This window comes from Schistosoma haematobium, chromosome 3 (assembly GCF_000699445.3).
Source record: "Schistosoma haematobium chromosome 3, whole genome shotgun sequence".
In the NCBI taxonomy this organism is placed as follows: domain Eukaryota; kingdom Metazoa; phylum Platyhelminthes; class Trematoda; order Strigeidida; family Schistosomatidae; genus Schistosoma; species Schistosoma haematobium.
This window is the reverse complement of record NC_067198.1, coordinates 26981287-27115194: the sequence shown is the minus strand read 5'-3', so window position 1 is coordinate 27115194 and position 133908 is coordinate 26981287. Positions and strand designations below refer to the sequence as shown.

Below are 133908 nucleotides of genomic sequence, written 5' to 3'. Positions count from 1 at the left end.
AAAAATTAATTTTTGTTTATTTCAACCTTTTTTTTTAATGATTAATTTTTCTAATTGATTTATCTTATATACATAGTACAAAATGAATCTGTCCCATGGAAATGATATTGATTATTTCTGAGAACTATAGATAATCAATAAAGATGGTTGTACGTTTGTTTGTTTGTTTGTTTTAAATTTACCTCCTATCATTTATTTCATAGTTTTATATTTTTAATCAAGGATCAGTAACCAAGTATTTTGTAAATCATATATACATACTGCTTGAAATTTTTTACAAATGGGATTAACTTTGTTTTAGTTGTTTAAATATCATTTTATTAAAATAAATGATACAATGTTTTTTTTTCGTTATTAATCTTTCTTTTTCATGGATTGATATCACTTTCAATACTATAGAAATCTAGAAAGTATTGAATATCTATCTGTTTTTGAATAGTTCATGTTCATTAATGAGAACAAATTTCATTTATTGATTAATTTATCTAGTTGTGTTATTTTTTTCACTGAAGACTATAAATGTTGAATGATATATGTAACGAACAGTTTTAGTTTTATTTCAAACCCCAGGATTCTAGGAACTCTGCAATACTCACTGGGTGGTGATCAATGTCATGTGTGTCAAGTCCTTCTTAGTGCAGATCGAATGCTATTGGTCAATCGATCAATCAATTGTGAATACATCTCAGTCCTACAGGAGGTCAGTCGCGGCCCGGATAACTCAGTGGTAACGTCTCTGACTATGAAGCTGGGTGACACGGGATTGAATCCGTCAGAGAGCACCGAAATTACAGGTACACCTTGCTGACGTGTGCGAAGTAGCACGAAACCCGGGTCCAGGGTTTCCTGTTGATTAACTCCAACCACCATTTTATCTCAACATACTGGACGCAATGTCGAGTCACCCAGACTAGTGGCTACATTGCAACTTACTCGATAGCATTCGATCTGCACCAAGAAGGACCTGACACACATAATATTGATCATCACCCAGTGATCAATCAATTGTGAATACTCACTGTCGTTTGTCTCTTCCATAAGCCTAAGTACACTTGCACTCACAATCGTCAGGGCTCATGATGATATTAATTTCAAACCACTAAATTGAAACAACCAAATAGTATCCAGATTTCATAAGTTTTCCAGGTGATATCATTTTGAAGTGGATACTATTTCTAGGTCAAACTAAACTTCACAAATCGCCTAATAGGAAATAAGTTCTCAAAATATCTTGAATCCATTTATCCAAAAAACTGCTGTATTATCATTCGTCTAGATAGGTCTAGATAGGCGTCAATTATTTACTCTGGTATCTACTTTAAAACAAAATCACATTTCATACACAAAATCTCACTATTAAGCTAAAGTAACGCTATTAATATAGCGGTTTCTGTAATTCATAGATATCACTGTGTAGCTAAAAAAATGTTGGAGAAACACAAGCAGTTAGGTTTCACTAGAGAACTGAAAGATAAAGATTTTAATAACTAACAAATTGCTCCTGAAAATCTTCTAAAAATTCTTAGCATTCTTTCGGAATTTTACATTTCTCTTATAAAACGGTCGAAATTTTGAGGGAAATTGTGATTTGTACAGATTCAGTTTATTGTGCGGTTCAGTACTAATTCTGTCATCCTTGAATCTTTAAAAAGTTGATGTTTTTGTGCAAATTTAACTACATTGCAGTCTGGTCCACAGAATGGTGATTTCTATACATGTTGTTAATGCATAATGAAGAGTGTCTAATTTAATCATTCTGCTATTAAGTCAAACATTTTGAATTGTCACATTTTATTTTATGATAGTTACCGAATTAATCTTATCAATTAATTTGTAATACAGAGTTGTTAGGCGGAGGTGGACTATCTCACCCCATATTTGGTTAACTTCACTGTGATCATCTACAGTACTTAGTTAACTACTAGTAAAGTGTACCATTATTATCAGGTTGAATGCTCCTGTGGTGATTCCGTATAATCTTAAACTTCCCATCATGATCTGACGCAGTTTAAAAAACATAACACAATGAGTGAGTCTGGATTTGATCTTAGTGATTAAAAATCGCTGTGCTCACAGTGATACTTGATAACCTAGGTTCATTCCACCGTATAATCGCAAATATAGTTTATTGAGAAATTTTAATCTACAACAAAGCAGTTGTCTTGTTCTGGATATATTCTGATGGTTATCCAGTTGACGTCAGTTAGAGACAAAGATCTTTTTCAAATTAGTGTCTTATTATCGTTAGGGCAGTTTGCTGAAACCAATATGTTAGAAATCAGGAAATTATAAATTTAATAAATATTGAACTGCTAATAAACTCAGGTGTCTAAAACTTCTAACAGATATGTCATTCATTCACATAGTATTATGAGGAGTGATACACTGAACATGGTGAAAGAAATCGTGGAAATATTAAACAAGTTCTATCGGTTCACCAAGTTTTGATTATCTTTGTCCAAAGAGGTATGTATATTTTAATGTGTTATTTCCTTACATTAAAAATGAGTAGTTGAAAAGTATCTCAAATAATTTGTTTACTGTCTTACCTTTCATTAAAGAATTTAGACATGGTTATTTTGTATTCAATTTTACTTCATTAACTTGTCTAATTTCTCGTCATTGCTTTCATCATTTGTACTCTCTTCTCAATATTACTCATTTTTGGATTCTGGATGATTATGCCAACTAGTCTTCAAAGTTTTGCGTTATTAAATTTATTTTTGGGTCACATAGTTTGACTACATCAAGGAGTTAAAATACAAATCTCTATCAATGTGACAATAAGGTCAATTAAACAAATAAAATTATATTAGTAGGTCAATGTAAGTCTTTGAAGTGGAATACGATAAACTATCAAAGCTGTCATCCTATAAATAATTAATTACAAAAATATAAACAAAAAGTATGATGATATTCTCAGAAAGAAAAGGATAAAACAGACTAATATTATTTTTGGTTGTAGATTTCAAAATTACCTGAAACTATATAAAGAATTTGAAATTTACAAACCAACAAAATTTCACGACTATTATTCGTGAAATTATTTGTTCAGTTTCGCAATTTTCCACTAAACAAATCAGGTTGACCAGAAGAATTTTTTAAAAATTCGAACTGAGAAAAAATTTCAACAATTATCATACATTTCAATAGTTGAGATCATGAGCCAATTGAAGCTAGACCACTATGGAAAACGTGGAAGCACTGAACGGCCGTTTCGTCCAATTGTGGAACTGCCCCCAAATGCCCTAATATGGCTGAGAGTGAGGTGGGCCCGCCCTCCCTCTCGAAATGCTCTCACGCGTACACAGCCTCTGCCAGGGAAGTCCTTCTCACTGCCTTCTCGTGGCATTACTGTTGTTTACGAAAATGAGAGGACGAAAAGCGAGTGTCCGGCGCTTTAGCCGGATTCCAGACCAATGGTGCACATGGGCTCCAGTATCCTGAAGGAACAAACGGCGTATGAACCAATTGTTGGTCACCGGCCACCATGGGACTGCATCTCCTCACGATGTTCTACTGCTTTGTGGATCAGACCTTCAGGTCGAAGGCTCGGGGAGTGGCCCCCTAAGAAATCCACCTGCTTCGATCCGGGCACCCAGGCAGTATCACAGCCCATCCACAATTATGATGAACTATGTATATTTATGGAAAATACTATTCTTGCTGTGATTAACAATCAAACGATTCACATTATTATTATTATTACTATTGCTATTATTATTATTAATATTGTTATTTACTACGTCATTTATTTACTCTCTTTTATTCCCACTCTGTCTATCCTTACTTTTCGACCTATACAGCAGCTCGCCTATGATGGAAATTCGGTTCTATCTAAACGTTCTCGAGTCACTGCCTGATTGAAAATTGTATGCTATTCTTCACGACTCCCTGGCTGGGGTCCGAGAGATGGTGCGACACAGTGGTTAGAGACATCATCAGATATGGCTCAGAATAGAAGTTAGTGGCGATCCTGCCGTAACCTTTTTTATTTTCCTCATAAAAAGTGGTTGTATCTTCCTTAACTGAAAGATTTCTTCTGGTTATACCTTTCCGTTCCCCCCATTATTATTATTATTATTATTATTATTATTACACTACCTTACATTAATCTGGTCGCTATTGTTCTCCTTTTTTTCTTTTACGCTCCTTACCTTCTCTTTTTGTATTTTCATTCTCTTTGTTTTGTGTGGCGCATATATATTTGGTGTCCTCTTGTACCAATATTTATGTGTTCAAATAAATAAATAAATTGTGGAATTCCTCAGTAGGGCGCATCCATGATTCCGCCTCGCGAGATCCGAAGCCGGGGTCTATTGTTCTCGCGTGCGAACGCTCAACCTCTAAATTACTGAGCCGACATCCAAGGTCTTGGGTTTGAATGTCGCGAGGCGGGATCGTGGATGAGCACTGCTGAGGAGTCCAACAATAGGTCAGAACGGCCGTCCAATGCTTCCGGGTTTTCCATAGTGGTCTAGCTTCAATTGACTCATGATCTCAACCATTAAAAATTACTGTAATTTCAGAAAACCCCTTCTGATATTAGTTATAATACAGTTTATATATTAGGTATTTAGAAGTGAATGACACGATTATTGAAAATTCCTGATTAGGATATTTTTGATTTTCATTAAACATTTATGCGTGAAATTTTAAAAAAAGTAGTGTTTTTCACACAGATTTTATTACTTAATTCGCTTTGTTGTTTCTAATAACATTATTTGTTATAAATATAGTCTCTTTGCAACTGGGTGACGATCTTATCCTTTAGAACCGATTTCATTTAAACAAGTTCAGAAATAACCGTACATTTCTGTTTTTGTGGCTATTCATTTTTTTCAGTGACTGATTCTTTAAAATTCTTGGAATCACTATCACGTATTATATTTCCCTTAATACAAACTTAAAATAGCATGTTACATATTCTCGTCTACACTAGTGATTCAGTACATTTCTTCTTAGAACTTGGATACAAAATTAGTAAAACCTTTGTTTTCCTAGTTTTACATTCTTTGTTTTATACCATATTTGATGTTTTCATAGTCATTTTAAATTTAGTTGTTGATTGCAAACGTGATAAACCAAGAAAAAGTATCATTCATATGTAAAACATTCTTTTGTTTTTTCTTTATTACATATTGTAAACATTGTAATGTTTATTTGTACTTTAAATGTAGAAGCTAGAATATTACAAAAATAAATTTTATCGTATGGTATTCAAGGTAGATGTTTTCTACAGCTTAAAAAAGGACATTGCTCTTGTATACACTCGAAAACCTTTTAGGCTTTAGTGATGTGATTTTAGATCTCTTGTCTATCTTGATTGGGGAATAATCACAGCTTGCCTCTTATATAACATATTCTACGTGTCTTTACTTAAATACTAGTCACTTCTACTTGTTTTGTAGTAAGAATATTTACTTTCTGATGATATGAATTGTTTTATAAGTACCACATACTCGTGGTGGAGTTTCTGGTTTGGGTAAATGTTCATACATGATATTACATAGTATTGACATATACTACTCGTTGTTGATAAAAGTTTTGGTTTTAATGTATAATATAGTATATAGATAACCAAAATCAATTTTGTTGTCAACTAACTATGAATGGGAATATTTTTAAGAACTTTTATATTTTCATGACTGATTAATACTGAGGTTACCTGTAGTTTAAATATTTATCACCAAATTCTGTAGCGATCACTATATAATGTAAACTTGAATCTTGACGTTACACAGACACATTAGTGGTGACTAGATGTTAGGATTGACAAGGTTTAAATGAAACAAGTAAACATTATTTGATTATGTTAGACATGTTTATTTACACAGTTACAATATAACTTAGATAATTTATGTCATCTACACTTACATTACCTTACATTAGTAATATTTAAACATGACGTTTTGTAACAGTAATCATATTTTTTGTGTACTTTTTTAGTTGACCTAAATAATTATTACAATTGGTTTAAATGCCTTGACGATTAGTATAACAAATAAATTGCTGAACATTCTATGGTACATAAAAAATAAAAAAAGTGATAAGAATAATAAGAAACTTAACACTAACAGAAATAAAAGCATCATAATTAAAAAAACAAGAGTAACATTTATGATAATATGTGCACGTTACTAAGACAATGAGAAGGCCATGTAAATTTAGTTGTTGAGTAGAATCAGAAGTTCTGGTAAATAAAATTCATAAATTGCAGTAGCTAATAAATAATGATAGTCAAGAGAAATTTAATTGAAGTAGGAAAGACGGGGTAAATTATTTCAGCATATTCACTAATTACACTTCCAAAACTCGTTTAGATGCATATTTTATGAAAAAATAAATTATGCTAAACCTCCACCGTTAAGATTCGTTAGCTTACGCTATTGTATATATAAGAAGCATGTATAGAGTTTTAACAAACGTACAACTGTTGGAATTGTTCTACACAGCGTCATTAACTCATAAGCACATAAAACTACTTTGTCTGATTGATCTATCAGTTTTTTGTCAAAAGCCGTAAGATCTTGTTATACTAATCCGGTGACAGCACATGATAGTTCTTTGCAATCAGATGAAACACAATATGATTCCACGTAGCTGTGAACAGAACTAAGAAGCTTCCGTTATAGAGACATTGTGTTCTGGATCTCTGAATAAATGATGTTCAGTGAGAGAACTTAAGTATGTGGAAAAAGAGCCTGTAGTGAGAAGTGAATGCTCAAATAATAGTTCTATAGGCGCTTATTATTGACCCTGACCTTGTCAATTTAAACGGACACTACACGCTGACGGTGCTCAGTCAAGTTTATCTTCTACAGTCAGGCAAAATACGTATGGAATGCTTAACATCTTTTGAATAACTTTAGTCGGAAGTTTATCTACAAAATTACAAAATATCTTGGTAAAGTATGAGAACCATACATTGAATAATTCATTCGCAAAATTTCATCGTTCGTCCTTCACATTTAGTATGGTTCTTCCGGTTCACTATTCGTTTCTATTTCCGTTTCTGTTTTCTTTAAGTTGACCTTCATAGCCTTCTACTGCGAGGTTTTCCACTTCCGATTGGCGTTACATACTACTTATGTCTACCAACGAGAGTAGCACATACCACACTATTACATGTCCAAATACAAATACATATTAAGGATGCCAGCTTGAAGTAGATTTGTAGGGCGACCATCTAATACTTTTTGTACAGAGAATATTTTCAGGATGACTTTAAAAAATATTCAAATGTATCACATCACTATTTAAGTAGTAATCAAACTATTGATTGTGGAAAACTGTTATCAACACTAAATTTCACAACTCTAATGCACTATATAAGCAGAAACTACTTATTCAGTGGGAATGTATGTGTTATAACTTTAGTTTTAGAGTGTTTTTACTGCCATCGTTTCCTTAAGTAAACTTGGATAATTGTTTCGAAGATTATCATTAGACTTTCATTGGATCTTTTGATTTTTAATACGAATTTCTTTCTAATACACAAACTGTAAATTATGGTAGAAAGGGTTCTTGGCTCTCTAAGTTCAATAATTCAGATCGTAAAGCAAAAGTACAAACACTTATACATTATTTTGGTTTGTTATTGTGATCAACTATAACTGTTGGCAGCACTTGTACGAAAGTGGAGTAATTTACACTTCTCTGAAGTGAACAATCGTTCATAGCTTCATTCTGAAGTTTATTCAAACTTTTTTTGTGGTAACCTATTCAATTTTTGCAATACCTTTGTGATGAATGATTTGACAGTATAAGGTAGAAAATTACATCCATAACTCGTTTTGATTTTCGTTCAACATTACTTCTGAATTTAATGCAATATGATGATCACCGATTGTAATTTCGTCCTATTTTTATTGTGACGTTTTGTTCAGTATGACAATGATTTATTTCAGTGTGATTTTTATTCACGATAATATTCTATGAATTAATTTAGTATCAAGTTCATCCAGTGTTATATCCGGCTGTGATTTTTGTGATGATTCTATGTATTTCCCCTACGTGTAAAGATTGTTAACTTATTTTCAAATCGAAGTAAAATCAATATATAATTGAGTGTGTTAATGTGACATTCGGCCTATTTCCAAAACCAAATAGATCTCTATCGGTAAATGAACATCCTGAATAAATAGTTCTGTAAGTCTTTGACATGCAATGTGGACCTCATTAGTTTTACTGGACACACTGAGCCAAAAACACTTGGTCACCCATCTGCACCAGAATATGAGTGGGTATGCCGCGTTACACATTTCTTATAACTGTTAACAAGCTTAGATTAAACGCTTTCCGACATATCGATGGCTTTTCAAATATATCTTCGAATTTTTTTCATTTCTGACTTCTTATTTGATTGAGTTGGCATATTTCGTGTAAAGGTGTCGTCAACCTGTGATGATTAGGAATATTTGAAATGTACGAATTAGGAATCCCAGAGATAACGCAATTTGACCAAGAAGAACTAGATGAGCTCGAACGAACGTATTGTATTTGGAATTCGAAATCAAGCAGTAATCAAGTACAAAGAAATCATTAGTTCATACAAACATCACACAAACTCCGAATACACGTGGTATTTTTAAATCCTTATCAAAAGTCCCTGTGTTCTTAATTTACGTGGCCAGATAAAGGTTCATTATCTATCAAAAGTCAGTTAAACAACCAGAGGGCATTGTAGTAAGTAGCATGACAAGCTAGTGTAAAGTAAATGATTTCCATGAACTCTCCTCTTGATATCAAGGTGAATTTCAAGGTCGTTTGTACCATCCACTGTCTGTTTTCTAGCCAGTCATCTTCACTAATCCAAGCCTATTCTACAGTTGTTTGGAGATTAATATGTCTTTAGATAAGTGTGTCGTGACCTACTTTTATCAAGAGAACGTGATTGGTTTAATGGAATCAATTATTATTATAACCAATTGTATCAGTAATTGTTTTGGTGTACTTGTTTGTTTAGCTGTACTAAAGACATACACTCTTCCGTCGATTGTGACCTTGCACGCACTTACGTTTGCTCAGTGATTCCGCTTGTACTCCTTTGGCACGATCTCTATATTCTTTCGATATCACGAGATCGCCAACAAATATATATCGCTACAACCTCCAATCGCCTTTTGATATCTGGTACTCAACCTTCCTGTAGTAGCGATCATAGTCAACCGCGGCTCGACGCCGCACTACAAGTATGTGCTGTTGTGTTATGGCAGTAAAATTTCGAGAACCAACAGTTAAGAAGTCATAGGTAGTTAATTATTCGATTCTAACGTCAAAAGTCTAAGGGATACAGACAAGTAAATAAGCAGATTTATTGAATGATTAAACAAGTGAGAAAACAAATAAGTAAACTAATATATCAAAAACGTCAGATGAAGATGGCACGGGTATTTGGAGTTTGACAACGCTTTAACCATTAACACCTTTTACTATAAATCGCGAAATCAAAAGACAGAAGCGAGGAGGTTCGGAGATATATTTGATAGGCTATCAATATATCGAGGATCGACTGATCTAGACTGGCTAGCTATTGCAGAGGATGTTAAGCACGGCATTCCCAATCTTGATCTGGTGCGGATGCATGACCGAACGCCTTCAGCTAGGTGAGTCCATTAAAATTAATGTGGTCAGCATCCACTGTCGAAGACTTGCAGAGCTATTTATTTTGTGGATTTATTTACCCCTATAGATCACTCCCCCCTAGTGGGGTAGTGATGATCCTAAGACATGGCCAGTCAGAATTTTAAACCCAACGAGTTTGTCATTGGTAAACACTCTTTTGATAGCTTGCTGTGTTTAGCAGCTTCTGTTCGTCTTTCCTTACTATAAAGGAACACGTAATACAATATAGTAATAAAGAAACAAAATGAAACGAAAGTTTCGGTTCATCGTAAATTTCGTCGTTCTTTTTTCGTCTTTTCCAGCCGTACTGGAAAATAAGAAAAGGATATGTAAGTGCATGTTGAAAATACACTCGTACGCGCTTAAAGACACAAAGCGTGCGATAAAGGAAAATAAACCCATGCACTTGCGATAGCGTAAAAACAATTTTTACAAAATGTTTTTTTGTTTCCTTTCGAAAAAATTCCTAATATATATTAGCGAGCATGATAGGCAAATAATTTCTTGGAATAAATATATAAATTTAAGTATATTAAAATTGGTTTTTTGTATTAAAAGTAATCCAAACAAAAATCGAAAAGAAGCAAAAAGCTGGCTAATGTCTTACGTGCAATAATCGTTCAAATGTCCTGAAAATCTTACTGTTGTTCCAGAATGCGTTGTTTTGAGTCGATTTCCAGATACTGCAATCTATTAGGCTGGACCATCTGTACGCTAAAAAACAGATCACTGATCGTTAGATAGCCTATCGAACATCGACAACGTCAAGGATAATCAACAGTGAATAGGCAACCGTAGGCCATAGTGTATTTCGTGTGTCAGCAGTCGCTCTATGTTTCTTCGGCCTAATCTCACCAGTATCCTTCCTCAATAATTTAGTGTTGTCTTATTCGGTCATAAACGTAGTGACAGGAACTGAATATCATGAAGAGCAATCCACTCTCCCTATTACCATGAAGTATGAATTTGTGGAGAGAGAACTGACAAGCTTATTTTGTAAATAGTTTTTAATATTATTTGTATTTATTTTGTCAATCTTTCACTGTCTGTATATTTTATCATTAAATAATTGTACCCGTTGTTTTAGTAAATGACCCTGAACACACTTTCCGTTGTGATACTGACATAGCATGACATGCTCTTGCTGGCTAACAAATACACTACTACTCACACATTCCTCGTTCTATCTTCATTTTGTGATTGAGTTAACTGAAGTCTAAATCAAATACTATCTACGTTTATAGACTGTAATTGGAATATATCACATCCTACGTTGGATTATATCACTGGAGAGTTCGTCAACCAGATTGGAATTACCAAGCATTTATAATTGTACTTTCTTAGTACCAGACCAAAGCCGAACACGCATCAATTTGGTGAACTTAAGTAAAGTCCCAACTTTCTGTTGTATTTATAATACTTAACTTATATATATTAACATTTCTATTGATCTTTATTAACTTTGTTAATACTTTTTGCGTTTATATATTGTCCGGCCCATCACATATTCAACGTAATTTAAGAGGTTAAACCACCTCTGTTCAACTTTAGTAGAGCCTGGTCATCGGAACAGTGATCTTACATTAGTGATTTACACAAATATAAGTGAAATTAATTAAAGTGAGGAAGAATAATGGATAAAATCCAAGACAGTGCAGATCTGTCAATGAATCAAAAGAGTGTTTTCCCATGAACGCGGATATTTTTTCAGTGTTTCAGGTGAACGTGAAGGATTGACAGAGGTCGAGTGACGACTTGTTTTGTCTAATATGTTCTTGTAACTAGATTATGCAGCGACTGCTAGACATTTTATTAAGCGAGCGGTTGATGACTGAGTTATAGGTGCACTTATTCCTACGTCAATGAAGCATGTTAAAGATGATTTTTAATGGTTGGACAGTTCTTCAAATTACGGCAGAGACATGAATTTCTTTCAGTTAGTAACGGTACCTCACTGAGAATAACTTCAAATTCAATTTCATGACATTCGATCTAACATGTGAGGATTTTGTCGTGAATCTTTTCGACTAGAGAATGGGTGTTTAATGGTATAGAGTGCAGTCATCATGATTGACACCCTATCAGCATCTTCAATTGTCAAAAGCAGTTAACGCAATTAACGAGACAGCTGGCGTCACTGCAATCGACCATAGCAACCATCCAAGCTAGACAATCGAGATCCCCCTCCAAAGAAGGTCTTTTTCCGGACAACGGTCTCGTTCACCGAAGAGAACATCTGAAGTTTGTTGGTACCACCAAAAATACTGCACCAGAGCACGGCGTTGCAGACGACCGTGCACATTTTCTGCGGTTGACACAGAGAATCAGGGAAACGGTCCGGCCAGACAGGGATGGCGGCGCCTGTTTCTGGCCACTACCCGAGCCGTCTGTTTCACGTCAGAGATCGAATTTCGGGTTCAGATTTCTTGGTCGGTACAGGAGTCGAAATCAGCATTGTCCCATTACACCTCTCTCAACGACAGCACTCTCAGAGTACTAAATTTTCTCTAGTCGCAGCCAATAACACAGTCATTAAAACTTATGGCGAGCAATCACTTATTTTAGATCTCGGTCTCCGCAGACGTTTCACATGGGTTTTCATCGTAGCTGAAATCAAACAACCCATTCCCGGGGCTGACTTTCTCGGTGCTTACAACCTACTGGTAGATATGGGGAAAAAGAAACTAATTGACAAGAACACAAGCTTACAGGTCAGCGGCACAACTATCTCCAATTAAGAAATTCATGGAGTCCAAATAATAAGACCTGAAAATAACATTTTCACCGATATGAAAGTATAACCAGAGCTGATTACCAAAGCGAACGCTCCACACATCATGTTCAACACAGTATCACTACTACAGGACCACCCATTCGCGCTGGGGCGAGAAAACTCCCTACAAACAAGTTGCAGTTCGCTAAGAGAGAATTCAAACTCATGATGCAACTTGGGATAATTAGACAATCTAACAGTCCTTGGGCCTCGCCACTGCATATGGTTCATAAGACAGACCAAGACTGGCGCCCATGCGGAGATTATCGACGTTTAAATAACCAGACTATCCCAGACAGGTATCTGATCCCTCATCTGCACGATTGTCCTTCAAATCTCCATGGAAAACAAATCTTTTCGAAGTTAGATCTAGTTCGAGCATATCATCAAATACCGATGGCATCTGAGGATATCGAAAAAACAGTCATAATCACACCTTTTGGCTTGTTTGAATTCTTGAGGATGCCTTTCGGACTAAAAACGCTGCTCAAACCTTTCAGAGATTTATGGATGAAGTAACCAGAGGTTTAGATCTTGTATTTGTCTATGTCGACGACGTTTTAATCGCTAGTTCTTCCACTGAAGAACATGTTCAGCACTTACACACGCTTTTCTAACGTTTCAAAAGTTATGGTGTTGTAACCAACCCCTCCGAAGTGTATATTTGGCGCCTCATCTCTGGAATTCCTGGGACATCACATTGATTCCCAAGGAATTAAACCGCCTGAAGAAGAAGTCGAAGCCACAGACAACTTTCCCGAGCCCAAGTCGATAAAGGCATTACGCCGGTTCCTGGGGATATGCATTTTTTACCGACGGATTCTCCCTAGCTGTGCGGCCATTTTGCAAACTCTGACAGATTTACTGAAGACGGATAAAACCGCAGCTCAGGCCAAAAAAAGAGAATACCTTCACGTTAACGCCCGAGGCCAGAGAGGCTTTGGCTAAAGCGAAAATGATGATATCCAATTCTAACATGCTACAGCACTTAAACACCGACGCGACAACGCACCTCATCCTCTTCACTGACGCCTCTCAGAAAGCAGTAGGAGCAGTATTACAGCAGTGCGTGAACGATAAGATTACTCATATAGCGTTCTTTTCCAAACGATTATCGGCAACTCAAGAGCGTTATAGCACCTTCGAACGTGAACTTCTGGCTATGTATTTGGCTGTAAAACATTTCAACTTCCTGCTACAGGGCCGTGATTTCTCTATTATGACTGATCATCAACTCCTTTGCTATTCCTTTAACACGTAGTACGACAAGCATTCCACACGGAAAGCCAGACAACTAGATTATATTTCTCAATTCACTACGGACATCCAGTTCATCAAAGGCTCCTCCAATATTGTCGCAGACGCTCTATCTAGAAAGGATATCAACATGATGGTACACAACCACAACATCAGCCCCGAAGCTTTAGCCAAACTAAAAGTAGACGATGCAGATTTGGAGGCCCGCAAAGAGAAGTCTAACTTGAATCTTAAACCTGTACCCATTCCTTTCTTAGTTGCATCTATTCTTTGCGACACTTCGGCGGGTAATAATCGCCCCTTTGTGCCACAACCCTGTCGACGAAAAATGTTTCAACAGCTACATGGACTGTCGCATCCAGGCATCAGAGCTACCACAAAGCTTATCACAGAACGCTTTGTTTGGCCAAAAATCAATTCGGATGTTAAACGTTGGACACGTGGCTGCTTACAGTGCCAACGCAGCAAAATCCAAAAACACACGATCAGCCCGATCGGCGAATTCCCTATTCCCGACAAACGATTTCAACATATTTATTTGGACTTAGTTGGGCCATTTCCTCCGTCCAATTCTTTCACCCTCATTCTCACCGCAGTGGACAGGTTTACTAGATGGGTCATAGCCTGCCCCGTAAAAGACACTTCGGCAGAAACAGTCGCTTCAGTCTTCCTCGACCGCTGGATATCTAACTATGGAGTACCATCAATAATCAGAACAGATCGTGGTCCCCAATTTCAATCTGTCCTTTTTTAGGAGTTCACCCAGCAGCTAATGGCTTGGTCGAAAGATTTCACCGACAACTGAAAAGCTCGCTGATGACACAAGACGACACATCAAAATGGAGTGATGCACTACCTCTTGTACTCCTAGGTATCCGTTCAACAATCAAAGAAGACATAGGGTGTACAGCTGCTAAGTTAGTCTGTGGTACAAGTTTCACAATACCAGGACAACTCGTAGACTCAAATCCAGCAACAGCAACAGACCAAAACCGTTTCGCCAGTCGATCACGACAAACCATGGATAAAATCAAAGCCACACCACCTCGGGAACACAACAACCGAGTGCAACTTGACAAAAACCTAGAAACAGGCAAGTTTGTTTTCGTTCGGTTGATGGAGTTAAAAAACAATTGAAGCAACCGTACGAAGAACCATACCAAGTAATCAAACGAACAAGCAAATACTTCGTTATCGACGAAAATGGGAACAAGGAGACAACTTCCATAGACAGAATAAAACCAGCTTTCTACGAAGTCCCTCAAGACAAAGAAGACAACACTGCGAACAAACAATCACTCCCAGCAATTGCCACGAAACAAGGGGAGGATGAAAAACTTAGCACTACACCCTCTTGTTTAACACATTCTGGGAGACTTATAACAAAACTTAAGCGATATGTCCATTTCGTCGATTAAAAAAATAAACAAACAATCAAAGCAAACATCCACCGATATCCTACACTACTAATTTCCCCCAAAAAATTTGTTTCTTTTCACAGTGTATATAATCACATTTTTCCACAATTAATCGTTTGGTCACATTTATTTTTTTATAAAAAATTTATGTTTCTATAATGAACGAGTAGACTCTATTTAATTATTAATTTATTGTACACAAAAATAAACAGTTCAATTTTTTGTGGGTCATTAGCATTTTTGCACATTATTATTATCATTTATAGCTAAAAAAGACATTAAATGACGGTGTTTTCATTTTTTTTTGTATGTTTATTATGCTATGCTACATCTCTGCTATTTTCACACAATAACGTACATGTAATACTCATCTCCACATTTTCTTAGTTATACCTGTAAATTTTATTTTTGTATACATGTATATATCATATACTTACATTTTTTTGTTATTATAACCGGTGTTACCTCCGGACACTCTGGGGGGAGCTATGTGGAAATAGGCCTGACAAGCTTATTTTGTAAATAGTTTTTAATATTATTTGTATTTATTTTGTCAATCTTTCACTGTCTGTATATTTTATCATTAAATAATTGTACCCGTTGTTTTAGTAAATGACCCTGAACACACTTTCCGTTGTGATACTGACATAGCATGACATGCTCTTGCTGGCTAACAAATACACTACTACTCACACATTCCTCGTTCTATCTTCATTTTGTGATTGAGTTAACTGAAGTCTAAATCAAATACTATCTACGTTTATAGACTGTAATTGGAATATATCACATCCTACGTTGGATTATATCACTGGAGAGTTCGTCAACCAGATTGGAATTACCAAGCATTTATAATTGTACTTTCTTAGTACCAGACCAAAGCCGAACACGCATCAATTTGGTGAACTTAAGTAAAGTCCCAACTTTCTGTTGTATTTATAATACTTAACTTATATATATTAACATTTCTATTGATCTTTATTAACTTTGTTAATACTTTTTGCGTTTATATATTGTCCGGCCCATCACATATTCAACGTAATTTAAGAGGTTAAACCACCTCTGTTCAACTTTAGTAGAGCCTGGTCATCGGAACAGTGATCTTACATTAGTGATTTACACAAATATAAGTGAAATTAATTAAAGTGAGGAAGAATAATGGATAAAATCCAAGACAGTGCAGATCTGTCAATGAATCAAAAGAGTGTTTTCCCATGAACGCGGATATTTTTTCAGTGTTTCAGGTGAACGTGAAGGATTGACAGAGGTCGAGTGACGACTTGTTTTGTCTAATATGTTCTTGTAACTAGATTATGCAGCGACTGCTAGACATTTTATTAAGCGAGCGGTTGATGACTGAGTTATAGGTGCACTTATTCCTACGTCAATGAAGCATGTTAAAGATGATTTTTAATGGTTGGACAGTTCTTCAAATTACGGCAGAGACATGAATTTCTTTCAGTTAGTAACGGTACCTCACTGAGAATAACTTCAAATTCAATTTCATGACATTCGATCTAACATGTGAGGATTTTGTCGTGAATCTTTTCGACTAGAGAATGGGTGTTTAATGGTATAGAGTGCAGTCATCATGATTGACACCCTATCAGCATCTTCAATTGTCACTTGCGTTATCGATCAGGCACGATCTTATTGATAGGAACCTCTGATTTTTCTTTATTTCCAGTAAGCACTAAATATGCGTTTTTTGGTGTTTGTGAAGGAAGATTAGCGAGCCAAATTTATGTTAGTAGAAATGGAATTTGATGTTGTAATGCATTTCATCGGTCCTTCCAGCTTTTGTTTCAGTGATATGGGTTAACTTCCAAAACACTGAAATTGAGTGTGGAAAACTGTTCTTGGACAGATCAACACTTAGAGGCTCTAGTTGAGAGTACGTAGTTCCTGATATCCATTCCAACAAACCACTGGAGTCATCGAGACCGAAACAAGACTTCTACCCGTGCATACCAGATTTTTGAGTTGTTTACTCCGCATACTGAAAGTCTGAATTCCAAAATGGCAATCTCTAAAGTTATTGTGGCTTCAGATATTTGAGATAATTCAGAGGAAGCCTTTGAAAAATGACTCTCGAAGTCACTAAGATCATTAGGTGAATACATCATATGAAAAAGTATGGAGAAAAAATAAACGTGAGAGTGGTGGACAAAAATTTGAAAATTCCGAAAATAATGACAAAGTTATAATGAAATAAGTCTACGTTAACTACCCCTATAAGTGCAATAAACTTATAAAGCCTTTACACAAGTCAAAAGAAAATCTAAAGCCCGTGTAGAGTGGATGATCAATTAATCGTTGGGGGTTATTTATATGGACCTTGAGAGTCGTTGGACTACGAGTGAGGTACATGTTGAATGGAATTATAAGGTCCATCAACTTACAATTCTGTCATCTGGAAATTGCTAATTGAAGAACAAAGGTTATAAGTGGTGCGCTTCTTGAGTTGTCCGTTACACTAGCAGTTGTGACTAAATGTAATTAAACTTGTAAGTGTAATCATGCCGTTTCCAGACTGGTCATAAATTCCAGAGTTTGCTTTCACTGTATGATAGATGCACCCTTCCCGTCAGTGCGTACAGATCCCACCACACATACACTGGGTAGCGTGACCATTAAAGAACTCGATATCTTTGGTCTACTAAATAAGCTTGACATAGGTAAATCCACGGGGCCCGATGAATTGCATCCTAGGCTACTGAAGGAATTATCTAACTTCGTTGCGAACCCTTTAAGTATATGCTTTAACCTGTCCGTAACGCAGGATCGTTTACCAAAAGACTGGAAAAACGCCACAGTAAGTCCTGTATTCGAAACAGGTACGAAACACAAACCTGAGAACTACCGCCCCGTTAGCCTAACTAGTGTGGTTGTTAAAATCTTAGAAAAGATTATTTGGAAGGAGCTGTTTAAGTACCTCGATGAAAACCGGATCCTTTCGGAGAAGCAGCACGGTTTCAGAATAGGGTAGGACTCTAATTTATGGACGAGCCAATCAGAAGCGTTTAGGGAATTTCAAGGTCACGGCGCTAAGTTCAGTGCGAGATGCTCACATTCGATCGCTTTACGGCAGATTTTAGAGAATAGGTGATCGTTGAGAGACTACAGCAGATGGGACTATTAAGAAGTTCCTGTGTCTGTGACTGCGGCAATTAAATGACCGCAGCACGGTGTGCAGACTGTCGCGATGACATTGTATTTCGTTGTACTATATGTTGTAGAAAAAAATCTGCTCGAACTGGCACTTTTTTTGCCCGGTCACGGCTAAGGCTAAGACAAACCATGATAATCGTTGCAAATTGGATCATAAAGTCTCCAGTAACATTAGCTGCGGCTATACCGATGATTGGAAAGCGTATAGATGCCTCTCGAGACTTGGTTTTGTGCATCATGTGGTGGTGCACAAACGTCATTTCTTTGATCCAACGACGGGGGGCCCATACAAACAACATTGAGGGCATGTGGTCTAGGCTGAAGTATTTTTTAAGACCCTACCACGGCTCCAGAGGACGATTATCATGGAGTCATATGGACGAGTTCTTATACCGCATGCACTATGATTTCAAAACTTCTGAACCTATATCAAACCTCAACAAGTTCTTAAATAATGTAAAAGAAGAATATCCATTGTAATTCATCCCTTTTTCATTATATATTTTCACTTCATACTAACTCTCTTCTGATTGGCTAATGTCCTCAAGGTCACTTAAAAATTCGTTCAAAGGTCGTCCATAAAGTAGAGTTTCACCCAGAATAGGTTACTCTTGTCTCACTAACTTATTAGTGGCTCGTGAAAGTTGGTGCACTCCTAAGGACCAAAAGTTACCTGTAGACGTAGCCTTCATTGATTTCAGCAAAGCTTTTGACAAAGTTCCGCACAACCGGCTGTTATATAAGTTAAGAAATGTCGGGATTGGAGGCAATCTATTAATGTGAATAAAAGACTTCTTAGTTGGGCGTCAACAAAGAGTACGGGTGAACTCAAAGTTATCTAGCTGGGGAACTGTGCTTAGTGGAGTGCCCCAGGGTACAGTTTTGGAGCCAGTGCTATTCCTCTTGTATGTAAATGACCTTCCTCGTCTCTTATCATCATCGGTCTTGCTATATGCTGACAATGTCAAGATATAGAGAACGATACGAAGTAAGGGTGATAGCTTCGAACAGTGAGCTTCTGGAAAAGGTTCAGAGAAAAGCAACTAAACTGATTCACGGAATAACGAAGCTTCCGTACGATGCTCGACTGGCCAAGCTAAACCTTTTCCCGTTGTCATATCGTAGAACTAGAGGCGACTTGATTACAGTTTTCAAATTGCTTAGTGATAAATTTGCACCTGATATGCCCTCATTTTTCTTGTCTCCCAAAACAGAGAATTTACGAGGACACTCCAAAAAAGTTCACAAGCCCAGAACAAATTACTTGTCAGCTGACTATCGACTTTCCCATCGAATCATCAACGAGTGGAATTCATTACCTCAGCACGTGGTTGAGGCTCCATCCGTCGACTCTTTCAAAAGAAAGTTGGATCAACTGAGAGACCAGCATTGTCAGGACTAACACAGGCCATCAAGCCTCCTGTCCTTCCCAAACTGAAACTGAATAAAAATCTCGTCGTCCTCGTAATATTTGGTGCATAGTTTTCTCTATACACGCGTATAGAGAGTTCTAGGGAAATATTGGGTAAAATCGAAACATTTTAGGGTTTTTGTGTCATTTCCCCAAGATTTTCTATAGCGGCCTCCTCAAAACGGATAAACCAGAGCTCCCAATTTTGGGGAAAATTTGTCCCATTTTGGGGAGGCTTTGGCGAAATGGCACAAAAACCCCGAAATTTCCCCAAAGTTGGGAGCTTGGGGGGTAAGATGTGGGTTCGGGATATTAGAATTCAGAAATACACTGACGGTTAGAACTTTTTAGAATTCGACACGGAACTTAAAAGAAGTATTGTGTTAATGTACGTATGTATGTTAATTTACGGGTCTACTAGAATATGCCAACTTATCAAGTCATATACGGAACTTAGGTTTTAGCAAGTGTTTAAAATCATGCTAAACAGCGAAAATTTAATTATATTAAGGGCTCTGAATTCGTTGTGTAATCAAGTCCGTAGTTATAAACGGGTATTTCCCATTTTCGTGAGCTAGCAAGTCTAGTTTTCAAGACTGACTAGTTGCTCTGCTCAGCACTGATCGAGAATGTATACATACCATAACTACGCGTGTGGATCTGTTGCTTGAAGACGATTCGAAATCGTTTGCAATGGTGCAGGTTCATCCATTATTTCTCTTCCTTCAAATTCTAAGCTTCTGAAGTCCTTATAATTTTTTGTTTCACCAATTTGAAATTTTTTTCTTGGATTGTATTCTGGTTGCCTAACCCTTTCCTTCATCACTAATGATGCCTTAGTACGGCCGAGAGTGAGGAAAGTCCTCTCTCCCTCTCGAAATGCATTCACATGGCCACGCGTATACAGCCTCCGCCAGGGAAGTCCTACTCACTGCCTTCTCGTGGCATTACTGTTGTTTACGAAAAAAAGAAGACGAAAAGCGGATGTCCGGCGCTTTAGCCGGATTCCAGACCAATGGTGCACATGGGCTCCAGTATCCTGAAGGAACAAACGGCGTATGAACCAATTGTTGGTCACCGGCTACCATGGGACTGCATCCCCTTACGATGCTCCACTGCCTTGTGGATCAGACCTTTAGGTCGAAGGCTCGGGGAGTGGCCCTCTAAGAAAACCACCTGCTTCGGTTTGGGCACCCGGGCAGTATCACAGCCCTCACACAAATCAAATGAGATTTGTTTGGCGCGTATGTATTTGGTGCCTCCTTGTGCCAATATCTATGTGTTAAAATAAATAAATAATGATAATACTACCTATACTACTCTAGGATTTGTCCTAACAGTTTCATCTCTATGTACTAATGGGATGGTGTAACCTAAACTGTGTACATGGGTGCCAGATTGCAAGTTACGTATGGCTGAGTGACTTTAATTTACTGTTCTTTCCAGGAGGTACCATGCAGACTGTATTCATGGTTGCTGAGAAACCATCACTAGCTGAATCAATAGCGAAATCCTTATCTAATAAGCGTAATTCAAGTCGACGTGGATTCAATGGAGCATGTTCTATTCATGAATGGACTGGTCAATTTATGAGTGAACAAGTTCGCTTTAAAATGACGTCAGTGTGTGGTCACGTAATGAATGTCGATTTCTTAAGTCGTTATAATAGTTGGGATAAAGTAGATCCTGTAAGTTGATTTTACTAGTCTTTCAAATTCAGGCTGAGCTGTTTGTTGCCCCGATTGAGAAAAAGGAAGCTAACCCCAAATTGAAAATGGTGGATTTTCTTCGCCACGAGGTTTTTTATATCTTTGACAGTACTATTGTTTAGGCGAAAAATGCTGGTATATTAATTCTTTGGCTGGATTGTGACAAAGAGGGTGAAAATATCTGTTTTGAAGTTATCAATTGTGTTCATTCAGTTATGGTACACCCCGTGAGTTGCTTATATATCATGTTTATTTACTTCTCAATGCGTTATTATTTTTTATTTGTTACCATTAAGAATTTTCATACATTCAGTTTCTTTCATAAACTTAAACAAAGGAAAAGCGACAACTTTTGATGAATACATTAAATTCACTGTAGTTCTTTGCTTTTCCTTCAGCTTCATATGAGTTAATGAGTTTAATTATTTCCAGTTATCAGCATTATATTAAAAGATGAATTGTCATTCAATAACGAGTACGTTATGTATAAGTTGAGAGTTAAAGTTTTAAAAGAGTTGATAGTTCTAGAACATTAATAACTTTTCACTTATTTTCGACTATGCAACTGTGTACAACTTTAAACGTTTAAGAATTATAATGACCAATTGAGGTGTGTCATCGAACACTAGTGCAGATCATAATTATTAAGTATCTCGAACACATTATTGTAATATTGTGACAGCTTTTTATTAACGTTCCCGATCTTTTCTATTAACTGATTGACAGGTGTAATCTGTTTCTATTAAGTTATCACATTTGATGGTTTTCTTTCTTCGTTTATAAGTTTGCACTTCCGTCACCTTGTTCAAAAGTGCTTTAATGTTTGGAGATTAGCAGTTGCTTGGTGAATAGTCATAGTTTATTTCGGCTCACTACAACTATTGAAATATCAACTGGAGGCTCATTTGTCATTCAGTTTTCCACTTCATTAGCACCTGATTTACTGTATATGTTTCAAATTTACAACGTAGTAGTAGTAGCTTCTGCGTTCTGTTTTGCGTTTCCGCTTTTACTTAATTTTCATACCAGGGGTTATTATTGGAAAATATTAGTTCTCGTAAATGAAATGTCATGTAAGCGTCAGTTTATAAAGAAACTTGATTCCAACCGCTCAATTGTACTGAACATATTGGTTTCTTTTAATCCCATATTTTGAGAGCGCATTGTCCTTAATCCTAGCTTAAAGTGAAAATACTTATTCGTCTCATTTCATAAACTTTTTATTTTATGATTAGTCTGTCTAACCGTGATTTTACGTTTAGAAAAGAATTCTACGTGCACATTTCAGTGCTGTTACTGACCAAGAACTACATGGTGCTATGAAAAATCTTAGAGAACCTAATAAACACGAAGCATTGTCAGTAGATGCTAGGCAAGAACTTGATCTTCGAATCGGTTGTGCGTTCACTAGGTTCCAAACGAAATTTTTTCAGGTGAGTTTTCAGAATTGAAGCAATGTCTTCCTTTAATTATTAAAATAGTTTATAAAATCATAATTATGGTAACGTTTGTATTCCCTTTCCGACGAGATTTTTTTTAGGTTATTTAGCTTTTTATCTAAATACGTATAACTGTTCATAAACGTGTCTCTAAACAGACTATTCGGATTGCGAATAATGTAGTAATAAGTATTTTAATTGAAATACAAGCCCGAATATTATAATTAGCGTCTATTTCCTCAAAACTTTAAGTATCACTACTACATCCATGGAAATGAATACATAATCCCTTGAGACTGCTTAATGATACCCTTATCGATACTCCGTTAGGCTAGAAAGTATATCTTAAATTCTGTAGCCCTTCATTTTTAAATTCTTTCGTGGGAAGACTGTGTGACTGGAGATACTAATTTCCTGTGAGAAACAGCTTATTGCCACTACTCCCTAGTGTAGTTTGTATTATGACTTCCCTATCGGATCTTTATCTTACTACTTTTGGTTTTAACAATTTTAAAATGACCTGTTTGGCATGGTATGACCTTAAATGGTGATATCATGCCCTCATTTTTGCCATCTTTATCTTTCTTCCCACCGGCTGAATCAATTCATCTTCTTAAACAGATTGTTATAAGTAAATCGGCTCCAACTTTCGTCGCAGCGAAATATCAAACTGAGCTAGATTCAAAGATAGCTATTATCCCACCAAAAATTACAGATGGAAACTGGCTGCGCTTGCATAAGGTCTTGGAAATGGCTGTTAAAGTCGCTTGTGGCGTCGCTAAACGTCCCATTTATGTAAGCTATGGGTTTCTACAGGGACCTTGTGAGTGAAACAATCGGAAAAATTGATGGGACGCTATTCAATAGCATCCAAGGGTTTTTCTATGTGCGGTTCAGTTGACCTGCTTCCCCAGCAACATAGACCAGACTATCCTACACTCCCTAGCCGTTGACAACCTATCCACTTGACAAGGGGGTAGTTCTAAAAGAACTCTATCTTTTAAAGCTGCACAAGTCACTTCGCCCGGGTAAATTGTCTCCTACTCTTTTTAAGGGTGACGTCAAACTTTGATCATTAGATTGAGTTGTTTGGTAAGGCTTTGTAAATAGAGTTCATTTCAGCACTTTGGAATGAGGTGATAGTCGTCAACATCTATAAAAAAAGTCTATGTCATCAGTGCAGTAACTTTCGGCAACAGATATAGTCTATCACGTTCGACTTATTGGCTCTCATCATACTTCACAGACTGTCCAAATCCCATAAAAGATTGACTGATGAAAAGCAGGCTGTTTTTTTTGTGTGATCGTGGATGCATCGACCTCATCTTCACCCTTCACAAATGTTAGAGCACCTTCATCCTTATTTCAGGTGAACAATCTTTATGCTTTTTGATATCAGGAATACCTTCAATTCGTTGGATAGGAATGTATTTTAATCTTGTCCGTCAAGAAGGGGTGCTCCTGAGAAGTTTATTGACATCTTGTATGGTCTTTATACAAACATCTTAGGCAGAATGAATACATATAACCACCTCCCCCTTTGTTTCATTCCATAAGTGGAGTTTTGCGGGGTTGACTAGTTTCATCATTCCTCTCCAACTTTGCCATCAATGATATTCTAAAAACAACTTTGATGGAACTAGGAAGTTGATAATGATGGTCTGAATGTGTTACCTAGAAAAACACCTTTCGATCTTGAGTATTCGAATGATATTGTATTACTTTATGACGATATGTGCTATCCTTACTTCATCTTGTAATCAATGTCAATTGGTATGCCATTTGCTTTGCACCTTCTAAGTGCAAAACACTTTCATAAGACTGGCAGAAGCCCTGTGCCTACAATCACTCCCGGCGATATTGCGTCATAATTAAGCTAAATGTTTGTGTACCTAGCTAGGCGTGTGAGTGCTGGTGATTGTATGAGTGGTAGTAAAAGCCAGAGTGGCTTATGGGAACCCAGGTTGTCTTTGATGCAGTCGCGTTTTTAGTCTGTCTGTAAAAGATCGGGTTTACAGCGATTCAGTGAGGGAGAGAGAATCTACTCTATGTTTGTGAAATCTGGCCTCTCTAAATTGAGAATGTTTGGCGTCGGTCTTCTTTTCCTCATAAGAATTGATGACGTTTTCCGACAACATTTGTTAGTATTCTTTAGGTTCGGCAAAGCCCTGGAGCACGGTGACAACCACTCAGTTGGCGTCATCACCTTGAAATGTCGATTTCAGTAGCTTAGTCACACGGCACGAATGTCATCCCAAAGACTTCCACATCATCCATTATTTGTCGACTCTGGAACTAGTTGGAAAAAGCGAGATGGTCAGTTTATGGCATGGTGCTGCGGTATGAAAGGAAGCTATGTCAGGTTGGCGTCTGTCTATCCATCGTAAATCCTGATTGGGGTCTGATAGGCAGTGCAACCTAGTGACTTAGAATATTATCAGTCAGTGCCTGGGACAGAAGCCAAAGAATGACGATCCTGTTGTAATCCTCCTTTAAATTCGTAAAATAATGAAAAGAAATCACTTAAGTGGGAGGATTTTTTTGTTTGTATTGTTAGCTTAACTGTATTTTCTATCATATACTATTTTTGTTCAATTATTTTAACTATTTTTCTTCTCTCTCGTCACTGTTATTACCACGCTTTAAGTGGCGTATTTTATATTCGCTGCCCAATGTTGTTCTTAAATAAATGTAATTGATAAATAATAGTGTGTACTGTATGGCTAGACGAATCGTTGTAATTTGACTGCATCACAAGTTTACTAGGTAATTATCACTAATTCTGGCTTATTAGTCTCATTTATCGTGGTAGTGATAGAATGAAATTGAAGATTTTACGGTAAAATTTAGACCGTTATTGCTAGCATTTTATATTTGTTTGTTTTTCACTAAGTAAGTAGTTTTTGTTAACCATCTACTCATATATCTTGCTTTCATTTGTTTATTGGTTTTTGTATACATTCTCTTGGAATAAAAGTTTCATTCTGTTTAAGGGGAAGTATGGTGATCTAAACAGCAATCTTGTGTCGTTTGGACCTTGTCAAACACCTACACTTGGATTTTGCGTAAAACGACACGATCAAATCCAATCATTTAAACCAGAAACATTTTGGCGGATAAAGGTAACTAAAAACGTTGTGTTCATAGTTTTAACCATGAATGTTTAGCCAACTTTTATAATGTGGCAGAAAATTTTAAATTCTGTCATATATTTTCTCTAGGACTAGTTGATAATCGGTCTCACTATTTATTCCGTTTCGAGACTTGGGTTTACTTACTTATTCTATATCTCTATCTGTATAACTTACAAACTATGTGCAGTAAATAAACAGTAATTCTATATTGCGTTCATTGGTGATTTGAACCTTTGTCTTCCTATTTACATTAAGTGTTAATATGTCACTTATAGTTCCCTTTGTTTATATTTTGGATACTAATGTGTATTTTTCATTTGATTGCATAACTACTTGAGCTATTGACTTAGTGTTGGTCACATTACTTTAACATTAGAAAAATTGTATTTTCTTCGGCCACTTATCTGATCATTTAAATTTACATCTTCCACTGATTAAGAATAAGGTGAGATACATCCTATTAATAATAGTTTTACCAATTTATTTTCCGGATATTGGGTCATGGATTCATTAAAAGTTTTGTAACTATCAAGGTTTGTGCTATTATGTCGCGTTATCAATACTGATATTAGATGAGTTTCAAAGGTGGTATTGTATGACTTCACATTAAGTCATGTTTATCACCTTTCTATAGATTGTCAGTTTATGCAAGTCATAGATATCAAATTTCAGTTTTGATTAAATGATTCGAACCTTTATTCTTGTTATCATTAGTAGTACACCTGTCATTAGGTTTATTTATATTATCTTTTTCGTTGTTATCATAGGCTCATAAACTGTCTTGATTAGTTTGATATTTTCATATGTCAGTCAGTCATACACTTCGTAGAACCTGGGACATGTGTACATTGGTTCAAGTTGCCATACCCCATTGGCATAGCTCGATTAAATTATCAGGACTAATCCCAGAATAGTAGAGATGGTAATAGTAATAATAGTAATAGAAAAGATTATTGATCCAAGTTACAAGTCGAGATAAAAATAAATTAGTGCAATAATAATAGAACCTACGAGGAATTCAGAAACTTGGGATCTAAGGGAAGATAAAAAGTGAATTTACCTGCTCCACTAATTACGCGAACCCCGAATATACATACAAATATTATTACACATTAAAGTAAGTCCTGATAACAATCTAATTTAAAACAATGTTGTTTGCTCATATATGTTGTACTAAATCAAGTATCTGAAGATTTATCCTGTCTTAATAAAATCATTTTTAGTTTCTCACCTCCGATTCATTTTTGTTAATAATAATAACGTGCTTTCTTTCGATCATAGGTCTCGGGTGTAGATGATACCGGGGGTGTATTAGAAATGTCATGGAATCGTGATCGTATCTTTGATAAAGAAGCTGCTTCAGTATTTTTAGGTCGAGTCAAGTCTTCCAAAACAGCAGAGTAAGTCAACGAAACCAAAACTTTTTGTTTGTAAGAAAATAGCTATGGTGTGAAAGATTCACAATGAAAGTAGTAAACTGATTTATATCAAAGATTATTATATGATGATTGGTTAGATAACTTGGTTATTGCGTTGTTCCTTTTCTTCATAATCAGTAATAAAATAATTAATCAAGTGTATCAAGTACATGAATTCGACTGTAGTTGTCACTTCACGTTGTTACCAGTCTAATAACTATTTGAATATGTATGTTTCTTCAAAACTGTTTCTTTCTATTTAAAAACTGCACAGAAATATGCATTTATAATGCTTCTGTACGCTCGTTGCAATGGTAAAGGCTTATATGCTTAACGTGAATTTTGAGTATTCTGGAATGATTTTTGATCATGAACACATATGTATGAAAATGTCTGAAACAATAAAAAAACTTAAAATTATCTTGCTCCTAATCAATTTTTTTGTTTTATAATTAATTTCTGTGATTTTATAACTTTAAACAGAAAATGATAATAAACCATCAAATAGTTTTTTAAGTCTTGATGCTTCAGTTTCATTATGAGAGTTATGATAAACGGTAAATATTCCTGACACAAAATTTCCATATATTATCACGTAGTTTTATGCCATATATATGCTCAAGTTCTTTCATAAAGCTATAGGCTCAGTACGTTTACGTAGTCGAAATTACTGAAATTTTAAAGATCTAAAGATCAGTGATTTAAATTGATTTTTTTTTTTGAAAGTTGGTATTGTGACCGAAAAATGGTTGTCTGTAAATTGCTTTGTTACGACTTTAAGAAAGTTGGTTTAGAACTCATTTCAGAAACGTTTGTTTGCGATTAAATGAATAAGCGTAAGGACTGCTTTTCATATGCAGAAAAGTATTTATTTCTCATTTTCTCATGAATCGAATTGTTTTAATGTATATTTTATTCAAATAATTGTACTTAAACGGTCATACGTCATGCATATGCGTTTATTTTACTGCCTTTTAAGATTTGTAAACTTAACTCTATTTTAGAGTCGTCCAGGTATCTGTCAAACATAAAATTAAACCACGTCCACAAGGTTTGAATACAGTAGAAATGTTACGAGTTGCCAGTGCTGGTTTAGGTATTGGACCACATAGTGCAATGGCTATTGCGGAACGATTGTATACATCTGGTTACATAAACTATCCACGTACTGAGACAACAGCTTATCCAAACACATTTGATTTACGTGGATTACTACAGCAGCAGGTATGATACGTTTTGTTAGTATTCTTCAGAAAAGCCACCAAGATAGTTTTCTTACGTTTATTACTCTTGGAAATATGTTATCTAAGATTGAGTATATATGCAAACAATCATTTGAGACAATTTAGATTTTAAAGAATTGGAATTGTGAATAAATTCAAGTTCGATGTGAACCTCAACATGATTCGGAGCAGTAGCTTCAGTGACTAACTCTTTTACTTTACTATATTTGATCAACTAACCAATTATTATAGTTTTAAGATTGAGTTTTCACTTGATGTTTTTTGGGTATGTTTATTGTAACAATATTCCAGCCTGTCTCAAATTCAACGTCTATCATTAAAGTATTCTTCATTGTCACAAACTGATCATGTAAGATTAATATAGTAATCATAATTATTTTACACCCTAGTCCAATTAATGTAACCTAGTTACTAGGTGAAAACTTCCGAACTCAGTATTACATTACATTTTGTTCTTGTTTGATGGCTGCCAAAACTAAAGTAGGTGAAGTGAGACTCATCTATACTTATTTGCAGGAAACTGGGGAATTTTCCAAAAAGGAGATTATAATTGCCTGTTACAGTACTTTCCTACTTTTCTTGAAATTTTAGATTCTCACATGAGATGACATTAGTACAGTACAAAGTTCATAGGTTTTACTGTATTTAGATTGATAGAAATCTTGAACGTTGTCGGTCATAGTTATTATCCATCATTCTCACTTCAACCAGATAATAAGTTTAAGCAATCGCAACCATTAAGACGAATAAATCATTTGAATCACGAACTGAATTTTAACCACACAAATATTAAAGATCAGAGAACATTGGAACACAGTCGTCATTCCACGCTGCTGAGCTCCACAATTCTAAGTAAACAGTTCTCCATTCCCCCCTCATTTCCTGTGTTTGTCCAGTTAAAACCCGATTTATAGGATATTTATCTGCACGCTGAACGATCTTCCTAATGCTTCCATCCTAAGAAATACATAAGTTTAGTTATAATTAATGAGTTTTATTTTGCATGTAATTTCATGCTAAAATTTTAATTCACCACCTCTGTTTTTCTCTACATCGATTTAATCATTTTAGGTGAATAATCCAGTTTGGGGAGATCTAGCTCGTGAAATTCTAAAAAGTGGGTTAACTCCACCTCGTGCTGGTCATGATGCAGGTGACCATCCTCCTATTGCTCCTATGCGTTTTGCGTCTTCCCAAGAACTGGGACATGAAGCATATCGATTGTATGAGTACATTACACAACATTTTATCGCTACTGTAAGTGATTTTGTATTTTAAAAAAATTTTAAATGCTCATTTATCAGTGTAGATGTATGTTTTTAGAATACCAAGAAGACATATTGCGTCCAAAGTCGAAAGTGACATTTTTTAATTCTTCATTGATATCAGTCCATGGTGAAAAATTTCTTCGAACTAAGCTATTCAGTCAGTTACTGAAATTTATTAGAACTGAATTACTTAGTAACTGTTACATACTGTACATTAGTTTTTTTCATTAGCGTTGAAAGCTTTATACTAAACATCGTAGGTGCATTTCACATAACTTGGTTGGCAAATTTTGATCGGTTTTGAAAAAGTAAATTGTGTAATTAATTACTTCCATGTAGTCTAAGATGTTTTTACTGTAAGTTATTGTGAATTATGTGGGCGCTTTTAGAACGAAAATGAAGGATTCAAATTTCCACAATTAAATTACAAAAATAAGTTCACCAAGTGATTTCTGGATATCTAGCATCACCAACACGATGATACTCTTTTTTCCCTATTTACCTTGAAGATTATGCCCGATTGTTGTTATGAACAAACACAAGTGACCGTATCCGTTGGTGATGGTGAATTGTTTACAATAAGTGGATTAAAAGTAGTTGACCCTGGTTTTACACGAATATTAACTTGGCAAGCAATAGAAGATAAATCGTTGCCTATAACACTTCTTAATCAAGGCTATCAATTCAATTTACTTGAAGAACCAAGTTTAGTTGAAGGACAAACTGGTCCACCAGACTATTTAACTGAGGCTGAATTAATTACGGCTATGGAACGTCATGGGATTGGAACTGATGCATCAATCCCAACACATATAGAAAATATCGTTCAAAGAGGTTATGTTCAAGTAAATTCTCTATCATAATGATGATATTATGTATTTGTTTCTTCGTATTTATGTCCGTATTATTTTTGTGTCCCTAAATAGAGATAATTCGACTCAGCAAATGTCAACACTTATAACAATAACCAAACTGTTTATTTATTTATATAGAGGCAAATTAATTGCGAGGTAGATTAGATAACTAACCAAAGTAAGGATTAAAATTAATAATTAATTAATATAGACAATTCGAGACTTAGGGTAGATGTGTATCAGTTCAGGGTACTACATTTTCTCACCAATACCGTGAGAGAGGAGATCAATAATATGAAATGAACTTAGCAATAAGACTAAGAGGCTAATAAATACGCAAGGTAATTGAGTCACTGTTAACATTTTAGGACCATATTGCTCATTACCTCTGACTACCCTTCAGTCAGTCATAGTCTGTATGTGGTATATGCTACTTATGTTGACAGATATAAGTAGTATGTAACACCAATTGGAAGTGGAAAACCTGGCAGCAGAAGGCTATGAAGGTCAACTTGAAGAAAACAGAAACGAAAATAAAAATATAATTGTGGACCAGAAAAATCATACTGAATGTGAAGGTTAGGTGATGAAATTTTGCAAATGAATTATTCAATGTATGCTCCTTATATTTTACCAAGATATTCTGTAATTTTGTATCAAACAATAAATTGGTGTTTTCCACCTGAGTTCTTGTTCCCTGTGTTTACAGAAGCTGGCAGGAGTGTATCGCTGTTCAAATTGTCACACTAATATATAGATGGCAATTGTTCATCACTATATATATATCTTGATATTGTTCAACATGAAATTATCTTGGCTTATATAGCACATAGCTACTGGGGTCTAACCCTAGATTCCCTACAACCATCATGTATATATTTAGCTGAATACTAGGATTAACTTCAGGCTTTCATGTAAAAAACTTAAGTCACTTACTTCGCTTATAAATCAGCATTATCTTATTCCACTAAGATTATCCATGTTGATTCGTACTGTTTTTATGTGAAAATTTAATCAAGTAGACATCTGCTTAATTATTTAAATAATTATAAGTCAATTATATATTTATTTATTCACTTAAACAAATGGAAATGAAATGGAGAATAAATCTTTAACTTACTAATTTTCTGTTTATTGATTAGACGTTCAACGTTAGCAAATAAAATACAACAAATTACTAACTAAATCTTTTTAGTGTAAATTTTCTGAGTTTGCATTTCATTCTGATTTGATAGTAATGATAATGTTTTAATGTCTAATAATATAAAACCTATATTGACTGAAAAATACGGGATTATCATGAAATAGCAGAAACTATGATTTTAAGTTATCCTCTACATCCAATTCGTAATTGAGAGCTTATTAACTTTGAAACAAGTGTTCAATGCTAAGCTGTCTAGTTTTAATAGAAGGCCTTATACTCTCATGAAAAAACATGCTTTATTAATTTACTTTCTCAATTATTAACCATATAAAAGCACTTAATTTTACTGTAGACTACTTTTAAACATTAAATAGACTAACAATCGTATTAGTTTCAATGTTTTATACTTTTCACTTTATGGTATTCATTAACTTGAAATGTGTTACTGACTTAGTTACGAGAAATCAATGTAGAAATTATTTTTTGTTATTTTTTGAAGATTTTTCATTATTTTTTATTTTCTCGAGGTATAACTTTTTTACTTTCGAAATTATTGTTTTCTCGTTCATTCTATTCCTATCTATATGTTTGTGTGTATGTGTTCTTTCTTAATCAAACACAGCTTCTTTCGGGGCGAAAACTACAACCTACACCATTAGGGATTGTACTTGTTCATGGTTATCAAACAATCGATGCCGAACTTGTCCTACCACATATGCGTAGAGCTGTTGAAGAACAATTAAATCATATTGCTCGTGGTCATGCTAAATATGATTTAGTATTACAATTTGTTTTAGCTATTTTTGCCGCAAAATATCGTTATTTTGTTGAACATATCAATGGTATGGATCAATTGTTTGAAGTTTCATTCACTACTCTAGCTAGTTCAGGTAAACCTTTATCCAGGTAAGTGGACAACAACTCGCTTGATTTTTTTAAAATTTAGTAGTTTTGACTTTATTTGCAAGATGGACTTTTCTAAAACATTAACAGATGAGAAAACTTTATCGAAACAAAAACTATATGATAGTACTTGTTTATGATACATCAAGATACATGAAGCAAAATCACTATTATCACTGATCGTTGTTATGATGCCAGGGTTTAAAGATTAAAGGTATTATATACGAGTGCCACTAAAATAATATAGGCATTCGATAAATTATGTTTTATAGAGTCATTTTTTGTTTATTCTCATTTCTGATTTTTTTTTATTCATAAGTAAGGTTGTTATTTGCAAGCGTATGGCTGAATTCGTGTTTAACATACATACTGTAACTTTCGACTAATTCTAGTAACTATTAAATCTAGACGTTTGCAATTCATTTTATGGAACCCAGAAGAATTTGTTAAGTTGATATATGAACCTTTATTAGGACGTAGTTACATAGTCTAATTATAGGTTATAAAATTGACAATAAGAAAAATCAACTACGGTTCACTAAAGACATTGTATATTAAACATGTACAATTTTGTTTGAATTTGGTTAACTATAGACAAATATTTGAAGGTGTGGCTCATTAATTTCTATACTTGACCTTCAGCTCCATTGCACTTGTCGAACCTGAGCCGACTAACTGGAATCATTACCTGTAACATAGTTGGTGGATCTTAGATTTTAATATACACATGTATACATGACTGTTGGAAATTAAATGGAATATAGATTTCTTACTAAAGTTAGTTCCTACCAAAAAAAAACGTAAAATCAATCTTGATGTATAGTATCACTCGGTGTGAATGATTGTATCTGGATTCTTCAACAAAACCTTAAATGCTATTGCTCTTGTGTGCATAATGTGCACGTTGTTTATCAAAGAAATTAGGTTGTTTACATGAAATGTTAACTACATTAATCACTAATCATTTCAAAGTAAATAATTGAAAATCTTGAGTTATACCCTAATTGGAATATGAATCAGATAAACGTTAGATCCTTGAAATAGATTTGAATCTGTCAAGAATTTTATGTGTTGAAAATCTTTATTTTCAATGGTAATATAATTATTTTAACCGGAGATATTTCTTGTTCACCAAATTAATTCAACTTCAGGTAGTCAGTTACTAACTAGGCAACTATATGAATCCCTATACAAACGTCTATAACTATTGTGAATTCACTTTATGAGAATTGAAATTCAGGAATTTTTTATTTCAGATAACTCCAGACAGTGTACGTTTTCATTCATCCAACTGTTTGATAACTTGAATTTCCTTTTTCTGTGTTATTACTATGCATTTTCATACTTTAGATGTGGAAAATGTCATCGATACTTAAAGTTTATAGATTCTCGACCACAACGACTTCATTGTTCAATTTGTAATGAAACATATACATTACCACAGAATGGTACAATTCGACCCTATAAAACCGAAAAGTGTCCTTTAGATAAATTTGAACTACTATGCTATACTCAGGGCGGTAAAGGAAGAGTAGGTTTCTTTTTTATTATTTACTGTATTAATTTATAATTCCGGTTATTCTATAATAATTGAAAATACATTGACCTGGTGGTTACCATTACTTATCAAGATGATCCAGCCAAGCTATACTGGCTCCAACATTCGTTTCTTTAAGTGTTATCATTCTATACAGGTCAGCTGAAGAAGCAACATCTTCAGTGATACTGCCTCTCAACAATGGAAGTAGGGAGGCCCTATATTGAAACAGAATATAAATTATAGAGAACTGAATTCTTGTTTTGGGACACCGACTGGACACCATGACCTCTAGTTCTCATAATGAACTGTTCACAACCATGAGATCAGTAGGTGATCTTTTTCAGTGTTAATTTTGTGTCAGTCAGTCAGCTACAACGTAGGACCAGGCACATATATGCATCGGTTCAAGTTGCCATACCGCATTATCACAGCAAGATGAACACCGGATTCATAGAAGTAGTTAAGTCAATGGTGGTGATATATAAAAGAAAGATTGTGTATAAGGATATGGTACAGGAAGAAAGAATTAGTTCGTAGAAAAAAAGATATGAAGCGATTTTAACCTCTTAGTTTAAGAGAAGACAGAGAGTGTATACACCTACGCCATTGTGATCGATTCTGAGCCATGTCACCAAGAGTCTCCAACCATTGGTTACGAAAGTCACGCGTACCCCAACCAAGTAGTCTGCATCTACCAACATGGCTCAGACTAGAAGTTAGTGACTTCAAGCACTGATGCCACGTTTTGGTTTGGCCGCCCCTAACCTTCTTCCAACCATCCTGAACACCGGTTAGCATTGCATGTCGTGATAATCGGTGCTCAGGCATACGCAACACGTGGCTCAACCATCTCAGTCGATAACGATTTACAACCTCATCAAATGATTTACCATCATTCCCTAATGCCCTGCGTCTAACCTCACTATTACTTACACGGTGATACCAGCAGACGCCAGCAATATTTCTAAGACATCTGTGGTCAAATACTAGTAGCTTACGATTATCTTTAACTTTTAATGGCCATGTTTCTCAGCCGTAAAGTAGGACAGAACGAACTGCCGCGCAGTATACTCGTCCCTTAATTGATAGATGGATATCTCGCCTTCGCCATAGGTGACGTAAGTTGGCAAAAGTCAAACGAGCTTTCTGAATCCGTGTTGAGATTTCGTCAGACACCAACCCATTAGGGCTGATCAGACTTCCAAGATAAGTGAAGTTGTCAACGCGTTCGACTACTTCACTCCCTATCCTTAGTTCAGGTGTTGACGCAGACCAGTCCTGAAGCATCAGCTTGCATGTGGAGGGAGAGAAGCGCATTCCAAACATTCTGGCATTGTTGCTTAGTGCTACCAAAAGACTGCATTTTGTCCGCGTCTTCACCAAAAGGACTATGTCATCCGCGTATTCTAAGTCGATAAGTGGACCTCCTGGTAGGAAATCAATAATCGAGAATTCAGTAGACGAGAATTTTATTTCCATCAGTAGGTCTATGATGAAGTTAAACAGAAATGGAGAAAGTGGACAGCCTTGACGGACACCACTTGAGGTTGCAAAAGCAGATGACAGTTCGCCATAAGCTCTGACCCGACTGTTAGTGTTCGAGTAGAGATCCTTCACAAGGTTTATGTACTTCTGAGGTACGCCTTTCAATGACAGACACTGCCACAGAATCTCGCGGTCTACGGATTCAAATGCTGCTTTTAAGTCGAGAAAGACCACCATTGTTGGACGCCGATAAATATGCCTGTGTTCTAGAACCTGACGAATGGTGAATGTGTGGTCGATGCAACCACGACCAGGTTTGAAGTCAGCCTGATTTTCTCGTGTTTGCAGTTCACAAGTCTTAGTTAGGCGTCTGATAATTATTGACGCTAGTATTTTATGTACATCTTAAGTTGTCGGTAGTGCACATTGTAATATGCCGTGAAAATTTAATTTTTTACTGTTATAATGTTTGTTATGTACATTATTTACATCTTTTATATATGCATATACCAATGATTATATCGTTTTGATATTGTGGGTTATCAATCAATAAACATAGTTTAATCTGTTGAGGGAATTTTTATGCCATATAAATGAAAATTAGTTGCGTAAGGTGAAATTCTTAATCGAATTTTTCCACAAACACTTAATGTAAAAGCCTTTAGGAGTTTGGAAATTTATTTCATGTCTAACCTTATTATGGCATTCTATTGTTTCCTTAATCTCTGTACAGGGGATATGAGGTACGTTTTCGACTTTAGATAATTTGTACACTGTAATTAGTGTTCAGGTCCTGAGAAGATGAAGATTTGTAACTTCAATGAATAGTTTTGGTTGTGTTGTCTACTTTGAAAAGTTTGTTTAAAGTAGGTCGTAATGATACTTATAAAAACAATGAAAGTTTCGCAATTATACCATACAGGTCGGAGAACACGGCACCATTAAAAGTTCTCACAATGATGATGAAGCTTTCGACTGGGTTTTCTGTCCCGGATAGTTTGGTTTCGAAACTTTCATTTACTTTTTGAATAACACCAGTACAAACTGCATACAGAAATAAACTATTCGAATTTCTAGATATATAACTAATAAATTGTTCTGTCAACATCGATTGTGATTGGTTGTTGTTTATCCTTTTCTTTATATGTATCTCGATTATCATCCCTTTTGATTTTAAAGTTGCTCATAATTTTTACGATTGGTTGACAAAATGGATTGATTTTTTCATGTTAATTGATTGCTTATTGAACTAAGTGCCAAGCTTCTAAAAATTATTTTATCTTCTCAGTATTCTCTCTGTCCGAGATTTCAACATTTTCCCAGTTGAACGTGTCCATAATTGTCTACCTGCATTAAAGCTAGTTGACGTTCATGCCGATGTATATGAAGAGAGTGGCCACTTTCTTCGATATATTGTTTCTCGCAATTGAAGCATTGTACTTTTTAGGTGCTATTTCATATTTTAGTTTGAATAAGATTGATTGCAGTGATTTTCGTTGTTTATGCACTACGCCTATTTCAAACAGTATCAATAATCTTTGCTGTAGTTCCTGATGTATCCTTCATATATAATATGAATATAGGTGACTTTCTAGACATTGAGATCCACCTGTTTTATGGTCCAATTGTGTGTATTCATACATAAATGAGGGATTCGCATATCAAAATTGTTACTCCCATTTAGTTATATCAAATAACGATAATATTTATATTTCCTAATTTTTATCCATATAACTTTTTATGCCAGCAGTTTAGCTTATATTCTATTCCACTGTTAATACAGTTAATCTTTGAAAAAAAAAGAGATAATAACCAGACAAAGAGGGAATAACATGGAGTTTATATTGCCATAGAAGCGAATATAGTGGGATTAGTATATTTTATTAAATCTAGATTTTTGTTTCAATAACTAGAATTTTAATTTGTGATCTCTTATGAAGTTCTTTTTCTGTTCTATTATTTGTTTATTAATACATATATTGAAAAGAATTTGTGTAACATCTAGTCTAACAAAAAATAATTTATTTCGTTTATTTATTTACATAGAATATGGTTTTTTGTCCATATTGTTTTTCTCATCCACCATTTGAATCAATGCCAAAATTATCCGGTTGTAATAGATGCCCTCATCCAACATGTCCACAATCAATGGAATCATTAGGAGTTGATGCATGTCCTGATTGTCCATATGGTATACTAGTTTTAGATGATTCTAATGCACCAAAATATCGTTTAAATTGTAATAGGTTAGTTTATTATTATTACGTAATTCTTTTTTTTTAAAAGAATCATAATCTCACCTAAATAACACAAATTTCATTCTTATCAAGTTGGGATTTATCTTGATGATTATTTCATTATTCATAGTTTTGAATCATTCACTACATGATGAAGTTTCACTGCATAACTTTCAGGAAACATATGATAGTTCATAAATTATGGAAATGGTTATTCTTATTCTACAAGTATAAAATATATCTATATCTTAAAACTTTTATTTGTCTATTTTTCAAATACTCTTTTTCATTGGGAAAAAGACAAGATGATCGTTTCTAACGTGTATATACTTGTATATGATTTTTAACAACTATTCATTTCGTGTTGGTTTATGATATTTTTCATTGTCTTACAAATTAATACTATCAGAATATACATCAATTTTATGCGAAATTCCGATGAACTACTATTTAGATTTAACCGAAAACTGATTCTCATATTATAATATCAAATAGATAGGCTTTTAAAGTTATATTAAGAAATTGAATTGCTTAGTTAAATTCGTTTGTTTTCTTATTCTTAACTATTCCCATTAGTCATTAAAATAATAGAATTTTATGTCTTTGAAATAGTATTACGAATTAGTAGTAATGATACAAATAAAGCGGCAACATGTTAACGAGACAAACTAATGAAAAATGAAGTAAAAATTTGAAGTCAGCAGTATAGTGTTATTTTATGGTATAAAATCACAAAGTGAAACGTTTTAAGAATACCATAATTGAAATATTTATTTGTACACAGGGTTAAAACTTCATAAATAACAATCATGTCATTCATCATCCTATAAAATACTGTGGATGACTAGGTCGACGATTATTTGCTTGTTCAGCATGTTTTTTTTGTAAATAAAATGTAGAGTAGATTCTGTTAAATTTGAATGCAAATTAAACGTTACCCTTACATTATTATGTTTATATGCGTTCAGTAATCCTCAAAGTGGATAGTCAAAACTTAACGGTTTGATTTGGTTTACTTTTAAGGATGTAGTACGTGTCAATTTTATTTTAATGATAATTAGTTAATAGATGATAAATCTAAAATTTTTAAAATAAACAACCACGGATGGCCATAGTTGATTACATAAACCTTAGACACATTCTACTATTCAAATGAAATTAAATAACTAGATTTCGACACTTGGTCGTGGAATAATATCGTTCTTATGGATGAGTTCTTTCTAGTTTCAATGAATAACCTGATCTGTCGACTCCTATAATATATTTCTACTATCCTCAAAATTGTTAAACTCGCTGCAATATTTGATTGCAAATTGTTCTAGAAGTCATACAATTGATTGAGCCAATCCATTGAAGAAATATGCTTCTATGTTGATGAACTTCGAATGTATGTTTTTGATTGAATTGATAACTGAACAGTTTTCTGTCGTAGACTTTCTTGTTAATTCCAGTGTATTCATAAATCAATAGAAGTAATAAATAAGCTTAGTAATAGTACACAACATCCAAATGTATTATTCGAAGTATTTGAAATCATTCAACTAAAACCGTGGATATAATTTTTGTGGATATCGGTTACGGATATTTACATGTTCCTGCATGAATTCAAGTTTTTATTTCTTAAAGCTGCAGTTATAGACATATTTTTTTAACTACCTCACTTTTGATTGTGTGGATTTTACAGGAGTTACTTTTAGATGTTGTGTACGTAAGTTTAAGAAGTAATTTTAGTGTTTTTTGATGAATGCTTTTTCCCCATTTTCCACTAAAAACTTTTATTGTTTCGACTTATTGTATGCGCACTGTTTTTGTTCTACTATAGATGTCCAACATTCCTGTCTATTTCTGACGCTGTAAAAAGTATGTCTGTCAAAAATGTTAGTTGTTCAGTATGTACAGCTATGCATCTTAACTTGAGATTTGATCCGGTATGTACAAACTGTATTTTTAGAAAAAAATATTTTATCTGGTTTTACTCATTTGTTTAACATAAACAAAACTCGATCATTTTAAATCTCTCTTAATTTAGATATAATTTGTTGACTAGTCTGTCTATGCCTTTTTGTGTAGTATGTTTAAAAAGTACATTAATTCATCAGCAACGTTTGTTGAGTCCATTTGTTTATACTAATAATTGGCTTCGATATTAGAAGAAATGTAAGATATACGCTCAAAAAAAATTGTTCAAAATCTGAAACAAATTGTAAGTATCGTCACAAGTTTAACCGTGGTTGATCATAGCTGTTAGGCCTACTCATCTGTGAAGTTGCACTAGTTTTGCTGATAATAATTACTACAAAGGTATTCTTAAGTGAGAACTTCTCGTATGATTACTATTGGTCTATGGTATTATTGTAGTTATAAATTATCAGGTTTCCGTATTCCATTTAACCTGCGATTCGCAATTTAATAATAGTTAGTTTTTTTTCTACCATTCGAGAAAGAGCAACTAGACGAAAGTTCAACAAATAATCATGGACGGTTTTTTTGAAATTTAAAATACATATCCGCTCTAGTTGCTAAGATGATATCAACGGGCATATATATATATATATATACTTTGGTACCGATTACCCTTCTTTTGCTTATTGTAAAAATCTCACAGTTACTGTCTGAACGATAGTTGAAATAAAAGTGTGTATTTCAGTCAACTGAAATTGGACTAAGCTGAGTAAGGTACTTGTGTGATAAATTTCATTAAATAAGAAAAATATCGCTGCTATTTTACTAGGCCTATGTATGCTGAGCCTGAATAGATAATTGCATAGGTACTAAATTTCATCATGTAATAAATTGAACTGATAATATGATTGTCATCATTTCAAATACTCCTATTTTGTTTCCAGGGTAAAGTCCCTAATTCAAGCGAAGATAATTCTGAAAAAATTAGCACTACATTCTCTGGATGTGCATTCTGTACAGAATCATTATGTTCATTATTCACTATTGTAAGAAAAAAGGAAGCACCGAATAATCCTACTGTCAATTTACGTGGTTCACGCCATCATTCTGGAACCCATCAACGAGGTGGTCGACGAGGGCGGAGTTTTCGATAAAATTTACAGACTATGAACTATATTGATGTCTGCTAACTGATACTTATGAACGTAATTCGTGTACATTGATAGTTGTGATCATATTACACTGTACATAGTTATCGTCTTTGTTAATATAAATATATACATATACTAAAGCAGTTAATAATTTTAATATTGTAAAAAGAACAGATGTAAATAAGCTGTCAAGATACATTCAGAAGCTGATATAAATAAACAAGCTAAATAGTCTATGCCTACACCTCTAAGGTTCATTTAAATTCCGAATAACTTCTCAAACATAATTTATTAACCACATAAATGGATTATTTTTTATATTAGTTTTATGTTTAAAATACACAACTGGGAACCTTAATATGAGAAAATGAGTTTTTAGTGACAAAACCTTATTTCCATAATTGTTAATTGATTATTTTTTTCATTTGTACTTCGGGTTACATATTTATAATCCCTGGTTTTCAGCATACCACTTTTAACCAAAAACATCTTGATGTTATACATCACAAAGACTATCCCGTTAAATTATTGTTATTAAAAGCATAAAATTTGTACTGTCAATTTGTAGATTACTTGATTGATCCACATTAAATTGCGCAGTTACCAAACATTTACGTGGTATTTTAATAAAAGCTCAACATTTTGCAAGTAAATTTCAGAACTTTTAAGGTTATCAAGATGTATACTACTACATGTTTTGTACGATAGAGCATTAAGAATGGTTATAAGCTTTTCAAAAATACACTTTTTCAGAAAGTAATTCAGTAGATCTGCATCTAATGATTTCAAGTAAGGAACCTTTTTCTGCAGTAGATAAGACTGAATCGACAGATATTTAAATAAGTGGCTGATGTTGGACGACGTTTATGTGTTTTAATCACTTGACGTTTAATCGATGGGTTGCAACTTAGAACCATTCTAAACTTTGACTTGGAACATACAGGTGATATCACCAGCTCCCACACAAAAGTCTAACTCAGAGGGACTCGGTAAACATGTTACAATTATTTTATTTAAATGACCGATTATGAATTTATAATCAAACCAAAACATTCACCCACTCATTAATAACTTTCTTTTGGATTTGGTGTAGTGTTTGCAGTACAATGTCACTCACCATTCAGATCAATATTGTGAAACGGTTATGATATGTCAATACTATATTCTCATTTTATCCAAGCAATAGACTGTCCTTAACATTTTGTTATCTGATTATGACAATACATTTGCTTTGATACTACTTTGGCATAAATACATAAATGCAACTCAACCAGAGTCTTTTGTTAATTTGGCCCAATAATAGATTTATCTATTCAATAGAGAGTGTTTAATTTGAAGAAATGACAAACTGTATAAATATAAATATATTATTCAACGCATAAAACAATGTTTAAAAAAAAGAAAGTGAAAATATAAGTTAACCATTACGATCAAAATTAGCTCAAACTAGAAAGGAGGAAAAATCAGTTTCATAATATTGGCAAATAAAAATGAATATAGTGACTTAGTTTAACTCATACAATAAAAAAATTACAGATCACTGGTGGGATGAATCAATGTATATGTAATCGTAAATGAAATAAAAATATAAGACAAACTGACCGCTTAAGTCTCTTTGGAAAAAAAGATGGCTAATTATGACATAGTTAATATTATCCATGGATGATGTTATCAAAAAAAAAGAAATCTTTTGTGAATGCTGATGGGTAGACGTCACCGTGTATTGTTCTCTAACAATGGATGGGGAATATATATGTATTTTAAAAAGTTATGTAATGAATGAATCAAATGTAAACAAAAAAAACCGAGCAATATTCAATGATAATCAAATGAAAAGCAGAAAATAATTTTGCATAATGCTGATTTGGTATGATAATGGTGATGAATAAATTCCTGTAACATAAAGAAAAAAACTAATTAAATATCGTAGTAGTTATATCGAATAAGTAGAGGAAGATGTACCTATTATTTATAAAAAGTGTATTCTTTCAATCTAAGAAATGAATCTTTAAGGTTTTATCAATATACTGAGTTGTACTGAAAAACTTTCAAGTTTTTAAATATAAGTATTCTATAAATATATGAAAATATATATACATATCCATGTACATACACTTTTGATTGGTAATAAAGATATAGAATAAAATGAGGAAAAACTGGTTCGTACTCCACTAAGGAAACGAGGTTGGAATTCACTTCCAAATAGAATATTCATAACGATTTACTGAATTTTCCACGAGTGATGAAACCACCAATTCAGTATGGATTGCCAACTTGTAGTTAAGGGAGATATACCGATTAATTCATGACCATACGTCATCTAAGTGTACTAACTGACTCTCTACAATAAAATACAATTTCGGCTATGGTAAGGTTATACTGTAAAACACAAGTCGAAATCAATCTCTATAAAAACCAACTGTCAGGTGGGATTGTGCGAAAATCAGTAGCTGTTCATGAAACATGATAAATATTTGGAAGCCGTGAATGTTATGATTAAAGATTGATCATAATAGAGTGATTGAAGTGACGTAAATATAGATGGTCCCATGTTGTACATCTTCCCATCCACTTAGATACCTCATATTCAGAACAAATGTCTTTTATACGTTTAGATTATTTTTTTGAATGGGATTCAAACTAGTCTTTTCATAGATCTGTAGAATTATAAGTAGCAACGAATAACTCTAGCTTTCTGTGTTTAAAAGTAGAGTATTATTAAAGCACATGAAGAGCTTTTTCTAGAGTCAGTGAAATTAACTCACAATCTTTTGATACTGAATCATGGGTTACAGATTCCCATTGTTCATTTTCTGATATAATTTGATTAATTTCATCACTACGAGCCAAACAGAAATCATTCACCTAAAATGTACACAGGTGAAAAGTGTAATCAACTCTTGTTCAGTATTTTGATACATTAAAACATATATGTACATATAATAGATTACCTACTCGTTTGTTTATCGTTAATTTCTACTGGTGATGACATCATTGAATCAAAGAAACAAAGTGAGATGTGGACATTTTAAAGAAAGTTGAAAATTATGCATATTAAGTATTTGTGCACTTAGTCTACGCTCTAAAAAGCAAACATAACACAGTACTTACGATATTCCCATACAATTGAAGAAACACAGTAGAATAATTATTAACAGAAACTTCATGACAATAGATGCTTAAGTAGTGATGATGAAATATCGTTCTTCGTCTTCGTTTTATTCAGATAGGAATAAATCTAGATAAGGGTCTAATGAAACATTCATAGATACCTTCTGGTAGCATACTTAACATAATAAAGTACTTATAATAACCAAACTACAAAACTGTTTGACTTTCCAAGAAAGTTAAAGAATGAACGAAACTGTCAATGTGATGAGCTTACAACTTAGTTTTATGTTTGCATTATGACCGATTGACCATTAATTTTATTGCATCAAAAAATAGCTGTAGTTATCATTGTGCCACAAGACCTGACACGAAATCAATATCTTGATGAGATACCAGATTTCGATCGAACTACTTTGTTAGTTGTTTGCCGTACCGATTAACTTGTGGTATGTGAAATCAACTGCAATAAACGTACAAACAACTCTAATCATTTAAATATGAAAGTACTTTCATGCAAAATGTACATAACTGTGATATGCAAATCAATGAACCGAAGGACTTGCAATTTTTCAATGAAATAAGAATTATCAACACTAATGAAATGTTCAATATGGGATTCTGGAGAATGTTGAATTTGATTGAAATCACGCCGGTTTAGTGGCCTAAAGGTCAAGCGTCAGCGCGCGAGAGTGAAGACCTTTGGTTCGGTTTCCATAATCAGGGTTGTGGATGCGCACTTGCAAAAGTCCCATACTAGGACGAAATGGCCGTCCAGTACTTTAGAGTTCTCAATAGTGATTTCAACCATGAAAATTGCTACAATCTCTGCAAAATCCCTATACTTATAATATCTTAATATTTACACAAGTACGACCTACTTCCTGTACTGAAATACTGATTAAAACATTGATTATCTCATTTTTCTTATCAAAACTATTACACCTATCTTCTTATGAATCGATTTGTACTTTTTACCTGTTATTTGTTATTATGCCATCTATTGAATCATGAGCATCGACTCACAAACTGCCTTAACTGGTTTAATATTTTCATGTATGTATATAAATAACCCTGTATGTTACAGTAAGTTCTGTTATGATTTCGCTTTTAACGACCCAGCCACTCTTATTGTTTAGTATTCTTGCACACGAATTCACTCAATAAGTCACCAAATCAGAAGACAGTTGAACAGGAACGTAATTATATTCCAAATAAAAAGGCTGAATGAAAGTAGGAATCACAATAAAAAACATTGGTATATTTATAATTTTCATATAGGGTGATTTTAGAGTCTTCTCTAAGTATCTGTAGTACTGATTAGTTACGAAATAGCCAATCAGAGCGCCCCGACATAATGCTGCACGAAACGCTTTAGTCCAATCTATGTCCCGCTAACAGTCTGATCACGATTTAACTGAAAATATTAATGTTCGCTTATGTGCTGTTCTAGTTTTCACATTAGGGATCTCTAACATTGTCTGATTGACTTTGAACAGGAAACTTCCAATTTTGTTTCATTCCTAACAAAGAAGTGTCAAGTAACCATATTGTAGGTCTCAACAATGTTTTAATGATAACGGTAAGCAATCTCATACGTTAATGAGTCATATTCACTAACAGATCCCAGTATTTTCTAATACCGTTTCCACTATATCGTTTCACGATATCAACATACATACAGAATTGTTTCATCGGTAAGGCTTTTCATTACTCTTCATTACAGATCGAATGGTTTGCATAACAGTCACAGGTTAACTCCACACACAGAATTATGTTAATCGATAGTTCAGTCACTGACAATATCTAATGCAAAGCAACTACTGTTGTTGTTATGCATAAATAATATAATTATCAAACACGAGAAAAAGAACTTACCAACTGCAGTTCTTCATTGCAAATTTTTTCGAATTCCGAATGCCAATGTAAACTTTTCTCAACATCTTTACGTATACTTAAAAATAATTTACAAGCTTCTTGTAAATTCGCTATCACACTATGCTGTCGATATTTGAGAATTTGATTAAAATACGGTTCACATTTAATTCGTAGTTGAGATAATAAATTTCGTTGTTCATCCAAATTTTGATTGACACATATTCGTGCAGCATCAACTTTATCACGAAATGTCTTAGATGTCACTTCGTTATGATTTATTTCACCTTGAGTACGATACCATTTTGTTAGAGTATGAACTAATAAGGAATATTGTGAAAAAGAATAATTTCAAATTTTATTGAGATAAATAAGAAGTTATTTGACTGAATGACTAAACAACGACAAACGTCCAGACCTCTGGTGCCCCAAACTATCTTATATCTCCAGTCGTGAATAGATGAGAAGACAAATCAACATTGAAATACCTCTTTGCTATTGATATAAATGATTATATGGTGGAAAATACATAGATCTATCGAATAGTTAATGGTGGGTATGAGAACCAGTTAAAACGACTAAATTTTTTTCATAATGTCTGGAAATTCGAAAATTTGTTTCTTCAAAACATTTTCTGTCGAACATTCACTTAAAATGATAACTTCACTCGTAAAGGATAATAATGTAACGTTTTTATTAACAGTTTTCAGTTTTCCTTCAAATATGACTGAAGATATTCCATACGCTGAAACTAAGGGAGGAATTTATTTGACCGAAAGTGAGCAGTAAATCAGTGCTTGAAGTCACTAACTTCTAGTCTGAGCCATGTTGGTAGATGCAGACTACTTGGTTGGGGTACGCGTGACTATCGTAACCAATGGTTGGAGACTCTTGGTGACATGGCTCAGAATCGATCACAATGGCGTAGGTGTATACACTCTCTGTCTTCTCTTAAACTAAGAGGTTAAAATCGCTTCATATCTTTTTTTCTACGAACTAATTCTTTCTTCCTGTACCATATCCTTATACACAATCTTTCTTTTATATATCACCACCATTGACTTAACTACTTCTATGAATCCGGTGTTCATCTTGCTGTGATAATGCGGTATGGCAACTTGAACCGATGCATATATGTGCCTGGTCCTACGTTGTAGCTGACTGACTGACTGAAATTGGTGTGAGACACGAACTTTAAATATCTAGTACACATCAGTCACATCTCTATCACTGACTAAGTTTGGAGCTCCTTACCCTCCGTATACTCTTTACCACCCAGTTATGATTGATAGGCACTAATTAATTTTATCTGTTCACTGGGATCAGTTACAAAGAATAGCTAGTATCAACCTCTTGTGAAGAAGATCTTCAAACGAGACACTTTCTAAACATAGTCCAATTAAATACAAGCTATGGTGTAAAATATTACAAAAATAATTGTTGTTCTTCAATAGCATGCAGAAAATCTTTATACACAATGAAAGTTTACTAACTGTAAATTAAAGGTTTTCATATTGAAATTCATTCTAACACCATGTATAAAATGCTGAATTAGTTAATTAATGGTGAAGGGTTATTGCTTTTGTAAACGATTGGAAATACCTCATATTGAACTCTAATTTAACCATGAGATTTCATTTTTAACAGCTTTCCAACAATTACTTACAAAACTTATGACAAGATTTATTCTAGATTGAGTTGAATCTTTAGTTTAAGAAGTTGCTAAAATTCACTGAAAATGCACCATTTCAAGTAAATAAACGACTGTCGATTTGGACATCATCACTAAATCGTTTACACGTTAAGTAAATATGCAGTTCTTTCTATTTTATTGTGAATTAAATAAATGTAAACATTTACGATAATTAAAAATCATAAAATCAACATAAAACAATTGATAATTTACCAAAATTTGGCGGTAAACAAACTAAATCCCACATTTTTATTACATCATCACGTTGATGTTTATTCACAATAAGTTCATCCCATATACGAATTAAATCTTTGCGTAAATTTTCAATTTCTTCTATTACTTCAATTTCTTTAGGTTCAAAATTTGATTGAATATATACTAAAAGTTCATTGTTAGACATGTCCAACGTTTGAAAATTCATTTCATGTTGTTTAAATAATGCTATCACATCGTAATCTTTTTCAGAAACCTATAAACAAAGAAAATCTAAGAATAATAAACAGTAATGAGAAATAACGTACAATAGAAATATGATATAAAGAGTTATCATACAATTGAATGAAACATATAAATAATTTATCTAAAGAATGAAATAGAAAACACTAGGAATTAACCATAGATGTTTTTATAAACTTGAAAATTCTATAAACAAAACGAATTTATTTATTCAGACAAAAACAATTCAATCAACTATGTTTTTGTGAAATACAAATAGATAAGAATCAAAATAAAATATGAATTAGAAAAATCATTCTATTAGATTATGTTGTATTTATCAGTTAAACAATGGTAGATATTATTCAACAAGAGAATGATAGGCATGTTTTCATTCTAGTTACCCTGTAATTATAAATTTACTAAAACTGATTTTCAGAATTTCTTTCCAATTGTACAGAAGAAAACGTTTTAAGCATATTATTGTTTTGTTAGGCGAAAAAAGACAATTAACAAACATATTATAGATAAGAATATATATGTATATGACGTACCAGTTGAACAGACAAGCGTATTTTGTCGACTTTTTCACGAAAACATGAATTCAGTTTCTCTGACGGTTCACGAGACAAAATATTGGTATAACCAGTTCTGAAAGCAATATCATTGCTTTCCTCCTTACGTAGCATTTCTTCTATCTGATGTAAAGAAAAGATTTCAAAATAAGTGTAAATGAAGCCCAGGAGTCCAAAGAAGATAACAAATATGTAAAAAAATATATCAATACAGTACGAACGAGGAAAACAAAAATACTACTATTGGTAAAATATATAATTATAACGAGTCTGATAAACATCATAGTGATAGGAGGTGGTTAAAATATAAGATAACATTTTAGTCTATTTATAAGTGAAACTGAAATTTTCCCATTCCAGATTTTGATGCATGCTGCTACACAGTATGTATAATCTTATTCGTGAATTTATTCAGGAGTCATACCGATCTGTATAAGTCGTCAAAAATTTTTCGAGTCGGCTACAAACGTATATATGAAGAGTTGTATTTATACTGAATAACATTTGGCAGCAGTCAGAGGATAGTTGCCTGCTGATTTTCCTAATTTTCAGTGATACATTATGGGGATCAATAATACTTGCTTAGGACTAGTTCACAATTCATACAAATCTGCTTTTCTTATCATGTCGATAAACTCAGTCATATCACATTTAAATACCATAAATAAGTTTACTTGCTAACGACATTTTTCTTACATCATAATTATACAACACAAATTATTCTTTAATGATTAATAATACCTGCTGGATGTATTTCTATAAATAATGGACTAAATAGTAAATGAATAAACTCATTTTCACTCGAAATCCAGAGACTCATAAACATGAACCTCACATAGACACTCAAAGAAATATTATGCACGGTTCACTGACATCCGCTGTCTACTAGAAGCGATCTAGTATTCTTTGTGAGAAATTTAAGATTTTTGTGACATAAGTGATGAAGTTATCTGTGATCTTCCTATGTCTTATACTTTTAACAACCAAGCTTTATGACCGTAAAGCAAAAGGGTAATAAAACTATTGCACAGTACGCCCCGTTCTGAATGAACGTTTATAAATTTTGCTCAGTTAAACAATGCTATGCGAACTGGTGAGTACTATGAATACATTCGGTATTCAAGCTGATATTTTGTCCACAAATGTACTAACAAGATTCATGCTACATCTTATAAAGGTGAAGAGACAGATATACTTATTTACCCTGTTGTTCATTAGTAATACAGACGACAATAGAGACTGGTTTAAGCACATCATCACGCTCCCCGACACTCGAGCTGTGAATCACAATGACTAAACTGATTCTTTACATATTCATGATTCTAGATCCTACATTTTTAGCTGCAAAACACCTTGGTATTTGGTATTAAATAGGGTTGTTGAGTGCCTCACCTCGCTAAGACATACAAGCACGCAAGTGATTAATCATTTCGACGGGATTATTTCGTTATTTTAATACCTACATGAAATACAATAATAGTGCTGCATAAAACCAATGAAATATGGTTACTTCCATACAACTGGTTTTCTGGTAGTTCATTCAACAGTAGGAGAATTCTTTAAGACAATAGTTGCAGAAGAATTTTATGACAGTCGTAATTTAGTCTAACCCTCTTAGAAAAATGTGTGACGGAGTTGGATGATGAGCAAATATCACATCGTAGTACATTCCTAGCTATAAATCTGCATTTTTAGATCTTCACTACAGCGTACTAAGCTAAAATATAACAGTAGAATGACTCAATCTTATCTATTCAATAAACGACTTTTTAAGTACAATGAGACCACAAAAGAACAAACATCCCATTTATCATACTTCATGTGGATATCAATAGTGAGTCAACCTGATTAACATATAAAATTATCACTTATATGTGCAATCATATTGAGAACTTTAAAATTTGTAGTTGTATCTATTGATGTAAATAACTTTATAGTTCATCTCGCTAAAAGAAAATCAAATATTTAATTTGGATCAGTTATTATTACTTATTATTATTAGCTTTATTCAATATTAGATTTTTAGTACAATACAGAACTCTGAGCACAAAGTATTTCAACAAGTTTCCGTTTCTTACTTCTTAGTCGATCCTGACGATAAATATAGAGTGATCGTTAGTTAAAAGTTAGCAGTCCAGTCAATAGACATCTAAATAATGAAAATTCTTTTCGCTGCACATTGCCAGAAACCACGATATCGCTAATTGGCCTTTTGTAACTTGTACAACGAAAGGTTGTACACTTTTCAGAAACACATCTGGATAGGTTATGTGATTAATAGCCATAATGATGTATTAAAACAAACAAAATTAGATAACTTGTTGAAATATCTAGATGGCTGGGACAGGTAGCCCAGATGTTCAAGCAGGCCGCGACATCATATCGATCCACTTATTGATTACATGCGCATTATGATCACAGTTCCATTACTCGCAATAAAATTTTACATGAAATTTTTCGAACTGTAATAAAGACATTTATAGCACCTAAGTGAAGTTTTCCGATGAAGTAACATCACATTTACCCTAAAACAACAGACTCAACATCGAAAAAAGCGATATTCGATGTTTGAATGCAATTAACAAGAACAGAAAGTGTTGATACTCAACAACATCAATTCCACAAACAAAAACTATTACAATAAAGTTTTTTTATTTTTAAAATGGATAAAATCAATACCTCTCCAAGAGTTTTGAATCGTTCTCCAGCTAATGGCTTCAGTGAATGAACTTTACGTCTCAAACTATCTACTCCACCAGATTGATGAACCTTGACAGATTCTTTTAATAATGTTTCACAAATCAGTTGAAATACACTGAGTTCCAATGAACGTGGAAAATTGTGTTGATTCATTTCACTGAAGAAATCAAAAACAATAATAATAACAAAGAAAAATGTGCTTGAATTTTTCTTCTTAAATTGAAGTTACATCAAATTGATGAATAAAGTGAAGCTAATTAAGCTTAATAAATCGATAGTTTGACATGGTTGCACAATACTACTGAATAAATGCATTAAAATACATGAATACAATGTGGAAAAGATTGCTCAAAGCAAAAATTGATAAATATTAATCTCATAAAAATGTTACAAAACAAAATATTTTTTGAGGGTCAATTAGAAAAAACAAACAAGAAAACTGTTTTTCATAAAAGCTATTATCAAACCTAGGCTGACTGTTGGTTCGAGGATAAGAGGATAAAAATTAAAACAACAAATATTGATTTGGCATAATTTTAAATTTCCAGTGCTACTTATTCACTTGTTATTTATAGAAAGTTACTTAGTAAAACAAACATTTATTTTTGTCAAATGGCTCACAATGAAAAGAACAAAAAGTAGATTGTATGGTTCAGTAATTTTAGTATTGGAGGCTTGATATATCAGCGTTATAAAAAGATAAATCAATAAGTAACAGCCATGTAGCAGACAACATAGTTAACTCAGAGTAACGCTTGACAGGTAACCGTAAAACAGAGTTTGGTACCGTACTATACATTATTCATTTTGTCTTTACTGTTTACAACCGATGATAATTAGGTTAAACTGTATGATTCTGTTGAGATATGACGAGAACAACACTACATTTTACTCGTTGCATATGGCTTCAAAAATCTATCTAATGAAGTTACAGAGAGTGAATGTCAGGATGATGTTTGTAATAAACAAAATAGTTATACCGCCTAAGTAGGTGAAAATATTGTTCGTCATTTACCAAGTAAATATTTATTTTCTTGTCTTCAAGTCACAGTTTTTGTGAGGGCTGACGATACTAACCGACATTCCATGAGAAGCAACTGAAGCTGCCTCGAACCTGGGACCAATGGATTGAGATATGTGTCATAGTCACCAACATATTTAGAAAATCTCAAAATGCATATAGCTTCCTACTCTTGCAGCGTAACAGTTTTAAGGCAACTGGAAAAGTGGTTTGCTTAAACTTTCATGTGTTTATTGGTATTTGAAACGAAGAGAATGACTGTGTTAGTGTTAAAGAATAAATGCAAAATTTTGAGAAACCATCTAACGGTACAACATACAAGAAATTAGTATGGGGTATTTTTTCACGGTAAGTGACTTCCTGTTACGGAAGAAGAGCTGGAAGAATAAATTCGTCTATCGATTCGAAATCGAATTGAGGTTCCTTGAAATACCCGAGTTTCTTATTCAACCATGTATCCTGTTCATTAAGCCTTGTACCAGCATTTGTTTTAGAAATGCAAAGATTCAAAGGAGCATAATCAGGTGCGACCATGATGGTAAATTGACAACAAAATGTAGTGGCAATTGTATATTTCGTACTTCATTAGTTAGATATTTGCAAAGAAATCATTAGTAGAACATAGAATATACATGGGAAGTTGTTATCAATTTTTTCTCAGGATAATCATCAATCTGAAGCGGACTCCGTGTTTAACATGACTGTTAACGATAACACTGGTCTACTTTACTAAAAGGATTTATTATACCACTAGGTTCAACACATCTTATCATACATAAAATAATAAGACCACTGTCAATATAAACATACTGATTACTCGAAAAGTGGTAAATTAGAATAATTGTCTACCTTTCAAGAACCGTATCAGCATTTTTCAATTTAGCAAATTCTGAATTGATTATTGCAGTCCGAGTATCATTTGCTATAATAAGAGCTTCAAGGACGGGAAACGGGACCAACATGTCAAAAATATCGCCTGAATCACAAGGAAGTAAGGGTATTTGAAACATTTCTTTTGTTATAATATAGTTTGCTAAGACAGAAGCAGGTTGAGATTCACCAAGTATTTCACTCTCGTTAACAGTTTGAAACGTTTCAGACCAACGACGAGATGAAAGACTACGTGTGAATTTAGAGACTAGGAGTGTGCTAGATTCCTGTTGAGCAGAAATAAATGTAAATGTAAAATTTTTAAAAAGTTTTAACGATAGCTATTTTGAAATTAGATTATACACTAGGCAGGCCCAGTGAATAAAGACATCCATACTAAGTGTAAAATCGATATGGTATTCGACAAAGTACAGTGCAACACTTGAACAAAGCTTCGGTGGTAACAAGTCTTCAAGGTAAATAATCGATACTTGATACTGAATTACTTATTTAATGTACTCAGCAAACTGATATTTAACGATACGTTTACCATATCTGAACCAATTCATAACAAAAAGAAACTGACTGTGGATGAGTCGCGAGAGGCAAATCGATTGGCGAGATAGTAAATCTTCACTAACTGGGGTAGTTAGGATATAGGTTACATATGATCAACCACAGCCTGCCTCCACTGGCGATGTATGGTGTGGGAGTAGGTCAGAAGGAAGTTAGGGGTATCCGAACAAAAATGGCACCAGTCTATGGAGTTATTGACAAGTGGACTAAGCCATGTTATAGTATGTATAGACTACTAGACTGAGATCCGCGTGATTATCGTAGACTTTGAATGACGTGGCTCAAAATCGTTTGCAATGATGCAGTTACATCCATTATTGATCTTCTCCCAGATTCCAAGCTTCTGAAGTCCTTATAATTTTTTTTATTTCGCTAGTTTATATTTTTTTCCAGAATTGTATTTTGGGTGCTTAATCTTTTCTATCACCAAATACTACTACTACCTTTACTGCCACGGGAAGGAACAATATGTACGAAATCAAATTATAATTAAAACTTTAGAGGATGATAAAGATTTAATACATTAGCACTACTTCTAAGTATTTCATTCAAAGTCTCTAACCATGGATTACGATGATTTTACAAATCCAAAGCAAGAAGTTTACACCTCCCGACATGATTCAAGTCAACGGATACTGACTGAACGGACTAATAATCTGTTTTAGTTTGATGGCCCCTGTATTTCTTTTGACCTACTTAAACTCCAGTTAAAATTCGTCTCTATATGGAGGGAGGCTAGGAATGGGTAAAGTATGTTCTAATCACCTCGGTCAATGAACATTCACAGCCTCATCAAACTATTTGTCATCCTTATCTTGTACTCTAAGCCTAACTTTAACACTACTAAGTCAGTGTCTCCAATCCAACACTCTCAAGGCATCAACGACCGAACACTAATAACTTATGCATGTTCCCATCCTTTGAAGACCACGTTCTAGAGGGATAAATAAACAGAAAGATGACTATGAAGTTTTTGAACAGAAAAAAATCTCTAATTTTCGTCTGAACACTAGAGCCCAAGTAGTGTTTTAAGGTAGTACATTCTTGAAGTGGAAACAACTTTAAATAACAATTTATTTTTACTTATAAACTTTAAAAACAAACAATTTTATACTAAATTTTTAAAAATCAATACTAACAGCAAAAAATAAAAGTTTGTAATTATCTATGACTTCAAAATAAACAAGAATACTAATATTAAAAACTTCAGAAACTTGCTGCTTCATTTTTTAACAACACAATTCATCGAAATTATTACCTTGGTGTCCTTTTTACGCCTTAACTTCTCTTCGCCCAAATAAGTGTTAGCCAAAATGCTGTAATAATTCTGTTTAGTTTTAATAACACGATACCAGTCCTAAATAAATAATAATAGTGTAAAAAATGAATAAACGTACCTCTGGTACAGATTTAATGATATCTTCATCTTGAAGACAACTGGAAATCATGGAAAATGAATCCAAACACTTCTTATATAATTTATTGATATGGTTGACAATACGTCGATATTCAGGTTCATCTTAAGTGGAGTTCAAGAGAAATAATAAGAGATCAGTGAATAGTTTGCTTTCTTAAACATATACTACTTTTACAGATATTAGGACGCGTTTTGTATAAAAAATACTAGTTATGATGAAAGAATAGGCTTGAAAACTATGAAACATTGAGAACTAATCTATTCTAAATGTCGTATTCAATACTGTCTCCCGTCAGTCTAATGTGAAAGCTATAGAAAGCATAAATGCAGTTCGGGAGCATTTATCCTCCCTAGAGGGACATATTGTCGAAACACAATCGAGTGACATTTCTTTAGAAATGTATTCACTTATAATCATAGTACAATTAAAGAAAAGACAATCTCCAACTTCTCGATTAGTTTACATTAAGCTGAAGAAGGATCATCATGTTAGAACAATTACAGACCGAAATTTTAATTGAGTGTACCCCTTTCTGAAATCAGTTATAACAATACTATAACACTAGGTCCATGAAAATGGAAAGAAAAGAGTAGTAAATGAATTAAGAGAGTTCAGAAAACGAGGAATATGATAGTAGACAGGAAGAATTAGTGTTCCTGCAGGTGTACAGGAGACTAATATTTAAGGATGCCTATATCAAAGAAAATCATGTTATAAGTAAACATTAAAATGAAACTCAATGAATATTATAGACTAAGAGACCTAAGAGAGTGGATACATAACTTGAATATTCCTAATAATGTTGGATCGAACAATGAGCCGTCATTTTAATTAGCGACTTTAATCAAGAATGATCCCAACTGTTGATTCCCACCCAACTTTTCCGTATATATGTTTTTGTGGATAATTAATTATTATGCACGATGATACAGAAAAGTACTAAATGACAAATAATTATTTATGAAGTTTTATTTGACGTAGATATTTAGTTCCTATAATCAGTCAGTGGTCTTGAGTGTTGTTAGAGGTATGAGGGCAGTTATCACTTCTCAGCTGCCTACACCGTCGAATGGTTCTTCTGAAAAGACCTGAAAATGAAATTGCGTTATAGTTGGCCTCAGTGACCTGAGAGTGTGAACGCAGTGCCAAACAGATAACGCATTAAGGCCAGTCACACACGACCTTTTTGTGGGTCATTTTCGTGCTGGCTCCGTACTTGTTGAGACCTTACCGCCGAAGATGGATATCCGTGGGATAAGGCGAGGTGTGCAATTTTAGAGTCGACCTTTCATAACCTCACCCTTCCTTGTGGGGAGACAGTATCGTCTTTATGCTGGTTGTCTGAAGGAAATACTTTACTGCCGTTACACTTCTGTACAGTCAGCAATACGGCTTCGCCCTCTGATCTTGGGTTCTCCATTTTTAGTTTCAACGTTCTTCAACCGATCTGTCTGGCATGGTAGTACCTTGAGCAACGATTGTTCCAGCCAGCATAGCCCGATTGGTTCACCAGAATAGGCAAGCCCGACCACCACGTTAGTGTGGCAGAAACTGTCAAGAGTTCCTTTAATACTTTTGAAAACTACAGGAATAAATAGTACAAATCATTTGTCGAGTGCACAATTATTTACTCGGCTTCGAGCTACATACTGTGTAACGGCTAGTGATAACAACCAGTTACCCGAGTCATGACGTAGGACGGATTTGAGCCTGGGAAGTAATGGTTGAACTTTAAATCATTTAACCACTGAAATATCACACATCAGAATAATGGGACAAAGCATGTTCATTTTGTTACAAACGTAAATGGAATGATATTTTAACTCACGATTTATTCGGTATTACGAACAGTTCCCCTAAGATATGCAAAATTGTTAAGTTATATTATGCAAACCACTACTAGCCAACTGCTTTCAAAATTTGTTAGCAGCGATGTGAAATTTGCGATGGATTTAAACTAGATATGTGAATAAAAACCTATGTATTCCGAAATCATTGACGGTCAGGCTCTGACGTACAAAAAATAATGTGTCACTGATTGAAAATAATTAGTGATTCAACCTAGAAGTGATTGCTAAGTTGAAACTGTGATCACTATTTACTCACAATAGTTCTAATAGAAAATTCGACGTTAAGTGACGAAGTATGAACGACTGAATGACTACACAAGGTAAGCAAACAGATAATCTACGAGGTTAGCTACTCTTTGTCGAATGAATGTTTTTGTAGCGTGATTAGGTCGGAAATTCTACACTACTAAGTTTATTTGTCGGGTTTGCGGTGACATTTTCATACGACTTATCTATAGAAACTGTGTTAAATTTAGGAACGTAGGACAAAATGAGCGCCGTTAAAATTAAGACACCACCTGAAAATATTGTAGTCATATTATTACAAGACGGAAAAAAACAAGATACATTTTGTTTATCATACTGATTTCAGACATACTATTCGATTGCAAGATTTTCCTACAAAAGTTCTCAGGAAATTTTTAAATTTTTTTGCAAAGAGAAACATGAGCAAACTGATTACCGTTTCGAAGTCGAAGAAAGTTGCATTCATTCGCTTGTGCAATCATAACATCGCTGAATACAGACAGTACCTCTTGAGTCATATCATTAGAGGATTGCTCCGTATGTGATGCAAGGTAATCGAATGCCTCAGCTGCTACCTAGAAATGTAGTTTATATTTTCTAAATGTACTAATATAAACGAAATGACAGAATGAAATGCTTGTGAAAAAAATGAAGTTAGATTAATTCACATTCATTGATGAAAAAGCTCAGTGTTCCGGTTGGCACAAAACAACAAAAACAAAAATCGAAATTTAAGAGCTAGGAAAAAAAGACCGGATACAAGGAAAACGATACCAATTTTCAATTATGTTGCTTGATACTGTAAACAGCTTTTCTAACATGTTACGTACTGAATGTAAAAACTTGAAATTTCCTAGCACATGAGGACTAGACCTCCTCTATCACCCTTTAACCTCCTAATTGACAAGTGAAAACATAATGTTTATGAGTTTGTAGGTATCACTACCAAGGTTTGATCTGATAATTTCGAATAAATTGAGCATTGGGTAGATTGTTATAAATAAATAATATATTTGTAATATCCCAATGAGTAGAAAAATTAGATTTTCTGACGTTTCGTGACTTAGTGTAAGCCACTTCGGAAAATCTAATCCTGCCACTCGTCAATTGTTTTCCATTACAGTGAAAAATCCTAAACACAAAATATGAAATACTGCAACTAACTTTTTAGTAAAATATATCATCCCATACATAATAATATGGTAAAGCAAGTAGTCAAAATCTCCACAAAATCAGTTTAATGAGCGCTGTAAGGTTACACATACCTGTAGTCAGTTGTTTCAAAAGTAAACTAAACACAAACCATAAAACAAAGTCACTCATACGAAACACTTCTTGCTGCTCACTTCTCACTGATGGGAGTCATTATAGTATTTTTGTATGAATATCCACCATGCATAAGGACAACAAAATATGATGAGCGAATTGTGTTTCCTGATATACGTGATTTTACGGAAGACGTTCTTTTAAAATGTTTGATAAACTTAATACATATTTCATTCGACTTCCTTGTGCATGTGTCAATGATTAGCACTAAAAGACACTCAGTAAAAATCATAAATATGGATGAGCTATGTGCACATAAACAAACAAGGATTAATTAAATGTATCTAGTAAATTTCAACGACCTACCTTGTAGCTTGAAATAGCCTTCATTAACGAGTTTTCACAGTTTAAATCGTATGTTTTAGCCAAATTGGAATGAGCTGCAGCATAGCAAAAGATTATATTCACGTGCTCGAAGTTAAAGGAGTAGTGCTCTAAAAGAAATGTTACAACAATTCAGAGGAGCGACAAGTTTACTTGAATAATTTTTGTGCCATATATCACTCCAGCTCCAATGGATACCTAGATCTTCTGACGTATTAAGTCGTTTTTCTAAACTCCATAATACATTATGATATCTGTATAAATGATGAATATAAACGAAGACGAATAGATGTATGTCAATATGACAATAAACGTTCTAACCACATCAGAGTTTACAGTTCAGAATGGGAATGTACGCAATAGTGACATATTAAACATGTTGATCAAAACGTAGAAACCACTGTTATACAAGCCAAATTACACAAAAAAGACGAGAACAAATTAACTGAAAACTCACAATGCAAGTGACTGGATTCGACTGCCTAGATCATCACTATGTCCAAAACAGGCATCGTGGCGAAACACACTGAGCTTTTTTAGGGATTCGGTACATTGCGTAGCAACAGCATCCCCAAACTTTCCAGTTATGAACTTTTTTAGTGGTGTTATCACGTCAACTTCAGTAGACAATTTTAGCGGAACACTCAAAAATGTCATCGTTGAACAGGTGATCAACGACCTTGAAGAAGGAAATCGACTTTTACAATACAAAACAGCAATGTTGAACACTGTCTTACTCAAGGAAAAGAATCATCAAATTCTTGGAGAAATAACTCATCAACAGTGCATATTTCTATTCTGAAAACTGTATGCATGAAAAACTAATAAACTAAGGGCTAAGGTTCCAAATACTTTCCAACAATAGGAGCTTTGACCTAACGATCCTACATGTATATTTAAAACAGATTGTCTCTGCGCCTAAGCTGATTTTGACGTATAAACAAAACGTGGACTTCCGAAGAGGGCCGTTTCAACTACCTATGGAGTCGCTCTACTATGTTGCTGACTAATTGGTTACAAGTAGTCTTTCAGGATCGGATGATTCCTAGGAGCGTGGTGTCGTTCAGTCCATGGTCTATCGTGTTGAATTTTGTACAACCAGGATTCGAAATCCAGCGTTGAATGAAAGGGATCGTGATTATTTCAGTAGTAATGTCCTTGATAGGTGCTGCTTTTAGCCATGTTATGAAACGAATAATACATCTTAGGAGAGAAGAACGTCTATTCGATTATTTTATTAACCCACAAGGTCAAGAGACACACGACCAAAACTAGCTTAAAGAGTTTATCGCTCGCACCCTCACATATTTGTTCTTACGAAGACAGCAGGATTGTTTTGCAATGGGCTTGACGTTTGCTCAAACACTTGGATGAATAATGTTGTGTGACGGATCGAGGACTTTGAAAATATAATACTCATATGTGATTAGATGTTCTATTTCAGTAGATGTATCAACAGCAAGGCTTCATTACCTATTCTAAACTACTTGGTTCAAAGTAGCTTGGTTGCGAATGATAACTCATCCTGAAGGTGAATGTCAACCGTTAAAGATGTGCGTGATTAAAAAGATAGATTACTTGAAAAGAATTTCGAGGAATTCCGTAGGACTGGGTTTTCAGATACGCGGTTACGCCTAAAAACATGGTACGTGTCCAAAGTAAACTGCAAAATGTTGCCTAGTTTGAGAAACTTTCTAACAGCACACTTGCTCAGCGATAACCTCGGGGCAAAATTTTGAGAAACATGCGGCCCAAAAGAACTCCCCTAATAAATGTTAATCATATCCGATGACACGTACTTATATATTTCTATCTACTTACGCCTGTTACCTTTAGTGGAGTAGAGTATGCCACTCACCAGCATTCGCCATCTAACTGTCCTGGAAAGTCCTTTCTAGTTGCTATTCAACCTTTTTATGTCTACTTCCGATTCCCAACGCAATGTGTTCTTTGACCTTCCTCTCCTTCGATCCCCTCCAGGATCTCAGGTTAGCTCTTGCCCCATAATGTAGTTTGATGTATTCCTCGATGTATGTTTTATCCAACCCTAACGCCTTTTTCTAATTTCCACTTCAGGTGGGAGCTGAGTTGTGCTCCCCGCCCCACAGCTCGCTTTAGCTGAAAGTATGCCGACCAACGGACATCGAGCATCTGGATACTTTTAACTAAAAAATTAAACCCACTGTTATACTGAGGTTTCGTACTGACGTTCTCAGGAGATGATGACTAATCGATGCTTTATTTCTGTCTATCAGTTTACCTACATATATCCTCCCCTTTGCACAGAATATGATTTCTCTCACTCTTGATTATTGCAAGTATAAATTAATTTTTCTCTACTCACAATTTTATTACATATTGTGCAGTCTCCACAGATCTCCTTTGATATTCATGTGCTGCACACATATTATTCTTCAGTCTTAATGTGTTTCAAAGTCGTAGACATTGGAATATTTATAAAAAAAATTTAGTACCAGTTTATTATCCTGACGAACTCCAAGAAACAATTTTAAGTAAAGTAAGAAAAAACATTCTAGCAGAATAGCATGAATTCATTTTTATTTCGTTGGTTCTCGTCAGCTGCTTACAACCTGTGATATTTAAAATCATAATTAATGGGTTTAAATTACTTACATAAAAGAGTTTGATTGGAAGTTATATTAAAGACGTATTCATATAGTATAGCAAGGGTGTAAGTAAATTTAATAGACTGAATATTGTAAATATATACCTTATGTGATGAAAGAACATTGTGACAACAGTTCAAACGGTTAGAAACAAATAAACCTTGGTAGGAACAAAATGAGTAGAGTTCAGTTGATAAAATAAGATAGTTGGAATAAAACTCAATGGTGTAATAAATGCAAGAAAGAGTTTAAGGAAAGAGAAAAAACAAATTATTAAGATATAACGAAGGAATGTTAATCACCAAGGCAAGGAAAGATTAATAACCATCTCCTTTTGAACACATAAATCAGGCTTTTGGCGCCTGATAGCAACTGCTTCAGCAAACTTCAGAAGACTGGAGTTTGGCTGCTTACTAATCACCTTGAATGATTGTAGGGTATCGACCTGATGTCCTGTATCAAGAAGATGTTTGGTGATTGCACTATTTAGAGTCTTTCTTTCTCTTGTTCTGAGGCTTTTGGGACATGTTCAAAAAATCTGAGATATGCCCTCCTTTCTGTTCGGTCAATGTAGCTGCTTTGGCAGGTACACGTTAATTTATAAATACAATTGGCGGTAACATGAAAAGGATGCTTATCAACTTTTGATTGAGTTATTGAGCATGTTGTTTTATACAGAATTTGAAGTTTGGCCGCCGGATAAGTTCTGGCTAGCTCAGCATTCAGTCTCCTGTTGATTGTGTTTGCAGCCTCGTCACCTTTGAAGTTAAGACTTATAGTTATTGGTTTTTTATTGACAGTAATTACTTCAGTATTGTTTTCTTTACGCTTCTTATACTTGTCAATAAACTTTTGTGGGTAAAAGTTGTCTCGCAGGCATTTTTCCACTTTCATCGATTCTTCTTCGAGTTTGTCAGTGGTACATATCTTTTCTGTCCTATAAAGTAGTGTTTTAACTAATGCCTTCTTGTAACTGAGTGGACAAAAGCTATTGAAATTCAGGTAAATGCCATTCCAAGTACTTTTTCGATAAATCGAACGTTGGACGATCCCGTCTCTCCTACGTTTTATAGCAACATCAAGAAAGTGGAACATGTCATTCTGTTCGTGTTCCATAGTAAATTGTATGTTAGGTTGAGCGTTATTGAAGTGTTTTAGCATGCGGATTGCATGCTGTTTATTGTTACAGACAATAAACGTGTCATCAACATATCTGGAATATTCCGTCGTTTCGCTAATCGTCTGTTTAGGCACCATGTTTTCAAGATACCCCATAAAAACATCTGCCAGAATTGGACCTAGTGGGCTTCCCATTGCTACGCCGTCGATCTGACGATATATGGTGTTATTAAACTGGAATTGAACGTCTGTTGTGCTCACTAATAGTAGTTTTTTGAATTCCGGGGCTGGTAAAGGTAGGAGATCATAATTCTGACAAATTATATCAATAGTTTCAAGAAGTGGTATATTGGTGAACAAGGATGTTACATCAAAAGAAACCATGAACTTATCGGCAACATTCGTACGATTTAGTCTAGCAGCAAACTGGAATGTATCTTTTAACGTATATGTTGCTAATCTTCGACGAACCGGTTCTAGTTTTTCTGCTAGCCAGCGTGCAACTTTGTGATATGGTGAGTTTATCATTGATAGTATAGGTCTAAGGGGAACGTCGTGCTTGTGAACTTTTGGTAAACCATACATATGAGGCAGACGTGACCCACGTGGTTTTAGATCATTATAAGTAGAAATACCAATCATTTTCCTTTTTAGAAGTTCTCTAAGCATGCCTTTGATTCGTTTTTCTGTTGAATCAGTTAAATCTTTTTAGGATTTGTCTACCTTGAATCTCAGTTGATCGTCAAGGATTTACTTCATCTTAGTGACATAATCAGCTGTATTCATTAGGTCGACAGCTGAACATTTATCCGGTCGTAAAATCATCACCTCATTATTTTGTTTGATGTTTCTTAGGGCTGTCAGATGTTCTCTGGATAGAAGATTAGACTTTGGTGTCGATGACACGAAGTATTGGTTTCCAATATCAACTAACTTTGATTTGAACCATCCTTTCTTTTCCTCATTCATTGGCTGCAAATCCTTTAACTGGTCAATCAGACTTTCGAATTAAGCCTCTGTATCGATCTAGTCAGTATTTGTTTTTGGTATATGAAATTTTAGTCCCAGTGATAAGGCTTCTGCTTCTATATTATTAAGCTTCGTATTTGATAAGTTGTAGATAAACTTCGAAGGGTTTTCCGGAAACCCTAAACATAAATGTTCTCTTATCAGAGTTTTCGACAGAGATTAATGGAAATCCTTGCAAACCTTGATTTGAAGATTACGAATAAAATTCATAAATTTTATCCGACATACGATGTTTAAATCATTAATCGCTTCACCAAAAGCACTGGCTTCATCCTTTAGTCGCGTATTGAGTAATTTTGTTGATTCAGTGTGAGATTTAGTGATGCGTCTTAAGTTTTTGAACGACGGTGGAAGTTTACAAGAACGCAAAGATCTTAAAAACAGGCGCGGGAAACAGCCTGACGTGAGACATCCTCCATAAAGCTGGACTCGTCACTTCTCTTGATATTCTGCAGCGTACTGTCACAAAGTGGTTCAGTGACCTAAATAATTATTCACGGAGGCGTTTTTTGAGAAATTTCATACACATAGTTCCCTTTATCATTTTGAAACGAGAAATGTTCCACTTTCTTGATGTTGCTATAAAACGTAGGAGAGACGGGATCGTCCAACGTTCGATTTATCGAAAAAGTACTTGGAATGGCATTTACCTGAATTTCAATAGCTTTTGTCCACTCAGTTACAAGAAGGCATTAGTTAAAACACTACTTTATAGGACAGAAAAGATATGTACCACTGACAAACTCGAAGAAGAATCGATGAAAGTGGAAAAATGCCTGCGAGACAACTTTTACCCACAAAAGTTTATTGACAAGTATAAGAAGCGTAAAGAAAACAATACTGAAGTAATTACTGTCAATAAAAAACCAATAACTATAAGTCTTAACTTCAAAGGTGACGAGGCTGCAAACACAATCAACAGGAGACTGAATGCTGAGCTAGCCAGAACTTATCCGGCGGCCAAACTTCAAATTCTGTATAAAACAACATGCTCAATAACTCAATCAAAAGTTGATAAGCATCCTTTTCATGTTACCGCCAATTGTATTTATAAATTAACGTGTACCTGCCAAAGCAGCTACATTGACCGAACAGAAAGGAGGGCATATCTCAGATTTTTTGAACATGTCCCAAAAAGCCTCAGAACAAGAGAAGGAAAGACTCTAAATAGTGCAATCACCAAACATCTTCTTGATACAGGACATCAGGTCGATACCCTACAATCATTCAAGGTGATTAGTAAGCAGCCAAACTCCAGTCTTCTGAAGTTTGCTGAAGCAGTTGCTATCAGGCGCCAAAAGCCTGATTTATGTGTTCAAAAGGAGATGGTTATTAATCTTTCCTTGCCTTGGTGATTAACATTCCTTCGTTATATCTTAATAATTTGTTTTTTCTCTTTCCTTAAACTCTTTCTTGCATTTATTACACCATTGAGTTTTATTCCAACTATCTTATTTTATCAACTGAACTCTACTCATTTTGTTCCTACCAAGGTTTATTTGTTTCTAACCGTTTGAACTGTTGTCACAATGTTCTTTCATCACATAAGGTATATATTTACAATATTCAGTCTATTAAATTTACTTACACCCTTGCTATACTATATGAATACGTCTTTAATATAACTTCCAATCAAACTCTTTTATGTAAGTAATTTAAACCCATTAATTATGATTTTAAATATCACAGGTTGTAAGCAGCTGACGAGAACCAACGAAATAAAAATGAATTCATGCTATTCTGCTAGAATGTTTGTTTTTGCTCTTTTCAAAATGATAAATGGCACTATGTGTTTGAAATGTAAGTAAAGTTGTTTGGCCAGTGATATGTCACGGAGGCTGAACTAAATCATAATCATTCGGTTCAATGGATGTCGAACAGTTCACCGGTCCTCGTCAAGGTCATGGACCGCCGTATCGATTAATCGCACGCTATGGACTGGCCTATGCGGTGAGGGTCGCACTCTCTTCTTTGTACCCACTCTTACTAATATATGTCTGTAATTGCGTCCATTGTATTATACAGACTTCAAAGGTGCCATAGTACTTTGACATGACCGAATGGTGATCTACTTTATGTGTGTGGCTTCTGAGTTACCCGGTTCGTCACACCATTTGCGTCTAACTCGAGCAGCCTCCCGACCATTCGACACGGTTCATCTACGTTAGTGATCTACATTGTGAATGGAATGTGAATATGAGCCATATTTTCTGTTCAGTTACATACGCGGTAAAACGTAATGATTTCTTCACAAAACTCATGGATGCACACTTATGCACGTCCCACTAAAGATAATAACTGAAAAATCCAAACTCCTAAAATTTGATTTTAGTGAACCTGAGATCCGGTTTGCTGTATCGAAGCATCACATCACCAAACATCAATAAATTCTGAGAAATTAGATACCGATATTTGTGCTCAGCGCTCTCTTCTGATATCAATAATGATGAGTGCCATTTAATATTGAGTTCCTCAATGCACCACGACATCACACATAATAAATACGTATAAGATGGTCCAATGGTAAAATATTCTGTATTGGTTGTCACATCTAAATTATGGTCTGGATTTTTCTTGAAGGACGATCGATTGACATTATAGCGAATTTAAACAAAAATAGCTAGAAAATCAAATTCTCACTCAAGTATCAGAATTTCTTCATAAATTAAGAGTTGTCAACCCATGTGCTGAACCAAAACATGGTGGAAAACAAAAATAAAAGTCAAATTTGTGACCAAACATGTTCAAGTTTGAGTGAAACACATGTACGAGAAAACCAGTAAAAATAATGACATTAAGATAACAGTATGCGGCCAGTTAAATGCCTGAAGTTCTCTTAGACCATGTCTTCTCTAGGAAACTAGCAGGTTTCTTAAATAAACTTTCACGAATAAAAAGACCAAGCCCACCCTTGGAAAATATGTATTCCACCCTCTCTTGGATACTGTGCATTCAACTTCTTAGACATGAATGTGACTGACAATGTACAAGAGAAAACTACTCAAAAACGCTCCACATGCCGACTGTCGGGAAAGAACTCCATCATCTACTACACAGTTAGTTGCAGATCTCCCCTGTTATACCCTTTTTTTGAGACTTCAGCTAAAGGAAAACCACTTCTTCACTTCAAAATAATATATCTTCACCCATTTAAGCCTTCGAGGAAATTATGATCCACGACCATGTTTTTACACTCAGAAAGGATGCATATATACTATTAATCTTAAAAAACCAGAAACTAATGAGTTGTACATTTTTAAAGTACGGTGTAGTTTGCTGTGGGACAGGCAGCCATTGCATACACGAGACTGTGGTACTATAACCCAATTTGGATGACTTGTAACCTTGTTCATAGATTTTAAGAGGCACTAGTGGCCATATTCCGGATTTCCGCACTTCTTCATGGACAATGTAGCGTGGGGTCGAGTCGAGATTAACTATGAACACTGCTACCAAAAAACACGTGCCAAGTAAATCAGAAGGCGAAGGTTGAACGTAACCAAATAAATCCATAAAATCCCCGAGAAGCCAAATATCAGAAGGCAGTTAATGGACCAAGTCGAGATATATTTGCTGGCGATCTCGTGGTCAAGAACATATTTAACTACTAAAGTCATTCGTATATTTGTATAAGTGACCAATAAATTTCACGAACTCTCCTTTCCCTTTAACCACGACATGTTGTATCCTTGTACCTCCACTCATTCTGCATTCATTAAACTCTAGGTTTTCAATGTTCACTGTCCCATTATCCGTCTTTAAGCTGTTTATCTCTGTTTTAATTCTCGTTTCACACAAATGACTCACCTTAATTATGGAAGCTACTTGACTATGGTTTATCACAAAAACGCATGCTACCATGTACTACAGTGGGTTCTTTCTAATTCATTGACTTTTAGTTTACTAAGTTTCATGTCCCGAATTTATCAACATTCAGTGTCTCTGTATCTACTCACCCATCTTTTTATCATTTTAGAAACCCATACTCTTCCCTTGAAGAGCCTTTCACTAGAAATCTATCCTTACCCTCTCAAGATTACTCATTATATTTTTATGGTTCCATAATTTGTGCCATTACCTAACTTCATAGCAACCTGACACTAGGTGAATATGTAACCTCTAATACGGAAGCTATGGTCGTGTGATTTCCTTGTAAAATAGTACTTGTAGAATGTACACCAGCAGGATATTTGGACTGTAGCTAAGTGGAGCGCAGTTATTTTATGTGTAGACATGAGGAAGACTAATATTGCTAAAGTGTAGGTTGGCATCCCATTAATTACCTGTGCCTATAGTGTTTTTTATCCTGGGTCCGTTTACATTATTTGGATCGATCGGTTCTAGCCACACCAGAAAATTATTATATTAACTCATTGTCCAACGTTTGACATGGTGATCGATGCAACAGCCCATAAAGTGACTATTGGAGTTTTTTAAACGACTTGTTATTGTGGTTCATTGTTGTTGGCAAGATATCTAAAGTTTGTCTTTTTCCCCTAAAATACTAATATTATCTGAGGGAAAAAACAAACCTATCGTGGATGGTATGACGATGGTCAATATTCGAGACGTAGGTCACTGTTTGTTTGTATTTCTCATCGACTGACGAGACTAGAAAATAAGAAAGAGTGACACGAAATACTAGTCCATTGACAACAACGACATGCCTTAATCATCTGAATACGTGCAAGTTTTCACAGTATTGTATTAGTGAAGATTGCAAAGAATAATAATACGTATATATTTTATTAATATAATCGCCTTTAACTTTCTCCTGATATTCGTGAAAACGAAATTTCGGCACGAACGGAGAAATTCAGAAGTTTCTGTGCTACAACTACAATAATTTATGGATTATAATTTAACTGTCGAACCGTTAATATGTTTATCGAATTATCTTAATGACGGTTAATTTATTCCTCAAATATTGCTAAATCTGTTCATAAACTACTTCTGTGAGACAGCTTTTTTTATTATCGATTTTAGAACGGCTTAAAAAGAAGGTGACAAAACATCATATAGCTGGAAAATGCATTAAAATACCTCACCCCATCAAGATTATATTGAGAACATCACTCGCGAAATTTCGTCAGTTGTGTTTATAATTCCTCACTATGTAAAGTAATTCTCGTCAACCCCGATTTTCATATAGACCGGTTTTAATGATATGACAGCTAGCTTGTAATTATTTGTTATTTTTCTAGTCACTATTAAATATGTGACTTCAACTTACTTTTGACTTTGTTTAGTTGAGCCTTTCGTTCAGCACTTTTCGGTCACAAGAAATGCGCTGGGTTTGCCTAATATTATTTTGACGTTAAAGTGGTTCACATGTCGGTAGCATGAAAACATAGTCAGTTGATGATCCGTAAAATTGTCAAGTTTAGACGTGTTAGTAGAGCAAGAGAAAGGATAATGTCTCTTGTTACTGATTCAGTCACTGTCCAGGCAATGGTTCTAAATAATTTATCTGCTGTTGTTAGAATAGCCACCGATGAAGTCTTGATAAATCAAGAGTATCCAGATTCAGTTGAAAAAGCCCTCTTATTTTCCTTAAAATGTTTATTGAGCAAGCACAAGTGCACTGACCATTTTGTCTATAATTTGTATGCAGAAAGTCCTGAACCTTTGTTTAAGCTGCAGTCGAACGAGTCTAGTAACGGATTACAACAGTATCAGGAATTTCCAATGTTTCCGGGGAATTTATCGTTGTTCCATATAATTAATACATTTGTGTATACTTTGTCATCAGAAGATATTCTTGCTTTAGATAAAGCATTAAAGTTCGGCCGTGAAGGTTATTATTGTCTTGTGAAAAATTCATCCAGTTTTCCGAAATCAGTGAATTTCCAAAATGACTTAGTGGAACTTTCTGATTGTGTACATAGTTCCGAACAACCTGAGGAATCAATGGAGAAATGCAATAAATGTGTCATTCGTAATTTTCGTCCATTATATCGATGTTCGAGGTACGTAGTCGGCCTAACGTGTTCACAATGTGAGTCTTTCAGACCGAAACGGACTAAAAACAACTCTCCACCCAAAACTTGTGTTTCAGGGACCGCCTTATTTTGTATTGATATTTTGCTTGCTGTTTGCAAAGCGTGGAGGTGGAAGGACTTAAGCCCTGGCGATTATCTCAGGTAAATTTAATCTATTTTGTATATTTCCTCGCGGATTTTGGTTTTTTAGCCAAATGAGTACCATGATTTGCGTCACAATAAGGTGCTTTTGGGCCAAAACCAACTCTTATATACCAAACTACCAACAGTAGAGTCATATTTCGATAGTTGAATCACTTGACTGTCTCTAAGTAAGCTGCATATCGAAAACTTCCTACAAGTACTAAACTTTTGACACTCAACTAGTAATAGAAATAGTAGCTTTGAGACATTTAGAGTGATTCAAAAAACCTGTACTTCATGTTATGTTTTAATTTGCTGCGCCTGGTAGTGTTTTGTCAACTAGTTTCACTGACCTTAAGAATTTATGTTGGTCAACTCTTTTTAACTAACTTAGTGGTTGTCAACGGTGTAGTGTACTACATGAATTTGGAAATACTTAAGTAATATTTGTCTGGCAATTAATCTTTCTTCGCAGTCGATTAATAGTGGTATTTGGAGATTAGTTAGAAAACACTCACGTCGATGAATTTAATCGATCTCAGTAGCCAAGTATAAGTTCATTTACTAGCTTTTGGTTAGTTTTTGTGTAGAAGCTGTTGACACCATCTCACTGTCCAAACTAATGTATGCACGTTAGGGTTTCAAGTTGTAACCTAGTTGTTATGTATTATAACCAGTAAGCCACTACCCCACCTTCCATAAAGACTATCTTTCATAACACTGATTATATTGAATGATTACCTTAAACGATTTAGTGACTTAATACTGTTAGAAGTGCGTTTTGTCTTGTTAAAATCAGTATTTGGGATCAAAATAAAAAAGGACATGAATAAATAGCTTACTCAATTACGAATGTAACCCCTCATGGAGTATAGGCTGTCAACCAGTAATCTCAAAACTTACTCTTCATTGGTCTCTCCTTTCTGGTATTTCTCAAGTGCCATTTATTTTCTTAATGTTTGCTTCCGATTTCCAACGCAATTTGTTCTTTAGTCTTTCTATTTTTCTTTTGCCTTGAGGATTCCAATTTGCTATATAGTGCAGATTGATGGTTTTCGTAATGAGTATCCTATCCATCTCCGGCGCTTTTTCAGTGTTTTCTCGGCTGAAAGCTGGTTTGTTTTCTTCTAGAGTAAATAAAGTCAGGTAAAAAACATATATTTTAGATTCTTATTATTTCAAGACACAATCTTAATTGGACTTTCTTCGTTGAATGCTTTTAGCACAGTAGAATAATCCTGCATGACTTTTACACATTACTTACTAATAATGACCTCTCATTGGCATAATTAAAGAGGTTGCTTAGATAGCTTTCTATGGAGATGGAGCTTAATAGTCTAAACTCTACTTTTGTTCATTCGACTCAATGTTTTGATTTAATTTCCATTTCGTTAATTGACGTAAACCACTAGTATATCTGGTTCTTATAGCGGTTTCTTAACACTTTGCGTGACCATCCTCCATCGTCTTCGGTGGTTAGCTGCCTCACAACTGACATAGTTAAGCTCCACCAGTCATGTCATCTCACTAGAACTCCGAGAATCCGCTGTCAAACCTATTCATTAGTGGGCACAATGAAATTCAAGAATCTCCCCAACTAAACACTGAAAATTATTATGTGCTCATCAGTGATTAGCTTCAAGAGGTAATTCTCAGAGTTCTAGTGAGAAGCCATAACCAGTGGAGCTAATCTGTGTTAGATGTGAAGCAGTAACCCACCGAAGACGATGGAAGATGGTTGTGCAGTATTGTGGATTAGTTGAAGTTAGACAGTAACACCGTTGAGTGCCAGCTCAATGGTCTAGGGGTTAAGCGCTCGCGCGTAAAGTCGAATAACCTAGATTGGAGTCCCGCGTGCGAGAGCGTGGATGCGCATAGCTGAAGATCCTCACCTTAGAATGAAGCGACCATCCAGTCACTTCAGGTTTTCTATAGTAGTCTAACATTGTTCGGTTCATGGTTCCGATATATAAGCCTAATTTAAACAGGGTAACTGATCGTATATAAACCACGTTAATCTCATTTCCTAGCTTGCTTCAACAGAATAAAGTCGTTATGACAATTATTTCATCATTGGAGTGATACGTATTATATTTCACAAGACGTTCTAATCATATGGCTTTGTACACTCATACATAAAATTCTAGTATATAGTGTTCAAAATATTCACTTTCTTGAGTTTCCGGTAATGTACGTAGGCGCACTTACAAGCGTTAATATTCTTCCAGACAAAATACTTAAAAATAAATTATCTCTATTTTGTGTAGAATGAAAAATTGTTATTCATGGACTAAATGTTTTTCACTATATGAAGATAGTTTGCATAGTTGTATTTTGACGGCGGAACATTTATTTAATAATTTTATCCGTGCGTGTTAAAGCCACATATAAGAAAAGTATTTTCTCGATTAATTGTGTTAAATTTAGTGTTTCTGTTTACTAGATAATAAGTCTGATTAGCTTGATATTTTCCTTTGTAGCTTGAAAAAAAACAAATGTAACATTTATAATTTAGTCTTCGTATACTGATTTTCAGATTAGACTTTAAGCCTCACTTAATGTTTGTGGTGCATACTACTTAAACTGACAGATATAAGTAGTATGTAGCAGCAATCAGATGTGGAATGCCTTCCATCAGAAGATTGGGAAGATTGAATTAAAGAGAGCAGGGAGGGAAAGAGATCAATAACAATAACTACAGAATTAGAAAAATCATGAGGCATGTAAAGGACAATTGAAGGTAGATCTGAAAATAATGTATTCAAGGCATGACTTTCATGTTTTACGAAAGCACTAATTTTTTATTACACAATAAATCGGTTAACTCCATCTGAGTTCTCGTTTACCACATGTATGCTTTCCTCGATTAGTTATTACATTTCGACAGCCTGGTTGTAGATTTGAAATTTCTTACCTTCATTTCGGGCAACCGGCTACTTTTGGTGGTCCTTATACAATGGCACATATTGCTAAAGCGAGTGGACAAACCTTGTTTACAGATTCAAATTAGTTGCTTGTATCCAATTAGGTGAACCAGTATTTTAACAAACCAGTTACTACATTAGTTAAATTTACTATTCTAATTCCACCGTTATCAGTCTTATTATCACTACAAGTAAATATTTGGACTAATCCACCTTTTGATTATCGCTGATTCACATACATTTATATCTTCAGAGATGTTTGTATATATACATATATATATTTCCTAGCTTTATTTAGTTTTTCGTTGTTGAAAAAATTACCAGAATATATGAAATGGTTATTAATTTATCAGAGCAAATATTGACTGATCATAGAAAAATTCTTGAAAGCTACTTCGCTTAAATATTAAACTAATTATTGTTTCAACAGCTGCTTAGTGTATATACAGTGCAGAAATGTGCTCAAAAATCGTCGGGAAAACTAGGATGGATGACGACTCAGGTCGCTGTGGTTTGGCTCCCGCTTGCTGGCGGCGTTTGCAAATCCGTTTGCCGCCATTCTAGACTGACCATTTATTGTGTCGCCCACCTAGTATCTACTTATGGGATTATATGTATAAATATCGACGCAAACAAATCATTTATCACCATTTACAATTTGCTTGATATCAAATAGAGGTAGAAGAAGAACATATTCCTCTTAGACGGGTAATTATTTCGGACGTAGTGCAATAAAACGAAATTTTCTGTGTGCTGTTTTAGATTAAAATCGAACTTCAGTTTTTGCATTTTGCTATTTGAATGATTCCATGTGGATTATATATGCGTATATATATATATATCAGCGCTGGCGCCTGTAAAAGACCTTAATGCATTCTAATCCGAAAACTAACTGAATTTCTTTACATTATAGGATTGTGTCTGCTTCGGGGGTGTACATGTATGTGCACGTATGCTTCTTGTGTGTGTGAATCAAGTCACATCTTTTATTATTGAATAAGTTGTAGTTTGTTCACTAAAAGAACAAGTTGGAAAAGCGCATAATAAATGAAACCATAGTAGTTTACATCATAACCAATTTTAATTAATGTTTAGTACAACTAGTACCAAACTCTCTATCTGTGATGGCGTCTAATGCAGTTTTTTATCATTTAATTTATACACTATGTTTCATTATGTTGCCATAATTCTAAAGACGTATATATTCAACTCGTTTAATTTAGCTATGTTATTAATGATCTTGATGTGAATGATTTTAGTTGAGTGCGAATAAATTAAGTTTTGATGTACAAAACCAAACCCTTTATGATTTCTCTAGCGTAATTATACTAATGCATAAAAGATTTATTAGTGTTTCTCTGATATCGTTTGGTCGGAAAACTACTTTTTTCCATACCAGGGAAATATTCTCTAGCTTATCAACACTGTAATCTGTCCAGCTGTACGCTTATGATTTGATTTTTTAGGAATAAGTACTATGGCAATATCATCGTTCCGTTGTTACGGGATCACTGTGTAGGGTGGAGCAAACCTGTTTTCTAAGGGTTAGGTACAAAAGGATTTGGAGAGGCGTTTGAAGCTAAAACAAAGATAAATTTTGAAACCCCCAAGCTGCAGCTTTGCTTTAATATGAGTGTATGTTCTGGTTCAAGCGAAAATTACACATAAATTTGTCACGATCTACTGTAACATGCAACAAAGCATGTATTTGTCATCAACTCGCTAATATCGTCTAAATCAATTTCTTTGTTTATGCTTAGAGTCCATGACCATAAATGTGAATTTTTTATACGAGCCCGAACCATTCGTATAGCATCTTTGAGTTAGTGAAGACCTGGGTCTAATGAACCAAACTATTGCAGTTGAAAACAAGTGCAAGTGACATATCTTTTATTTTACTCTCAATGTTCAACTTGTTAGTGTCTTGTACCTACTTCTCGTTGCTTAATCTCATTTTATGACTTACTCTTATTTTAAGATTTCTCTTACTGTGGTGTTTAGAATTTTGTACATCGTTCCGATTGAATAATATACCAGGTTCTGTTTCTCATCCAATTTTTTTTCTTCACAGTTATATTTATGAAATAAATGTATTGTTTTATCACTAGGTATTTGTTGAGTATAATATCATTGATTTTTAATGGGCTATACATGAACCATAAATTTCCACGACCAGGTTTACCAGTTTTAATACATTTGTGTATGTTGTTTGCAACCAGTGCATAATCTCGCCGTGTTTATATATCAACTTCCAACTAAAGTACATCATTATGAACGTACTGCTTTTTTGTTTTCCAAACATTATTAAAACAAAAGCATTGTAACGACAATTTACTTCATTTTAAAAAATCAAGAAACTTAGGTGACTCAGTAACTTCGCAAACAGGTTTTCATAGTTATTATACAGGACAATTCGTTATGTAAACTACGAGTATGTTTGAATCCTGTCATTCAACCTACCATGCCACCTGACCATTTTTTAGTTAGCATTATATTTAATTCGTTACTATCAGTATGTTGTTTCATTAAAATCTTACAATTTGCTGTCTAGTAAAATTTCACTTGTTGCTTCCCAACGATTGTAAAAATATTTTAATTCAAAAATATACATTTCGGGTTGTCCATGACTCAGTATATCGATTGAGTAATGTAGAAGTTGCTATCCTTTTAGTCTCATAATAATACACGAAATTATTTCGTCGAAAGTCAATTTCAACTTCATTTTTTCATCCCATACAGACGGATTGGACCTTGTCAGTTTTCAGAAAAGCATACAAACTCACAAATTTGTTTAAACCCCTATCACTGGAGTCGAGTACTTATTCAAGATAAAATTAATGAGGAAAATAACTGCTCAAGATATTCTTCAGATCCAGGTAATTAGTCTTTATTTTGTGTCTTATAAAGCTATATATATATATATATATATATATATATATATATATATATATATATATATATATATATATATATATATATATATGAGCACCACGTTGAATATGTTACTTCATCTAACAGCTACTGAAGTTTGCTAGCACCAAAGGCACACCCGAAACAAATGCATATTTCACAAGCTCAGGATTTAGATCATAAATTTTTAAAAAGTACTAGTATATTTTATTAATTTATACGAATATTCGTCAATATTAGAACGAATAGTTTGACAAAAATTGGGCGCTGAGTATAGAGAAAACATTATATGTGAAAATTATATTTGAAATAATCTCAGCGATTAAGATTACCCTGAAGAAGTCCAAACAAGTTTGCCGGACGAAACGTTAGAATTATTCAATTATCTCAATCGCTGAGATTATTTTAAATATAATTTCCACATATATTTTATTAATCGGTTACATTTCTTGGAAGAAGATCAAATTCAACTAGTCCATCCATACTTTGCTAGAGATCTATGAATAACCTTGAGTTCATGGTATAAATAGAGATATTTAACAGCAGTGGAGCATATCTTGAAACTTTTCTATACAAATAAAATGATCATGAATCGTCTGTACACATGAATGTTGATAATTTGTGTTATTATACTTATGTCGGAAGAAAATATTGATGCATATGCAACCGTATGCTGACTTTAAGGCCGATAAAAATGATTTTGTTAACAGAAAGTTTCAAACTTGTTACTCTATTTTCAAAATAAACATTCACTAAAATATTTCAGCCTCAAATATATATTTTTTGTTTTGCTCTTATTATTAGCTTTAGCGTAAAATAACTATTGATTGTGTATCAGGAAATGCCTTACAGTTAATACAATCTAAATGAATTTCACCATTGTAATTTATTTTATTTCATCATTAGGATGTTTTATTGACTTTTACCATCCAATTATAGATTGATGTACTCAGTTTTGATCTATACTCTTAGTGTTTAAAAACTAACTTTACCACTATTCAATCACTCAACTGAGATAAGTGAAGTGGGGTTTAGTTCATCAGTTGTCTAATGGGTAAAAGTTGAGTTCATAGACTGATTTAGCCAGCGGGTACCAATGACTAAATCTTCCGAATTTCGGTTCATGATTCAATGTTAATCAAAGTAATAAAGATGCATCTGTTTGTTGTCTTTCTCTTAGATACCTTGGTTTATTAGTATTTTTTAATTTCCTTGTTTATTTATTTTGTGTCCTGTTTCATGTGAACTCATCAGTGTTAAATTGTTATTATTATTATTATCTAACTGTTTTGTTGATTTTATTTCTCTCAATTTTATTCGTACTATGAAATCCTGAACATTTGACTGTTACGCAAATGTTGGCCATTCCATTTCACAGTCCCTTTTTCTATGATTGTTCACTTTTGACAAATTATTCATAATAAATCTTTTGTGTTGAAAGTTTAACGTCTTATTGTCTTCATTTTGACACTTGTTTCAAAATTTAATCGTAGACAGAACAAAACAAATGCGTAAATGTAAATATTTTGTTCGAATAATGAACATAAACACCTAGTAGCTTAACTAATCAATTGTCGTACTAATTTGTGTTTACAATTATCTCAGTGTATTATATAAATTTTAGGTTTTAAAAAGTAAACAACATAAAGTAGGAATAACCTTGAATCTATATGTTCATTAGATTTTCTTACAAGCATTAGTGTTTGTTCATGATTTTGTTCGTTCGGATTTTCAACGACTGAATGATTTGTTATTTAAAGATTTCCTTTGTCGAGTTGAAGTATGTGGGAAATCTGATTATATGCAATGGCAAAACACAGTCTTGTGAACAGTTCAGTTAGCAATGCCAACATATTCTTTTTGCATTCCTCTTTTTCAAAATGTAAGTTGTTGATTGATAATAGAATACGCAGATGGCGTAGTCCCGTTTGATGAAGACACTGATAAAATGCAGAGTCTTTTGGTATCACTAAGCAACAATGCCAGGATGATTAGGATGCGTTTCTACCCCTCTAAACGCAAATGCTTGCTTTGGGACTGGACAACCTCAACATCTGAACTAGAGAGTGAAGTAGTTGAACGTGTCGACAACTTCACTTATCCTGTAAGTCCGTTCAGCACTAATGGGTTGGTGTCTGACGAAATCTCAGCACGGAAAGCTCGTTTGGCTTTTTCGAACTTATGTCACCTATGGCGAAGGCGAGATATCCTGTCAGTTAAAGGATGGGTATACTGTAAGACAGTTCGTCCTGCTCTACTTTACAGCTGCAAAACGTGGTCATTAAGGGTAGAGAATACTCGTAAGTTACTAGTATTTGATTACAGATGTCGTAGAAATATTGCTCGCACCTTCTGGGATCACTGGGTAAGTGGTAATGAGGTTATACTCAGAGTATTAGGGAATAATGGTAAATCAGTTGATGAGGTTGTGAGTCTTCACTGACTGAGATGGTTGAGCCACGTGTTGCGTATGCTTGAACATTGATTACCACGACGTGCAATGCTAAACGGTGTTGCGGATGGTTGGAAGAAGGTTAGGGGCGAACAAACAAAAACGTGGGATCAGTTCATAAAGTCATTAACTTCGAGTCTGAGCCATGTCGGTAGATGCAGACTACGTGGTTGGGGTCCGCGCGGCTAACGTAACCAATGGTTGGAGACTATTGGTGATATGGCTCCGAATCGATCACAATGGTTTAGGTGTATACACTGTTTGTCTTCCATTAAACAGTGAGATTAAAATTAATTTATACCTTTATTTCTAATTCTTCCTTGTATTATATCATTATACACAATCTTTTTTATATATATTACCACCATTGACTTAACTACTTCTATGAATCCAGTGTTCATCTTGCTGTGCTAATGAGGTGTGGCAACTTATGCTTATGTATGCCTGGTCCTACGTTGTACCCGACTAACTGACTGGAATTAGTTTTCGTCATTTCTTAATTATACGATTGATAGCAATATTGATGAACTTGTTGACCACGTATATTTAAAGTTTTTTTATTCCCAGCTAGTTGTTAACTTTTAGGATCTTAAAACATCAAAACATGTCCCAGCCATCTCAACTGATGAAGTTTCACTACTTCATCAGTTGAGATGACTGGGACACGTGTTACGTATGCCCAACCACCGACTGCCTCGACTTGTGATGTTCAGTGGTATAGGAGTAGGTTGGAAGAAAGCTAGGGGCGGCCAGACCAAAACATGGCACAAGTCCATGAAGTCACTGACAAGTGGATTGAGTCATTTTGGTAGGTGTAGACTACCTGGTTGGGGACCGCGAGATGATAACAACCGATGGTTAGAGACCCTGAATGACATGACTCAAAATCGTTTGCAATGGCGCAGGTGCATCCATTCTTTGTGTTCGCCCAAATTTTAATCTCCTGATTCCTCCTTGTCTCTTTTTTCTCTTTCCAAATTTATTTCACTGTATTACACTCTTTAAATAACATCTCCAAACCCTAATCTTCCCGATTTCTGATTATATTTTGACTACCTCTACCACTACGGGATTTGAATCGACAATTGTATCTCTGTGTTAATGTGGTATGGCAACTCGAACTGATGTACGTACGTACGAAGTTCTACGTTGTTACTGACTGACTGTTTCACTTTTGATTAGTTAAGCCACCTTTGTGACACAAGCGAGTGATTTTCGTTGGTGCTCCATATTAATTAGATTACTATTAAAAACTAACTAATACTGGCCAAATGTTTTAGTTTTTTTTTCTTTTCTCACTACTCATCTGTAGTTTTCCTCAGATTTAAACCCATAGTATTTGATCTCTGTGAAATCATAATATTCCAATCCGATTGGCTTGTGATTGTCGCTCATCATTTTAATTTGCTGGTGTTTCAGATTTTACTACTTACACTGTTGAGATTATCCTTTGCTATCTTTTTCATTGTTTCCACACAATTGAATTTAGTTATAATATTTATAATTACTCTAGTAGTAGCAGTGGTAGTACTAGTAACAAGTAAATTATTTGTGTTTGTTAAGTGCCTGTCATTAAGTTTGCATTTTTAAGGTTTGTGAAAGATTGCTTGTCTCGTAATTACTCTCTCCCTCTCTCTCTCTCTCTCCATATATATATATATGGGAATAAGTTATTTGGATAAGTAGTTGGATAAATAAGTACACAAACACACACATGAGACAATTCTCTGCAAATACAAATTTTGCAAAAAGTTACTTCTTTTAAATAGAAAAATAATTCATATTCAAGTATAAACCGAACATATGAAGTTTACTGTTTGGATTTCTCACAGTATTCAAACCAAGAGCCCAACATATCGTTTATTACTTTATGTTTGTTTTTACCTGTGTGTATGTATGGAGCAATAATGTGGGATATTTAAAATTACTTTAAATATACAGTAAACACTCGAATTCATGGGTGTACTGTATTATAACTATTTAAAAATTGACTTGAAATAATGTCAAAATTTTTGTGACATATATGTATACATACATATATAGTTGCACATGCGGACAGGCATATATCGTATTAAGTATGTTACATAAATTTCAATGTCAAATTATGTGTTGTTTATAATATAACAGAAATTTTCTCACTGCTTTTTTTAAAACTATCATATATATGTATATATATAATGTAAAATTTATTGTGCTAATATTAATGTGGATTTTTAAGTATTTTGTTGCTGTTCCATATATTTATTTTTTGTCAACATTACCACTTATTCTCTCCCCCGCCCCACTTTACACAAACAGACTCACTCACATACATATACCCAGCCAACCAAAAATCTTTTGTCTCATTTTCTGTCGCCATTAAATGGCACCCATTTGGTGCCAGGTGTCATTACTTGTGAGGGCAAAACTAGATAGTGAATGGCGCCAAACTGTAAAAGCTTTCGGCGCCACTTTATGTATTTATATATATTTATATGTATGGGGTGTAACTTGGAGCCAAGTTTTACAGTCAGGGCGTCCTGTGCTTATCATTTATGTAATTTCCCCACATAAGTGAAATAAGCTTTGATAATTCACTTTATTTATATATTTAGGCATACTGAAATTTTACTAAGAAACTCATAGGGTTAGAGAGTGAACCAGCGCGAATTATATAAAGTAAATATATTTTTTCTGATTTTTAATGTCTAGATTTTAATCCATCACTCACTTACTCATTTACCACGACGACGACACTAACGACAACCATGACCACAAATGTCATTGCATCATTTATCTGTTATATAACTATCACTGTATGATTACTAGTTTGTTAATTGCTCGCATATTATATATATATATAATTGCTTATGTCGTAGTTGATATTATTCGTATTATTATTATTATTATTATTATTATCGTTTGGAGTTGGTTTTACTGGTAAAAAGCATTTCGAAAAAAGTTTTGAAAGACTGGATAGATTTTAGTTAATACTTAGAAAAATAAAACAGGGATACCGCTGTCAATGTTTCGTTCTGTTCCATTTACTTTCTCTACTATGATTGCGTCGCAGTTTTTTCGTGTTTTAAGTATGATGAAGGAAAGATAGCAAAAGGCGACACTAGTAAAATATTATAAAGTAGATAGAGTTAGGGAGACAATGTGGTCAGGTATCCCAGTTATAATTGGACATGTTGTAATTGAAGAACTTTCATATTTAATAATTTAAACATTACTATTTTCTAGGTGGTACGTAGATACGAAGAATGTTTTATGAGGGACAAATGACTAAGCTAACACTAACAGGCAAAGGGTTCGATTGAAATAAAAATGAAAACAAAAAAAAATTAAAGTCGCTTTTTTAATTCTCTCTGTGTGAATATGAATTCGATGATTACTTTTTTACTAATCTTTTCTCAGTATATGGATATATATGGGTACAGTTTTAAATTGTTCATTCAGTAGTATTACTACTCCTTATTTTTACATTAATCCTTTTCAAATTCTGCAAATGCACAAAAGTAAACAAATCCAATCTTTGTCCTGTTTGTTTTATTGTTATCGTATGTAGTTTGAATGTCATCATGATTATTTCATAGCTTATCTGATATTGTACAGTAACAATTTTTAGAAAATTTTAAATTTATGGTAAAGCGTACGTAATTGTCATAGGAGAATCTTTCTTTCACTAACAAAATTAAATAATACATGGGTTTTTCATTCTCCTTACATTTCTTTTAATGAATTGATGTTAAAATTGAGCATCGAGCATCATGCTTCTTTTTAGACAGTGTTCTTTAAACTATCAAATTAAAAATCAGTTGTTCAAGTGTATAATTTCGTCATTAAGTTCATTAGTATTAACTGTAACAATTTTGAAACAGTATGGCGACAGGAAGCTATTTACCTAAGTAAACAGTAAAATAGTTCATGAAACAAGAAAAGATGCTTTGAAACTTAAATAACAAATGACTCAGGCCCACCTATAGCATGTGATTGTTAGTACAGTTGAAAAGCTTTCTAGCTGTGTACGAATAATTTAAAAGAAATAAATTCATACTAAAGTTGGGTGGTATTAATCACGTTTTACTCACTGAGCTTAGAAATGTAATTGGAAAGCTCTCATCACTGTCCCAAACAGAATCACTGTTTACTTCAAGTACATATAAACTATTTAATTATTTCACAAGTGTTAAATTAGCTTGTTCTGGTGACTTAGTCTTTCATTATATGTCTTCACAATTATTACTGGTCTCATTTTTCTCTTTTTCTGTTGATATCCTGGTTTGATTGGCTCATGAACAGGTGACTGTGTAACCTTTACCCTAAAGATTGGTTAATAAAGTTTGTCAATATTACCTCTTGATTGCAAATTGACGTGAATACCATGTTCCCAGAATTTTGACTTTTTTCTAATTATATCCATGTCCGCGGTTATCTTCATCCTTTGATATAAGCGATGACATGTTATATCATTTTACAATTAGTTTATATTCATGTTTACGTTATTGGAGGGAGAATCTACTTCATCCAGTGTATGGTATCCGTCATATTCAATGCAATTTATTTTTTAGATGGTATTGAATTCACCCTCTTTCTCTGTTTTATCTTGCTCTGCATAATGTATGCTAAAGTGATTGTGTTAACTTGTGAGTTAATTCGGTTTTGGCTGCAAAACTAAAAGTGATCCATTTTGGAGATACGGACTCATGTTTCTGAGGGATAAGTGATATTAAGAGAACAGTTATTCATTGCTCCATAATTGTCGGTAGTTGTTCTTCAGCCAATATCGGTTCGTTATGAAACTAACCTATTTAAATAATTAATATTTATTATAAATACATTCTTGTTCATTTGCTGACTATTTTGACCTTTGATAACGTTTGACACTACGTAGTTTTATTTTCGTAAATTGTTATCTGAACATTTCATTTGTCGGTATACATCATTACTGTGGATAGATATATTTTTATTAATTATTACTGAAGATTTCTCATAACATATATTTTTCCCGTATATAACTTCATTACTACCAAAAATTTATATACATACATAATTTTATCTTCTTCAAACAGTTCGGTATATATATATATATATACATCATAATTTTCGGATTTGACTTTCATTCATTTGTTTTAATGTGAACAGATGCATGATGATGTTCACCAGGCGAATATGTTTATATACCATTTTTTTAATATTTTGAACTCGTCAGTGTAGTGTTTACCCATGTATTTGTGCATGATTTTATATAATACATATTAGACTGGATTTCTTTTTCTTTCTCATCTGCTTATTACCGATTCTGTTATAGGAAGGAATAATGTGAACTTTTCATTATGGTATTTTCTGTATGCTTTACTGAATTCCCTTTGTTTTTCTAATACTCGTTATTGTCTTACACAATAATTGGTACAAAAAAGATAATAGTTCTATATAAATAGGATAAAGATAAATGTAGTTAAGTATTAGTGGCTTCGGAGAATTATAGTACCACTACTACCATAACTAAGTATAATAGTCTTACTGTTTCTCATCTCACTTTTACTAAAAGGAGTTCATTTTATCTGCTTCTTTGTATCTATGATTGCGTATTAATGTATGCTGTGTGTGGGTGTGTGGACAGCAAGGAGGGTGGGAGCTTTTTTCACTGTTGTTTTTGTTTATATTTATATATTGTACATTACTGTTATGATCATTAGCTTCGTGTTATTGACCTTTATATAATTTGATGAATTAAAGATAAGATTTTATACTCTTTAAGCGTTGTCTACTTTCGTTTTTTTCTCGTTGTTGGCGCCAGTTTATTCATATGTGTCATTCATGGTGCTGTTTTCAGTTGTCATTTGTTCCGCTTTTTCTAAGTATGCTTGTTTGTTGTAGATGTGTAGATTTGCTGGTTAGACCAAGCCCACCCTTATATATATATAATTTATCATTTTGCTTCGGTGAAAAAGTACAGAGAGTATGAGTCAGTTTTTTCTGTTGTTAGCTCTTTTCATTCACGTAATAACAGAACACAACAACCAGTTCTAAAGAACACAAAGTTATTTCTATATCATAATGATTCCATACATATCGTTTATACTCTATATATAGTTTAATAGAATCAATGTCAACTAATTTTTCCTGTACGTATTACAGCTTTTATGTTAAAAAGCCAAATAATGATCAACCTTTTATTTTAGTGTAACCGTGATGTAATCTGACTGCTTTCGGAGTGTCTTTTTCAATAATTGTTTTAATTTTCAAGCATCAGTGAATTAATAATGAAAGCTAACAGAGTTGTTTGCATTTTTACACTAGCGAATTAATTACCTGTAGTTTTTCTAATGATAATAATCATTCAGATTTGTTAGTGAATTTCTCATTTTAATGATTAATAACAGAAGACGTTAGTTGAAGTGCTTTTGTAGAAGAGGTTTCCATTTGGTGGTTTCGTCGTCCAAAATCGATCTTCGTTTAGGATCCATATCGATTGGTTCTAGTTGTTTGATGTTTACTTTTGGGACTCCTGGCTCTGGTTTCTGTTCCTTACGACATGGTAGATACAAACTGGCGAAATGCTCCATACCATAACAAAACAATTATTCAGTGCTCTGTGGTTTTAAATGATACACCAACTGAGATGAATCTGTTACGAATACAACATACATAACGTATTTTTTGTATTGTAATATATGGTTACTGATTGGTTAATTGAGCTTTCCTGATAATTTCAAGCTCTGGAAGTTTGTCCAACTATGATCTAATTGAAAGAGCTCAATATTTAATGTTACTATCTAAAGTAATTTGGACTCTTTTTGTGTCCGTACGTTGTCTTTTGAAGTCATTAACAATGTTATCGGTTGTGCTACTGTCTTCAATTTGGAGTGATTATTCATAAGTCTATGTATACGAGAGTTGTTTAATAAGTTCGAAGCTTCCTTTGCCTATTCCAGTGTAAACAGTCCGTAAGTCAAAATTTAGATCATGAATTTGTATTTGGTTACAGAATTTTAATTACGTTAATAGAGTAAGTACTTTTGCGTTGCTGAAATGCATTTGTCCTAGGTATGCTTCCTTTATATGAGTCGTTCTTCTTTTTGATTCCGACAACTTAACCACCCCTTTTACACTTGTAGTTTGATTTAGTTTTATGAAAATTACTTTGGTATGTAAAACAATTTCATAACGAACTTACATCAATTGGTTTACCATTATAAACGAGGGGACAATCGACAGCGACTTCGTCGTCCTTTAGGTCTCCTTAGAAGTTTGCAACAATGAATCCATCAGGGCTAGAAATGAGGACCTTTAGGTCTTGCACTGATCTCCTTAGTCTTAGACCACTGAGTTAAAATACAGTGGTTTACGTAAATAGCCCCAATCATTTCGCGATATAGAATGACAATTATGTAATCCTGTCGGTAATGACTGTCTCAGTCTCCATAGCCTACAACTTTCGAATAGAACCTCGGAGACTCATTTCGAAGTTTGTCATCAATACATATACGATTATCCGAAGTTATAAAGGTAAACCACTTGGTTTCCCATCCCACTAACCTAAAAGTATCACACTCACTGGGAGACTACAAGGTCCTGGTTTCTATCCTCGATAGAGTCATTGGTGTGTATACCTAGGGAGTCTTATTTTAAGACAAGACGGGTATTGAAACCTTCCCGGTTCTCGCTAATACCCAAACTGATATCAATTTGCGACAAGTATCACTTCTGAAATTTATTTGTAATTTAGACTGTAACCTTACAGAGTTCGTAATATGTATCTACTCATGTTACACAATGTGAGAATTCGTCTTATTCTCCAAGTTAATTCAGTATAGATTAGTTTACCGTTCTCTTAATTACACAATAAAGTTACTATCACTTATTACTTGTAATCACTTTATTTTGATTAATAGTTTTGCATTACAATTATACATATTTCATGTACACTCTATTTATAATTTAGAAAACCTTACTATTCAGTGTGATGTCTAGGTATAAACTTAAATTTTTTAAAGGATAATTATAGATCTGTTTTGCTGATTGATTTAAACGTATATAAGATTTAACTGAGTGTAAAAAAATACATCACAATAGTTTATATGTATCTCCCCATTTTTCTCAATAGATATGGACTTTTATTCTTGTTCTGTTTAACTCAACTATTGTTTTTCTCCGCGTTCCTTGTCATTAGTTTTATTTTCTCTTAGTGATTTTTTTCTGTCATCTCGTTTTACAAGTAGGTGTGTAATAGTTTTAGTATATACTTGAAACTAAGTGTATTGAAATGTGCTTGACTACGCAATTATATGTATCATAAGTAGAGATTCTAATTGCTTCGTTTGATTATTTCCTAACACTTTATTATTGGGTCATATTTGTTCTAAGTAGGAATAACTGTAATTTTTAATTGGGATTGCGTACACAAGACATTTTGTTAAATGAAGATTACACAAATCATAAAGTAATAATGGGTTTTGTTTATCTTTTTATTTAGTATAATATAATAAGTGAATTCATTGGACATCTAGTGAAATGTCTGATATGTAACTAAAACCAATTATCTCTGGAGTATTTTTGTAATTTTGTTATTATTCAAGGTTTAATTTTCACGATCAGAGCCTCTGATATCATTTAGGTTAATGTATTCAGTGTAGTTTTCTGGGAATATTAACTTATGAAGTTTGACTACTAATGACACCTCAATGAATGTTAAAGGTTATGTCTATTAATAACCACTTAACAAGTCAGTTAATATTGAACAAAAGAAGTAGCTGAGTTGAGGACTTCTCTTCTTGCTGAGTTACATAAAATAAATTTTTCACTACATCGAATCATTTCGCTAATATATTTCATTCCTTCGATTTTACAGATATTGTTTGTCTGGGATTGAACCATAATCATCCAAATTGTAGTAATCATGAATCTCATCTTAAGGGATTGAATACGGATTCAGAATATCCTAAGGATATGATGCCATTATTACTACCACCGTCTGTATTATCTTCGTCGTCATCGTCTTCCTCATCGTCAACAGAATCGACATCTGCAGAAACACAAATTTCATTAATTCGGATGGATCAGTCGTGTGATTCAGGTAGGGTGATATACATATATATGCTCTAGTTTGTTGTAAATTTTGTGGTGGTATGTACTACACCTACTTTATTGTTAAAATTTTGCCTATATTATTAGTTTCTCTATGGAATGAATGCACAATATTTCAGACCATATCGAAAGCGATTTGCTTACATAACTTGATGGTACTGAGGATTATTAAATCGTGGTTGTAAAATTTTGATATTCGGCATAAACCGTATGTTTTCATGATCATTTACATGTCATTTTATTCTTGCTGTTTGCTGCTGTGTCGATGATAACTATCGATTAACACGTATTGTAATACTGCAGTGTCTTGACAATCGCACTTCGATATATTAAAAACAACTAACATTAGTAGTTCACAGTTTAGGATACCTCAAATTTTGTTCAAGATAAAGAATACACTATTACGTTTATAAAGCCGAATATATAGATATGTCAATGGTTTAAATAAATACGGAATAGCGTTAATATGGTATCTTTTGTGGTAAACAATCACTGGTTAAAAATGCCTTCTCAGTTCAGGCTTGTATTACAATTTGGTGGTAACAGTTTTTGTCCAGGTGGAAGGATAATTCTTGTACATATAGCTTCCCTTTTAAATATGATCCTTCCAGTTGTTTGAAGAGCAATCCATCATTAATTTGCGCAAATAGGTACCAAATTACATTTTTATGTAATTGACTTTAAGCCATGTTTTTTGTCTAATAAGGTTAATAATATTAACCAGCTACCATAAGCAGAGCTTTAATGTAATTTAAACTTACAGCCCAATGATTGGAGGCAAAATGGTGAAACTACTAAGTGTTTAATCCAATTAATAATCAAACCACAGTTTCAAGATATCCTGGTTTTCTCTAAAGGGTTGGTTGTTATCATCTTATGCTCCAGATAGGTTTTCTGGTTTTGTTCGATTTAATTGACTTGCATTCGCTAGGCACTTGGGTACGAGCCACTCTGTAAGTGTGAAGGTTAATAATGCCACGTGGGTACTGAAACTGGATTAGATGAAGGGGTTTCGGACCTTGAGCTTAACAACTGAAAGTCGAACGTCTTAACCACTAAACCACCACTCCATCATATTAAACAGCTCATTCGAGTAGGCGATAGCTAAAGGTGTATGATATATATGTTTTCAGCTTTGACTTAATTTCTCACTCCTGACCTTAGTATAACCAAAATTTTATCCGTTCGCTTTTGAAAGTTTCATTAAGAAGTCTTTACGCCTGTAACTATTTAATTTTGGCAATTTTACAAGTAATCCTATTCTGTTTGGCGCATCATTCATGAATATTTGTATTTTCGATTTTAATTCTTTAGTTATATCATATGATCCAATTATAAATAATTCTTCAGCTCCGTTGCTTGCCAATCATGATACCTATGCAAAAACAAAACTGACTTACTGTTCACCTCAGTTTCTTCATAAAATACAACAAAAATTGCACATGAATTTAGTAAGTCCTGTTTCATCTTTAACCAAATGGAAGAAATTGAGAAACAATAGAAATTTTAAATTATCTACTTACTTGGTTCCATCCACAGATTTCAATCATACAACACTACTTTCACCACCACCAACAACAACTGCTTCCACATCTGTAAGTAGTTCTGATGATGAAATGCATAGTTGTAGTTTCATCTTATCTTCTAACAACCCTAAAAATGATAACCCTTTACAAAATTCTAATCTGCATTTTAACCGATTTATTTCTATCAGCGATCATTCTGTTACAATAAATAATGAGAAATCTTACCTACATAGTCGTCTTTCTTCTCCCTCTCCTCTACACCATCTTAAACCATGGGCAAATATTTCCTATTGGGAATCACATCATCATGTTGGACGTAGATGGTATCAAATTACAAATCGTAAATTAAATATTGTCTACAATGATGTTAATATTAATGATAATGACCATAATAATAGTGATGTAAAGGACAAGCTGTATTCATCTCCGAAACAAGCATATATAAATAAGGAAAATCATTCAAATTATAGAAGTAAATCTCAAAGTGACTATATATATTTATCTTTACTAACTTTATATCGATCAAATCATGTAAAATATAATTGTAAATCAGATTGTAATAGAAGTTTTAATGAACTCGAGAATTATTCGACCACTCCCTCTATCGCTTGTCATACGAATAGGATTATTGGTAATAACAGTAGTATCATCAGATCATCTTCAAAACAATGCAAAAAGTGTTATAATTATGTGGATTCATTCAACAATGCATCTCTAATACCAAATTTAATTGTTCATTCATCAATGTATAAATCATCTGGTTGGAGACAATGTTGTCGTCTAGGCAGCCAGGGAATTTCGCTTACACTTACCACTTATGGTTGTGTATGGTTAAGTAATCAAGCGATGGCTACAAACTTACCTATATTTGTATCATCACCTTGTTTGCAGTTTCATAATGCTAATTCTTCTTCCTCTTCTTCTTCATCGCTTAATAGTAGTACTGAAGACTTTCTTGTCGATAGACCTGTATATCGTGTACCAGCCGGTTATTCTCTATTAGTTTTCGACCTTTCATGTTATGAAAACTGGTTGCAACAACAGTCTTCTTCATCATCTTCAGCGTCATCATCATCTTGTCGTCAGTATTCCGGTAACAACCATAATGGCGACAGCAGTAATTTAAGTGGTAATAACAATAATAGTAATAATGTAGATTTTAACGAGTTGCACAAAACTCATTTGTGGGCAAAAAAAAACAATCTATGCAAAAATCCCATTATACATATAAGTTTAGGTAAAGGTTGGGGACCATCATATCGTCGACCAGATGTTACACATTGTCCAGCACGTTTAGAGGTGTGGATTAATTTAGAACATCTGTTTCCTTTATTCATTTCAAACAAATAAGAAATTGTAAAAATAATTTATTTTTCCGATATCATTTTCATTATCTCTATCCTCTCTTTTTCACTTATTTTTCTTGTTATTATTGTGATTTAATAAAAAAAAATATGTATATATATAACATGTGTAAATAGTGAGGAACTGTTATATACCACTTAACTATTAGCATTTTGTTCGTTATTAGTTTCTATGCTACTCGATTAATACTAATTATTATGAGTAAAATGTAGTATTCAATAATTGCAGAAATGTTTTCAAAGTATCTATACTGTGATATATGTATGTCTTTATTCTCTTCATTTTATCTGATATAGTAAGAATGATTACGTTAACATTTGTGAATGTGTACTTTTTATGTGATGATCTCATGTATATTCTTTGCATATTTATGCATTTTATGAAGTGATTAGTTTTTATAAAATTTCTGACCAGTAAAAGTGTTTCTTTTTTTAATTATTGGGAAATTTCGGACGTATTTGAGAAGTGGTCAATGTAAAGGTTTACTATTTTAATATGTAAAATTGTGTAATTCACTTACAACTTATTTTTGTGTGTTTTACTTCGACCACTATCGCAAAATTATGAATTTATGAACTGTTGAGGCTGATGATGAAAATATTGAAGACCTATGTTTTTATATTTTTATACTTCTAATTAGGTTGTATGAGTTGTTTTTGAGGTGCATTTTTGACTCATCTTCATTTCCAACCCATAAAAATACTGTCTTATTCAGTGGATAGATCCTACATAGTAGTATCCGTAGTTTCCTGAAACCACATACTGTATTACATAATCAAACTATTATCACCAAACATTGTGTATTCTTGGAATGTGTGATTCTATGCTTAAAACTGATGATATTCTGATCGCTTTACGTTCATTGAGAACTGAGAAGTCACCAATTATTTTAGATTTTCTCAAGTAAGACGACTAATTTAAATAGTTCTCTGTAGATCGAAGTGTTTAGTCAGTCTCTGTCTGTTCAGTTATCATAAGAGCATTCAATTTCTTTCTTATCTAAATAAATCATAAGACTGATCTAAGAAGGCTGAATGTAGTTTCTTTCAAATTTTATTCATTGACTTCAGACAATTCTTAGGTTCGTATGAAAGGACCCAGTTAACCGTATTACACTCAGCTTGATATGCCTGTTGTAACGTAGTGATACTTAGACGTACTGACAGAAAGATCTCATGTTTCAATGTCGATTAAGACAACGGTCAATTCCAATTGTTACATACAAACCAAGAAACAGCTAGTAATTATGCACCTCGAGTTGTTTTCTCTTTCAAGCAGTTTGAAGATCTGTGAACATCATAAACTGTATTGTCGAACAGACAAATGTATGACTCAAAGATTTTTAACTTTGAATATTTGTCGCATTTCAAATTAACACCAAAAAATCTTTAATAAAGATGACTTCAACATATTACAACAGACTGTGTGAATCCATATAATTTCATGATACAGTTGTCCCTAAACGTTTCACAACCAACTACTATGCTATCTAAAATCGCATCGACGAAAGCGGTGGTTATCCATGCCTGAAATATGCCCTAACTGCTTCAGTCAATTAAAATGCCATAAAAGTATTATAATATTTATAGCACTGGTTTCCCTTAAAGCTTATCTGTTTGGCAATCAGTTAAGTGAATAAATTTTTCAACGAGAAACAAAACGTTTATTATGAAGAATGTATTTATATATCAGCCACCTCTTTAATTTGATTCAGCATTGAATTACTTTGTAGGCATATAGTAAATCACATAAAATCCTCATCATTGTTATGTCTTGCCTTGGATTTTATATTATTCTTGTTGTAGAATCCTTTTGTCTAAGTTGTCTGTCTTATTCGATAGTCAACTGCGGCGGGAGTAGTAGCATAGTTTATCATTTCTTTCGGCTGTACACTATCATCATCAGTAGATATCAATAGAATTCGTGGATCATCTATTATGCTCATGTGTCTTTAAAAGAAAATAAAGAAACACGAAAAAAATATTAATGAGAAAATATGTTATTTTTTGCAGGTATACTAAATTAATTAGGGATAACCATAATCGTTAGAAATTCATCGATTGTAACATAGGATTGTATTGGTTGGATTTTTATGTAGAAACAGAATATGGTTTATAGTTACTGCGTTACACTGCATCTTATGTTACATTATGGAATACTGAAGGAAATGAAGTGAGGTAACACTTTTGCATCCCATATCAATTTCATGTGTCAAAATGTCATCGATAGAAAATTCCAGTTCCATTGGTGATGTTGGCTTTCACTACTATCTGTATGAGACGGCGAACATATTCGTGATCTATCGGAAATCTATTTCGAGTATTTACGAGTAAATATCAGTTGATTTTTTTGGTACAGTCTCAGACATCCTATAAAAGTGAAAATTTTCTGTAATTAATGGTGCGTATACTTCGAGTACCAGATTTACTGTGATGGTAAGGGACAATAAAGACGCTACTATCAAATATTTTACAACAGGCTTGGGCTTTATAGTAAGAGTAATAAACTATTCCGTGCGTTAAAACTTTGGTAACAAGATTCAATTACTAATTAAGTTGCTATAACACTTAAATGTAGAACATTATAATCAATAATCACTTAAGCAGAAAACAAATATCCATTAAGGGTTAATATTATCAGATTTATAAAACTCACTTTAAATTTGATCGTCCATTTATAACAATTAATGAATTATCACCAGATATAACTTCACTATTAACTGATATACCGTCTAAATATTGTTTCAATAATAATTTTAATTGAATGTTTTCTTGCTCTAACATATTGTATTCTTTAATTATTGCTAAACGATCTAATTGAACTTTATTAAATCTTTTCCAAAACATTTCAAGTGGAAGGCATCGTTTTAATATCTGAAATTTTCAAAAATTAAAACAGAATATTATTATAAATTAATTTATTAGCTAAAAATAATTAAAAACTTTCACACAGAAATAATTGCTCATCTAAACTGGTTGTTCTCCGTTGACATATGTGAGCTTTTTGAAAAGAAAACATGTGAGATGAAGGTGAAGATTTTCTAACTCACGATGATGATTTTTGTTGAAGCTACGTTTTCTCGACCTGGTTGGTTTAATAGCTAAGCTCGAAAACGCCTATAATTTGATCGATAACATACTTGATGATATAAAATTCATCTTTAAAAAGAAAGCAAACAACTGACTAGTCTTCTTAGATGTGTTGATCACCAGAATCAATACAAGGAAACCAGAGACTCTTGTGTATCATAAACCAACCTATGCTGCACTAATTCTAAGTTGATCAAAAACAACTGCATACAAACTTGCTATTCGGAAGAGCGAAGACATAGCAGTATAACTACCACGCAAAAAATGAGGAACAAAATAAAACGATCTTTTCAACAGGACAGCCACTATGTTTATCAACTCCATCAATAATTACAAAATCGAATATTGAAACTAAAAAACGAATTATCCTGCCACATATGCAGAAAATAAAGGAAGTCACAATTGCATTGGGAACAGGCGTTGGTCACAAGCCAGTAGGAGCACTCCAATTTTATGCAACCCAAAAGATGAAACGATAAAAGACCAGCTGAATATCATTCAGAAAATAAACTGCTCTAACTGATATATATATATATTCAAACCGAAAAGTAAGAAAATTGATAAAACAAAGGAAATATTAAAAACATATCACCTTCATCATCTCTTCATTCTGTTCTTTTTCGAACGATTCTTGCACAGCACTTTCTTCTTCCGCTGATAAAGATGATGAATAGAATGGTGTAACTTTTTCCTCTTCTGTTTCATACTTTCTGCACTGTTCACCTAACTTAATAATTTTCTCTGCTTTTTCCAATAAACATTGAACCTGTATTTAAATTTTTTTAGAAATTACATGAATTCATTTACAGTACAAACGTTTAAGAGCAAATAAAAACTGAATATGTAACTACATTGACTTCACTAAGCTTTCATTTTTAAATTTCATAGTAGCTTATTCCCTCTTTGAGATGCTAACTGTGATTGAATCCATCCTCTTATTAGAATAAGCTAGGCAGTCATTTACTTTGAACTGTCTTGAATTTTAGTTAGCACTGATAAATGAGAATTTTAAAAAATCTACTATTCATGACTACGTAGTTTCATAAGAAATACTAACAATTAGTATTTTTCACAGTTACCTTTTTTATAGCATCCCCACTTTCAACTGACATTTTAACCAGTTTTTCATGTTGTAGATCACGTAATTTATTGATTTGTGTCTTCAAGACTTGAAATCGAACAACTAACTTATCACGTTCTTCTTTTAAGTTGCGATTTTTTTCTTCATATTCCTTAGATGTTTTTAACATACGACGTCTAGTAGCCGATATATTATCATTGATTTTTTGGATTTTGTTTAAGTGTAATTGAATTTCAGCAGCTGAACGTTCATCTTTTGCTTTTAAGTTTTCGAAAGATGTCTTTTTTTCATTGGTAGTTGTTGTGTATTGAGTGGAAGCCTGTTTGAATTCAGACCACAAACTATTGACCTTATTCTCCAAATTTATTCTCAATGTATGTTTTTCCTCCAAACTCTATATGAAAAATATATGCGAATCATTGTTTACTACATATAACAAATTTAAGTAACATAACTTACGTAGCAGAAGTTTAATCAAGCTTGTGGATGACAGTGAATTAGAAAAGAGATAAAATCCACACAAATTAGCATCATAGGGTTTGAAGTCAACCGTATCGGCAGTGAAGTGATACCTTGACAACAAAATTAATTGGGCATAACACTGTCAAAATTCACAGAAGTTGAATATCTAAACCAATGAATTCTAACTCAGGTGTATAAATAAAATTCTCTCTGTGAAGCTGGAAGGTCCTAGGATCGATTCCATGTAGCACCATTTGGTTCACATTGATCGAGAGTTCTAAGTAACGCGAAATATCTCTTCATTTACCCACTAGTCTTCAGTAACCCTATAACTGATATCAGCTCATGATAAATATTATCCTCAAATAAAAAATTAATGAACACTCTAGGATTAAAAACCAAACGATGAATAATATATGAGTAGACATTATATATGTGCATAAAACTAAAATTTAAAGGCGGAGAACGTAATAAATAAGGATCTGGAGTCTATTTTCGACAATACAACTAACAGTCTTCAACCTTTATTTTTGACGTCAGGATGAAAGTAAACCTCCACTTTCATGCTTAACTCATATCAACAGTTAGTGGCCTGCTGGCCTCCCATTTTGCATTAATTAATCTTCACTTGTTTAGCTTAATGTAAATCTCTTCGGCCTACGCTAATTATTTTAAAGTGGAGTACGGTGACAAAACAATGTTACATACTACTTATGTCTGTCGATATAAGCAGCACACGTCACAGTATCACATCTCTCAATCAATTTGATGATCACCGTTGCATATGATTTTATCAGCCGATTCACCTTTATCTGAATCTTTCTGGGCAACTTTATCACTACTCACTCGATGATTCCACTACAAACGCTTAACTTGGTTATTGCTGTAATATCCTCTATACTTTATCAACTAAAGTCACTTAATTATAATTAATGTTACAGAGCTTTGTAAAAGTAATGTCCTAGTTATGCATGAATAAAGATTTTTAAAAGCTGAATGTTATACCTTGGTATTGTACTTATACAACCAGAAATCCGGGTGGTAAAGATAAATGTTATCACTCGTCTAACCTTCTGTTGTTTGATTTTAAGCGTGAGAGTAGGGGGATTTTTAAAACTAACCAAAACATACGTTACCTAAAAGTTCATGTCAGTTTAAATCGGATATAACCATATTACTTAACTGTACTGGGATGAAAAATTGTGGATTCTAGCTCAAGTAAATTGTATTTTTACTTTAATGTCTTAGTAACATGAGTGATATCTAAAGTCCTAAATTCAAAGTCAATAAAATTCATAGAAATATCAATTGACTTACTTTATTCTTCAGATCATCCTTCAAACTAGTCTGATCAATTACAGCTTCATGTGCTTTGGCAGTATATGTAGAATCCAGTGCAACAAATATATCTTTTAAGTCATTGACTTGTTTATCGTGTTGTTGCTTAGTAAAGTTTTCTTCTGATTTGCGGAAAAGTATGTTATTTGAACAGTTTTAAATACAGAATATATATATATACGATCTACCTTTTAAGAATTCTTCTACCAAAGAGTGCGATTCCTTTTCATAATTAGTTTTTAGTTTATGTAATCTTTGATTTTGTAAATCTAATTTTCATAAGAAAGATGAAGTGAGAAAATTAATTACATCTAACAATTAGGACAAAATTATTTTATTAACTCTTGTTTAAGTACCACTATAGTTACGTAATGATGATCATCAACTCCTTATCTCATATTGATTGAAATAAAGCATGTTAAATTCCACCTTATTAAACTGTTTTATATAAGACAGCTACAAAATCGAATCAGTCATTAGTATTTTCCTAACCATTAATTACTCAATGAGAAGGACTTAATTGGACGACTGATCTTGTAAGGGAATGAATACAGATTCATTATAGAAGTATGTGCTAGTGAATTTTATAAAATGAATGTTGGAGAATGTTGTGAATATCCAGAATGTACTTACATTTCTTGCTGAAGAAGAAAACCGTGATGACACTATATGTCACCTAAATTTAAGTATTTCTATTGATGAACGATGTTGCGAAGTCAGTCCAACCTATTGTAAAGCCTTGCACATGTGTTCATCGTTGTGGCACTTGGAATCATCAATTACGATGGAAGTTTCCTACATGCTTTGATCCAATATTATAATATTCGAGAAAACTTTGACTGAAGTAATATATTCCTTTGATACATCTTTAAATGATACTGAACTACTGACTAAGGCATTTTACCACTCATGGAGGAGCATAGGCTACTCCCAAACATTTTCCATCTAACTCTGTCCAGGGCATTCCTTTCCGGTTCTTTCCAGTTGCTCTCCATCCTTTTCATATCTGCTTCCAAATCTTGACGCAGTGTGCTTTTTGTACTTCCTCTTTTTCGTTTCCCATTAGGATTCCAAGTTAGCGCTTGCTTCGTGATGCACTTTGATGATTTCCTCAATGTGTGTCCTATCCACCTCCAACGTCTTTTTCTAATTTGCTCCTCAGCTCGAAGTTGGTTTGTTCTCTCCCATAGTAGGCTGTTACTGATGGTATCCGGCCAACGGACATTCAGAATCTTACGTAGAAAGTTGTTTATAAATACTTGTACCTTTTTGATGATAGTTGCGGTAATTCTCCAAGTTTCAGCTCCGTACAGTAGATCTATCTTGACGTTCGCATTGAAGATTCTGACTTTGATATTGATTGACAGTGTTTTTAAGTTCCATATGTTCTTCAACTATATGAATGAGGTTCTTGCTTTGCCAATCCTCACCTCTACGTCTGCATCAGATCCTTCCTTGTTCATTGATGATACTACCCAGGCACGTGAAAGTTTCCACCTCTTCCTGAGTTTCTCCATCAAGTGCGATTGGGTTGGTGTTCTCTGTATTGTATTTGAGGATCTTGCTCTTTCCCTTGTGTATGTTGAGGCCTACTGATACAGAGGCTGCTGCGATATTAGTTGTTTTCATCTGCATTTGTTGATGTGTATGGGATAGAAGGGCCAGGTCATCCGCAAAATTTAAATCTCCTGATTGATTCGGAGCTGTCTATTATATTCCGTGCTTCCTCTCAGACGTCGAAGTCTTCATAATCCAATCGACCACCAGAAGAAAGAGGAAGGGGATAGTAGACAGTCTTTTTTGGCTCCGGCCCTTACTTGGGAAGCATCCGTCAGCTGTCTTCCATGCACCACTTTGCACTGTAATCCACCATATGAATTCCAGATAATGTTGACGTTTTTCTTTAAATGATAGTAAATGCTAATATAACTTGTCGATTTAAAGAGGAGAACACTGCCTTAAGGCCGAGAAACACAACTAGGGATGGAAGTTGTTAGGTATGTCTGTGTTCCACAATCTTGCAAAGAGTGAATGTTTAGTCTACACATCCATGTCCAGTATCAAAACCAACATGATTTCATCAAGTTCGCTCTTCACGAGCCTAGTTAAGCGTTGGTGTTTTAGACATTATATTAGTCAACCTGATTTCTTGGTGGCTGCCATAAGAGGATTTTTGTCTTTTGTGTAAGACTGGAACTATCAGTAATCGAGACCAATTAGCAAATACGACCTTTGTCTAATCAATTTACCTATATTCATAAAATGTCTTTGAGTTCGTATTTCTTTAGAAGTACTTTCAACCTATGGTAAATATAGAGGATATAATGGTAAGGTTGACATTTGTTGGAAAATCGATAATTTCTAGATAGTGGATTGAAATATTGCTAAATATCGAAATGAAAAGAATCCAGTATCTTGCTGTGTATTTATTTTGTGTTTTAACAAGAAATACTCATATTTGAATAAAAAATTTCTACACAGTGTTCTTACGTGAACTATCAGTCAGTCAGCTACAACGTAGGACCAGGCACATATGTGCATCGGTCCAAGTTGCCATACCGCATTAGCACATCAAGATGAACACCAGATTCATAGAAGTAGTTAGGTCAATGTTGGTGATATATAAAAGAAAGATTTCATATTAGAATATAGTACAGGAAGAAAGGTCTAGTACATAGAAAGAAAGATATGAAGCGATTTAATCTCATAGTTTAAGGGAAGAAAGGGAGTGTATACACCTACGCCATTGTGATCGATTCTGAGCCATGTCACCAAGAGTCTCCAACCATTGGTTACGAGAGTCACGCGGACCCCAAGCAAGTAGTCTGCATCTACCGACATGGCTCGGATTCGAAGTTAATGACTTTATGAACTGATTCCACGTTTTTGTTTGTTCGCGCCTAACCTTCTTCCAACCATCCGCAACACCGGTTAGCATTGCACGTCGTGGTAATCGGTGTTTAGGCATAAGCAACACGTAGCCTAACCATCTCAATCAGTGAAGATTCATAACCTCATCAACTGACTTACCATCATTCCCTAATACTCTGAGTATAACCTCACCATTACTTACCCACTGATCATAGAAGGCGCGAGCAATATTTCTACGACATCTGTAATCAAATACTAGTAGTTTACGAGTATTCTCTACCCTTAATGCCCACGTTTCGCAGCCGTAAAGTAGAACAGGACGAACTGTCTCACAGTATACTCGTCCCTTAATTGATAAACGGGTATCTCTCCTTAGCCATAGGTGATGTAAGTTGGAAAGAGCTAAAAGAGATTTATGAATCCGTGCTGAGATTTCGTCAGACACCGACCCATTAGTGTTGAACAGACCTTCAAGATAATTGAAGTTGTCGACGCGTTCGACTACTTCAATCCCTATCCTTAGTTCAGATGTTGACGCAGACCAGTCCTGAAGCAACAACTTGCATTTAGAGGGAGAGAAGCGCGTTCTAAATATTCTGGCATTGTTGCTTAGTGATACCAAAAGATTGCATTTTATCAGCGTCTTCACCAAACCGGACTATGTCATCTGCGTATTCTAAGTCGATAAGCGAACCTCACGGGAGGAGATCTGTTATATTCGGTCGTCGCTGATTGCTGTGCCGGAAAAACGCTGATCACTTATACTCGGAATGAGGGACCTCGGCAATTCCCACGATGCGAAGGTAAGAAGACAAGACTGGTATAAGTGAAAATTTATTAGCTCAAAAACATTATGACGACGACGAATCAATATAGTCTAAAATACACTGGTTTATACATTGATTGTACACCCATTTTGATTAATAGTTAGGATCAAATCACATACTCAGTTATAACAAATCACTTACTGAGCATACTTCATGTCAGGTGAATACAAGAATATCGTATATTATGCAGAAGAAAATATCATACTGGGAAAACAAATCAAATACTACACTGAATGATCATCACATTGAATGAGAAGGAAAGTAATGCTGAACAAAACTCATAACGAGTAAATCAGTCGAAAATTGACTCTTCTTTGTATCATATCAAGTTCAATGCCCGATCATTCAGTCGACGTGAACGTTATTTCCATCATTCGGTCTATGATGAAGTTAAACAAAAAACAGAGGTAGTGGACAGCCTTGATGGACACCATTTGAGGTTGCGAAAGCAGATGACAGTTCGCCATAGGCTCTGACTCAACTGGTAGTGTTCGAGTAAAGAGCCTTCGCAAGGTTTATGTACTTCTTACGTGAACTATGACCGCCAACGGTTTTTTCATTTTTGTTATTAGTTTATGAATTCCCCTCTACGATTCTTTCACAATACTTTCATCTACTTTTGTTATACCAAGGTGTTTTTCAGTTCCAGTCGTCAACTGTGCACGATTATGAATTTTTATTACCACAGACCTTTATTTTTAGTGGCTACCTTGTGATTTGTTTGTAACTTGTATGACATCAAAAACGTCTGAAATTTTACTGATGACCAGTAAAAGTTCGAATTGTCACAAATGAACGTCAACCAAATGACAACCATTAATTGCAATAGTATAACCAACAAACCAATAATACGTTACAGTTTAGCATAACACCTGTTTATTTGCCTGCATATAAATATAGTATTTTTGAATATATCTATCTAACAATGACAACCAATGTGCAAAGCTGATTTTATAGCTTAATTCTTCATCCATACCACAAATAGTATAGTGATGACTGACTATTATTAGCGAAATGGATGTTCAAGTGGTTGACGATAATGAATTACTCATGATAATGATAAACATCACTGATGAGCGACAATGTCTTCAGCTACTCATTACATAATCCAAATAGTGTTGGTCAAATATATCACATCGTGATAATGATAGTAAATATTATTTAACGCAACTATACCGCAATATTGATATCTCATCGGATAATCAATTGTTACATGAATGGTTATTACGCAAAGAAATTCTGTTAAAAAGTTGACTGATTGAACTATATTGTATGGTTAAATTTTACATAAATAAATAAATTCTCGGATATTTATTCAAAAGTTCACTACGATTTCCTTTATTAATCTGCTTAGTAAGATTCTATAGAATACGATCCTCACAACAGAGTAGTCAGTAGAATTAATTAATACACTAGCGAGTCCCAAAAGTAGTAAGGCACTGCATCGTAAATTGACAGACGTTTCTCGCTAGCAGGTTGAATTGATTTGAATGCCACAAATATGTTCCTCTTACTTTTCATTTATACGTGAGATTATTATTATTGCAACCTGGAAAGCTTTATTACCACGAGTCAAATATTTTCGAGTAGTATTCATATCTTTCATCCAAGACTATCTAATCGACCGATGCAAGCAACAAATTCAAGGGCAAATAAACTGTTGGGTGTGATATACAGGTCATGATGAAATAATCAACCAGTATAAGTTCTTTAGGTCAAACGAAAAACGCTATCTACCTATTAAAATATCTACATTCTGTAGATGAGAACGCAGAGCCATCAAATGCTGTTCATCTGCCTCACTAAGATCCGCAACAAGTGTTTTGATGATACTTTCTTTTCTTTGAAAAATATTGAACAAACAAATTGATAAAAAAATTAAGACATTGACGCTTTACCGGTCCATAATTCTTTCAAATGTTTGTGATAATATTTCTATAGTTCTTTTCAATTCTTTTGACTTCGTCTCTCTCATAATAGTTCGCCAATAATGTGTCAGTTTTGCTTTATTAAGTTTAGTAAACTTTTCTTCATGATTAAGTTTATCCTATATTAACAGTCGTTAGTTTTCAAATTGAAGGGAATTATATTAAAAACTGACTTGTAGATATTGAGTTAACAGTGCCATCTTTTTTGTTTTTAGTTCTTCTTCAGCAACTCTTTGTTGTTCAAGGAAAATCGCTCTTTCTTCATCAGTCATTTTTGTTAGTTTCCCGGTTTTCTTTTTTCTTTTTGGTGCCATTTTTGTCTGTTTTTTCTATTGATTTATAGTCAGTGGGAGAATGCTCAACTTGTATATTGTACTAAAATTTGCAATCTATCGAATGAGTAAGGCACAGATTATAACATAAAAGGCAATAAAACACACGAATTGTAACGACATCAATATCTCAAATATGTACAGTGAATTAATGGGTTTCTAAACGCTTCCGGAGACGTAAGAATAATATTTACTGTAAACATGCTGACCAGGTTGGTACAAATATGAATTAAGTGATAAAAAATGAAAAAGTTACTGATCATTACTTAATTCGAACAAAAAAAGGCTTTCTAACGATTTAACATGCTGACTAAATTACGTCGGTAAACCCATTGTATACTACATATATTAATAAACAACATAAATGTATTTGCTTCAGTGGAATTCATTGGGTTACTGATACGGAATTTAGGCCATAATATTCAACATCGGGATATATGAATTACGCTTATCAAGAAAAGAAGAACTCCGGAGTCTAATGTTACCGATGTTACTCATTACAGTAATCAATGATAAGGGCCAATATTTTGTTTGAGTGACTGAAGCTTTTCACTAGCCTACTTCTATGTTGTCCAACATTGTGCAAAAAGGTAGATGGTGGTTTGTTTTATTTAACAAGTGACTAAAGGACTCAATCAGATGAAAGGTAACCAAACTTTTGATATATGAGAAAGGGTCGACAAAGCAGACAAGATGTAGTATATAGTTCGAAAATACTAAAATCATAAAAAAAGACTCGTGAAAGGAAGTATCTTCTTTATTCTGCTTTCACAACAAGAAATTTCCAATATTTACCTTTTTAGCATAATGTCTAGTCTGCTTTCACACCTTTCAATATGTATATAAATGTTCGATTTTTGTTTTCATTTCCGGAGTTAGCGATTATTTAGTAAACGGTATTGTGTTTACTTCGTTTTGTTTTAACTGAAAAGGTGCTTTCCAAGATTATCATGACAAAAACTGCAAGTATTTCTAATGGTTTCACAGACATAAACTAGTAATATGGAAATAATAGTGCTCAAGCTAACCTTTAAACTAAATAGTGTGTAGTGTGATCCGAAGATATTTTGCTTTCAAATGAAAATGCTGTCCATATTTGGTTTTGAGTCTATTTATTGATAATCTAGTTTTCTGCGTACTTGCCAATCATGAGTAAAATCTTATTATAGATAAGACAAGCAAATGAAAAAACAAACCGACCTCTAAGTCATCCATTCAGAATAGGCAAGATAGTTAAATTACTAAATGTGTGTTTTGCTAGATCATTTACCTGAATGCTGTTCAGAAAGACGATAAGAGCTTTTCAGTCAAACCATCCAGTTTAGGAAATAAAATTCCGTTGAAATCATCCATTTGAATCATAGTTCTACGCTATGAATTAGTTAATTTAGTTATTTATTTTTATAACTGTTGCTGGAGTTTTATATTCAAATACACAACCACGTTCATGATTCTTCATACGAACAGGTGAATCTAAGCAACACAACTAAATGTATTACCAATGTTTGAAAATGAGAAAAATCTTCTAATCACTTTGGTATATTGTCCTAAATAAATTACGAATTATTAATATCAAGTATATAGGCTATTTCTTAACAGCCAGTAAGAAAAGACAATAGATCTTGTTAAGTTGGAACTGTCCAGTAATTTTTGGTCGTTTATTTATGTTCTCTACTTAGAACCACAGTTAGTAAAGCCAGGCGACTTCATATCTGAACTCATTATTTTGGTACTATGTAGATAAAAGTAATTGGAAGATAGTTTTCTTTAATTTTTAAATTATTTAGTATTAATCATCAGCTTTTATGAACTAAGTATGTGGCTTCATAGACGAGTTAAATACTAATTTTAGCTAAATATCTGCGCCTGGCGAAATCCCTGCTCAAGTGGTTATTAAGCCGTCTTTATTTTTGTTGCCAAAAAAATGAGTACGCACAGACTGTGTGGTTTCTCGAAATCTACAACCATATATGGTTGTAGATTACTATCAACCACACATATACATACATATATTTATGGCTGATAATAGAAAAATCATACAAACAGTTATCTAGTCATCTACATACTCTGAGGTATTATTGTCAAAGATGGCTGACGATAATAACAAAGCGCAAAGAAAGAAGCAGCCAGCATGTCAATGTAAAGGTAGTCCCAAATGTTACGTTTCAGGGACTAACAACCTGTTTGGCCAAATGTGTTTATATTGTCTGATCCTAATAAACTTTCGGTCAGTTATCTTAATTTTTGGATAAACGAATAATTTCTGTTATATTATCACTTCACAAACTAAAATGTTTGTAAAAACTACCCGAGCTCTTAACTTTGGGGAAAATTTGGCACATTTTGAGGAAGCCGCTATGGTAAGTTTTGTAGAAATGGCACAAAACCCCAAAATTTCCCCAGACGTGTCGGAATCCCCCAAATTCCCCTTTAACCTTGGTCAAGGTCATTTGACTTTGGGGATTTCCCCAAAATTTCCTCAAAATTGGAAGCTCAGGTAGGTTTTTTGGTCAAAATAATTCCGAGATCCATTTGTCACCCCATGAGTCGTTCTAACAAAACGAAAACCAAGCACTAGCTTTTGACTCATCCCGTATGACTAGTTCTCGAATTTTATTAACTTAGTGATGGTCGTATAACATGTCATAATTAATCCGCGAAATAAAACATTGTGGATGAGGTTCACCCTTGTAAATAAACTTATCACGCAAACGTCGATTGAATGATATCAGATGTCAAAATAACCATACATTTCTTGAGTTTTTGAGTCTTCTGAGCGGAAATTACATGTAAACTTGTATTTCTAAACAATCAAACAGCTTGTACTAGGTATCTAGGACTTTTAAGGTAGATAAACAAAGGCTAATCCAATATCCAATATCTATGTTCTAAGCTTGTAGGCGATAATTCAGTGACTCGACCGAATTACTTCTATTCAGTGTGGTAGTTACTGTTGGATTATTATATTTTGTAGTTGAGTCACTACGTTTGTCTCAGAACATCAAGGTTTCTGAATACCAACGAATATCAAACTATCGGACAGGAAGTTGGTTGGTTGCAATGTGAAAATAATGTGAGAATTCACATGCTATGGGAAGATAATTATAATCAAGGATAGATAATTAATTTACCTAACTGATAATTTGTCAGAGGGCGAAACTAGAAGAATAAAACGAAAGCGAAAATAATGATAAGAGAGATAAAAAGTAGTTACTGATATGTTGTAATGATAACCATGGTAATTTCTGTGATGTGTATCAAACAAAGTTCTTCTAAGCGTGGGATGGTAATCCATGGGTTATTACGTTCTTTTCAAGTTTCCATCCACTGAGGGGGATGTGATCACTTTGACTGAGAGACAGTTTCGAGTGCAGGCAACTTATAATGGAAAAACGTAAGAGCATACTTTGGTGCTCACTATTTGCCTCACGGAGATCAGTGATGATCTGGTAATATGTTCGTGTTTAGGCGATTCGGCATACTTAATACGTTGTGTTTCATTATCAGATCACCTCTTGTTCCCCTGCAGCTCAGAGATAATAATCGTAGGTGCTGTAGTCTGTCCTTGGAAGATCTGTGTTTTAGCCTTATCACCTACTTGGTTACTCACCTTTGTACTTGGTCTAAGATATTTTTATCTATTTTGAAGAGAGGAGGCATAATGACATTGTAAACCTTAAGAAGAGGCAGAAAGTTTGTTCTAAACGGCGTTGGGAAAACCTCTGAAGTTGTCTACAAATAAAGTAGGGGAGTTGAGTTTACCATCGTGTTAAAACTGGTGTCTACGCTTTCTTTTGTTACAAGCTTTGGGATCACGCTCTGAAGAGTCAATCAAGAGCGACCTTCCATTGAGAGTTTAGGTTCTTTGTGTTGACCGAGGCAGAATTTTCACGATATGATATTTCGAGAGGCCATATTTAAATATATTGCCTACTCTCCACACTTCTACATTGTATACAGTTTTGATTTATACATAGATCGTAAATTGGCGTTTCTCTCATTTTAGCTTTGACCGGTTAATGACTGTTACACAACCTAGTGGTCGAAAACGAAAACGTACCACGTGTGCATATTTTCCTCATTCGTTGATTCGTGGCCTGCTGGCTACCTTTTTTTGATTTATCGTGATCGAGCTGATATAAAATAAAACTAACAGCTCGACGAAAAGCCTCAGTCATCTATTCTCCACATATGTGAATACGAGCTGATCATGACAGAACTTAACTTTTTTCAAATCCAAAACAACTAAAGGATTGTATATCTGCAGTAAACTAGGAGGTAAATAATAAGGATTAATAGACAGATACGTTTCAACACGGTTAGAAGTAGATATATCTAAGAACACTAAACCGGACACCTGATGAAACGGTAGATTCTCTAGTGGGCTGTTTCTAGACTTTTCTTCGACGCTTGATTGAATACATTCATTCGGTATTATCTATTAAACCTGACGAGGTCAAAATCAGTTTTCGGATAATAGAGGGTTATTTTAGGGAGCTACTTGTCGCTACACAAGAAACTATGGCTTATTTCAGTTGTATAACAAATTATTACAAGCTCGTGCATTGATGCACTTCCATTAAACGCCTACAGTTATGAAACAACCTATCATTTTTAAAAATTTTGCATCTCTTTAACCTTTATAGATAGATCATTATTCGGATTTTTGTGTAATTTATTTGTGAAAGATAAGTCACCCTTTGCTAGAAATTGTGAATAGTGGTTACAACCTTCAAAGTCTTTTATTTGTTTTAGTCTCATCGGTGAAAAGATAACTTTACGGGTAATGCAAAAGTAATATAATGACAAACTAATTGTAGTGTTGTTCATTCGTTGATGATGATTGAGTAATTTAATCAGTGCTGTAGTATTTGGATGAACAAATGATATTCTCACCAAACTTAAACCCATCAAACGCGCTGAACGTTTGATTTTCTTTGTAGGCAAACAAAAAACGGAGAATTGCTACAACCTTATCACTGACATGAAGTTTAACTCGTGTCCCAGATCCAATAACGTTCATTACCATCCACCAGTATTGTACTAGCCCGCGAACTGTGTTTCGATCTGAAAGCAGCAGTCTCTTTAAGATGAAAAAGCACCTCTGTGTTACAACTAAATAAAATCCTGTAACGGGAAACAAACTATTAGTTCAACCACACTTTTATCATGATCGAGCCAGTCTGTGGAGTTTAGTAGAATAATTGATGTTGAAACTTTGTTGTCGATAAGCGAAAAAATTGCTACAATAACTTTAACGATTTGTTATTCCGAAAGCAAAACATCGGCACATTGATATCAAACGACAGTTACAGCACCTAGAACAAGTGTTATCACCGAAAGACCAAATCAACAGAAAGTCTACAACGATAAGTTGTTAGTGAATAAGTGCCTTGATTTTGTTAACATAAAGCAAACATGATTTCACAATACAAAGTTGCTCGACTACGATGATATTTTGGGTGCCAAAATAATAGATTCCAGCCTGACAATTCGCAAATGTTTTGACTGTTATATTTTTGAGAAGTCACTTTATATTGGAAATTTCCTTGCTGTATTTCCAGTTCCATGAGCTTTTGTCTTCGCTCTTTGGCTGTGAATATAACTGTCGCAATTCCTGATCCACTGACATTACATATACTATATCTGGGTGTTAAAGGACTTAAAGTTTCAATAACGGTATTAAAGCAACGGCGATGCGGCAGCTCACAGTCTCTTAAAGCAACTAGCATTTTGATATTAGAGAAGTTTTGACAGAGGTTATATTTGACGGTTAAGTCTTTGAACCTCTGAATGTCGAGGATGAGTTATTTCGTAGTGGAATCGTTAAATGATCGGATATTTTTTCCCAATAAGAAATGAATAGATTGTTGTCACTATTAGGATAAATGTGTAGCAGTAAATAAATTTCTAATATAAACAGTTCTTTAGGTCTTCGACATTGGTTCTGATCTCATTAGTCTTACTGGACACTATATAAAGTTATACGACTCAAACACACCTACCAATTTGCAGGGTTCATCATCCATGGTGACGAAATGAACAGTAATTTTGTTAATCTACTATGAGTCTACTTTTACTACAGTTGAAGCATTTAGTATAAGGAAAGACATTGTAGATCACCAACGTAGATGATCTATGTCGAAATGATTGGAGGCCTACTCGAGTTAGACGTAAATGTTGTGACAAACACCTCGTGGTCAGCACTTAACGTGGACTACCCCATTGACGTATCAAGGTACCATAGATGCTGCGAAGACTGTACAACACAGAGGACGTTGTTACAGAAATATATTAGTTAAAGTAGATACAAGCGAAATAAAGAGACCGATGCCGCATGGGCCAGTCCATGGCATACGACTAACTGATGCGCGCTGATTGTCCCCGACCTTGACGAAGATAGATGATTTGCTCGATATTCAATGACCCAACTGTCGTATGATTTGGCTAGGGCTTAGTGACATTTTGCTGGCCCTGCAACATGAATTGCGTAAGTAAAATTTACCTCGCGCTTCCCTTCTTCTATCTCTTTTTTATCACCCTTGTAGTATACCACCAGACACACATCTATGGAACATATGACTTTGACCTGTGCCTTCACTAATATTTCCGATATTTATCTGAATACGCTATCGGGAAGCAAAAAATATAACGTAAAAGTTGATGTCTTTGACTTACTAGTTATGCATTTACGGCATTGCTTCTTGTTATAGGTAGCTCTGGACTTTGCTTGAATATATTCTCAATCATCAGTTTCTTTTCGCAACACAACCTGCACGATCTCGCCAAATTTTGTACAAATGAGTTTTACTAACATTCATATTTATCCAATGTTTCCATAATCAGTGTGCGCTATGACATACCAACCTAATTGAGTAGCTTGTTAATGTAAATCCTGTGGTAATTGCAACAATTAAATCTTACATGCCTCGAATTTTATAGACTAATCATCCGTTAAGCTTAATGGCATCATGCGGATTTGAGTATGATGTTTGTATTTTCTAAAGGCATTTAGAGACCAGCTTGTTGTCTACCTTACATGTTATTATTTCCGATCACTTATAACTGTCGCTAATTATTGGTCAAAGTAAGGGAATATTATAATCAGATTCCTTTCCAGATGATGTGGTCTGATGGTCAAGTGTGGGCCACAGCACCGACAATGACGATGATTTGAGTGCAAAGACCAAACTTCTGTACATGGAACTCGCGCTCATTTAAGACGTCCCTGATGCGAACTTACTCAAATATGAGGAATAAACACAGATATACTTATTCAGAACATACATTTGATAAGCAGGCCTGGGAACTGTGGTCTGTATACACCGTCGGCCATTCGTGTTCTGGTCAACATATAAACTTTAATGTAATCGTGATTACTGTTTCTAAAATTTGAAACTTCAGAATGAAAAAGATTCGTGGGTCACTTGAGAATAAATGTAAGTGCAATTATGGTAATAAAACACAGGCTAGTATACCGAAGTGTCTTAAAAAGTCACCAAAATGCATTGTTTTTATCAGTAATTAACGTCTTAACGTATAAAAGGCACGTTTATTACGTGACCACATTATTAACATTCAAAAGAAAACAATGCATGTGGAAGAATTATGCTACAGTTATCTACAAAACAAATGTGCTGTTGTTTATAAATATATTTTTGTCATGAGACAACAGTGGTAATTTGATGAACTTTGTATACACAGTTGACAATAAGTAGTTCATCACGAGTGTAGTGGTGAGAGGCATGCCCTGAACTTAATTTGCTGATTATATGATGAATCTTTTATTCATATTAGTGCTCATAGATGGATGATTAGTAAATAATGTACCTGAAAGTTAAGTGAGAGTGTTAGGTTGAAGGGAATCTGTAAATCAATTTGTCTGAAAATGGGTTCATATTACACGATTATAAGTGATATACCATATGAATATTTCCACTAATTAATTATTAACAAGGAGGTAAAGTCAGTTCTTCTGGAGGTACCTGAAGAAGAAGTTGAGTTAGAGGTGGTCTTAGTGACCTGAGAGCGTAACCGCAGTGCCCAAGCAACAACTGCTTGAGGTCTGCTAAACACGACCTTTTAGTGAGTAATTTTCGTGTTGGCTTCGCACTTGTTGAGACCTTACCGCCAGAGGCGGATATCCGTGTGCATTTTTATGGTGGACCTTTTTTAACCCCACCTTTCCTTACGGGATGGCAGCATCGCCTTTATGCTGGTTGTTTGAAGGAAATACTTTACTGCCGCCACACATCTGTACATTCAGCAGCATGTCTTCACCTTCTGACCTTAGGTTTGCTGCTTTTAGATTTTCCGTTTTTCAACCGATCTCCTTGGCATGGCAGTACCTCGAGGAACGATTGTTCCAGCCAGTATAGCTTCACTGGCTCATCGCGGCAGGCAAGCCCGGCAGTCACATTAATGTAGAAGCAACGGCCGAGTCAGGTAGCTTCAGAAGAACCATTTCACGGTGTGGGGAACCGTGAAGTGGCAACTGCCCTCATACCTCTAACAATACCCAAGAACACTGTATTCACAATCAATCTCCCTCTTCAATTCCCACTATTCTTCCTACTTCTACTATCAATACTAAACTTCCCATTTTGGCTTCTCCTCCAAGCGTCACCATGACCAAACAAACACGAAATTGAAGATGTGACATTTTACAGGCGGTACGCTGATGACATTTATTGTTTGCAATAATATGAATCATATCGCAGTTGTTTTGTCAGCTTAATGAATCTCACATTAACATCATATTTACGATTGGTTATACGCATTGCCTCTTCTTTATGATTTTGTCGTTAACATATAGATACCAGTCAATCTTAACTATTATGTTCAGTATGTTCATTCTTCCTGTTTCTTATGTCTTTTCATACCAAACTTCATCGATAATGGTATGTAATGAAATTTTTGCATATTATTACTTGCGTAAATCTAGGCCTTTTGTAAGTGATGAGAACACTTGAAATATAAACTCACGTACCTCTGTAAAATTTGTCATTCGCGCTCTAGTTAAATTTATCAAGGGACCAGAATGTATGAAATAAAAGTCGGATCATTGAATTCATTGAACTTTACTCACGATTAGTTATGAAGAAAAACGGACAAATTTCAATCTATTAATGTTCACATGTCATTTAAAGTATTATTTTGGTAATTTGTCCTACTAGACGAAATTGGAAATGTGTCTACTTTCGTTATAAGAGGAAGTGAAACATTGTCAATAATCCTATTGCATTTTACTCTTTTGGTTTGAGTTACCAATATTGCTTATATCTATTTCAGTTAAAAAGATTTTCTGGACATAAATTCACGAAATAAAACCAGTCAAATAGCATATCTTTGCGAATAAAGAACACTACTAACCATACACTTGATTGTAAAAATGTACGACAGGTATTTTGTTTCTAATTAGTAAGGAAATGTTTAAATTTATACAGGTAATCTTAATTCAATGCAACTAAGTATAACCAATAAGCTTGTTGGAAACCGATGCCCTGGTAATGTTTTGAACTGGTGCCACCTAGTAATAAAGTCAAACATTTTATCACAGTTTGGATACCCTAATAAAATGGTTTCTATCCATAGAGTTCGTCAAAAATACTGTAATGTCTTTAGTGGCATTGATCTTGGCGGGTTTACATATGGAGCTCCCAAAAGATCTCTAACAAACATGAATTCTGTATCTAAAGCACCAAATTAATATCTACCGAAAATCCAACGTCGAGCAAAGTTACAACGACCCACAAACTTTAAAAAGTGTAAAATATCAAATGCGAATAGTAGGAAATTATTCCTTAAGTAGTGGTTTTGCTTCGTTAACCAACCACCCTCGTAGTTTGGGCCATGTTGGTAGATGCAGACTACTTGCTCGGGGTCCGCGTGACTCTCGTAACCAATGCTTGGATCTCTTGGTGACATGGCTCAGAATCGATCACAGTGGTGCAGGTGTATACACTCTTTGTCTTCCCTTAAACAGTGATATTAAAATTACTTTATACCTTTATTTCTAATACTTTCTTCCTGTATTATATCCTTATACACAATCTTTCTTTTACATATTACTGTCACTGAAGTAACTACTTTTATGAATTCGATGTTTATCTTGCTGTACTGATGCGGTATGGCAAGTTAAACCGGTGCGGCAGCCTGCTTGAGTATCTGGGCTGCCTGTTCCTGCCATCTAGATATTTCAACAAGTTATCTATTTGTGTTTGTTTTAATATATCATTATGTTTATTAATCGCATAACCTATTCTGCTGCGTTTCTGAAAAGTGTACAACCTTTCGTTGTAAAAGTTACAAAAAACTCAATAAGAGACAATGTGGTTGCTGGCAATATACAGTGAAAAGAATGCACATTATTCAGATGTTCATTTACTGAACTGCTAACATCTAACTGGAGATCACTCAATATTTATCGCCAGGACCGACCAAGAAGAAAGAAACGGGAACTTGTTGGAATACTCTGCGCCGACAATTCTATATTGTACCAAAAATATAATATTGAATAAAGCTGATAATAATAATATTATATGTACCTGGTCCTACGTTGTAGCTAACTGACTGGTGACTTATTACGAAACACAAGTAAAGTACGTTCATTTGTGATCATCTAGTTCTACCTACCTATCTACCTACGTTAAACTGCACTATTTCGAGAATTCCTAGTTATAACATTAATTTATACGAAATGTCCACGTTTTCTGAACCGCCCAAACTTTGGTTATATCACTGATGACCATTTCTACTTAAAGGAATCATTACAACGGTTTGACTTAATAACTTCGTACGAATTGAGCAATCGGTAGATTGTAATCAATGTCATTGAGTTGTTCATACCTGTTTTTTGATAGGTCACATAATATACTTGTGTTGATCTTTGTAATATCTGAACTTGGATTAACTTTAATTCGGTTATTTATTTTCTGAAGAAGTAGCTTACACTGAGTTACAAAACGTCAGAAAATTTACTTTTTCTACTCGTCGGAATATTACAAATGTGTTAATTTGTTTGCATTTCTGCTTATGTTTAGCGTACGCTTTACATTAATTATTATCTCACACGGTAAACCTCAGCTCGGTTTTCTTATCAGGCGTATGTCGTGTCAATTTCATTTTATTTACTTGCAATATGGGTTTGGATGATATCTAGAACTCTCCACGATCCTCACAATGGTCTTAATATATTTTTGTATCTACGCATCCAGCTGTTACACTAACAATAATCAAGCGGACATTCATCGTAACTATCAGTATGTATGTAAAAACCATATTATTTCACTGTTACATTATAACGCATTCGAGCCACTGAAATCGTTCAACTACGATGTCGTTTTATCTGTATTTTATGAAGAACTGTTTCCTCGTTGTTGTTATCTAACAAATGATTTCGGCAGTTTAATCGGTCATTCAAATACTCATATCTATTCAATATCACTGCTTAAGAAGTTTGAAGTTGTTACGAAGTAAATAAAATGAGCGCTTGTTATGAGCTGTGACCTGAAAACTCGCGTCCCACAGGTTTGTTTCAAGTTTGTTTCAGGCGCAAGAAGCTCTATCACTATGCACTAAGGACGTGACGTTTCAACAAGGCATTTGGATGCAAACCTTCAACAATGCTTAAGATTTGCAGTGGAACAGACAAAGGTATGAAAAAGTAGCAGGTGAAACTTATACTGGCTTAGATTAATGGAACGAAATGTGCTCAGAGTCCTTAGATAAGATAGTACGGTAATAAAGAACATTGAGTTGTGATTTTCAAGAAGGTGGGTTGTGTCGTGTCTTTGTGGCCTGCTAGTTATAACGTAGTTGATTCGCCGATCGAAATACGACTTATTCATTCTTTTACTGTACTACGCCAATGACGTTCGACCAGTCTGATCAGCCTAGCGTCCTTATTGGTCCTTAGCTCACCTAGTCCGTCCAGTTGAGTCCAGAACACCAATAACAGCTTCCACTATGCGAATCATTTATCTCAGACATACTTGGTTTATATACCAACCAAACAGACCGCATCGCACTATAAAATAGGAAATAACATCTATGCACAATAAAGCCAGAAAGTGGCTGTGAACGTGGGAGACAGTAATTAATAAACTGAGTATACTTTAAGAATAGTAAATCGTATAATAATAAATTATAGGTCAAAATGAGGCTTACAATAAGATAAATATATATGTACACAATCTAGTTACTGAACAGTTATACAATAGGAATATATATTTATAATATCAGTTCATTAACGGGTCTCAGAAGTTACTCGTAATTTAGTCTTCGCTAGGATATGACAGTATGAGTCCAAATTTAGACTCAGGAAGACTATTTATCAGAATCGAAAGTGCATAACAAGAGGCTGAAGTGTTCAGAAACGCTAACAATCACATCTCATTTTGTCTTTTAATATTATCATATTTTCACCTGCTGCCAGACACCAGGTCATAACATGAAAGTGAGTTAGCGTGTTGTAGGCTTAGTAGAACAGTGAATGTAACACAATATTGGGAACGCGAGTTTGAGTAGCGAGCGTTAGCGAAAGACCTTACCATCACGGATCGATTGTCTCGTCCTCAGACATAAAAAGCCACAACGAACAACGTGTTCTGCTCCACAAACACAGTTAGATTAAATCCGTCGCCCTCACCATCAAGGCCTACTGGTCAATAACTCCACCCTGCTTTCTTTTGTGATGTGAAGCTCGTTCAATCTTTTTTAGGAAAATTATTATATCTTATGAGATACTCTATGTTTTCTGTTGGAAAACACTATTTTTATAAGTATATTATACAAGCCCATCAAGCAGTTGCAAACTATGGACTGTAATTCCAGGGATGACTATAATATAAACTAGTGGTTTATAAAAAAGTATGAGTATTTCGAGGTGTTTAATGTCAGACACACGTCTACCAAAGTGGGTGGAAAAATGTAGGCATACAACAGTTATATATACATGGCGATCGGTAATGAACAGTAAGTCAACAAAATGCAAGTGAACGTAGTTAATTGATGAGAAATGTACAGGAGAGAACTCACATCAACGTGGTGCTGATGGCAAATTGTGTTATTCTAACCAAGTAATGGGTTGTGAGCTCTGTAGATGCATGACCACTTGTAGTAGGCAATAACTTGTAGGGTTCTCTTGACAACTATATAGGATATCAGTGAGAGTACCTGACGGCCGACCGTAGTTAAACAGTATCGGTAGGTCGAGTGAGTTATCTGTCTACTTCAAGCAAAAATTGAGAAGAACATATAGCTACGGGGATATATACAGCTCTTAAGATGAAGCGAAAGAGGAACGAAACCGAGAATATGATATGATTTAGACATGTGGAAGGCCCATGATATCTAATAATGGCGCAAATGTGCTTGTGCGTGCTCAGAGATCAGTAAAATCAAGAAGTCTCAAAAACTTATGTAATTTATCTAAAACAAGTATTTTACAGTGAAAACTGTTCCATACTGATGCATGCTTGATGAGAAAAAAGTTTTCCCAACTTTTTGATCTAGATTTTCTAACTGTGATTGTAGATACTTTATCTCGAAGGTCACATACATATGGGCCCTGATTAAAGGCTTTATTACTTGTAACATGAGAAGGATTTTTGAGAAGCTTGAAGTAAGGAATCAAAATGGACTTAGGAATTCTTCTCGGAGTGGTTGAAGTCCTAGGATAAGGCATCCGTAACGATAGTCACTGAGTGATTCGGTTTTAAGCCATTCGTAAGTAAGATTCGATTGTATTCCTTCTACCTTCAGTATATCGAATAAACGTAAGTTGGAAACCACGTTAGGTGCTGACCGCGAGGTGTGACTTCGGAGTTAGTTGTTTGTTACTCCATTTCCATCTAACTCGAGTAGAAGAAATTACTATCATCACTCGCACCGTTTAAACTTACCAAACAGCCTGTTACATGACAAATGCCAGTGTACAGGCAAGATCAAATCGTTACAGAATATAGTCTTTGCTGCATTAGTTTAATCAGTCAGGTTGATAATTTATACGGTGCACTGGTCATAGAGTTATGGGGAATAACACTTCTCACATATGAATGTAAACGATATTAGTAAGACGACAGTTGTCGTGCTTCATGGAGGTTGCGTTGGAATATGCAACAGGTGATCGAGAAACACTTCACGTATAGTTGAAAGCTTCCAGAATCCGCGACCTAATATCCTTCTGGAACATCTGGCGCAATAATGATGGCGCAAGACAAGGTCACCTGCTGCACATGTGTTTCCAATGACATAACTTGAGAGGGCTAAAAAGAGGGTAAGAAAAGTAAGGGGCAAGAAGCATGGCAGGCCTCGGGGCTACAGATTCTTCGTATTCTTGTGGTCGTAAAAGAAGAATTGAGCCTTTTAAAAGAGATACTTATCAAAAACGGGTATCCTTCTATATTCATTGATAAGAACATGAAGCCGAAAATGCCAAAATCACAAACAATTACAGTAGAAAAGAAAATTTTATACATGAACATCGACTTCAAAGGTGATGGAGCCGCACATATCTTAAAGAGGAGAATTTCGGATTCTTCAAACAGAACATTCTTCACAGCAACATTGCTAATATTATTCTCTAGCCGTTCACTGTCCACCAATGATTATTATTATTATTATTATTATTCACAAACATCTTATGGGTACATAAGTGTTGTGAAGAAACCATTTCGGGTTTCTTCAAAAAATGTAATAATACACAATTTTCAATAATGTCAGCATTATACTTGCCATTTAAAAAAAATTAGAGCAATAATAGTAGAATATTAATAATAATAAATCGGGTCTGTGCAATTGAGAAGAATATTGAATTGAGTTTAAAGAAGGAAATGGAGAAAATAAGGGAATAGAAATAAAGGAGACGTGAAATACGCAAACAGTCTAATAGGCGTGTTTATGAACACAGAACAAGAATAAACGACTATGTGTGTATCGTTAAATTAGTAACAAAAATAATTAAGAAAAATAACTTATAATTGCAGTAAGATATGACGCTAGAATAAATGTTTGTGCAGTTATAGTTTAGAGTGATGCGACGAAAGTCTCAATTGAGTGGAAAGGATAATAAAATATCAATATGTATGAGTAGTCGTATATGCATAGTGAAGATAAAACGGGTCTGAGAATTTAATTTAAGTGTAACACGAGTTATTGTTTTAATTACAAACTTCGTAATCTTAAGAATAATATTTATTTAGAGGGAAAGAAGAGAGAAAAGAAGTGAACACTTAGTGAAAAGTTTTGATCCATGATAAGAATAATAATTGTATAATGAATATCAACCTCAGAAGGAAACCAGCAATTTAGAAAAATAAAATAAAAATCCTTTAATGCACTCAGATGAATACATTTAGATTTATGTAATAGTATACAGAGTGAAACCGGATATTAGTACAAATATTTGTGCAATAATAATTAAGATTGATGCTATGAAAGATAAATCATTGCATCTGACCAGCTCAATGTGCATTTTTACCAATTTACCTGCTCTTGTGGAGCTAAGTATATAAGTTGTTCGATGCGTACTTTATCCAAAAGAATTGAAGAACATTGTCCGGCGCGGCTAAAAAGAGGTGGCAACGGCTTAATAAGAAGTTTTATAATCGAACACCTTGTGAACACAGGTCACTCAATCAAGACAGACTCTGTGTTCAAAGTCATCTACAAGGTAAGTAGAAGTCTGTTACATGACAAATACCAGTGTACAGGCAAGATCAAATCGTTACAGAATATAGTCTTTGCTGCATTAGTTTAATCAGTCAGGTTGATAATTTATACGGTGCACTGGTCATAGAGTTATGGGGAATAACACTTCTCACATATGAATGTAAACGATATTAGTAAGACGACAGTTGTCGTGCTTCATGGAGGTTGCGTTGGAATATGCAACAGGTGATCGAGAAACACTTCACGTACAAGGTAAGTAGAAGTCTTCCTAAGACAATTAGACTGCATCTTTTTTGCATTGCCGAGGCAATAGCCATATATTTTGAAAAACCAGAATTTTGTGTACAAAAGAGACTGGTACAACCTCTTCTTCTACCATGGCCTTAATGTACTAACATTTTTCTTTTTCTTCATACTCTTGTTTCCTTACAGCCACCTGCTTCACCTTCCGTCTTCCCTTCAAATCTTTCACCCGCAACCGCTTTGTTTTTATTTCCACGATCATTCCGATTACATTTCATCTCTGTTTCAACATTTTATTTTATCATGCTGAGCCATCCTAACCCGATGAATACTTAAGCAATTAATTATCAAACGATTATTAAACTTTCCTAGTTTAAAAAATTTTCTCTAATACCTTTGTTTATTTAACCTCACTCTCACCATGTATAACAGAAGTTTATTATCAGTATTATTATCACCCTGTAAAAATAAGTATATATATTTGCAATTGTACAGCTTTGAAAATGAATTCACCGAAAAGAGAACTCTTCGCTGAACTTATCTTCTTTCTTATTTAATGTCAAAATGGGTGTATTCCGTTTATTTTCACATCGAGCAATCGGTTCTCGGAAACTGTAACTCAAAGAAAAGGTACCAGCCCCATAATTTGACTCACTCAAAAAAGACGAGACACTCACAGGAGCTTACTAGAAAAGAACTGATACAAGCCATATATCTTCTGTCCTTACCATGCAAATGTGAACCCAAAGCTATGTTCCGTTTCTCTCACCGATTGGTGAATCACTGGAATTATTTATCAGAAAACATAATATCAGCACTTTCTGTTGATTAATTAAAACAGAGGTTGAATCTTCACAATACTAAAAATTGCAAGGAATAATATACTTCCTCTAGAAGACGAATTTTGGGTTACGTCTGGCGCTAATATATGAACCTGTGCGTTACTAATGCTCAGAGTTAGTGGACTTTCTTTAGTCTGTCGGAGAAGTTATGGGTTGTGGGGTTTCATCTATCCTAGAGAAAGCCCAGGTAAGCTATTTAAAACGTTACTTCAATGTCGCTGAAGCTGTTAGACTATTTTACAAGACATTGAGCCTACTTGGGATACCAGTTGGAATTTTAACAGTTTATATTGCCTTGAAAAATGAGCATCATCATGAAGAAGAAATGAAAGAAAAGGAGACATTCGTTCGTGTTTTTCCCAGAGAGATAAGGGTAGTTCACTTTGTCTATTTAATCTTGATTCCACCAGAAGCTACATTGGGGTGATGGTAAAACTTACTTTACGGATCACATTTCGAAATTAATAAACTATACGCCGCGCGCCACATCTACGTTCCCTAAGCCAGCAGATTAGCTAATTTGGCTTGTAAATTTCTTAGTCTCATCGCTTGCTTGTTATGCTGGTTTTGATAGTCACCAAGTTTTTTCTTGTGAACTCACCTAACGATTTATGTAGAAATACATATGTTGTTCGTAGTTATTTGCTTTAATCTCTGATGATTTGGAACTACGGGTTGCCTGCATTTACGAGGTAGAAATAAATTCGTGTCATTTGTATAAGACCATTAGACGTAATAACAGTCTTCAGTAATAAGGATAGTAGGTTGATGAACCTGTGTTAATCCTGACACATTGCTTTCCAGTGAAGGTCCAGCTTTTCCTTGAAAGTATTCACTGATGGGGCTGATACCACTTGTTCGGGTAAGGCGTTCCAATGATTGACTACTCGATGAGAAAAACGAGATCCCACTTTAAGTTTATTAGATCGTGGTTTATGAACCTTCTTGCTATGACCTCGGAGATTATTAGTGCTGGAGGGAGCAAAAAGATAAGACATATTACCACCCAAATCATAATTAAAGATACGAAATGCCAGTATAAGGTCACCTCGTGTCCTACGATACGACAAGGGGAAAAGATTTAGGCGCTTTAAGCGCTCATCGTAAGGGAGTCTAGAAAGACCCTTCACTAATTTCGTTCCCACACGCTGGACACGCTCACGGGAGTTAGTATCTTTTACCAGACATGGGCTAGCTGCTTGGATACAGTACTCTAAATGTGGTCTGACATATACGGGATATAAAATTCGGAACGTTTCCTCGTCAAAAGATTTGAACGCTCGGCAAAGTGATCATAACGCACGAAAACCTTTGACAGCGGCTGCTTTGCAATGCGCAGTTGTTTTTAAATCATGACTTAATATTACTCCTAAGTCCTTATGCTCTTGAACGCATGGAAGAGGTTTACCCTCAATAGTGTAATGGTAACTATTACCGTGACCGATGTGCATTAGTACACTCTTCCTAGCATTGATTTCCAAGCCCCACTCTCGAGCCCATCTAACTAAATCGTCTAAGTCAGCTTGAAGATCCAGATGATCAGCCGCACTTTTTATTGTTCTCCAGATTTTTACATCATCCGCAAACAATGTCGACGACCTAAGCAACAGTGGTAACTCGTTAACGTAGAGAAGGAAGAGCAGAGGGCCTAAGATGGTGCCTTGGGGTACACCACTTTTGACCGGCTTCCAATCGGATAGCGTTCCATTGACCCTAACTCTCTGTCTGCGGTCACATAAGAAATTTCCTATCCACTCATGTACAGTACCTATTATTCCGAAGCTCGTGAGCTTCTGCATAAGACCTACGTGTGAAACCTTGTCAAACGCTTTGCTAAAATCTATGAATATCACGTCGACAGACAGACCGTGATTGGGATGACTTGTTTTCAGATGTGCTGAAAGGGTCCTTTTACTAGTGTATGAAATATTTTAACGTCCAACCCAAGTAGTTTATATGTAATTAGCTAATCCATTGTTTTTTAATTCGTTATTTGTTGTCCCAACCATCTGGGTCACTTCGCTATCATCAGTGCATTGGAGTTTACTTTATGTAATTGTTTAGTTTCCTTCAACAACTGAATAAGTCCGTGACTCCTTAACCAAGTATAAGTTATAGTATTTAGTTTCAGAATACTAAGAACTTAAGTCGCTAGTAGCGAGATTTATACCTTCATAAACTCGTCAATAAATGCTAACATCTTTTGACAGTGGTTTTTACACAATTCCAGCCACTAAATAGATTTATTCTCTCTGTGGTAGGTCAAAACCTTCATTGCTAAAGATTTGCACAACCTCTTGTAATCAGACGAAATCTGTAGTTGTTGCTCCTTCAGTACGTGCATATGGGGAGTTACATTTGTGACAGACTGATACATGAGGTGCAGTAGTTGGTCGTTTTCACCGCTTCGTTTGCCCCGGAGAATTTCCCGTCTTTAGTGGGTTGGTGTCTGGCGAAATCTGAACACGAACTCAGGAGGACCACTTGCATTCTACCAACTTTCACTACATGTGGCCCAAGCGAATTGACCATCCTTCAACTAAAAGGCGAGTTTACTGCACAACACAACAGCTTCGTACTATTTTATGGATAAGGGATGCGATTTATCAAAGTATGCGTTAATTGAGGGTTTTGTATCATAGGTACATTCTAAGCATTGCTTTCGTTTCTTGAGACTACCGAATAAACCACACCGGTGTCATATGACTCCGTAGACCACGAGATTTTGTGGCAGTGTCTGTCATTGAAAGGCGTACCTCAGAAGTACATAAACCCTGTGAAGGCTCTTTACTCGAACACTACTAGTCGAGTCAGAGCTTATGGAGAACTGTCATCTGCTTTTGCAACCTCAAGTGGTGTCCGTCAAGGCTGTCCACTTTCTCCGTTGTTGTTTATCTTCATCGTAGACCTACTGATGGAAATAACGTTCATGTCGACTGAATTCTGGCGCATTGATCTCCTTCCAGGAGGTCCACTTATCGACTTAGAATACGCAGATGACATAGTCCGGTTTGGTGAAGACGCTGATAAAATGCAATCTTTTGGTATCACTAAGCAACAATGCCAGAATGTTTGGGATGCGCTTCTCTCCTTCTAAATGCAAGTTGTTGCTTCAGGACTGGTCTGGGTCAACACCTGAACTAAGGATAGGGAGTGAAGTCAGTCAGTTACAACGTAAGACCAGGCACATATGTGCATCGGTCCAAGTTGCCATACCACATTAGCACATCAAGATGAACACCGGATCCATATGACTAGTTAGGTCAATGTTGGTGATATATAAAAGAAAGATTGCATATCAGGATATAGTACAGGAAGAAAGTTCTAGTACATAGAAAGAAAGGTATGAAGCGATTTAATCTCATAGTTTAAGGGAAGAAAGGGAGTGTATACACCTACGCCATTGTGATCGATTCTGAGCCATGTCACCAAGAGTCTCCAACCATTGGTTACGAGAGTCACGCGGACCCCAAGCAAGTAGTCTGCATCTACCGACATGGCTCGGATTCGAAGTTAATGACTTTATGAACTGATCCCACGTTTTTGTTTGTTCGCGCCTAACCTTCTCCCAACCATCCGCAACACCGGTTAGCATTGCACGTCGTGGTAATCGGTGTTTAGGCATAAGCAACACGTAGCCTAACCATCTCAATCAGTGAAGATTCATAACCTCATCAACTGATTTACCATTATTCCCTAATACTCTGAGTATAACCTCACCATTACTTACCCAGTGATCCCAGACCCTAGCGTCCGTCTAACTTGTTATTGCCCCCAAATGCCCTGGTACGGCCGCAAGTGGGGGAAGTCCGCTCTCCCTCTCGAAATGCTCTCACATGGCCACGCGTATATAGTTTCTGCCAGGGAAGTCCTACTCACTGCCTTCTCGTGGCGGGGTGTTGTTTACGAAATCGAGAGGACGAAAAGCGAACGTCCGGCGCTTTAACCGGGCTGGTGGACACGGAGAGTTCACCTAGTGGAGTTGGAAAACCCTGATTCCAAACCAATGGTGGACATGGGATCTAGTATCCTGAAGGAACAAACGGCGTAGGAACCAATCGTTGGTCACCGGCTACCATGGGTCTACATCTCCTTAGGTTGCTCCACTGCCTTGTGGAACAGACCTTCAGGTCGAAGGCTCCGGGTGTGGCTCCCTAAGAAAACCACCTGCTTCGTTTTGGGCACTCGGGCAGTATCACAGCCCTCACACATATCAAGTGAGATCTGTGTGGTGCATATGTATTTGGTGCTTCCTCCTTTTCTTACTAGTAATAGTAGTAGTAATTTTCCCAATACATTTTGGGCCAAAGAAAGTAATTCAGGATGGCATAATATTATGTCAAATGAAATTTGAAATTTATCTGATGAATACACATGATCAGTTTCTCCAGAGAATTGAAGTGTCTTTAGAAGTATGAGTTGCCGTTTTTTGCAAACTGGTTCTAACAAATTCTTTAACTATCGAGGCAAATTATGATCTAGGGGTTTATCGTTGATATTACAGGTTATAAGGGGGCATCTGAATTGTTGACTCTAGAAAGACCATGATGTTTGTTCACCATTTACAAACGTAGCGATAGAAAAAATCTGTAGATAAGATATTCCAGCACTACAAATTACCCCCTTTGCCTGAAAATGAGTTGAGAAAATTACTACTAGTGTGGTGTGTGCTACGTATGTTGATAGACATAAGTAGAATATTTATTTATTTAGGCAAATAAACATTGGTACAAGGAGGCAACAAATATATATTTGTCACAATTCGTCATTCGATTTGTGTGAGGGCTGAAATACTGTCCGGGTCCTAAAACCGAAGCAGTTGGTTTTCTTAGGGGGACAATCCCCGGGCCTTCGATCTAGATGTCTCATCCGGAAGGGAGTGCAGCAAAATTAGTAGACGTAGTTCCATGGTAGCCGGTGACCAACGGTTTGTTCATACGCCATTTGTTCCCTCAGGATCCTGGAGCCCATGTGCACCATTGGTTTGGAATCAGTTTCCCAATCCCTTTAGGTGAATCCTCCGTACTCACCAACTTGGTTAAAGCGCTGGACATTATCTTTTTGTTCTCTCAATTTTTTAAACAACAGTAATGTCGTGGGAAGGCAATGAGTAGGGCTTCCCTTACAGTGGCTGTATGCACGTGGAAATATGAAAGCATTTCGAGAGGGAGAGCTGACTCCCTCCACCCTCGGATGTACCAGGGCATTAGGGGGCTATGTAGTATGTAGCACTAATCGGAAGTGGAATGCCTGCCAACAGAAAGTTGGATTGAGAAGAACATGAAAGAAGACGAACTATTGGAATAACAACAGAAGTGGAACAATTTATGAAGTACATAAGCAACAAGTGAAGGGAAATATACAACTAATGTATCTAATGTGTAGTTTCCATATTTTACGAGGACACTGCATATATATCACAATAACAATCGAAGTAATAATCCTCCAATTATTTTGATGTTTTGCCTTCTTTCCGTACATCTTTCAATATTTTGTCATGTTTCTATTGTCGATTGTTGCACCTAAAAGTTTTCTGTCTAGTCATATTTTTAGAGTGAAATGAAAAAGAAATATTTCGATGAACATAAAATGTGTCAACTTGCTTTAACGGAGAAAAACAGTCCAGCGCAAAAGAAAAAACAATCATGTAGGGGATGAAGAGAGAAGATAAAGCATATTTTTCTGTAAGGCTTGTTGATTTAAAAAATAAAAAATCTATATTCATTGAGAATATCCTTGAAAAAATGGAAATAAAGTAAAGCAAATGAATAGAAGCTAACATTCAATGATAGGCTATAGTCATTCTAATTATTGTTAAATTCTGCTTCTTATTTGTCTAGGCTCAATGAAGTTTTGAACAAAAACTTCATTATATATTATATTGATTAATTACTACTCTTTTTAACAAGACATACACGTGGCATTATTCATCTGTGGTGTAAAGTAAAAAAATACACTATTTAAGAAGTTCTAAACATTTATGGAAAAAGTGATGGCTTATTGTCTGAAGGAGGAAAACAACATGAACTTTATTTGAATTTAAAGGGTGTTGGAAAAGATGTATATATTATCAAATTACTAAAAACTTGTAGATCATTAGGTTGTTAGCTATATTTGTGAAATTCACTAAATGTATAATATTATAGTCTGATAAGATTTTACTTATTCATTTTCAGATTACTGCTTACCATTAAGTAGTACATGTAAAACATTAAAGGCATAAAGGTTTAAAGAAAATATATTCACTTTCTAGATTATTAGTCAAAGGTTACTAAGACATGAATGTTTAATTAAATTTGACTTATTTCCAGGATTTCAACTGGAAATAGTAAGTAATAAGGATGAATAATTTCATTATCAAAATGTAAAATTAAATGAAAACATCTTTCCTTGGAAAAGTGGTTATCTTTACCATTTAAAGTAATCTTTTTTAACCTAAAACTTAAAAAAAAGCTAAAGTATTTGAATATTTTAAAAATGACTTAAACATAAATTCCTAATTACAATTTCTTCATTTCAGTTATGCAATATAAAGATCAAGTTCTTTATGATGATATACATTATCATTTATCTTATTGAATAGTTTATTTAATATAATATTATATTTAATTAAAATGACTAGACAAAATAAATCTGATTAAATATATGAAAGAAGATTAGTAGAAAATCATGCATTATGTCATTCATAAAAGTCAATTAATCAAATAGTTTCTCATTACAAAATAAGGAAGAGATTGTTACGATATATATATATAAAAGCTTGGACCAGATTGCCAGACGAAACGTTGGATTTAATACAAAATTAATTCGCTGAGATTTTGCAAATACATTCTTCCTCTTCAATTAATGTTCATTTCTAAATTTTATAATAAATTAACATTTACACGGAATTATTTTACCAATTAAATGAATGACGTAAATGATCTGTAACTAGAACATAGTAATTCGCAGGAAAAGTGCACATTAGAAGAAGAAAAAAAACATTAACATTTAACATACTGTAATTATCAGACTTCCGATGATTACATAACGGATATCGATAAGATGGACAACACACTGGATATGAAATGTTCTTATAGACTTAATTCAAGTTTACTTTCACTCAAATTTTTAATTAGCATTAGTGTGATTTAAATGGTTCATAAATGCTTCGATTGTTTAAAATTTGGAAATATATGAAAATTCATATAATAGATAGAATATTTGGTAGCCAGCTTGATTCGGTTTTACGGTTAAGTTCGATTAGTTGGTCAGGAGTGGCTAAGATTGTGGTAACATTTAAAAAAATATATTTAAATGGAATTGTAGATGGTATGAAATTAACAAATTTTTCACTCAGAATACAGTAAGCTATACAATATTAAACGTGGAATAGTACAGTTTTTTAATTATCTTAATGTTCAGTCAGAAATTATGTAATGTAATAAATAATAGTAATTAGCAGAGATGTAATCAAGTGAATGCCAAGTAGATTACTTCTATGTTTAGGAGCAACGTTATAAGTAACTCAGGTAAGTTTAAATTTTAAAAAATGTAAAGGAGATATGCTCATCATTTGTATTAGAATATATTCGAAGTGTTTGATGAATCAATGAACCTATGATTAACACAAGGGATCGAAGAGGTTGCTGAGTGACGGCTTTATGTTCTTCATATGGAACTAAAAGGGAACTGAAAGCTTTACTTTATAATTTCAGACAAAGCATCCTGTATGATGTCCTTTAAAATAAGAGTAAACCAGTTCTGTTCAATGCGTACCTAAAAATGGCGGTGATATGTTTATATAGAGGCTACAAAATGTTTTTAAAAATCAGGAAATTGTACAACTGATTTTCCCAGTAATTCTGGTAGTTATTCGAAATAAAGAATTATTAACGTAAACTTATTCTTTTTACATATTTCGGCAACTGCTTTTGAAGATCTCGTTACTACCATGAGTGGACTAAATTTCTGGTTCTTCATGCTAGTGGACATCTCCCAGGATCGTTAATAAAATGGTTTAGTGATAATTTTAAATTCATTAATTAAACCTTAAGAAAACAACCAAAGGATAAGATGCTACTGGTTGAGATTTATTAATTCATTGCAAGCAAGTAAGCAGATGAATGTTCGCTAACCAAAACGTAAATTTTCTAGTTTTGTTCACTATTGCAATATCTTTATTCATACAGTTAAAAGGTATAAACCAACATTTCTTCGTGATGAGACACCATAAAATTTGATGAAGTCTTTCATTTATGTCCGAATGTCATATTAGCAATAAAAAGTGAATGTTAACTGAGGTTCACTTCAAAATTAAGTGTGATTGTATGATGATAGCTCTTCAAAACAAATCATATATAGTGAAGGAAGCATCTTTACACACTTTGAATAGATAAAAATCTGAGATAGCGATGTTTGGTCAATTGTTGGCCTAAATGAATACCCTAGAAAAAGAATTCTTCGCCCAATATTCTCAATGTTATGGTTTCTCAAGATTGAATGTTAGTACTGAGTAAGTTTTTTCCCAATAATCATTTGTTGTAAAATATAATCTAAGGTAAATATTAATTGTCTTTAGACTATCATTTTTACCGAAAACAGATAACACTTATCATCTGAACACTACTATAATATCCGTACATACAGTAAGTAGTACAGCTCTTGTTTCAAACGTAAACTTATAACTTCCAAAAACGTAACTACTACGTACTTCTTTGTAAGCAATGATAGATAGCGGCTAGCAGTGGAATCCAGGAAGCGCGTTTCGTCCTGTTTGAGACTCGTCAGCCGGATGTACCTGCATCTCAGAGTTGATGTCCAATCTGGGACTCGAACCCAGTACCATTCGCTTCAAACGCCATCGTGATATCCACTCAGCTACTGAATCCTGATAGCCACTTCCACATATGCCAATAACAGACTGATCGATTGCAGTCTTAAACCTCAATCGGAAGATACAAGCCAAACAGTACCAAGTGTATTGCCTAGTTCTCTATTTAATGTTCTAGGAAATACGATATTGTTCCTTTCCCAAATTTCCTATATGTGTAAGGATAAATATTAATTAGATAAGTAATGACAATTATAAAAAACTGTGTAACATTGAAAATATAAAAACTACAGTTGGTTAGTTGTTTATTATATTATTAGAAAGCCTGTGCAAAATTGTCAGATTTTCTGTTACAAGATTAAAAAATTTCATTTTTATCACCTTCGGTGAGTATCCTCACTGATTACGTATCTAAGCACAGAGCACAAAATAGTGCTTCGTGATTTGATCTTGGGTGAAACTGCTCAATAGTGCTGAAATGGGTTTCGTAATTATTCATTAAAATAAAGTTTTTGACTGTAAAGCCCCTACCCCGTACGATTATTTGAATAAGCATATCAAAGAAAACGATGTTTTTGTAAGTGCTCATTTGCAAAATTTTGTGCTGGTCAAACGAAAGATTCGCGGTACGTTTTCACAACCCGAAAACTACAGTAGACTATTACAAAATACTGTATAAAGACTGTTTGTCAAAATATTTTTCACAGTAAAGAACTGAACATATGATTTTTCCAAAACAATGATAAACAGATTTGAAAATTTTATACTGTATGATCCCTTCATATATCCGTTGCCTATAATAAATGTACGTTGCTTGATGATCATATAAATATACATGATTCAATAGAAAAAATCTCTTTTAAATCTCTCCGAACTGAAAGTGAGTTCTTATTTCATGTATAAAATATACATCGGTTTACAAAACTCGGACAAACATAATTCTAATTTATTAGCCTTATATTGTCTTTATTAAAATTAGTGAAGCATTATTTTTAGTTAAACAAATAATGTAACATAAACATAATGTAATTAATGTGACCTCAATGACCAAAGCCAATACTCATTGTATTGTCTTCAAACTTTTTATAAAATGACCGAGTTTTCAAATCTACTTTATTTCCTGTTTTCTGATACATATATATAATTAATAATCTTATTTATTCATTAGTTTTAAGATTCACATTATTTTATAATTAATATGATAATAATGATGATTATCATAATACTGTATTTGATTAGAGTATAAACGTCTAGTGAAGGTTTTGCTTTCTGTGTTAACACGAACATATCTTCATCAAGTTTATTTAGACGTTCAAATAAATGGCAATTTTTCTTCATAATCTTCTACTGATCAAACTATTGAAGCTTATTATTTGAATTCCAACTGTAATTAGGACGCTATTTCTTTATTTGTTTAACATTTGGAGTATGTGATTTAGAAAGCTTTTTCATTTTAGTTTGTGGTGGTTCCCAGCAAAAGCAGCTTATACAAGATATATCGATACACTAGGTTAATAATAATATACCAAGAGAGTTAACAGTAAAAACCCTAGGTGTCTGTCTGCGAGTAAAACCAAGGGTAACAAAATACAGTTAGGATACAAATGGTATATTAAACAAACAAATAATAACAGTTATTATGGAATGAATGTTACTTGTAAGCTGCCTCGTGAGATAACAACCACAAATTGAGTTCACTTGATTGACGTAGATTCCTCTGCAACTGATTGCACCAACGGCGTAATGAGGAAGACAGAGTGCAATAGTATTATATAATAATAATCCGTGCCAAAAGTCCAACGTAGTGTCGGAAGGCCTAAAAGGATGTTATAACACTATTATAGTCTTCAATCAAAACCGTGGCCAACAAAGCAGAAGAACAAACGGTGTAGATAGCGTTTTATATTTTTAACCAACGCGGTAGTAAAGTCGTATATTTATAATCAAAACAATTATCATCGTTTTTTTATAACAAGTGATGCAGAAAAACAGATATTGAATAAAAATGTGGTTACACATAAAGTGTGATAAATTAGAGAGAAAATGCGGTTTTTATTTTGTCTTTACCAAAAATCACTGAATATACGTCACCATAAGTTCACAAACTATCGACTAATAACATCATCTGGAAGGTATTTTACAACCTTTATTTCCCTACTATTTCATTAGGATTCCGCGTTGATTGAAGCTGAATGATGAAAGCAAAGAAGTTGACATTTAAATCATAGAAAATTTTATTTAACTAAACAAAGATAAGAAAACAAATTATTAGTGTATAGTATTAAACATCGTATCTAAATCCTCTGTGGAATTTTGACAACTCTCTTCTGATCAATAAAATAAAAATACATTATAATATAAGTAGGTGAAATTATTCCCGATCAAACTAGTGATGATATTGCATATTTGTGTCAATCTATGAATACTCATGCAGTGTAATGAAAGTGGGTCCCACCACCTAGCGCAGATATTTATTTTTTGAGCATAGGAAATTTATAGAGCTATTGTGGTGTATTTGGTATAACACCAATCAAAAGTTGAATGGCTGGCAGCAGGAGGCTAAGAAGGTTGAGTTGAAGGGAATAGAAGAGAAAATAGAAACGAATTGTGAACTGGAAGAATAATACATAGTGTGAAATTTGAAAATAAAGTATTCAGTGTATGGTTCTCGTATTTTGCCAAAATATTCTGTAATTTCATTTTAAAATACATTGGTTGTCGCCACCTGTGTTCTCGTTCATCACACTATTAATTATTTATAATCAAGGCTGAGTAAAGTTATAAAATAGGGCGACTTATAAATTATGTAAATTTGTTGTTCAAGTTAAGGAAAGACACATAAATGAAATGCATGTTCAAAAGTTTTCTAAAGCTCAGTAAGAGCTAGCTATTTGTGTATATTGCTGGAATTCTGTAGCATATCTAACAGTCTAAGATAATATTGCCTATTAATGTTATAATGAGATTCATTATGAATAACTGAAGTAAATGAACTCACTTTAAATATTATATTCATCATAGTAAACTAAATATCTCGTGGTAAATTTGATAATGAATAATATAAAATGTAAGCACACATTTTGTAATTTACAAATCATTATTACTTTGATTGGTGAAACTATAATTTATGGGGGACTTTTGAGCGACGCCAGATTAACCTTGAGATTTTCCACTTAATAACTAGGATCAAATGAGTGTTATAAATCAGTGTAAGGAATTAGAATTATAATTTACAGTCGGTAGTTAAGGTTAGGAATTATATTTACGATTTTCATCACGAACTGACATCAGCTATAATGCCAAAACGCTATTTAGTCAAATGGATTAGTGAATTTCGCGCCAAAATCCAAGACTTGTCTTATAACTGATTGGCTAGTCCATAAATTAGTTTCTTTGATCTAACTTGTTCAACTTTTTATGTCATATATTTTCATTAATTAAATTATCATGAAAAGTGTGTGGTGTGGGATGAAAACTAAATTTTTGTGTTTTTTTCCTTGAAACGAAGCATATAATATGTACTTCACAAGTCTAAGTAGGATGTTGGTGGAGAACTGGGTGGGATTACATAGCCATTTTATTTCTCTAGTTTTTATTATCTGTAACTGAGTTCGAACCCCTAAGATTTCGCAAATATCAATTTAATTTACTAGTTGGATTGATGAGTCAGTTTAAGCAAGAGCACCATTGAAACCCTGGATGGTCGTTATGTCTTAGTATGGGACTCTTCAGCAGTACGCATCCATGATAATGCATTTGGGACTCGAACCAAGGACCTTCGGTCCTCTAGACCACTGAGCCGGCATCCTACGGTGTCGCTGTCTAATTTTAACCAATCCACGACCGACTCATGAATTCAACTATTAAATTACTACAATCTCCACAAACCCCGAGTTTGACAGTTTAATTTACGTTTACCGAGTCATTGTTCAGTAAATACATTTGGTGTCAGAAATTAGTTATACATATTTTCATTTAATCGCTAGACCGGTTTTGCCAATGATCTTATCTTCTGCCAGACAGTATCACACTGGACACGTTAATATATTGCGCTTTGAAAGCTAGTGTGATTCGGAACTATCAAGACAGTTATCACTTACATAGTTGAGTTTTGTCTGGTGTGGTGTTTACTGTTTGAATACAATGACCTAGAGATAAAATTTGCTGTATTTACAAATATAAAAGATTATTTTCACAGATTTCTTGCATTTATCAATACCATGGTGGTTAAACTTTCATAAAACTGATAAATATCTCCAATGTAAACAATCATAACATTCACCACTGATTGCTATGATTAACATTTCAGAATCTAATCTGTCTGCCATATTCATTCTTATCGGAGGAATAACACTGAGAAAAATACTTATTTTTATACTATTAAGCCGTAAAATTAGTTTGGTATCAATTATTCACTGAGTTTTAGTAGACGAAATAAACCACTAAGGGTTCACTTTTTGCTATCTAATTTTAATAGGCATAAAAAAGTTGTAAGATTAAATTAATCATTAAAATAGTCGATGTTATGTGTGAATAGATTACTGAAATGATTGATTCAACCTAAATGGTAATGCAAATTATTTTTGAAGTATATTTTGAATTTTAAAAACATCATTTAAACAAATAAACTCAAACATATTTCCAATTTACTTAGAGTGGCATTACTTCATACAACTGGTAGTATCCATATGTTGGCAGATTTGAATTCGTTGTTGATGAGTACTCCTTTAGAAAATTTTTATCACCATAACAAAGAGCTAACCAAATGTAAGTGATGTTTAAAAGAGACCTGTTACAAAAAAATAAAGGCAAAAGTGTGTGCTTATACTAACAGCACACTTTGTAATTTTAATTACTTGAGAGTAATCAGCAGAAAGCTGCGGACCTGATTTTATGTTGTTTTGAATCGCCTAGCAATAACTATTCGGTATTTTGAAAAGGTTGGCGTTACTAGTAGAACCCGACCTTCAACTGATTTGCCGAAGTGATAGCCAGACTATGACGGACTTCCTAAGATGTTTATTCAATCTATTATCGGAGATATTTTTACGCTATTTTAATCTTATTTCAACGGTGTTTTACCTATTGAATTCCAATAAGCACCAATTAAAACTCACCTAGTTGTTGAACTATAGCCTAGTAGTCATATTTTCACGTATTTATCGTACTAAAAACACTATACTACTTGTTGAATAACTGTCATGTATAATAGATTTGTTGTAAATGTGTATTAAATGAGTTTTGACAACATTGGTTTTCTGGTGACTATTTTCTACTGTGAAGGTGTTTTTAACTTACTTTTCCCTTAAACCTTTTATTATCGCAAACAATATATGCTAGATAAGGTGACGTCGACTATTTGCATTATTTGCAGGTCCCACAATATGAAAGGTGGGGTAAATGAATCGCAATTCATTGTGATGTCTCCTCATATTTTACAGTATTGAACATGCCAAGAGACTGCAAAATCTCAAAAAAGTTAGTGGGTCACTAATATCGGTAAAAGAGATAACTACCTTGAATAAGTCCGAAACTGAAAGCTAAATCTTATTCTCGTTTAGCTGATAGTTAATTTGTCTAGAGAGGTCTAAGTACCTGAACGAGATATTTACTGAATATGTACGTCATTATAAAACGAACTCTAAATAGCATATTAAAACTAGGCATAATAATTAACATCCAGTGTTATCTATGGTAGCTGTTTAATAAAGTCCATTTCTAAACCCAATCTGTAAAATGACATAAAATACCTTGAAGAAATATTATTTTTTAAGATTTCTGTTAAATATACTACTCATTCATTCCATATAGTTTAGTTTTCTTACATGCCTTTTTAATTTAGATTACAAGATGATATATCAACTAAAAGGCGATGAATCAATTTATACCATTTCATAAGTATGATTGATATACTACTGTAACCGGAAATCATTTGATAATAAACAATAAATAACTTCACATATGTTGATTAAAGGGTTGATGTAATAAATAAATGTATAATTTTTATCAAATAAAGAAAACAACAACAACAATAACAAGAAATTGAACACAAATGGAAGTTCTTACAATAATTTCATTTTTCATTTTTTGTAATTAGAACATTGAAATGAAAATAAATGAAATTTCAATGAACTAACTTCCATGAAGAGAAGTAAAAAAAAAC

At 34.2% G+C, this 133908-nt stretch overlaps 5 protein-coding genes across 11 annotated transcripts; 3 read left to right on the top strand and 2 right to left on the bottom strand.

The window, feature by feature from the left end:
* The first annotated feature begins 17371 nt into the window (after positions 1-17371).
* Positions 17372-41427, top strand: TOP3B_1 (DNA topoisomerase 3-beta-1). Of its 2 annotated transcripts, none has more exons than XM_051213474.1 (14): positions 17372-17579; positions 21101-21452; positions 21486-21590; positions 22626-22796; positions 25796-25924; positions 27218-27336; positions 28359-28578; positions 29670-29855; positions 30376-30711; positions 32487-32770; positions 34118-34298; positions 37839-38038; positions 39852-39957; positions 40876-41427. In XM_051213474.1, exons 2-14 carry the CDS (start codon positions 21429-21431, stop codon positions 41083-41085), a joined length of 2271 nt encoding a protein of 756 aa, XP_051069457.1. In that variant the 5' UTR covers positions 17372-17579; positions 21101-21428; the 3' UTR covers positions 41086-41427. The 2 variants fall into 2 exon arrangements, with proteins under 2 accessions (XP_051069457.1, XP_051069456.1); XM_051213473.1 differs by having other exon boundaries at positions 17372-21342; positions 21375-21452; positions 25780-25924.
* Positions 41428-41699: 272 nt separating this feature from the next.
* PDCD6IP_1 (Rhophilin, Rho GTPase binding protein) lies at positions 41700-59756 on the bottom strand (the record flags this gene model as incomplete). The annotated part of the gene is made up of 13 exons (XM_012940611.3): positions 41700-42975; positions 43848-43947; positions 46069-46385; positions 47972-48227; positions 48748-48891; positions 51448-51625; positions 53339-53646; positions 55194-55292; positions 55333-55454; positions 57886-58024; positions 59082-59209; positions 59253-59353; positions 59557-59756. Coding segments are annotated over 13 exons (2094 nt in total). The 3' UTR covers positions 41700-42973.
* A 9381-nt stretch (positions 59757-69137) lies between these two features.
* MS3_00005398 (uncharacterized protein) lies at positions 69138-90667 on the top strand (the record flags this gene model as incomplete). Of its 4 annotated transcripts, XM_051213471.1 has the most annotated exons (5): positions 69138-69843; positions 69886-70017; positions 75663-75799; positions 87122-87346; positions 88672-90667. In XM_051213471.1, the coding sequence occupies exons 1-5, from the start codon at positions 69236-69238 to the stop codon at positions 90231-90233; spliced, it is 2664 nt and encodes an 887-aa protein (XP_051069453.1). In that variant the 5' UTR covers positions 69138-69235. The 4 variants fall into 4 exon arrangements, with proteins under 4 accessions (XP_051069453.1, XP_012796066.1, XP_051069454.1 ...); XM_012940612.2 differs by having other exon boundaries at positions 69138-70017; positions 88672-90233; XM_051213472.1 differs by lacking the exons at positions 87122-87346; positions 88672-90667 and adding an exon at positions 76638-77273.
* A 1243-nt stretch (positions 90668-91910) lies between these two features.
* CCDC65_1 (Dynein regulatory complex subunit 2) lies at positions 91911-105005 on the bottom strand. 2 transcript variants are annotated; one of them, XM_051213465.1, is made up of 10 exons: positions 104927-105005; positions 102018-102233; positions 101815-101963; positions 101654-101757; positions 96407-96487; positions 96198-96340; positions 94417-94812; positions 93930-94103; positions 92904-93121; positions 91911-92197 (listed from the first exon to the last, which is right to left on the bottom strand). In XM_051213465.1, exons 2-10 carry the CDS (start codon positions 102156-102158, stop codon positions 92065-92067), a joined length of 1539 nt encoding a protein of 512 aa, XP_051069451.1. In that variant the 5' UTR covers positions 102159-102233; positions 104927-105005; the 3' UTR covers positions 91911-92064. The 2 variants fall into 2 exon arrangements, with proteins under 2 accessions (XP_051069451.1, XP_051069452.1); XM_051213466.1 differs by lacking the exon at positions 104927-105005 and adding an exon at positions 103447-104248 and having other exon boundaries at positions 92904-94812; positions 96198-96487; positions 101654-101963; positions 102018-103335.
* Positions 105006-119017: 14012 nt separating this feature from the next.
* Positions 119018-119574, top strand: MS3_00005395 (uncharacterized protein; the record flags this gene model as incomplete). Of its 2 annotated transcripts, none has more annotated exons than XM_051213464.1 (3): positions 119018-119120; positions 119158-119306; positions 119347-119574. In XM_051213464.1, exons 1-3 carry the CDS (start codon positions 119039-119041, stop codon positions 119446-119448), a joined length of 333 nt encoding a protein of 110 aa, XP_051069450.1. In that variant the 5' UTR covers positions 119018-119038. The 2 variants fall into 2 exon arrangements, with proteins under 2 accessions (XP_051069450.1, XP_012796068.1); XM_012940614.3 differs by having other exon boundaries at positions 119344-119448.
* Positions 119575-133908: the final 14334 nt, after the last annotated feature.

Bases quoted from the DNA above. Each gene is read 5' to 3' on its own strand.
- TOP3B_1 (XM_051213474.1), top strand. From the start codon at position 21,429: ATGGTGGATTTTCTTCGCCACGAG. The intron at 34,299-37,838 runs GTAGGTTTCTTT...TTATTTACATAG, and splicing joins CTCAGGGCGGTAAAGGAAGA to AATATGGTTTTTTGTCCATA. The intron at 39,958-40,875 runs GTATGTACAAAC...TTTTGTTTCCAG, and splicing joins TTAACTTGAGATTTGATCCG to GGTAAAGTCCCTAATTCAAG.
- CCDC65_1 (XM_051213465.1), bottom strand. From the start codon at position 102,158: ATGGCACCAAAAAGAAAAAAGAAAACCGGGAAACTAACAAAAATGACT. The intron at 101,964-102,017 runs GTCAGTTTTTAA...CTGTTAATATAG, and splicing joins TGTTAACTCAATATCTACAA to GATAAACTTAATCATGAAGA. The intron at 96,488-101,653 runs GTAGATAGCGTT...TATGAAAATTAG, and splicing joins GAATGTAGATATTTTAATAG to ATTTACAAAATCAAAGATTA.